Source organism: Somniosus microcephalus, chromosome 29, assembly GCF_052327205.1.
Source record: "Somniosus microcephalus isolate GS21.2 chromosome 29, FLI_Smic_1.0, whole genome shotgun sequence".
Lineage (NCBI taxonomy): Eukaryota > Metazoa > Chordata > Chondrichthyes > Squaliformes > Somniosidae > Somniosus > Somniosus microcephalus.
Window position 1 is genome coordinate 19,040,563 of NC_141015.1, and position 144,179 is coordinate 19,184,741.

Consider the following 144,179-nt stretch of genomic DNA (forward strand, 5'->3'; position numbering starts at 1 on the left):
CCACTGTAATGACGCTCACTCTCGAGCCCACCCTCCCTCTCTTGGCGGTCCACTTGATTTTGAAGTGCTGGAATATTTCCACATTCTGGGAGAACTGCAGTGTAATTGTGCTGAGAGGATGTCCCGGTGCTCACCTGCTCCCACAGTAGGCTGAGTCGAGCAAAACCTGATTGAATCAATATTTATTTTTCCCGGCTGTTATCTGCATTCCATGCTGCTTACATCCCAAACAGGTAATTGGACACCATCTGTGTGTAAGTGGAGGCGGAACTAGATCCTGGGGCAGAGATTTAGTTTTGCTGCTGTCAGTGCGTAGTTCATAGAATGAAACAGGTACAGTATTTACCTTACAGTTAAGCAGCCACTCCTGAACAGTTCGGTTGTGAAATGATATATTTCATATTGTGCAGTATCACTCAGGCACACCCAGGTCTCTGGGGCGATCGCATATTCTTTATATCCCTCTGGCTAGTTAGGATAATATGTTCGGTAAATATGGAACTGTAAACCAGAATTTCTGAGTACATTTAAGACAGGAGATTTTATTTCCCTTTATTTTTCCAGTCTTGGTGCTCCTCAAACCACTGACCCAGGCCGCAGTGCAGCTGCAAAGGCACGGCTGGCTTCCCAAGCCTAGCCCGATTGATCAGTACGTTCCAACACGCTACTTGGCGTGACAGCCCAGCGCAGTCCTCTCCTTCCCCAACGTCCCATACCCGCATCAACCTCCAGGAAGAGTAGTGGGGCCGGAATCATTCCAAGAAACAACTTGATGCTGAATTGAGGAGAGTTTAAGGCCGTACAGTTCCATATTTACCGAACGTGTTATCCTAACTAGAATGGGCTGCCTTACCTGCTTGTGTTTTATGATCTCATGACACACAAGGATGACTGCGCAAGCTACTTCCAAATAGCCAGCTGGTTACTATTTACACAACTTATCAGCAATCACAGTAGGATTGCTGGCAAATATTTAGCATAATCACCAGTCAAAACCAAGGTGTTCAGCTTTAGTCTGCTTTATTTTGTGATTTAACTGCATTTCAATATCTTGCCATCACACATACTTGGCACCGATGTCAAATAATAACCCACCGATGCTGTAATTTTGCTGCCTATTTATATAATTCCACTCACTGCTACTTGTCCTTCAACATGATAGGTAGCTCTCGACACAGACAGGATCCTAAGGGGTGGTACCTCCCATTGCTTCATCCCATCTCAGCCCAGCCCGTGAAACCGAAGCATGACTCATCCGGAAAAAAGAGCAATTCCCAGGCCACCACTCAATGGCAAAGGCACATGTCTGCCATCGAAGGTTCCCAGAGTGGGTGGTGGGGTGGGGGAGGAGGAGTGCTGACTGGAGGCCAGCTCCTTCTCTGCCGAGAGGGACACTTCACCTCAGAGTTGCTTTCAGCCTGATGTGTTTCTCCCAGTGCCGGCCTGTTGAAGTTCCATTGAGCGCTGTTACATCTGATAAAGCATTTCTTTTCAGTAAAACTACTGCAGATAGTTTCCAGGCAACCGACCTTCATCACTGTGAACAGAAGGGTTTTTGAACATCGCTATGGAAATGCAAGAAGCCGTACAGGATGATTAGAGTAAAGGTTAACACGCCGACCTAGTTTGGAAGTTGAGACTGCACTGCACTCTACCACTGGATAGTTCCCTCACTTGGCTCCACCACACTGTCCAGGAATGTCTAGTTTGGTCAGATGGCAGCTAGTCTGTATTTATATATACTGTAATTTCTACACATCTCACCATTTTCAGACACGAGCCTACAATTACTTGTGAACAGATGTTACTCCAGACAGTGTTAACTATGAGTGAATACTTGCAGGTGAAGGGCAGGGGATGTAAAGGGACCTGCGCTACCCCCTATGCTCGGTTTGTAAATTCTTGAAGTAGTTTGACCCAGTGAGGGGGAGATGGCTGTAAACGGCAGACATGCTCAATGCTGTGCATTCGGAATGTGTAGCTGGCCTCTCTTAGCTTGCCTGACCTTGGTCAGGTCAGTAAACTTCTCGAGGAGCTGAGCTGCCGTGTGTGGGATTGTGGAGGTGCCACTCACTGCTCTGGCCACCTCCTTCCACTAAGTCTGAGCAGATCTCTTTGGGGGTCCTGTCTCAAACATTGATATAGCACCTTTCGGCATCCTCAAGAGGTCCCAAAGCACTTCACAGCCGATTAATTACTTTACATAAGTGTAGTCACTGTTGTAATGTCACATGGCAGCTAATTCACATACAGCAAGATCCAGACGATATCAATGACCAGATAATCTGTTTTTGATGAGGTTGGTTGAGAGATGAATGTTGGCCAGGGCACCAAAAGAACTTCCTACTCTTCTTCAAATCGTGCCTGAGATCTTCTACATCCATCCACCTGAGAGGGCAGACGTGGCTTTAGTTTAATGTCTCAACATGCAGACCAAAGAATATAAAAATTAATTCAAATAAGACATTAGAAAAATCAGATATTGAAAACACCACGGGTAGAATTGAATCGCTGAATTTTATGGAAGGTATCAGAGAATTTCGAAAGGCAAAATATCTTTTCTCTATGCTCTATGTACTCTGGGAACTACCTGCATTGCTTAAAAAAACTACTGAGCTTTCTCACTTCGTTCTCAGCTTTATCGAATCATTTCTCGATAGTGGGAGTCACGGCGGTGGGGACAGGAGAGGGAGGGGCGAGGTGGCGGGCTTGATATTCCTTCCTGAGCCCATGGGGCGTTAGGGCTTCCTCTTGTCCATGCGGGCCGCGTCATACACAGCGTCGCAGAACGCAATGTAGCTGACGTCGTCGCGGTTGCCGACCGTCACGCGGAACCTATGCCACAGGACGCGGATGTCCCGCAAACTCAGCAGGTTTTCCAGGTCCAGCTCTGCCAGCACGCGGTGGAACTGTGACTGCGTGATGCTGCCGATGTTCAGGCGGTCGAAGTCCTCAAACAGGGGGAAGAGCTGGAGTTGTTTCTTCTTCACCTGCCAACAAGAAACATTTCTTTTCAGTTATGTTCGGGCAACGGCCGAAGTTTTCCAGAGTCCGTACCGGCGGCAAAAGTAGAGTCGGCCACTCTGGATGTATTCCCAGAGATGTCATCACATGACCTCCTGCCTCCCACCGCCCCGCCCAGCCAAATAGCCCTTCCCCCCACCCCCCCCCGGCCCCCACATCACCAATAATGTAATAAACAAAAGCATTCAAAGATAATGGAAAAAACACAATTCTTTTTAATGACCCTATGATTTTTCTCCTGAGTCGCTTGCAGCAGTATCCCTCTAGAGCTGAATTCTAGTGCTTGGTTTGCTTTTATGATGGCCACATTAACCTGTGTAAGCAACAGGAGTAGGCCATTCAGCCTCTCGAGTCTGTTCTCCCAGTCAATTAGATCATCCATCTACCTGCCTTGGCTCCGTAACCTTTACCTAACAAAAATCTATCAATCACAGTTTGGAAATTTTCAACTGACCCCCCAGCCTCAACAGCTCTTTGGGGGGAGAGAGTTCCAGATTTCCACTACCCTTTGTGTGAAGAAGTGCTTCCTGACACCACCCCGAACGGCCTAGCTCTAATTTTAAGGTTCTGTCCCCTTGCTCTGGGCTCCCCCGCCAGAGGAAATAGTTTCTCTTTAATTGCCCTATCAACTCCTTTAATCATATGAAACACCTCAATTGGATCACCCCTTAATCTTTTATACTCAAGGGAATACAAGCCTAGTCTATGTAACCTGTCCTCGTAATTTAACCCTTTTAGCCCCGGTACCATTCTGGTGAATCTGCGCTGCACCCCCTCCGAGGCCAATATATCCTTCCTGAAGTGCGGTGCCCAGAACTGAACGCAGTCACTCCAGTTGGGGTCTGGCCAGAGCTTTATATAACTGTAACATGCTGTATCTGACCAGGGATAGCTTGAAGGGGTGGAGCCGAGGGAATTGGAGACATTCCACTATTCTTGGCCAGTTCATAAAACACTGAAAAACCAGTTTAGCTTAATTCCTGAGTGAGTTATCTTATAGGGAGTGCCAGATAAACGAAGCCTTGAGTAGCTAGGGACGCCCAAATATTTAAGAAAGTTTACAGTGCAGCAAGGCTGTAAATGACCAGTAACTGCGCCTTTCTGATGATTATTGCCCTTCTTAATCAAAGCTCTGGAAAATCTGTAAAGAACATCATGATTTTTATAACTGTAAATAGTCTGTGAGTTATACAATGTGCTGAATAACTGTCGGTGGAGGGGAAACAAATCTGTCTACAAATAAGAACAGATTCCGGAAATGGTTCATCTGCATCTGAAAGAGAACGATAGGGCAGATGTTTCACCTTTCATGACCTCAGGACGTCCCAAAGCGCTTTACAGCGCTTTGAAGTGTAGTCACTGTTGTAATGGAGGAAACACAGCAGCCAATTTCTGCACAGCAAGCTCCCACAAACAGCAATGTGATAATGACCAGATAATCTGTTTTAGTGATGTTGATTGAGGGATAAATATTGGCCAGGACACCAGGGATAACTCCCCTGCTCTTCTTCAAAACAGTGCCACAGGATCTTTTACGCCCACCTGAGAGGGCAGACGGGGCCTCGGTTTAACGTCTCATCCGAAAGACAGCACCTCTGACGCTGCAGCACTCCCTCAGTACTACGCTGGAGTGTCAGCCTAGATTTTGTGCTCAAGTCTCTGGAGTGGGACTATGAACCTACAACCTTCTGACTCAGAGGCAAGTCTGCTACCAACTGAGCCACTGCTGACGTATCTTGCCGTGGTGGGATTAGAACTCATGACCTCTGGCCTGCTGGTCCACCACCACCAGAATAATGTACTCTCATTACCGTTGCTAACTTTGAGTGTTCATCATCAAATCCTTCATGGTGTGCTTACTTTTTCTGCCAGTCTAGCCACGGCCTGCTGGTAAACAGCGACATCCTCTGTAGACAATGTGTTCAGAGTCCAATCCGCAGGTGGCTTGTACTGGGTTACCTATAGGGCGGGAACATTAGGAACATCAGCGAACAAACATTCACAATATATTCACTAGAAACTCAAGTTATGCAGGCACCTGTACTTCTGGTCAATGATAATGGAATAGCAAGAAAATATCAACAACTGTTGTCTGATATAGGACTATCATTCATCGAGCAAGTGTATAAACAGCAGCAATCAAACACATATCAAAAGGCAAACAAAAGCAACTGTTCCCCAACCTGCAAACGTAGTTATTCTACACGATTTATTTTTCTACTATGAACAGTATAACTGATTAAAAGACATTTTTATAAACATATCATAGAATTATAGAAATTTACAGCACAGAAGGAGGCCATTCGGCCCGTCGTGCCTGTGCTGGCTCTTTGAAAGAGCCGTCGTGCTCAGTCCCACCCCCCCCGCTTTTTGTCCGTAACCCTGTCAGTTCCTCATCCTCCAGAACCCGTCCGATTCCCTTTTAAAATTATTTAAGGAATCAGCTTCTATCGCCTTATCAGGTAGAGCATTCCAGATCCCTACAACTCTCTGAGTGAAAAAAACTCTCCTCAACTCCCCTCTAGATATTTTGCCAATGACTTTGAACCTATGACCTCTAGTTATTGATCCAGAGGGAATATTTTTTCCCTATTAACTCTATTAAAACCTCTCATCATCTTGAAAACCTCTATTAGGTCATTTCTTAACCTTTTCTGTTCCAAGGAGAACAATCTTAACTTTTCCAACCTTTCGTCATAATGGAAGTCCCTCATCTGCTTCCTTTGTGAAGACAAAGTACTCATTTCATACTTTAGCCATGTCCTCTGCCTCTACATGAAGATTTCCCTTTGGCTCCTTAATAGGCCCAACCTTTTCCCTGCCTGACCTCTTACACTTTATGGGCGCGAAATTCAGTTATGCCCCATTTGGGGGCAGTAACTTAGTTAAGGCCAGACATTTAGTGTCCGGCATGGGAGGACCGCCCCGGCTGCTAAATTTGGCTTACCGCCCCATCCAGGAAGTGTAGCACAATCTCGGGCGCTCCACTTCCTGGTGGGGGTGGTAACCAAGGCGATGTCGGGGTGTGATCGGAAGCGCTCGGCGGAGGCTCTGCCGAGCGCTGCCGCATTTCAACGCCCCTCCCCTTCAGTTAAAGGGGAGGGCCGCTGCGCACTCTGCAGGGCCTCCGATGGCCCCAACTAGGCCACCAGGGCGGCGTGGTGCCATAGCCGCAGCCGAGCGCCGAGACGCGGTGCCGGGCTGTGCGACGGTGGCCAGGACCATGACACGGCCCACCATGGAGGGCTTTCCTGGAGGTCGGCTAAAAAAAGAAAATGGCGGCGCGGGTGGCGGCTGCACCTCCCCTTTAAATATTGCCCCACGAGCGGAGGTCGGCCCGGTTCGCGACCCACGAGGCTGGCGCTGAAATCGCCCGTGGCAGTCTCGCGGGCACAGCCGAATTTCTGCCGCGGGGCGGTAAGGGGACGTGGTGGGGTGCTAAGGGGTCACAGTGCATGGCAATGACATCAGCACCGGCGGCACAGCCACCTGGGGCGCTGCCGGCGGGGCCGCGGCGCTATTGGGTAGCGCCTCAGCAACGCCCCGCTGAATTTCTCAGGAGGCGCTTTCCCCCCCACCCTTACCGGAGATAGGCCCTTTGTGCCCTGTTAGCGCCCCCCGGAGGCACTAACGACAGGAGCAAAGGAACCGAATTTCTAGCCCTATATGTTTATTTTTTAGGGTTCAATTTAATGTTGCCTGCTAATCGTTTCTCGTAACCTCTCTTTGCCTCCCATATTAACTTTTTCAATTCCCTCCTGTACTTTCCATAATCTTCCTTGTTATTAACTGAACTTTGCTCCTGACATTTGTCATAAGCTTCCTTTTTCGGTTTAATTTGAACTTTTATTTCCTTTGTTATCCAGGGCGCATTAGCTTTGGATGCTCTACCTTTTCCCTTCAAAGGAATCTGCCTAGTTTGTACCTGAGCACTCTCTTCCCTGAATGCCATCCCTTGCTCCGTTACTGTTTTACCCTGCAATCGCCTTTTCCAATCTACCTGTGCGAGGTCCCTTCTTAAATTCCTGACATTAGCTCTTCCCCAGTTGAGCATTTTTACCTTCGATATTTTCTGTTCTCTTTCCATAATTACTCTAAACCGAATGATGTTGTGGTCACTGTTAGCTAGATGATCTCCTACTGCAACACACTCCACTTGCCCTACTTAATTTCCCAGATCCCACACTGCTTCCTTCCTTGTTGGACTGGAGACATACTGATCAAGAAAGTTCTCCTCTACACATCAGAAAATCCTCTCCTTCCCTACCCTTAACACTATGTTTTTCCCAGTCTATATTAGGGTAATTAAAGTCTCCTAATATTACTACTCTATTTTTGTTACACGCCTTTGAAATTTGCCAACAAATTTGCTCATCTCTCTCCTTAATGTAACAGCTCCCCATCTGTTCCTCAACTCAAGCTAAATCGATTCAGTCCGAGAACCATCTAGTAAACCCTTTCCATTTAGAACTGTAACATCAGCCTTAATCAATACTGCCACGCCCCCCTCCTCTTTTCCCTTCTCTAACATTCCTGAATAGTTAGTAACAAGGAATATTAAGAAACCATCCCGGGCCTTGTTTGAGCCATGTCTCTGTTAATCCAACCACGTCACAATCCCGTGTAGCACTTTGTGCCGGCAGCTCACCAGCCTTATTAGTTACACTATGGACATTGACGTGCATACGATTCAATACCTCCTTCGTCACCATTGCTATTTTCCTCAATCTAGTCCCTGCCATTTTGGGGATATTTCTAGTTATACTGCTGTTTATATCTCTGATCTCATTTCTGCTCCTCTCTGCAATTTCCTGGTTCCACGCCCCCTGTCAAATTAGCTTAAACCTTCCCCGACAGTACTAGTTAACCTCTCAGCGAGAACATTGGTCCCGTCTCTGCTGAACGTCTAATATTAAGGGTTCACCTAAAAACAAACATTTAAAAATCTAGTCTTACTTTCAATTTTTTTTTTAAAACATCAAAAAACAAACAAAAGCAACTGTTCCCCCAACCTGCAAACACCACCTATTTTTGGTGACCTTTTGTCCCTCTTATTATTTCACACAGATGTTGGTCTGAACTGCTACTTTTGCATTGATTTAGTGCATATAATACAAGAATAGCATAACTTCCATCATTCAAAACAGTTCATAAAGGAAAGGGTACGTTCACACTTCAACTGTAGCGTCTGATTTTGATTTTGCACTGAGCTTGCAGTTATGGTGTAAATGAAAGAAGAAGAAAGAACTTACATTTATATAGCGCCTTTCACAACTTCAGGACGTCCCAAAGAGCTTTACAGCCAAAGAAGTGCTTTTTGAAATGTAGTCACCGTTCTAACGTAGGAAATGTGACAGCCAATTTGCACACAGCAAGCTCCCACAAACAGCAATGAGGTACTGACCGGATAATCTGTTTTAGCTTATTGGTTTATTGGCCAGGACACCGGGGAAAACTCCCCTGCTCGTCTTCGAATAGTGCCGTGGGATCCTTTACGTGCACCTGAGAGGGCAGGCAGGGCCTTGATTTAACGTCTCATTTGAAAGGCACAGTGTAGCATTCCCTCAGTGCTGCACTCAAGTGTCAGCCTAGATTCCGTGCTCGAGTCCCAGGAGTGGAACGCAAACCCTCAAACTTCCGACTCCGAGGCAAGAGTGCTGCCAAGTGAGCCACGGCCGCCACCCGAAGCCAGAATCGGGAGTCAGGTCCCAACCTGGTACTGGAGTGAAGTGGAGTGGTAGTCCCTGGAGGAGATGGTCACAGTCCTCTTTGATCTGGAGTCAGTTCAGGCTTTGACGCCTGAAGCCAAGGCTCAATTTGTGGAGTAAACACACTCTTTAGTGGCTCACTGCTCCTTCTACAGGAGAGAATCAGATTGCGGGGCTCAATTTTAACCATAGCGGAAATTGGTAGGCCATTCAAATTGATCGGGTGACTTACCCGCCGATGTCCCACCTGGATCCCACCGAGTGCAACTTGCTCTTCTGAGCAGGCGGCAAAGGTGCCCACCTAAAGCCGGCGGGATCCTTCTTTAAATATGCAAATCAGGGTCTGATGAGGTAACCGGGGAACCGAGCCTGATTTGAACTCTGACCTAAGTAGGGACGTCGCTGTGACAGCCCCGCCTGGTAAAGATGATCAGGATCAGAAGATGGCGTTCAAGGTACGGTTAGGTTTCCATTGCCCTGAACCGCGCCCTCCACACCCCCTCAGCACCATGAGACCCTCCCTGAACCCCCGTACCCACCACTTACCCAAGTGCCGCGGGCAGCTGGGAATCTAAACAACTCTGGCGGTTTCAGTTAAAATCCCCCCCGCCCCCCCCGATTTTCTGGGTTTGCTGTAATGTGGGAAGCCTTGCCTGCCGGCAGCATGCAATATGAAGTCACGGGCAGGCTGCCCATGGCTCTTCGGCCATAGTGGGCAGCGTGCTAGCGATTCTCTGATGTGGGCGGCTGGTGGGCGGGGCTTGCAGCAGGCATTGCGAACTGGGCAAATCAGTCCTTGTGCCTCAGCGGGCTATTCAACTGTGAAGGAATGATTGCCACGCCAAAGCCTGTCCTCCGCCATCGCAGCGTGTGAATACAGACCCACGTGTGATCTCACTCACACACACACACACACATAGAGATAGACACACACCAATACTCCCTGTAAGATGCACTTTGTTCTGCGCTTTAGTGCGCGGCCCCTTTAAATTTCCGCATATGCGCGGTATTTACAACGGGGAAGCAGGTGAGGGGACTGCGCGGAACTTCAGCCGCGCAGCTTAGAGGGAACATTGACACACACACACACACACACATGTATATACAAAAGGAGTGAGAACCCTGGCTGATTATTTCCCCTCCTCACCACAGGGACACTGAAGCTAAATGCTGCATCCAGTTCCTGCCCCAGTTGAAAGCAGCAAACAGAGCCCGAGCCCTGAGGCTTCTTCTATACACTTAAACACAGAGCAACCAACTTCAAAGAAAAGATTCTGGAGCAAGATCTCCTTTGCACACACGAGTGTGTTTACGATTCTGTTGTCAATCTCTAATGGGGTAAATCCCTCCGCCTGAGCATCAGCTGATTTTACTTGAGGTTTACTATTTCCGGTAAGAGATTTGAACCCAGATTTGTTAAGGCCACCGACCGTACCTCTGCTCGAGGAAACTTCTCAAGATGCTCGAGTGTAAAAACAGATTCAATTTCATTGATAAATAACTTATAATCAACGTAGCCTGGATAATCACAGGATTCAAACCTAGAAAACAAGAAAATGTGCAAATTTAAAGGTCTGACATTACTCATTCATACACAGATCTCAAATCAATGCTAAAAAACACCTCAAATGGTTTCTTTCATTTTAATTATTCATAATCTAGGATAGTGTTTGCAATAGCTTGCAACGTTAATAATAGTCTGTAGTATCAGGTAATATTTGCAACAGATTGTAATGTGGGCTAATGTTTCTGAGCTTCCTCAAAGTAAGAATGAAATTGCATTTATATAGCACCAGTCACAGCCTCAGGATGTTCCAAAGTGCTTTACAATCAATTTAATACTTTTTGAAGTGTAGTCACTGTTGTAATGTAACACAGCAGGCAATTTGCACACAAGGTCCCACCAACAGCAGCGTGATAATGACCAGATAATCTGTTTTTAGTCATGTTGGTTGACGGATAAATATTGGCCAGTCTCCGCTGCTCTTCTTCGAATAGTACCATGATCTCTTTCACATCCGGCTGAAAGGGGCCTCGGTTTAACGTCTCATCTGAAAGACGGCACCTCCGACAGTGCGGCACTCTCTCAGCACTGCACTGGAACGTCAGGCCTAGATTCTGTGCTTGAGTGGGACTTGAACCCACAACCTACTGATGCAGAGGTGAGGGTGCTGCCCACTGAGCCACGGCTGATACGCAAAGTAATAGAAAGAGAAAATACTTGCCCAGCGTCATTACTTACAGCAGAATTGATGGCTGCTAATCAATGCCGGATTTGAACTACACCGGTCATTGAGATAAGTGCAGTTCATTCAAATATTTGCTCCTATTTTTACTTTCTGTGCATAAAAAAAGTCCAACAGTAAAAAAGGCCACAGCGAGTACTGATAATCATCAATAATAAACACCAAAACCTGGACGGTCTATTTATAGATTACCCTTATCAGAGATAAGTCTCTTTATACTGCTGGGCAGAGAGGGTCGAGTGAGACTGAAGGCACTGGGGTGAGTACAACACGGGAGGAGTATGTGATGCTGGGATATAGCGCTGAGCATAGTACTAGAACACAGAGGTGAACATGGTACTGGGACATGGGGTGAGAACAGCATCAGAACAGAGGGGTCAGCGTGGGATTGATTACAGGGGTGAACATGGTACCAATAGGTATGAGTGAGCATGACAGTGGGGTGCAGGATTGTGCACAGTATTGCGGTGCACAAGCAAGCATGGGAGAGACGTAGGGATGAGGAATTTGGCATTGTCCCTACATCTCAGTCTTGGGTTTAAGCTCAATGGTCTGGTGTGGGAGGTGTGGACATTGAACCAGCATTTCAATGGATTACATAGGATTACATAGGATATACGGCACAGAAACAAGCAATTTGGCCCAACCAGTCCAAGCCAACGTTTATGCTCCACTTGAGCCTACTCCCATCTTTCCTCATCTATATCTATCAGCATAACCCTCTATTCCCTTCTCCCTCATATGCTTGTTTGCCCCCCCCCCCCAAATGCATCTATACTATTACTTCAACCACTCCCTGTGGTAGCGAGTTCCACTTTCTCACCATTCTTTGGGTAAAGAAGTTTCTTCTGAATTCCCAATTGGATGTCTTGGTGACTATCTTATATTGATGGCCTCTAGTTATGCTCTTCCCCACAAGTGGAAACATTCTCTCTGTATCCACTCTATCAAAACCTTTCATAATTTTAAAGACCTCTATTAGGTCACCCCTCAGCCTTCTTTTTTCAAGAGAAAAGAGACCCAGCCTGTTCATCCTTTCCTGATATGTATACCCTCGGTATTTTGGTATCATCCTTGTAAATCTTCTCTGCACCCTCTCCAGTGCCTCTATATCCTTTTTATAATACGACGACCAGAACTGTACACAGTACTCTAAGTGTGGTCTAATCAAGGCTCAATATAGGTTTAACATAACTTCCCTACTTTTCAATTCTATCCCTCTAGAATTTAATATTTCTGCCATCTCTCTATCGTTACCTGTGGTATTATCCTGTCTATCCCTTAATGGCCTTATTCCCATCCCAACCTTCCTTTTTTATTGATGTGCCTGTAAAATATTTTACATTTTGTTTTATGTTCCTTGATAATTTAATTTCATAGTTCCTCTTTGCCTTTCTAATTGTTTTTTTGACTTCTCTCCTAATCCCTTCATATTCTCCCTTATCATGCCCTCCCCTGCTGTCCATGTATTTAATGTATGCCTCTTTCCTTACCCTCAATTGTTACCTTATAGCTTTATTCATCCATGGAATCTCATTAGTGTTTAGTTTGTTCTTTCCTTTTAGCAGAATATATTGGTCCTGCACCCTGTTGTACACCGTTTTAAATGTTTCCCATTGCTGTTCTACATCGTTGTTTGCCAATTCTGTTGCCCATTTTATTTTCCCAAGTTTTATTCTCAGCACCTCAAAATCAGCTTTTCTCCAATCTACTAACCTGGTTTTCATCATACTTATGTCTTTCTCAATTATCATCTTAAAGCATATTATATTATGGTCACTATTGCCTAGATGTTCCCCTACTTTTACTTCTCTCATCTGCTGTGGTTCATTCCCCGTTACTAGGTCCAATAGCGAATCCTCCCTTGTTGGGCTTTTTCCATATTGGGTTAGAAAGGAGTCCTGTACACATTGTAGGAACTCCATTCCCTTATCCCCTTTATCTTCTGTCCAATTAATATCAGGGTAGTTAAAATCCCCCATGACTATTATTCTATGCTTTTTTACTAATTTCCCTAATTAGTCTGCATATTTCTTCCTCCACCTCCCTTCCACTATTAGGTGGTCTGTAGACTATGCCTATTAGTGTGATTGGTCCTTTATTATCTTTTTTTGCCTTGCTGATAGCTGCGTTACTTTTTTCTACTGCCATTATGTTATCCCTAATAAGTACAGCTACTCCACCTCCCCTTTTCCCCTCTCTATCTTTGCTAAATGTATTATACCCTGCAATGTTTAATTCCCAGTCCTGATTTTTCTGTAGCCATGTCTCAGTAATTTCTACTATGTCTGGTTCCTCGCAACGCATGATTGCCTCCAGCTCCCCTGTTTTATTACAGACACTGTATGCATTGCTGTACAGACAGTTTAACTCATTTTTAATAGGATTTCCTCTCACTTAATGTTTAACCATCTTTTTAGACATAGAAACATAGAAGATAGGAGCAGGATTAGGCCATTCAGCCCCTCGAGCCTGCTCCGCCATTCAATGCGATCATGGCTGATCATCCAAATTCAGTACCCTGTCCCTGCTTTCTCCCCATATCCCTTGATCCCTTTAGCCTTAAGAAACATATCCAACTCCTTCTTGAATATATTTAATGAATTGGCCTCTACTGCCTTCTGTGGCAGAGAATTCCACAGGTTCACCACTCTCTGGGTGAAGAAATTCCTCCTCATTTCTGTCCTAAATGGCTTACCCCTTATCCTTAGACTGTGACCCCTGGTTCTGGACTCCCCGACCATCGGGAACATCCTTCCTGCATCTAGTCTGTCCAGTCCTGTCAGAATTTTATAAATTTCAATAAGATCCCCTCTCATTCTTCTAAACTCCAGCGAGTATAAGCCCAATCGACCCAATCTCTCCTCATACGTCATTCCTGCCATCCCACGTATCAGCCTGGTGTATCTTCACTGAACTCCTTCCATGGCAAGAACATCCTTCCTCAGATAAGGCGACCAAAACTGCACACAATACTCAAGATGTGGTCTCACCAAGGCCCTGTACAACTGCAGCAAGACATCCTTGTTCCTGTACTCAAACCCTCTTGCTACGAAGGCCAACATACCATTTGCCTTCTTAACCGCCTGCTGCACCTGCATGCTTACTTTCAGCGACTGGTGCACAAGGACACCCAGGTCTCGTTGCACTTCCCCTTCTCCCAATCTGTAAGAATTCGCAATAATTTACAGTTCTGAAGATTCATGTTTTTTGATTAAAGTATCCCTGGGCAATGTGCTTTTTAAATTTCCAGGGATAAAATGGCTGTCACACCACATGGCCGAATGACAAAAGATGCAGCTTTCTGTGTCTGGAAGTAAGGTTCGATGAAGACAAAGGACAATGCTTTGTTTACAAAGCAACTGAATGCTATTAGCATTTGTTTAGATACACCTGAAACTGCAGAAGAGACTTTTTGTATCTTAAATGGGAAGCGTTAACATCTTGAATGGGTTTCCAATCACCCAGTACTGGACTATAGAGCAGATGTATCCCCCTTTTGTTTCAGCAAAGGGAGCTCTGAAAATCACATTAACTCAATCTAACCACTTTGAGTTAGCCTATCACAGCTTTGGGGTTAATTTTGCACACAGCCCTTGCAAGGCAGAACGGCAGGGGGGCTCACCAGGTATAAAGATAGATGCTGAAGCCAGCTCTCTCTCTTGACTTCCTGGGACGATAAGGTGAGCTCTCTCTCTCTCTCTCTCTCTCTCTCTCTTCGCTGGACCATGTGAGCAGAGATTTTCTGACTCTCAACAAGGCAACCTAGCAGGAGTTAAGGGGGGATGGTGATTTAAGGGAATTGCTAAGATTGTTTAAATACATTGTAGCCATTGTACCCCTCGCTTTTGCCGTGTGTACCCCCTTGATATATAGTTTTACAATTTTACTGTGTTCGTGTGGGATAGTTTGATATTGTGATTGTAGTTTCTTTTAGTTAATAAAGCTTGATAATTTTCTCTCATCCAAACCACGTGTTCCATTTTAATATCATTAATTATAAGTTCCTCCACTCAGAACTAAAGGAGGGGTAGCGATTCGAAACCGCTGTTTGTAAATTGGTTTAGAGTGCAGCAGCAAAAAGACTGCTGGCCAGGTAGATTACCTTAAACCAGTTTAAACGAAGCCCCCGAAATCCTTACAAATCTATTGCCATTCAGATAATAATCTGCCTTCTTGTTTTTGACACCAAAGTGGATAACCTCGCATTTATCCACGTTATATTGCATCTGCCGTGCTTCTGCCCAATCACCCAACCTGTTCAAATCATCCTGGAGTTTCTCGGCATCCTCCTCACAGCACACACGCCCACCCAGCTTTGTGTCGTCTGAAAACTTGTTCTATAGTTCTATAACAGACACCTGTTCTATAATTCTATTTATTCCCTTGCCATCAATGTCCTCCCTTACTTTAGTCTTTCCTATGCTGTCTTTTCCTGTTTTGTTTATATTTAGGCTGGTTATGTTTCTTGTAGATCCCTCCCCCCCCCCCATCTTGCTAGTTTAAAGCCTTTGCCACCTCCCTATTTACCTATGGTGTTTGATGGCCTGCAATCACTTCGAGTTTGATGTCTCCCTTAGAAAATGTTTCAGAAGCTGAACTATTGAAAGTATTGGCCCGGAATTTGCAGTCAGCAGCGAAGCGAAGTATGCTCCGCAGAAGGATCTTGCAATCCCTGTGTCAAGATCTTCGGGTTTGCCGACCTTGAATTTAATTCAACGGAACTTAATGGGGATCCCCTTGTACAAACTGCTGTGAGATCAACAGGCTGTCTAAGCAGCCAATCAAAAGTCAGAATTCTCACAGCCAGTGAACAAAGGAAGTGAGTAAGCTCTTAAAATCTTAACTTTTTTAAATAGTTAGAGAGAGCAAAACAAAGATTGGGACTCTCGCATGGGGAAAAAGGCAAACCTAAAATAAAGATGGACAAACTTTAAAAAAAAGTTAACTTTCTTAGAAAAGTTTCTTAAAAATATAAGTTTTTATTAAAATGGACAAATTTCACACTGCACAAAATTAAAATTAGTTTTTCAGGCCCTTGACCTTTGTTTAGCAGTAATAATGCTGTCAAAACCCCAGTTATTAAGGTGGAGATAGACAGTTTTTTGCAAGATAAGGGAGTGAAGGGTTATGGGGAGCGGGCAGGGAAGTGGCTTTGAGCCCAAGATCAGCCATGATCTTATTGAATGGTGGAGCAGGCTCGAGGGGCCAAGTGGCCTATTCCTGCTCCTATTTTTTTATGTTCTTATGTTACACCAAATCCCTTTGGGTCTAACTTTTAGTGGGGAATTTAACAGCGTAAGTTTTCATCAGTTTCCCTGATTTGGGAGATTACACAGATTGCCGGCTCTGTGGGGGGTGGGGGGCGCACAGCGCAGCTAGTTTCAGAGCTGTCAATGACTGACTGCAATGTCGGGATTTCTGCATGCGCCAAATCCCGAAGTTGCGGTCAGTTTCAAAGGCGGAATGACGGGCCATTAAATTTATTCAGGCGCTGCATTTTATTTTCTTCCCTGTTCAGGGCCCCTATTGTTCCACAAACCCATATCCCTCCAGGAGGAAGTACAGGCAACCTGCATTCAGGTTTGTAGCTCTGCAATTTTCTGCTCTCCGTCCCTCGGAAGGAGGCCATGTAACCCATACCTTGTTGCATAAACAGGAAACTGCGGTTACATGAATCGTTACTGTAGCTATCACGTTTGGAATCAAAACAACAACAACTTGCATTTATAGAGCAACTTTAACGCAGTAAAATGTCCCGAGGCGCTTCCCAGGAGCGATTATCAAACAAAATTTGACACGGGGAAAGGCTGTTCCCACTAGTTGGTGGTACAAGGGCTAGGGGACACAGGTTTAAGGTTTTGGGCAAGAGATACAGGGAGGATGTGAGGAAAAACTTTTTTACGCAGCGAGTGGTGAGGACCTGGCACTCGCTGCTGATGAAAGTGGTAGAAGCGGAGACACTCAATGTTTTCAAGGGGAGACTGGATAGGCACTTGAGGGAAATAAACTTGCAGGGCTACGGGGATAGAGCGGGGGAATGGGACTGGCTGGATTGCTCTACAGAGAACCGGCATGGATTCGATGGGCCGAATGGCCTCCTTCAGTGCCGTTATGACTCTATGACCAAGCCACATAATGAGATAGTAGGACAGGTGACCAAAAGCTTGTTCAAAGAGATAGGTTTTGAGGAGCGTCTTAAAGGAGGTTAAAGAGGTAGAGAGGCGGAGAGGTTTGGGGAGAAAATTCAAAAGGGGATGAGTTTAACAATATCGGGTTGAAGCCCTGTAATCTTAAATGGAAAATCAACCAAAACAAGCAGCGTCCACTTACGCTTTCTCGAGTATCGCCACCTCTGAAGGTTGTAACTCAAACCCGTCTAAGTCAAGCGCCCTCCTGAAGTTAATCTTTAGAATACGTCTGCTATTCAGTTTGTCAAAGTCCTTCATATAGTCACCAATCTTAAGCGGCTTTCTGTATACCTGAACATAGGTAAGGAGCATGCGTTAAATGGAAGCAGCTGTTTTCCTGTTTCATGACTCACGTTAACATTTAAATACGCGATTGTTTCACTACAAAGATTCTTCCTATTGGATTTTCCTTCCGATATGGTTTTAGATATGGGGGAGGGGGGTGAATTTCGACTTGGGCGTAGGCGCAAAGCGGGCGGTGTTCTATCTGCCACCCGTTATACGCCCCGTCCGATATTCAGTTCCATTGAAGTCAATAGTCACCCCCGAGATCTGATAATCTTGCGATGTTATTTGGCATCTGGAATTGTAGCACTGAGTATTTCACTCTGTAGGTTTGGTGATGGAAATTGGTAGTTGGTCTGTAGGCCGCAATGGGAAAAATCAGATGGACGTGACTTCAAGCCTATTTCTTATTTTCAGGTCACTATTTATCTCGTCAATATTCGCCCTCCCCTTTCCTGAAGTCACTGACTCTTTGCTGGGGTAGAGTTCCATGGGGGCCCAAGGTTTCCATACCCCATGTGTCAGTCGTGACAAGTGTCAGCAGGGTATTTGGTCATTGGAGCAGCATCACAACTGAACTCAATATCCAAACAGCTACATGAGCGGGAACTCTGGGCAGTTTTCCCGTTCCTGGGGGATGAGCTGGGAGCTGGAAAATGTCCCAAGGTGCTTCACAGGAGCATTATCAAACAAAATTTGACACCACGCCACATAAGGAGATATTAGGGCAGGTGACCAAAAGCTTGGTCAAAGAGGTAGGTTATAAGGAGCGTCTTAAAGGAGGAGAGAGAGGTAGAGATGCGGGGAGGTTTATGGGGGGAATTCCATTGCTTAGGGCCACAGCAGCTGATAACACGGCCGCCAGTGGTGGAGCGATTAAAATCGGAGATGCTCAAGAAGCCCGAATTGGAGGAGCGCAGAGATCTCAGAGGGTTGTGGGGCTGGAGGAGATTACAGAGATAGGGAGGGGCGAGACCATGAAGGGATTTGAAAACAAGGATGAGAATTTTAAAAGCGAGGTGTTGCTGGACCAGGAGCCAATATAGGTCAGCAAGCACAGGGGTGATGGGTGAACGGGACTTGGTGCTAGTTACGATATGGGCAGTATAGTTTTGGATGAACTCAAGTTTACAGAGGATTCAAGGTGGGAGTTCGGCCAGGAGCGCCATACATGCACTCTGTACAATAAGAGAGATGTGATACTGATGTTGGAACTCTGTATTGTTGAAGTGCATGGGAATGGTATACAGGGATAAACTGTGCTAAATAATTTCACCTTGGTTTTAATCTTTTCTAAGATGCAGAAAATGTCAGATGAGGCCCCCTGTTCACGGTTTCTCTTTGAAACATTCAGCTGGTGAGCATCACTTATTAGTTTGTCGTACCTGTATAAGAGCAAAAGAAAAAGTGTCACAGATGGAAAAAATCCAATCAGCTCATAGAGCAGCACAACCTGACATCCAACTCACCACTGCCCGGATCCAACTCACCACTGCCCGGGTCCAACTCACCACTGCCCGGGTCCAACTCACCGCTGCCCGGGTCCAACTCACCGCTGCCCGGGTCCAACTCACCGCTGCCCAGATCCAACTCACCACTGCCCAGATCCAACTCACCACTGCCCGGGTCCAACTCACCACTGCCCGGGTCCAACTCACCACTGCCAAGGTCCAACTCACCGCTGCCCGGGTCCAACTCACCACTGCCCAGATCCAACTCACCACTGCCCAGGTCCAACTCACCGCTGCTAGTTTGCAACTCACCACTGCCCGGGTCCAACTCACCACTGCCCAGATCCAACTCACCACTGCCCAGATCCAACTTACGGCTGCTAGTTTCCAACTCACCACTGCCCGGGTCCAACTCACCGCTGCCCGGGTCCAACTCACCACTGCCCGGGTCCAAGTCACCACTGCCCGGAACCAACTCACCACTGCCCAGATCCAACTCACCACTGCTAGTTTCCAACTCACCGCTGCCCGGGTCCAACTCACCGCTGCCCGGGTCCAACTCACCGCTGCCCGGGTCCAACTCACCGCTGCCCGGGTCCAACTCACCGCTGCCCGGGTCCAACTCACCACTGCCCAGATCCAACTCACCACTGCCCAGATCCAACTCACCGCTGCTAGTTTCCAACTCACCACTGCCCGGGTCCAACTTACCACTGCCTGGGTCCAACTCACCACTGCCCGGGTCCAACTCACCACTCCCTGGGTCCAACTCACCACTGCCTGGGTCCAACTCACCACTGCCGGGGTCCAACTCACCACTGCCCGGGTCCAACTCACCGCTGCCCGGGTCCAACTCACCACTGCCCGGGTCCAACTCACCACTGCCCGGGTCCAACTCACCACTGCCCGGGTCCAACTCACCACTGCCCAGATCCAACTCACCGCTGCCCAGGTCCAACTCACTACTGCCCGGGTCCAACTCACCACTGACCAGATCCAACTCACCACTGCCCAGGTCCAACTCACCACTGCCCGGGTCCAACTCACCACTGCCCGGGTCCAACACACCACTGCCCAGGTCCAACTCACCGCTGCTAGTTTCCAACTCACCACTGCCCGGGTCCAACTCACCACTGCCCAGGTCCAACTCACCACTGCCCAGATCCAACTCACCGCTGCTAGTTTCCAACTCACCACTGCCCGGGTCCAACTCACCACTGCCCAGATCAAACTCACCGCTGCCTGGGTCCAACTCACCACTGCCCGGGTCCAAATCACCGCTGCCCGGGTCCAACTCACCACTGCCCGGGTCCAACTCACCACTGCCCAGATCCAACTCACCGCTGCCCGGGTCCAACTCACCGCTGCCTGGGTCCAACTCACCACTGCCCGGGTCCAACTCACCACTGCCCGGGTCCAACTCACCACTGCCCGGGTCCAACTCACCACTGCCTGGGTCCAACTCACCACTGCCTGGGTCCAACTCACCACTGCCCAGATCCAACTCACCGCTGCTAGTTTCCAACTCACCACTGCCCGGGTCCAACTCACCACTGCCCGGGTCCAACTCACCACTGCCCGGGTCCAACTCACCACTGCCTGGGTCCAACTCACCACTGCCCGGGTCCAACTCACCACTGCCCAGATCCAACTCACCACTGCCCGGGTCCAACTCACCACTGCCTGGGTCCAACTCACCACTGCCCAGATCCAACTCACCGCTGCTAGTTTCCAACTCACCACTGCCCGGGTCCAACTCACCACTGCCCGGGTCCAACTCACCACTGCCCGGGTCCAACTCACCACTGCCCGGGTCCAACTCACCACTGCCCGGGTCCAACTCACCACTGCCCGGGTCCAACTCACCACTGCCCAGATCCAACTCACCACTGCCCAGATCCAACTCACCACTGCCCAGATCCAACTCACCACTGCCCAGATCGAACTCACCGCTGCTAATTTCCAACTCACCACTGCCTGGGTCCAACTCACCACTGCTCAGATCCAACTCACCGCTGCTAGTTTCCAACTCACCACTGCCCGGGTCCAACTCACCACTGCCCGGGTCCAACTCACCACTGCCCGGGTCCAACTCACCACTGCCCGGGTCCAACTCACCACTGCCTGGGTCCAACTCACCACTGCCCAGATCCAACTCACCACTGCCCGGGTCCAACTCACCACTGCCTGGGTCCAACTCACCACTGCCCAGATCCAACTCACCGCTGCTAGTTTCCAACTCACCACTGCCCGGGTCCAACTCACCACTGCCCGGGTCCAACTCACCACTGCCCGGGTCCAACTCACCACTGCCCAGATCCAACTCACCACTGCCCGGGTCCAACTCACCACTGCCCGGGTCCAACTCACCACTGCCCAGATCCAACTCACCACTGCCCAGATCCAACTCACCACTGCCCGGGTCCAACTCACCACTGCCCGGATCCAACTCACCACTGCCCGGGTCCAACTCACCACTGCCCGGGTCCAACTCACCACTGCCCAGATCCAACTCACCACTGCCCGAGTCCAACTCACCACTGCCCAGATCCAACTCACCACTGCCCGGGTCCAACTCACCACTGCCCAGATCCAACTCACCACTGCCCGGGTCCAACTCACACGGCTCGAGGCACAACACAGGGAACGGTAGCATTCATAATCCCACCATGGCAGCTGGGGAATTTAAATTCAGTTAATAAATTAATCTGGAATAAAAAGCTAGTATCAGTAATAGTGACCATGTAACTACTGGGTTGTCATAAAATCCCATCTGGTTCACTAATATCCTTTAGGGAAGGAAATCTGCTGTCTTTATGTGACTCCAGACCCACAGCAATATGCTTGACTCTTAACTGCCCTCTGAAATGACAAGCCACTCAGCTAAGGCCCAATTAGTATGGGCAATAAATGCTGGCCTTGCCAGCAACACCCACATCCTGTGACTGAATAAAAAAAACAACAGTGTAGGGGTGATGGACAAGCGGGACTCGCTGCAGGGTAGGATATGGGAAGCAGAGTTTTGCATGAGCTGAAGATTACTAAGGGTGTGACGTCGGCCAGGGGCGCACTGGGGTAATCAATGATTTCAGCTGAGCTTTCAGTCCTGTGACATTCGCTGTGATTGTGACCATACTGTGCGATCTCTCCTCGTCCTCCTTGACCACACTGTGACCTTTGGCACAGTCAACCACTCCATCCTCCTCCATTGTCCAGCTCAGTGGATGCCCTTGCTGAATATCACTCTTACCTATTCGATCGTAGCCACAACATCTCCATCAATGGCTTCTTGTCCCACCCCTTCCCTGATCTGCGCTGAACTAGCTCATTCACTGTCATGTTGGCTTTAGCATCCCTAGGATACGGAATGGGGGGAAAAAAATCAGCCTGGATTCCAGTTTTTGATCACTACCCTGTTGGAAAGTGCAATTGTTAAGCGAGGGCAGGTTTGGGCTTGGTTGTGATGCTGCCCATAGCCAAATAACTTGCTGATCTGCACTGTCGAGGCTAACACATGAGGACAGCCACTCGGTTGAGATGTCAGAGTGTTGTTGACTCCCATGACAGCATAACCCAATAGGAGTCATCACCTTCAGGACATGGTGGAGATGGGAGGGGGGAATGAAAACTGGAACAACAAGCCATAAAACCCTCTGGGCAAGAGACCATGCACGTGCACCATCCACACACTCATACTCACATCTTCTCAGGCTTCTCCTGGGGATCCACCTGGTCCAGAAACCTGACATAGTCGAAGCCCAGTTCGTCTGAGAACACTTTCTCCAGCAGATCCATCTCTTTGTCGGTCGATTGCAGATTGAGTTGAGAAAGGCATCGGCGAAACTGGGTCCGAAACACGTGGCCATTGTTATATCTAGAAAAGTGACAGTGGCGAGACTTACACCGTGGAACTCCACCATCTACACTGCACACCCAAAATGGGATCACTCTGACTCTGAATATTTCTGCGATCATTAAATACGATTTCTTAACCAAAACAATAATTAGATCAGCTATGACAGAACTGGCTCAAGGGGCTGAATGGCCGACTCCTGTTTCTACGTTAATAAAACATCTCTATTTGGTAACTATCTTGTCCCTTTTGTTATTGTGCCTTCTACCCCAAGCTGAACATCTAACCCTAACTGGGAGGATGGGCAGCTTCCAGTTGACTTGCTTCCATAGAAACATAGAAAAATAGGAGCAGGAGTAGGCCATTCGGCCCTTCAAGCCTGCTCCGCCATTCAATATGATCATGGCTGGGCGGGCTCAACAAGGTCAATCAAGTGAAAATCGCGTGGGTTGGCCATAACTCAATGGAGGCAGGACTACAACCTCGAAAGTTGTAGTCCCGCCTCCTACACGCCTCCAGTATCAAAATCCAGCTACTGTGTCTGGATGTCTAGTTGGGAGGAGGGGTTGGGGCACCAAACTCTTAAAGGGAGAGTGTCCCAGAGGTTGTGTCCTGTTAGATACTTGTACATGTGGGGTGAATGAATTAGGAAGCATCAAAATTACCTGGAATCAGGATTGGAATGGTTTGCTCCATATCTTTGTAGGAAAGGTCCCTCTCGCAATAATCTTGGCATTGTGTAGTGTACCGAATGCGCACTGCGCCATTTCCCAGCGGTTACAGCTGTTTCACTCAATCTCCACAAGCTTCATTACTCATGCATAATTCACTTAAATGAGGGCAACAATAATCATTGAGCTTCAAGCAGAAGTCCTTTCCAGTGTTAAGGTTGCCCATTCAATGTGGACATTAAAGGCTCTGGCTGTGTGGGAGGCTCCATTGGCAGCACAGGGCCTTGCAAAACTCACCCGTATATTGTTAATAATGGGCATCACAAATCAGGAGCTGGCCTTTTTTGGAACATCCTTAAAATTTTCAGTTGATCAGAGGGAGCCAGCATGGATTTGTAACGAGTAGGTCAAGCCTGATGAACCTGATTAAACTTTTTGAAGAGGTGACTAAAGTAGTGGACAGGTGAGTGTTTATAGATTTTATTTATGTGGACTTCCAAAAAGCATTCGATAAAGACCCCCTTAAGAGACTGTTAGCTAAAGTTGAAGCTCATAGAATTGCTGGCAAATTATTGACCTGGTTAGGAAATTGACTGAGCGGCAGGAGACAGAGAGTAGAGATAATGGGCAGGTACTCTAATTGGCAGGGTGTGACTAGTGGTGTCGCACAGGGACCTGTGTTGGGGCCTCAACTATTCACTGTATTTATTAACGACTTAGGTGATGGGATAGAGAGCCACATATCCAAGTTTGTCGATGACACAGAGATGGGCTGCATTGTAAACAGTGTAGATGGAAGCATAAAATTATAAAGAGATATTAATAGGTTAAGTGAATGGGCAAAACTGTGGCAAATGGATTTCAATATAGGCAAGTGTGAGGTCATCCACTTTGGACCTAAAAAGGATCGAACAGCGTACTTTCTAAATGGTGAAAAGCCAGAAGCAGATGGAGATCCAAAGAGACTTAGGGGTCCATGTGCATAGATCATTAAAATGTCATGAGCAGGTACAAAAAATAATCAAAAAGGCAAATGGAATGCCGGCCTTTATATCAAGAGGACTAGAATACAACGGGGTAGTGATGTGCCTTCAATAACCACAAAACTAGAAGTTATAGACCTTAACTAGTTGGCTTTTAATCACTAAGATCAGAGCTAACATCTCAACACACTGACTGGCTCACAGGAATGAGTCATGTAGATCCTGGGATCTTTATGTAAGAGAAGTCAGGGGCGGAGCCAAGAGCCAAGATCTGGAACATTCCAGGTTAGTCAGGAAAGAGGAAGTGAAACTATACACCGTGTGGGGGAGGGTAATATACATGAGTGCAAAACGAATACAGGCAAGCCAAACACATTTCATTACAGGTAGAAGTTATACTGCAGCTGTACAAAGCCCTGGTTAGACTACACCTGGAGTACTGTGAGCAGTTCTGGGCACCGCACCGTAGGAAGGATATACTGGTCTTTGAGGGAGTGCAGCGTAGATTAACCAGAATGATACCCGGACTCCAAGGGTTAAATTACAAGGAAAGATTACACAAACTAGGTTTGTAGTCCCTAGAATTTAGAAGGTTAAAGGGTGATTTGATCGAAGTTTTCAAGATATTATGGGGAACTGATAGGGTAGATAGAGAGAAACTATTTCTGCTGGTTGGGGATTCTAGGATTAGGGGGCATAGTCTGAAAATTAGAGTCGGGCTTTTCAGGAGTGAAATTAGGAAACACTTCACACACAGGGTGGTAGAAGTTTGGACTCTATTCCACAAACAGCAGTTGATGCTAGATCAATTGTTAATTTTAAACCTGAGTTTGATAGATTTCAATTAGCCAAAGGTATTAAGGGATATGTGGCAAAGGTGGGTATATGGAGTTAGGTCGCAGATCAACCATGATCTCATTGAATGGCGGAACAGACCTGAGGGGCTAAATGGCCTCCTCCTGTTCCTATGTTCCTGTATTCCTAGGCGCTGGCCTTTTAATTTAAGGATTACACTTAGAAGCACTTATCAAATAAGGAAAATGATAACCAACATACTTGTCAAAATCTTTAAACACTGGGTATGTCTTGAGATGTCTGTGTTTGATTCGCTCCTGCAAGCGACATATCAATGCCTCGAATTGAGCCCTCTCTGTGGTGTCTAAGATGTCTGCATTCACGGTGCCAACCTTCGACAACTGGTAGGTCTCCAATGGTGGGACCTTTACATTGGGCTTCTTCTCCAATTCAGGGAGGGTGAAAACTGGAAAGAGAGTTGGCATTTAGTTAAATAGGAGAGAGGCAACTCTTCAGTAAGAGATAGTTCTACAAGATGTCTTGGCCACAATAAGCCTCTGATAAGTCTAAGATACAGAACCGGTACAGTACAGGAGACATTGCAAAGACAATACAATAAAGATTACATGGAGAAAGTAACTATAATGATATTTCCAGTTATCTCTCCCACTCCTGCTCCCCAGGTTCGTGGCTGAGCAAGTGGTTCTGTACCTGAGTCAATGTCATGGGTGAAGTTAGTCCACATGATATGGCCAGGCATCCTGGGATCTTTGTAACATTCCACCAGAGCTTTGAATTGGGCATCAGTTAGTTCAGGGTCGAATCCGATCATACTGAGAGTCCTCCTGAAGACCGAGATGGGGATTCGTCCACTGCGTAAAGCGTCAAAGTCTTCGATGAAGTCAACAGTCTGAAATGGAATTACATTTTAGTTAGACCAGCTGGGGGGTGACCCGTGGGTCCGCCCTCCAACACTCGCTGCCTGAGTACCAGAGACCAGCTGGGGGGTGACCCGTGGGTCCGCACTCCAACACTCGCTGCCTGAGTACCAGACCAGCTGGGGGGGTGACCCGTAGGTCCGCCCTCCAACACTCGCTGCCTACCAGAGACCAGCTGGGGGGGTGATCCGTGGGTCCACCCTCCAACACTCGCTGCCTACCAGAGACCAGCTGGGGGGTGACCTGTGGGTCCGCCCTCCAACACTCGCTGCCTGGGTACCAGAGACCAGCTGGGGGGGTGACCCGTGGGTCCGCCCTCCAACACTCGCTGCCTGAGTACCAGAGACCAGCTGGGGGTTGACCCGTGGGTCCGCCCTCCAACACTCGCTGCCTGGGTGCCAGAGACCAGCTGGGGGGTGATCCGTGGGTCCGCCCTCCAACACTCGCTGCCTGGGTGCCAGAGACCAGCTGGGGGGTGATCCGTGGGTCCGCCCTCCAACACTCGCTGCCTGGGTACCAGAGACCAGCTGGGGGGGGTGACCCGTGGGTCCGCCCTCCAACACTCGCTGCCTGAGTACCAGAGACCAGCTGCAGGGTGACCCATGGGTCTGCCCTCCAACACTCGCTGCCTACCAGAGACCAGCCGCATGGTGACCCGTGGGTCCGCCCTCCAACACTCGCTTCCTGAGTACCAGAGAGCAGCTGGGGGGTGACCCGTGGGTCCGCCCTCCAACTCGAGGCAGGAGAGGAGGAGAGAGTATCAGAGGGGAGAAATGACAAAAACAAAAGGGGATTAAAAATGAGAAGTGAAAGAAGAAGCTCCAGTTCTCACCCTGACTCTGTTGACCAGAACATGGTGGCGCATTCGGGCAAGCAGCTCGCCTACGTCCACGCTGCCGTTATCGACCTTTGGCTGTGGTATGAATCCAAGATGTTGTTGCTCCGGCGGAATGGGTGGTGATTTGTCTTCCGGTGGTACAGGCTCAAAGGAATCCACTTTAAAACCGGTATATTCTGGGAGAGAGACCACATAAAAAAAATGACCTTGTATATCGAACGGATAAGTTTCCTGCTTCCTGCTCTCTCACGCACAGCTTCACCCACTGGAAGTGCAGTGCATGGGAATGTCGCCTGAGCAGATCCCAGGATGTCCCATCCAATGGACGGGAGAAGAAAATCTCATGGCCTCCTTGGGGTTTCGCGACATGCGCCCCCGATGGGGAGACGGGAAGTGGAAAACTGGTGCCGCTGAATTTACTCCCAACATTTGTACTGACAGGCTGTTAGAAACGCTGTACAACTTTTATGGATTAAAAGATAATGGGGTTTAAATTGAATATCGCCCAAAAACGGGCGTGGGGATCGCGGTGCACGATTAGCCTGCGCCCGTTCATTGCGTTGCAGGCAGCACGTTAGATTCGTGCTGCCAGCTGTTTTACATGATTGCTGCGTGCAGCCAGCGCTCCCCGCGCTGTTCATTGGCTGCACGCATCAGCAGGGAGCCCGACATTGCGGGTGTCTAGCACTACTTAAAGGCAGCCTGCACCTCTTAAACGGCAGGTGCATTGTGGCCGGAAGAAATGGTGGGAGTCCTTTGTGAACTGAAACTGTGCTGTAAAAGATTGAAGAATGGCTGAACGTGCGAGAGAGCGTGCACCAAGGTTTTCAGACATTGCACTGGAGGTCTTTGTGCAAGAGGTGGAAAGAAGGGGAGACATGCTGTATCTGCAGCGGGGGGGGGCGGGGCGGGAAGGCAGGAGACACTCCAGTCATATGCTCAGGAGGCAGTGGGAAGAAGTAGTGGCAGAGGTCAATGCCAGGAGTGTTGCTCCAAGAACGTGGATGCAGTGCAGGAAGATGTTTAACGATCTCCTGCAGAGGAGTCAGATGAGGACTTCAATGGGCCAGGCTATAGAAGAAGGCTGATGGGTGTACAATGCTTGGAGCACTGGAAAGCCTGCCAGAAATCCTGTGCAAAATGCAAAGGAGCATGGAAAAGTCCAGCTCCTACTTGGCACAGGGCTTTGTACAGAGCTTGGAGCCCATCCTTTCCATCGGCACACCAGTTGGGGCCCACCATGCAACGTCTGATGGCCGATGTCACAGCTTCCCTTGCGGCACAAACAGCTTCCATCAACGGTCTGAGTGCTGCTATGCAAGCTCAGACTGCTGCCATCGTGGCTCTGGATACCACTGTTCAAAGGGGCTGCCAGGGTGTCACAGCAGTCCATCAATCTGTTCTCCAACAGATCAGCAGGATTGCTGAGGTACCGCCCCGGGAGAGTGGCAGTGGCTCCGTGGAGCACGAACCTGTTGTCCTCTCTCGGGATGATAGCATTCCTGCTCCCACCCCTGCCATTCCACCAGTGCCCTTGCTGTTGCCTGTTGCCCAGCCAGCCAGCCCAGACTGCTGCCGCCCAGGCCGAGATGGTGCAGTCTGAAGCTGGGCCTTCTCGAGGTCGCCCTCCAAGGTCATCTCCTCAATTGAAGCTCAGCAGCCTTCCACCATCCATGCTGTAGCCATTAGGGAAGCACCTTGTAGCAGCACTAGGATAGGCAAAGCCACACGGAAGACAGGCACTAAGGGAATGCACAAGGGTGATTAGTTTAATTTTGAATGCATTATTTAACGAGTGAATTTATAAAATTGAACTGGAATGTGCATTTTCTGGTGGTTTTCACTTTTGTGTCGTCGGGAAGAGGACGATGTCAGTGATAGAGGAAAGGTAAGGAGTGCGGGACTGTTGGTGAATGGGGAGGTGCCGTTGACGTTACTGGTATCACTCATGAATAATCTGACCAGGGCAGAAAGGGTCCGTCTATGTTGTAGCCTCCCTTCAGTTCCTCTTCCTCGTGCTCCTGCTTCTCAGCTTCTCGCCTGATAGGTGGTGGCAACAGTTCATAATGGCCAGGTGTACAGCATGCAGCATACTACCACAAACCTTGATACCCGCTCAGCTGAGTACAGTAGGGCTCCTCCACAGCGGTCCAAGCAGCGCGGGTGTTGCTCGAGGATGCCAATGTTGGGCTTTATAATGTTCCTTGTGGCAGCATGGCTCGCATTATAGGCCTGCTGTGCACGTGCACGTGGGATCCAGACCAGAGTCATGGGTCATGAGTGGATAACCCTCGTCACCCAGTAGCCAACCTTTGACTTGCCGTAGTGGTTCAAATACAGGTGGCACAGAGGACTGCCGCAGAATGAAGGAATCGTGACTGCTGCCGGGGTAACGGGCGATCACCTGCATGATGCGCTGCCTGTGGTCGCCCACCAGCTGCACATTGAGGGATTGGAATCCCTTTCGGTTCATGAAAATGGCCGAGTTCACATGAGCAATGCACCTGCATCAATGGGGAAGCCTGCAATCCGAGCAAACCATTGTGCTCACTCCACCTGCTTGTCTCTGACAAAGAGGAATGAGATAAATGTGTTCCTCTTTGTACAGAGAGACTCAGTGACCTCCCTTATGCAGCAGTGCACTCCAAACTGCGAAAAGTTGCTTATATCTCCAGCAGCAGCCTGAAAGGAGCCGGACACATAAGAATTAAGAATCCACAGTCACCTCGACAGCCACAGGTAATGCGGTCCTTGCCCTGCTTTGAGGTTGCAGTTGCGACTGCAGCAATTGGCAGATTTCAATCACGGCCTCTTTAGTGAAGCGAAGACATCTCAAGCATTGGTCTTCGCTGAAATTAAGGTATGAGAATTGCTCCCTGAAGACCCTCTGGAGATATGGCCTCCTGCTGAGAGCCCTTCTCCCCCTCCTCATCCTCCCTCTTCTAGCAGCTTGTCCTGCTCTGCGTGGCCTCTCTTCATTGACCAGTCATGTTCAATTCCCAGAGGAAGCCCTACCGGACCACCCATATCTAGAAGCAACTTCTTTCATCACAATATTTTACATGACAAAAAACGTACTGCAAAACCAGCCGACCACTCCCTGTAGAGTATTCAAACTTCAGCCAAGTATAGGAAAGCTTCAAAAATGTGTACAATTGCACCAGCAACCAGAAGAAATAATCCAGCAACTAACCTGTAAGTACTTCATGATCCCTTTAAATAGAGCTGGTGGTGGGGGGGGGTCCTTTATTCCATTTAACGCCGTGTTCAGCTGTGCGAGGTTGGTTAGAGTGTGGAGTTGGAAAATGGCAGCAGTGGCTTCAAATCAGCGTTGCACACTGATTCGCTTCATCATCTCGCTGCTCTGCATGCTCCCAGCGGTCATTAGGCACGCGCACACAAACCCGTTTACCAAGATGGCGTCCTGCGCACTTCCCACCGGAAGTATGCGCGCGCATCTTGGACCCCATTTTCAAGTCTTATTTAGCCGTGGAGCGACGAAACAAAGGGCGCTACACGGCCCAATTTAGCCCCCAGTGGGTCCTATTGTCAAGTAATCCCACACACACTGGTGTAACTCTCAGTGTGTGTATCCACTGGTACCATCTAATTTGCAGTACAGCATGTACTCAGTGTTGTAGCACAGAAATGTGGGGAAGTACAGGACTAAGCAAGACCCCCAATCCATCAGGCTGGTCCCATAACTAACACCCCATCACTCGTCCACTCCCTGTATCCAATTCTCTCTTCAATTCTCCACACTATCCTCCTCAATCCATATGTTTATCATGCTTGGTGTAAAGCAGTTAAATCTAAAATGTTCATGTAGCTTCCCTCTTCTAATCTCGAGCCCTTGTCCCCTGGTCCTGGGATTTGTGGTAATCTTGAACAAATGGTGGGTTAAAGGAATACTACTTGGGCGGGGACTCAAAACAAGCGGAATCACTTTTGCTGCCTGTTTTGCGGCAGGTCCGATATCCAGCGCTATTGAATTCAACGGAACTGAACACCGGGCGAGGTGTATAACAGGCGACCATGCGATACTGCCCATCTTGCGTTCCCATCCATGTACAATTTCACCCCCACTAACTCCTCTTTAAGAATCTTGAATACTTAGAATCCTTGCTTTTGTACTCTATTTATAAAGCCAAGGCTCCCATATGCCTTTTTAACAGCCTTATCAACTTGTTCTGCCACCTTCAAAGATTTGTGTATGTGAACTCTCAGGTCTCTCTGTTCCTGCAACCCCTTTAAAATTGTACCATTTGGTTCATATTGCCTTATCTCATTCTTCCTTCCAAAATGAATCACTTCACACTCCTCTACATTAAATTTCATCTGCCATATGTCTGCCCATTTCACCAGTCTGTCTATGTCCTCCTGAAGTCTGTTACTATCCTCCTCACTGTTTACCACATTTCCGAGTTTCGTGTCCTCTGCAAACTCTGAAATTATGCCCTGTATACCCAAGTCCAGGTCATTAATATACATCAAAAAGAGCAGTGGTCCTAATACCGACCCCTGGCACACTCCTCTCCAGTCTGAAAAACAACCACTCGCAACTACTTTGTGCTTTCTGTCCCTTAGCCAATTTTATATCCGCTCAGCCACTGTCCCATTAAAACCATGGGCTTCAATTTTGCTAACAAGTCTATTATGTGGTACTTTATCAAACACCTTTTGAATGTCCATATACACAAAATCAACCACAGTACCCTCATCAACCCTCTCCATTACTTCACCAAAGAACTCAATCAAGTTCGTCAAACACAATTTGCCTTTAACAAATCTGTGCTGGCTTTCATTTATGAACGCATATATTATTCCAAGTGCCAATAATCTTGATCAGTCTTTCCCCCTGAGCCTTCTCTCCTCCAGAGTAGACATTCCCAGAATCTTCACCACCTCCTCATAGTTCGGATGACTAAAGCTCGGTATCAGTTTGCTTGTCCTTCTCGTCGCTGCCTCCAGTGCCTGGATATGCTTGCTGTACAGCACAGCAATGGTGCACCAGGTGTGACTGTCCCGGCCCCTTGTACGGACTCATCACCTGGGATTTATGTTCTAGCCCTCTGGCCGTGCATCTCAAGATCCAGTTACAGGAAACTTTTTTTATCCGGCACCGACGGGATCGACGTGGTGCCGGTTCATCAAAAATTCCGGATAACCGAAAGCTGTAGTAAAAGATAGGGAGAGCTGAGAGCTCCGTATGAAGCAACAAACCCTGTTGCTTAGCAACAAGTGCAGAACAATGGCCACAAGTTCCAAGCATCTCTGTAGCTTAGCAACAGCTGCAGCCACACCCTTGCACAGCAACAGATTGAGGAAGGCAAGTACAATATGAAGTAAAACTTACCTGAACCTACTCCTGAATTTTGCTGGTTAACCGAGATTTCCGGTTATTTAGGTGCCGGTAAATCGAAAGTTTCCTGTAGTTTTCCTCACCGCTGCTGCACACTGTGAATATAAAACAATAACCCCCACCCCCCGCAGATCCCTCTCCCTGTGTTGACTCCACAGAAACCTTTTGTCTATATTAATAAAAGTTTTATGTCTGTAAGTGAGGTGTATGGCACTAGCATATTGTTAACTGAACATTAGCAATTACACTGCACTTGTATTCCTATTATTTGACGGGAATGTTCTGGAGGGTCCAGAAATATAGGCAAATAGTTATTACCATAGCAATAAAATGTTTCTTTGGAAATAACAGTGGCAACGATGATAAAGGCCAACACATCGTTAGAAAGGTTGAATATTGGACATCTTTGTTACTTAGGTTGTGGGCTACCTAGTCACAAGTGTATGAGAGAAAAAGAAACAGAAAGATAGGCTGAAAGGCTGAGATGAGGTAGATGGAGTGGGAGGGGACTCGTGTGGCGTATTAACATCAGCACAGACTGGTTGGGCCGAATGGCCTGTTTCTGTGCTGTATATTCTATGTTGGCAAAAATTGGAGAGTATCGAATGGTGCCGAGTAATGAGGAAGATTTAATTTTTATTTTGAGGCAAATGAACTTGCAACAGAAGCCAAAAAGAGTGCAGATTTGCTTACTATCCGCGGATCTGCAAGATGTTCATTGATTAAGAATCTGATCTCTCCTGATCAGCCTAAGGACAAGACGAAGGAAGAGCTAGTCCAAGTGGTCAAAGAAACATCTGAGTCCGAAGCCACTCGTTAATGCGGAACCGTTCAAGTTTAACTAGAGGAAACAAAGAGATGATGAAAATATTTCTCAATTTATGGCTGCACTGAGGAAACTATCTGCAACATGCGACATTGGCGGTTTCTCGATGATGCAACAAGGGACTGCTTTGTCTACAGTCTGAAGAGAGCATTGATACAGAGTAAAGTGTTGGTAAAAGACAGACTCACGCCTGTTGGAGCTCTCGAAATAGCACTTGGGATGGAGACTGCTGCCAGCCGAGTTACAGGCCACAGAGGGGACAGAGCTACTTAACCATGTTAGAGGTAAAAAAATAATCTTCCTCCAGACCGATGCTTTTGTAAGAAGGTTAAATGCCATAACTGCAGGGAATCGGGCCATTTAGCTCAGTGTTGCTGGAAGCCAGAAGTTGCTGCTGGAGTGGAGGTTGGGAGAGGAAAAGAAGGCCCAAATCATATCACAGCGCTGTGAGGAATCAGCAGGAGAAAAGAGAAAAATCCAGCGTCCATTATGTCGATTCGGACGAGGAACCTGAGGAAAGAACCGTACCAGCAAGATGAGACGGATGAAGAGCAGACACGGTTTCCTGTATATTCCATAACAGGAAAAGTGGCAACGGGAGATTGTGGCCCCGTCTGGATAGAAAGTATTAAAAGTGAATTTGAATCGGATGCTGAGGCTGTGGTAACTATGATGTCATCAAAGTATATGAGGAAACGTTTCAGAAAATTGCCGTACAAAAAAATACATTTTACTGAAGAGTTAATCTGGACGCCCATTGCCAGTCCTGAGGAAAATAAACTTGCAAGTAAAATATGAAAATCAGACAATACAATTGTCTGTAATTGTAGTTAAGGGAAAAGGTCATTCGTTGATGGGCCGAGATTGGTTTCATAACCTGAAGTTAAACTGAGCCAATATTAAGATGACCACTCCAAGACCCGTGGACGTACTCATGGAAGAGTACAAGTCCTTATTCAGTCCGGAGCTTGATACAGCAAAGGGCTATCCAGGTACACTTTAATGTGAAGGAGGGGGTGAAGCCAAAAACATTTAAGCCCAGAGCAGTACCCTATGCTCTAAAGGAAAGGATAGCAGCAGAATTAGATTGCATGGCGCGTGAGGGCATAATCAACCACAGAGACTGGGCAAGCCCGATCATGCCTGTGGTAAAACCTGACATAGCAACAGGAGTAGGCCCACTTAGCCCCTCGAGCCTGTTCCGTCATCCAACGAGATCATGGCTGATCTCTGACCTCACTCCATATAGACAGTGGTAGAAGAATTTGTGGTGACTATCGAATAGGTGCAAACCCTAGTTTGAATCTTTATGAATATTCCCTGCCCAGGACTGAAGAGTTCTAAATTAAATCTTTCCCTGGTTTACTTGCAATTGGAGATTGCTGAAGAAAGTCGGAATTTGGCAACGATAAGTACACACCGAGGACTTTAGCGTTACAAAGAGGCTGAATTTTGGTATTGCATCTGCTCCAACCATATTTCAGAAAACCATGGAGACAATTTTAGTTGGCCCTAAGGACCCCGATGCATCTCGGCTGATCTCCTGGTGACTGAAGGATCAGAGGAAGAACCTCTGTGACATCTCAAGGCAGTTCACAAGCTAAGAAAGTCCAACTCCTCGCCTTCACAAGACTCCGTAGAGTATTTTCCTTTCATTGTTAACTAGTTTGGGGTTCCGCCAAAGAAGAAGGTTGAAGAAATGGCCTCTGCACCTGCTCCAATGACTGTGGAGGAGTTGCAGTCATTTCTGGATCTAGTCAATTATTACTGTAACTTGGTTCTAAAGATGTCGACGGTCACCTACCCGTTGAATAGACTCCTGCATAAGAACGTAAAGTGGGAGTGGTCAAAAGACTGTCAGAGTAGTTTTGAACGGCTAAAGGCTTTAAAACACAGCGCACCATTATTGGGATATTATGACTTTAATTTGCCAGCCTCCTTGCTAATTTCCTCTGGGAATCCGACTTATTCACTTCCAGTCTTCCCAGCTCTAAGGGCTAGGATCAACGTTCCCCCTAAGCTGAGCGGCCACAAATTTAAAGGGACCGCGCACCTAAAATATAAATTAGAGGGAACATTGGCTATGATGTATGTGGAAATGCATCTAAAAGGCCTATCTCAAGGCATTGCTGTATTTTAAGGCTGTTTTTCCAGTTGGATTGTGAATTTTCTTCCTTTTTCTTTCCCTGGTCAACACTTAGTTGCTCAGGGGCATTTGTGCCAAATTATGTGACATCCCCATTTGCTGGAATGCCCACATTATTGGCACAATGGCCGGTCCTATGGGGGTGGCCTCTATGGAGGAGGTGCAATGGAGCCGGGTCAGGCTGCACGGAGGCACACTGCACCCACCAAGTGGTGCCCTCACACTCCCACTTATGGGCACAGGAACCGACCGGAATCTCCGGAAGCTCTACCCGCAGAGATTCTGAGTCACCGGGAGGGGCAGGGAGGGAGCTGTGTGCCACCTGCTGTGCGGGCAACTGAAGCTAGCAATGTGCCACAGGCTGGCACTGCCAGCAGTAGCAATGGCAGTAGCTGTGCCCTCAACTTCCCCCCTCCGGCCAAGCAGGTTGGAATGCTGTCTGGGGGGGGAGAGTAAATAGGAAGCACTCTCCTGGTTAACGGCCCATGATGAACCACTTCCACTTCGCCAGCTGCCAAATTGAGGTTCAAGAGCTCTGCCACCCCATCACCCCCACACTTACTGGGCCAGCTGGTGAGATTTGGCAGCCAATTTTTCAAAAAAGAAAGACTTGCATTTATATAGCGCCTTTCACGACAACCGGACGTCTCAAAGCACTTTACAGCCAATGAAGTGGAGTCACTGTTGTAGTGTAGGAAATGTGGCAGCCAATTTGTGCACAGCAAGCTCCCACAAACAGCAATGTGATACTGACCAGAGAATCTGTTTTAGTGAAGTTGGTTGAGGGATAAATATTGGCCAGGACACCGGGGATAACTCCCCTGCTCTTCTTCAAAATAGTGTCATGGGATCTTTTACATCCACCTGAGAGAGCAGATGGGGCCTCGGTTTAACGTCTCATCCGAAAGACGGCACCTCCGACAGTGCAGCACTCCCTCAGCACTGCACTGAAGTGTCAGCCTAGCTTTATGTGCTCAAGTCTCTGGAGTGGGACTTGAACCCACAACCTTCTGACTCCGAGGCGAGAGTGCTACCCACTTTTTTTTTAATATAGTTTATTGAACATTAAGAACATTTACAACATCGTGATCATTTCATTGTATCATACAATTCCATTCTGCCGCTCTGCGCAACCATTCCGCCACCACATTTTAACATCAAAACCTGAAGTTTAATTTGTCTCCTGTAACATATATTAATCGATTGTACTTTAAAAATTGATTGTAAAATACTATCTTTAAATTCCTTTCTGAGTAAAACATCCACAGAGAGAGTGCTGTCCACTGAGCCACAGCTGACACTTAAAAAGGTAAAGACTGAGAGATGCATTAAAAGTGTTTGGAAAGGATACCGACATTTTTGCCCCCGTATGTAGTCAAGCACCTTTAAGTGGCTGTATCCCTTTAATTTTACCCCCAAGAACTGCTCACAGGTGGTTTTCTTCCCCCACCCCCAATCTGGCAAACTCCCAGTATGGTCGGCCCCACCCAACCACTTAGGGTCTGCACACTAACGGTTGGGGGGCACTGCCCGACTAACACCTGATCGCAAGCTCTGTCCCAAAGTGCCAGTGTAAGGGCTGTGGGGCCCAGTTTACATGGTTGTAAACTGAAATTCTACCAGAGTGGATTCCTGTTTTGGAAAGACTGCTGATTTGCTGCTCACTGTGACACTCTAGTGGCATAAAGCGGTACTGCGCTGGGATTAACTGGGCGGCCTCCCTTCAATTATAGACAAATCCTGGTGCAAGCTGTTTTATATCCGAATTATGGTCGTGCTTCACTTAAGAGTTCTTTAAATCGGTGTAAAGCTCCTGAGCTAACTGCACAATCTGCAACTTATCAATGCTCCCGCACTTGGCTGGAGTCTCACAATCCCCCGCGTGTGTGGATTGTGCCGGGAATTCGTGGCATTTCCACAGGCCTGACAGTTGAAGGAAAGCGAGAGAAACCAGCAACACCTGCACATCCAAGTTGTGAAGAAGAGAGGAAGAAAGAATAAAATAAGAAGGCAAGAAAGAGAGGATAAGAAAGAGGAGAGATGAATACATGGCAATAGATTGACGGAAGGGGAAGTGCAACGAGACCTGGGTGTCCTTGTGCACCAGTCGCTGAAGGTAAGCATGCAGGTGCAGCAGGCGGTTAAGAAGGCAAATGGTATGTTGGCCTTCATAGTGAGAGGATTTGAGTGCAGGAGCAAGGATGTCTTGCTGCAGTTGTACAGGGCCTTGGTGAGACCACATCTTGAGTACTGTGTGCAGTTTTGGTCGCCTTATCTGAGGAAGGATGTTCTTGCCATGGAGGGAGTGCAGCGAAGATTCACCAGGCTGATACCTGGGATGGCAGGAATGACGTATGAGGAGAGATTGGGTCGATTGGGCTTATACTCGCTGGAGTTTAGAAGAATGAGGGGATCTCATTGAAACTTATAAAATTCTGACAGGACTGGACAGACTAGATGCTGGAAGGATGTTCCCGATGGTCGGGGAGTCCAGAACCAGGGGTCACAGTCTAAGGATAAGGGGTAAGCCATTTAGGACTGAAATGAGGAGGAATTTCTTCACCCAGAGAGTGGTGAACCTGTGGAATTCTCTACCACAGAAGGCAGTTGAGGCCAATTCATTAAATATACTCAAGAAGGAGTTGGATATGTTTCTTAAGGCTAAAGGGATCAAGGGATATGGGGAGAAGGCAGGAACAGGGTACTGAATTTGGATGATCAGCCATGATCTCATTGAATGGCGGAGCAGGCTCGAGGGGCCGAATGGCCTACTCCTGCTCCTATCTTCTATGGTCCATGCTGGTGTTTATGATCCACACGAGCCTCCTCCCACTTGGCTTTATCTCACCCTATTAGCATATCCTTCTATTCCTTTCTTCCTCATGTGTTTATCTAGCTTCCCCTTAAATGCATCTATACTATTCACCTCAACCACTCCCTGTGGTAGCGAGTTCCACATTCTCACCACTCTCTGGGTGAAGATGTTTCTCCTGAATTCCCGATTGGATTTATTACATTCATGTCATTTGGCCATCCCCTTGATGGCTTGGTGCAGTGGTGACAACTCTATGCACATTAGCGAATCTGACCAGCTACATACCACACTCAAAGAATGGAGTCAAGTGTTTGACCATCTGCAACTGTACACTTATCCTTATAATACTCAGCCCCTCCATAACCAGACACCTTGGCTTCTCAGACACTGCCTGAGTCCTCCTCCACTCTTCCCATAGTCCCGATGAGGAACAGGATTAGCTCCCTGGTCCCATTGCCAATCCTTCCTGCTCAATCCTGCTTGCAGTAGACCACAATATGGATGGCATCCCATCCCACGTTGAGGGAACGCTGTCATTAAAGTGAGACCCCTGTTTCCTAAGGTCTAGAAGTCAGCCTAAAGCCAAACGTGAAAGAACTTCATGTACATTCAACAGGAGGCCACACCATGCACATGCAGCTCCCAGCTAAATTGTAGAGACAGGGCCATGGGAGATCCTGCACAGCAGCAAACTCTAGATTCAGCAATTGTACCTTTGGATTGGAGAATTGCAAATGTCACACCATTATTTAAGAAGGGAGGGCGGGAGGGAGAAACCAGGTAACTATAGATCTGTCAGTTTAACATCAGTATTGGCCACCTGAACAGTGATGAATGTCAGTTATATGCTGTCTAATGGTTTTGTGGAATCCCCAAGATGTTTGGCAGATTCAGACTCTCTTTTGTGACACGGAGGTTACAGTAGGGTTTTTTTTTAAATCAGAGGAAGTCACCGTGCGGTTTGCTCCAAGAAGCAAAACTGGCGCTTTCAGAGGCCCAGGAGTGAATCACCCGCCTGTCATTCTGATAGAGAAAAAAAAAGAAAGACTCACATTTATATAGCGCCTTTCACAACCACCGGACGTCCCAAAGCGCTTTACAACCAATGAAGTACTTTTTGAAGTGTAGTCACTGTTGTAATGTAGGAAATGCAGCAGCCAATGTGCGCACAGCAAGCTCCCACACACAGCAGTGTGATAATGACCAGATAATCTGTGTTAGTGATGTTAGTTGAGGGATAAATATTGGCCAGGACACCGGGGATAACTCCCCTGCTCTTCTTCGAAATAGCACCATGGGATCTTTTATGTCCACCTGAGAGAGCAGACAGGGCCTCGGTTTAATGTTTCATCTGAAAGACGGCACCTCCGACAGTGCAGCACTCCCTCAGCACTGCACTGGGGTGTCAGCCTAGCTTATGTACTCAAGTGTCTGGAGTGGGACTTGAACCCACAACCTTCTGACTCAGAAGCAAGTGTGCTGCCCACTGACCCACGGCTGACAGAATAAGCCAGGTAGAAGGAGATGTATCTACATTAAAGTTCTGTAAGCAGCTAATCTACCTGAAACTAATGCGAGCAAGCATACTTTAGCAACCTGCTTTCTTAAAGTCCCCTTAAAAACACAGGAATCAAATCTGGAATTTCCTACCTTTGTCAACGGCCTGGCTAAATGCTACATAATTTACACCTCCAGTGGTTGGGTCCTCAAATCTCTTGCACAGCAGTCGGAAATCCATTGGCAGCACTGCCAGTCCCAGGTTATCTAGTGTCCTCTCAAACTGTGACTTTGTCAGGAGTCTTGTGTATGCAACTTTCTGTTGAATTGAACACACCAGCAAATAAGCAGGACAAATCCGACCCGGCCAATTACCATCCCATCAGTCTACTCTCAATCATCAGCAAAGTGATGGAAGGTGTCGTCGACAGTGCTATCAAGCGGCACTTACTCAGCAATAACCTGCTAACTGACGCCCAGTTTGGGTTCCGCCAGGGCCACTCAGCTCCTGACCTCATTACAGCCTTGGTCCAAACATGGACAAAAGAGCTGAACTCAAGAGGTGAGGTGAGAGTGACTGCCCTTGACATCAAGGCAGCATTTGATCGAGTGTGGCATCAAGGAGTCCTAGCAAAACTGAAGTCAATGGGAATCAAGGGGAAAACTCTCCATTGGTTGGAATCATACTTAGCACAAAGGAAGTTGGCTGTGGTTGTTGGAGGTCATTCATCTCAATCACATGACATCACTGCAGGAGTTCCTCAAGGCAGTGTCCTAGGCCCAACCATCTTCAGCTGTTTCATCAATGACCTTCCCTCCATCATAAGGTCAGAAGTGGGGATGTTCGCTGATGATTGCACACTGTTCAGCACCATTCGAGACTCGTCAGATACTGACGCAGTCCGTGTCCATATGCAGCAAGACCTGGACAACATTCAGACTTAGGCTGACAAGTGGCAAGTAACATTCACACCACACAAGTGCCAGGCAATGACCATCTCCAACAAGCGAGACTCTAACCATCTCCCCTTGACATTCAATGGCATTACCATCGCTGAATCCCCCACTATCAACATCCTGGGGGTTACCATTGATCAGAAACTGAACTGGACCAGCCATATAAATACTGTGGCTACAAGAGCAGGCCAGAGGCTGGGAATTCTGCGGCGAGTGTCTCACCTCCTGACTCCCCAAAGCCTTTCCACCATCTACAAGGCACAAGTCAGGAGTGTGATGGAATACTCTCCACTTGCCTGGATGAGTGCAGCTCCAACAACACTCAAGCTCGACACCATTCAGGATAAAGCAGCCCGCTTGATTGGCACTCCATCCACCACCTTCAACATTCACTCCCTCCACCACTGGCACACTGTGGCTGCAGTGTGTACCATCTACAAGATGCACTGCAGCAACTCGCCAAAGCTCCTTCAACAGCACCTTCCAAACCCGCGACCTCTACCACTTAGAAGGACAAGGGCAGCAGACGCATGGGAACATCACCACCTACAAGTTCCCCTCCAAGCCACACACCATCCTGACTTGGACCTGTATCGCCGATCCTTCACTGTCGCTGGGCCAAAATCCTGGAACTCCCTTCCTAACAGCATTGTGGGTGTACCTACACCATATGGACTGCAGCGGTTCAAGAAGGCGGCTCACCACCATCTTCTCAAGGGCAATTAGGGATGGGCACTAAATGCAGGCCTAGCCAGCGATGCCCACATCCCATCAATGAATTTTTTTAAAAATTAATTGGCGAGGCCCTGTGTTTCAGGGCTCCGTTGGAGGAGCTGGAGGACAGTAGCCTGGCCAATGCCGTGCCCATTGTTAAAAAAGGGAGACTGAGTTAATCCGGGTAATTACGGACCAGTTAGCTTAACATCTGTAGTAGGGAAAGTCTCAGACTCTCTGATTAAGGTTGAAATTACCATGTAGCTGCATAAAGAGGAAATGGTTAGAAGTAGCCGGTGTGGATTTCAAAAGGGACAGGTGGGAATGCAGTCTAAATGTGAAGCTGTGGGGGAGTAGACAAACAAAGGGGTGTAGGTGCACAAGTCATTAGAAGCTAGTTCATAGGCGTTAAAGTGACCACATATGCTAATGGATGCTCGGTTTTATCGCAAGACGTCCAGGGTGTAAAAGCAAGTTATACAGAGTGCTGGCCAAATCTCATTCGGAATATTCTAGACTTTCCGTCCATTGCATATGAATCGTTGGACATCTAACCCAAAGTTAGGAAGGATATACTGGCCTTGGAGAAAGTTCAGTGATGATTCACTGGGATGATGCCTGGGATGAAGGGATTTAGCAATGATGAGGAGCTGGATAAACTTTTGTTATATTACCTGGAGATGAGGAGGTTAACAGGTGATTGGGGTATTTGATATAATGAGGGGATTGATACTGTATTTATGGAATGTCAGCCAGTCTCTATGGAAATTCGTGGCTTTGACAGATCTGAAAGCCTTTCCAAGCCAAGCAGTATGCCCTCACCTCATCATAGTCTTTGAAAAATGGGTTCACCAATAGCTGTCCCTTCTGCACTCGCTTAGAAAGATCTCCAAGCACAATTTCCAGCCGTTTCTCTTGTGCTTCCGTTAGCTTTGTCCCGAGCTGTGGGAGAAAAGAAACAATGTTGTGTGAGTGAACCTCTGAGATATCTCCTCGATGTTAAACCTTTAGAAATCACTGGTTAGACCTCAGCTGGAGCACTGTGTCCAATTCTGGGCACCGCGCGTTAGAAAGGAGGTCAAGACCTTGGAGAGGGTGCAGAGGAGATGTACTAGAACGGTACCAGGGATGAGGGGTTTCAGTTTTCTGGGGAGTCTAGAGAAACTGAGATTGTTCTCCTTAGAGCAGAGAAGGTTAAGGGGAGATTTAGCAGAGGTGTTCAAAATTATCAGGGTTTTTGATAGAGTAGACAGGGAGAAACTGTTTCCACTGGCAGGAGGGTCGGTAACCAGGGGACACAGATTTAAAAAAAGACCAGGGGATGAGAAGGCATTTTTTTTACTCAGCGAGTTGTTGTGATCTGGAATGCGCTGCCTGAAAGGGCGGTGGAAGCAGATTCAATAGTAACTTTCAAAAGGGAATTGGATAAATACTTGAAAAGGAATCATTTGCTGGGCTGTGGGAAAAGAACAGGGGAGTGGGACTAATTGGATCGCTCTTTCAGAGAGCCGGCACAGGCACGATGGGCTGAATGGCCTCCTTGTGTGCTATATCATTCTATGATTCTATTCTGTTTATCTCGTAGGATCTTCTTCCATTCGTGTGGAAAGCATGATGAACAGATTCCACTCCCACCCAACCAGCCCCTGCCTCGTTCTCATTGTTGCTGAAAAGTTTTGTTATAACTTGAGTTTTATTAATGTATTATTTTGAAAAGCTATTTTAACCATGTTGATAGTTGTAGTAAGAACAGGCTTTGATTCCCCTTTGGTTCTCTGGGTGTTTGAAAGCCACGATTGAGTCTGCCTCCACCACCCTTTCAGGCAGTGCATTCCAGATCATAACCACTCGCTGCGTAATTCGTTTTTTCCTCATCTCCCCCGGATTCTTTTGCCAATTATCTTAAATCTGTGTCCTCTGGTTACCAACCCTCCCACCAGTGGAAACAGTTTCTCATTATTTACTCTATCAAAAGCCCTCATAGCTTTGAACAACTCAATTAAATCTCCCCGTAACCTTCTCTGCTCTAAGGAGAACAATCCCAGCTTCTCTAATCTCTCCACAAAACTGAAGTCCCTCATCTCTGGTGTCATTCTAGTAAATCTCCTCTGCACCGTCTCCAAGGTCTTGGCATCCTTTCAGAATAGGACACGATACTCTAGCTGGGGTTGAACCAGTGTTTTATAAAGGTTTGGCTTGACTTCCTGGCTTTTGAACTCTATGGGCTGGATTTTGATTGAGGAGGCGTGTAGGAGGCGGGACTACAACTTTCGGGGTTGTAGTCCCGCCTCCATCGAGTTGTGACCAACCCACGCGATTTTCACTTGATTGACCTTGTTGAGCCCACCCAGCAGGCTCAGCAGGCCAATTAAGGGCCACCCGGCAACAGGTGACATCACAGATTGACATTTCATCTGTCAAAAGCTTTTGACAGATGAAATATCAGCGTTTGACAGCAACACTGACAATCTGTACTCCAAGTTAATTCCTTCCTCTCAGGCTGATTTAGAGATCTCTCCGGAATAGAAAGCTGAATGCTGCAACTTTTGACAGATCGCGGCCATTCTGCTTTCTGTGCCGATGAGATGAGGGACTCCCGAGACCTGAAGGAAGGAAGGCTGTAAAGGTAAGTAAAACTTCTTTAATCACTTTACACACACCAAACACACTTACCTCTGCACTCATGCATGTTGTGTATGTACCTTTAAGGGAATAACTGGTCTCAGACTGCAGTACCGGCAGTGACCGCCCCTGTATAAAAGGCCCTAGCAGGCTTCTGTAGTTTCAGTTTCCAGGTTGTCTCCATTCAGTAAAGACTTGTTATAATCAACTCCTGCAGTCCGTGTCTCCATTATACACGGACATAATACTGGCGACGAGTAAGAAACGAACTTACCTGCAACTCGGCAGCACCTCAGACGACGTTATTGAAGGTCGAAGCCAGAAGAAAGAAAAAAAAAATAATCCAAAGGAACTCGAGAAACGGGCGTCGGCCGTGGGCAACCGCCCTCCAAATCATCGAAGTGAAAAGTGCAGGAGAGACTGTCGATAGCCAGGCTTGGTTTTCCAGTCTGTGGTTTCCCAGCTAATCGGGCTGGTGGCAGGTAGTGCACTGATTCTTCCTGGGCTGCGGCGGGCTAGAGCTCGATCGGGTGGCTCTGCAACGGGGCCGGGCAGCGAGTCGGGAAGCAAAGAGAGAGAGAGAAGGTGGAGCACACAGGGCACGGCCGGTGCTTCGAAGCCGGGCAGCGTTCGGACCTAAGAAGAGGGAGGGAAGTGTCCCAGAGGGTCCGCTCCACGACGGGAACGGTTCTTCAATTAACGGAGCAAATATTGAAGCGCGATAGAAAAATAAAAATACCGCGGAGAGCAGCGGCAGCGGAGGGAAAGCGCGGGAGGCGCCATCTTAACTTGGCGGGGAAGAAGGAAAAGCGGGGGAGGCGCCATTTTGATCCATCGGGGACGAAGGCAAAGCGCGGGAGGCGCCATCTTAGATTTTCAAGATGCCAAAGACTGGCGATATCACTGCCTTCGATAATGCAATAGAAGACTGGACCACGTATGTGGAAAGAGTCGAGGTATATTGCGAGGCAAACGAAATAGCCGATGAGAAAAAGGCATCGGTATTGCTAAATTTAATGGGCGCAAGAACGTACGGCCTATTGCGGGACCTGATTACTCCAGCCAAACCAAAGGCGAAGAGTTTTAATGAAATTGTTGCTATCCTACAGGAACACCTAAATCCTACACCACTGCTGATAGCAGAAAGATTTAAATTCCACAGGAGGAATCAGCATAAAAATGAGAGCAATGCTGATTACCTTACGGAACTACGCAAGCTATCAAAGCACTGCCAGTTCGGAGCAGGACTGGCAGATACCTTACGAGACAAATTTGTCTGTGGACTCCTGAGTGAAGGAACCCAGAAGAGGTTACTCTCAGAGAAAGAGCTGACGCTAGATAAGGCTTTCAGCATGGCAGTATCGTACGAAGCAGCAGCAAGGGGAGCTGCAGAAATACAACAAAAGCCACAGGAATACGGCACCCACGAAATGACACGGGGATTTGCAAAATGTTATCGCTGCGGCAGAACAAACCATGACCAGAAGGACTGCTGGTCCAAGGACAAAATATGCAGGCAATGCAGAAAGATGGGACACATTGCACGAGTTTGCAGGTCTGGGAAGAAGACCAACGACAACAAAAAGGCTACTAAGGAACCGTACAGGAAAGTACAAAAGATGACGGACAGTAGTTCCGAAGACCAGATGAGCGATAGTGAATCCGGGAACAAGAGACTAAGCTGTCTCAAACTTCACAACGTAATCACAAAAGAGGATCACCGAACCATTTGGGTCACCCTCGCGATAGCAGGGTCCCAAGTCAAAATGGAATTGGATACAGGATCAGCTCTAACCGTCATGAATCGACGAGACTACGAGCGGCTATTCTCACACATACCCTTGAGAGAGACATCCATTGTCTTGAGGATGTATACGGGGCAAAAAGTATACCCCAGAGGAAAAATAAGGGTGCCTGTTGAATACAACGGCAAGAAAATACGGAAATTGTATCTCTACATTCTGCAAGATGGTGGACCACCGTTATTGGGACGTGAATGGATCAGAAAGATAAGTTCAGACTGGCACTCCATTCAGGCACTGACGGTGGCTGGTAAAAAGGATGACGACGTCACTCCTGGACGATTGTCAACAATCTTAGCTGACGCCAAAGAGGTATTTCAACAAGAACTGGGCACTCTTAAAGGCGTAACCGCCTCGATAAAAATAGAGGAGAATGCAATTCCCAAGTTTTTCAAAGCAAGACCGGTACCATATGCAATTCGCCCAGCCGTCGCGGCAGAGCTGGAGAATCTGGAGAATGCAGGCGTGTTATCTAAGGTAGACTGGAGCGAGTGGGCAACACCCATCGTTCCTGTCATGAAAAAAACATTAAACAATAAGTCTGAGGAGCCAAGGAAGGTTCGCATCTGTGGGGACTTCAAGGTGATGGTGAACCCAGTCCTTCACACAGTACAATATCCTCTTCCAAGGATAGAAGATATCTTCGCCTCACTATCTGGAGGGAAGCGTTTTACAAAAATTGACCTAGCACAAGCATATTTGCAGATGGAGGTTGAAGAATCCTCTAGGAAGTATCTCACGATAAACACTCACAAAGGTCTTTACCAGTATAATCGACTGGTATTCAGTGTAGCATCAGCTCCGGCGATATGGCAAAGAGCGATGGAACAAGTCCTGCAAGGGATTCCGGGGACTCAGTGTTACTTGGACAACATCCTAGTGACAGGTGAAGATGACAGTGAACACCTTGCCAACCTAGAGCAGGTGCTCACTAGACTATGTGAACATGGGCTACGAGCCAATCGCCCCAAGTGCGAGTTTTTTAAGAAACAGATATCGTATTGTGGCCACATGATTGATGAAGAGGGGTTGCATAAGTCCCCTGACAAAATTGAAGCGGTAGTTAAGGCTCCAGCTCCTGAAAATGTGTCACAACTGAGGTCATTCCTCGGATTGGTGAATTACTACCATAAGTTTTTGCCGAATTTGTCCACAATTCTGCATCCACTAAACTCCCTACTACGAACGGGAGTAGCATGGAAATGAAGCGATGAATGCAAGCGGGCCTTTCAGAAGAGTAAGGACCTAATCACTTCAAGAGAAGTATTGGCTCACTACAACCCATCACTACCAATAAGACTGGCGTGTGATGCGTCTCCCTACGGCATTGGGGCGGTACTGTCACATAAATTCCTTGATGGTTCAGAGAGGCCGATAGCTTTTGCGTCACGCTCGTTAACTTCAGCCGAGCGTAACTACGTCCAGATTGACAGAGAGGCCCTCAGCTTGGTGTGGGGGGTGAAGAAGTTCAATCACTACCTGCACGGTCAGAAATTTACTCTACTAACTGATCATCAACCTCTCGTCTCCATTTTCAACCCTCAGAAGGGCATACCGATAATGACGGCACAACGGCTACAGAGGTGGTCCATTTTCCTAGGGGCTCACCAATATGACATCGAGTACAAAGGAACTAAACAGCATGGGAATGCTGATGGATTGTCGCGCCTACCGTTGCCGACGGTGGAAGAAGAACTGGCAGTGGATCCAGTGGAGTTATTCCACTCGACTATAGTCGAATGTCTCCCTGTGATGAATGCAAACATAGAAAAGGAAACACAAAATGACCCGACACTCTCCTGGGTCTATGATTTAACGGTGAAGGGATGGCCAGCACATGGCGAACCACTGCTGCCAGCATTCTCGCCGAGAAGAGAACAGCTGTCAGTGTGCAGAGGAACCTTGATGTCTGGATCCAGAGTAGTAATTCCACCCAAATTGAAGGATAGAGTGCTCAATGAGCTTCATGAGGGTCATCTGGGAGGGGTAAAAATGAAGAACTTAGCCAGAGCGTTTGTGTGGTGGCCGGGAATCGATAGAGAAATCGAAGAGATGACCAAGAGCTGTACAGGATGCCAGAAGGTCCAAAACGCACCACCACAAGCCCCTCTACATCCATGGGAGTGGCCCTCATCTCCATGGCAAAGGGTGCACATTGATTTTGCTGGTCCCTTTATGGACTCGATGTTTTTAATTGCGGTGGATGCACATTCAAAGTGGCCAGAGGTAATAAAAATGTCCTCAACCACCACAGAAAAAACTATCACAGTCTTACGAACCATATTCGCCAGGAATGGGCTGCCTGAACAGATTTGCTCTGACAATGGACCACAGTTTGTGTCTGAAGAGTTCCGGAGGTTCTTAAAGAACAATGGTGTTAAGCATTACACATCCGCCCAATATCATCCAGCCACTAATGGATTGGCCGAGAGGTTTGTTCAAACATTCAAGAAGGCTATCAAGGCAATGTGTAATGAAGATATACCCCTACAACACAAGGTGGATAACTTCTTGTTTGCCTACCGGAATGCGACACATGCGGTTACCAACCAAACTCCAGCCATGATGTTCTTCAATCGAAGACTACGATGCCGCTTGGATTTGGTTAAGCCAAACGTCAGAAGAGATGTGGAGAACAGGCAGTTTCAGAATATGAATGAAAGGCCGACCAGGAGTTTTAAGATAGGTCAACCAGTTTTGGCCCGGGACTACCGCACAGAGAAATGGCAGCCAGGAACGATCTGTACACGGCAAGGACCTCTAATGTATACCGTGGACGTTGGGGAGAGCATTGTAAGACGCCATGCTGACCAGATTCTAGAGTCACTGGAAAACGTCAACTCCACACCACGATCTGATACACCTGACGATGAAACCGAAGTACCAATTGCATCTACCGCAGAATCGGTGATATTGGAAGCAGACGAACCAAACAACGACATTGATCCCGACTCAACCTTGCCAGAAGAACCTGATATCCCAAAGAGGCGTTATCCAGACAGAATCAGGAAGCCTCCTCAAAGACTAAACTTATAATTGCTTAACTTCAACCAATGTATCTAGCAACCGTAATTGTAATTGTAATTAGTTATTATTTAGTTGTTAAATGAATGTTATGTACTGTTTATCTAAAAGGGGAGGAATTGTGTATGTACCTTTAAGGGAATAACTGGTCTCAGACTGCAGTACCGGCAGTGACCACCCCTGTATAAAAGGCCCTAGCAGGCTTCTGTAGTTTCAGTTTCCAGGTTGTCTCCATTCAGTAAAGACTTGTTATAATCAACTCCTGCAGTCCGTGTCTCCATTATACACGGACATAATAATGCACCCATCACTCACCTGAACACTGGACATCTCGAACCCGCCAAGCCCTTCAGCCCGACGGTCCGCCTCCTCTAATTTGGCGTGGTTTGGAGACGTCGGGAATCCCACACTTCAGCAATAAAAATAGGGATTAGGCTAAAAACTGCCTGTTAACTACCTGTTAACAGGCAGTTAATTGGCACTAATCCCCTTCCCGCCTCGGGGAGGCGGGTCCCAGCACAGGTCGGGTATCCGCCTCCTTTGAAACTGGCATGGAGGCGGGTTGGGGGCGGGATGGGTTCGTGCCCCCCGATTTCGAGATTTTAACCCCCCCACACGCCTCCAATCCCGCCTCCACGGCCCAATGAAAATCCTGCCCTATGCCTCTATGAGGCCAATGATTCTGTATGCTTTGTTTAACAGCCTTATCAAAATTGTCCTGACACCTTCACAGATTTGTGTACGTGAACCCCCAGGTCTCCATTTCCTGCACCCTCTTTATAATTGGACCATTTAGTTTATGTTGCCCCTCCTCATTTTCTTTCCTTTCATGATCCCCGTGTGCAGCTGGGATCAGTGCCTAAGTATCCCTCATGGAGAAGGGTCAAGCTTTGGGCTGATTTTTCATACTTTCAGTTAAAGACCGAGTCGCCAAACAGCAAGTCAGTTTAAACAATAATGCTTCGTAAACGTACAGGCCTTGCTTCATGAGGCAGCCTCGCCGAAGCGAGTCGGTGGGGGTTGAATTTTCCATATTAGCAGTTATGTGACGGGGGTGCGTAATTGAACTTTGTGTTCGGACGTCAGCATGCCCTGCACGATTTCCCGTCACGCAAGAGCGCGAGTGCATAAGTTCTACCTCCAAGTAACAAGGGCAGAGAGGCCTGCTCGGCTGGTGAATTCAGACAGCATCTTGTTTCTTCAGAATAAGAACAATGCTGAACGGAAGACAACCTTCACGTTTTGTTTTTGGGGCCCTTGTGTTCGCTTTTAGGGGAATAAAATTCGACCCGGTGAAACTATTTCAGTGGCAAAACACTCGGGGTTGCAAAGGGCACTCCGTGTGTTGCAATCCCAGCTGAGACATTCCAAATTTTCTCCACCCTTCTCCTGAAGCCCCTTACTCTGGCTGGTGGATGATGCCTGCAACCCTCTGGTGCCCTGCTTACGTTGCACATGTCCTCAGGCTCTCTGATGGTGGGAGGTATCATGGTCGAGCACAATTCTATCCCCCTTTCCAACTTACACACACACTTACACACACACACACACACACACACACACACACACACACACACACACACACACACAATACCCACTAGGAGTCAGTGGGAAGCAATCTGGACCAGGGATTGTGGTTGGATTTTTCCCTCCCTAGTCTAGGGCTGCTGAAGCCAATTGTAGTCACATTGACTAAGCAATTGAGGGAGTTTGATTAACATTGCTTTTTTTTTCCCATTTAGTGGGGGCATGGGATCGATGACACAATAATGTCATCAATGGTCGGACAGCTCCGCGATCCCAGTTAACAAACTCGGTGAAATATCTTGCATAACATATTGGCAAGATGATAATCCTCCTTTAACAATGACTATTAAAGACGGGCTAATATCCGCTTCTAAAGGACGGGCTCATGGGGAGACAATGGGTTCCAGCAATGCAATGTTACATTAGATCCTAGATACAACATGCCACTTAGCTTCACAGTGTGCCAGTGCGATGTACCACCTGGCTCTGACAGGAGCTGTGCCACCTCTACATTGAACCCATTAGACTTCACTCGTGAGGCATGAGAATGTGTTCTTGACGATTGAAAGCTCACCTTGAATAGAGTTCCTCGTGGTGGCCTGCACACCTCCGCTGTGGGATATTTTTCCAGGTGAGGGATGTTAAACGCTGAGGAAAGAAATGTTTTGTGATAGAACCTGGACAGTGCCTGCAGTTCCACACGCACACAACAAAAACATTCAGGTACATTTAACTCCAAACAGAGATTACAAATGCCTTGTGTTCAAAATAAATAACGTCTCCAACAGGAACTAGCCCTCTAATTAGCTGTTAAGCAACCGCTTACATTTATAAAGCGCTCCTCCCACACAAGAACAGCTGAGGGAACTCGACAAAGTGCGGAGGTGAGCACCATGCAGCTAAGGTGGGGGGGTGGTGGCGGAGGGATTAGTGGCAGGAGGCCAAACACACAATAGGAGAAATGGATTTTTGAGGAATTTTAAAGATAAGGAGGGAGGTTAACAAGACAAAGAGGTTTAGCGAGAGAATTCTGGAGGGCGGGGATTGTGATCGGTGATTGGTTTGTGATTGTGAAGCACATGGAACAAGAAACAAATATGCACAGATACCGAACAAACTTTCTCTGCTAAGCAACAGAATCTACGCCCTCAATGTTTCGGCTTGTGCCTTAGTCTTAAACACGGTTTCCCAACTGGAAGCGAACATTATGTCCGATTTAGATCAAGGGCACGTTGTGCTGTGTGGATAGAGGTTTCTTATTTTTGTTCCCTGATAGCCCAGCATGGGAATGTAATAATCCTGTCAAAATTTCACCCGTCTATCTATCTTATAAAAAATTGGTGTACGCCCCAATCTCAGTTGGGCGATCTGATCATGTGATGTTTACAATTCAGTGATGCTTTCTAGCAGTCTGATTGGCTAGAAGGGACAATGTGGCCATTCTGGTTGTCTCTCACCATCAGATTGGCGGCAGGTAATCATGTGACTGCGCGGAGTGTCTTATGATCGATTGGCGGGACCTTGACCAGGGTTTTCCGAAAATCATCCGATGAGCCTACGGTGGCCCGATTGAGAGAACCCCTGGCGCAAAACAATAGGCGCGTTATCATTTCATTTCCCTCTTCTGTAACCAAGAATGTAAACTCGATGATACTGGAGGAGACCTGCTCACCGTGTTCCATCACATCACAGAAATCCCGATAGCGAACTTTGCCATCTGCTGTGTCAAAGCATTTGAGAAGTGTCTGGATGTCTTGCTCTGTTAAGATGCCTTCCTTTCCACAAGCCAAGTGCAAGCCTCGCATAAACTGTGGAAAACGATGAGTAATAAATCACACAATTATCACACTGTAATAATGGCAGCGCGCTCTGCTCCATCAACTGATTTGCTTTCAATTACATGCAGAGTTACCATAGCTACTAAATGTTACCAGTATTAATTTTCATCCTATTTACCCATCAGATTCGGCACTTTTTTAAAAAAGCACTTGATAGTTTTTGCATTATAAATATTCTATTACTTATGTCTGTTTCAATAATTTATGATGCTGTAAGTAAGCGTATGGACCATTGTTCTTTACATTATCCTCTCATTTAGCTAAGGCACCTACAGATATGTCACTGAGTATTACATTCTGGGGGTTCAAAAATCCAGAAGCAATTGCGACTCATAGCAAATACTTTTATTTTAATATTTATAATATACGAATAGGCATTATTTTTATTCCAGAATAAATTATTTTGGATTTCAAATGCTGAATCACAGTACACTTCAAAATGCTGAAAAATGCACCAAAAAGGTGTTACAAAATCAAGGTTTACAGGAGGGCGTCGCCCCCAGACTCTGCTAGGAAATAAACATGCACCAAAGTTCAATTCCCCTTCAAAAATGTCTAAATTCACCACCGCAAAAGTTTCACTTTAATGCAGTTCATTTTTCCTGTATCATACAACTGATGGACTATTGGCTATAGCTACAGCCCCTGTTCTGCTACTGGTGGAGAGACAACTTCAACAAAAAACTTTTGGTGTAAATAAATATAAATAGAAGGATGGGTAGAATTACACAGAATTTACAGCACTGAAGCAGGAAGGAAGGGGGGGGGGTAAACAGGTTGAGGGTGAGCTTAAGCGGGATTCTGTCTTTTGGGGGGAACAAGTAGGAGTGAGTGGACAGCGGATGGATGGCTAAAGAAAGAAAGGAAGACTTGCATTTTTATACCGCCTTTCACGACCTCAGGATGCCCCAAAGCGCTTTACAGCCAATGAAGTACTTTTGAAGTGTAGTCACTGTTGTAATGTGGGAAACGCAGCAGACAATTTGCACACAGCAAGCTGATAATGACCACATCAATTTTTTTTAGTAATGTTGATTGAGGAATAAATACTGGCCCAGGACACCGGGGATAACTCCCCTGCTATTCTTCGAAATAGTGCCATGGGATCTTTTATGTCCACCTGAGAGAACAGACAGGGCTTTGGTTTAACGTCTCATCTGAAAGACGGCACTTCCGACAGTGCAGCACTCCCTCGGTACTGCACTGGAGTGTCAGCCTAGCTTTATGTGCTCAAGTCTCTGGAGTGGGACTTGAACCCACGACCTTCTGACTCAGAGGTGAGAGTGCTGCCCACTGAGCCACAGTTGACACTGTGGGTGAGGATAATGACAGTGGAGTAAGGGCGAGGGTCGTTCTAAGGCGAAGAGGTGGGGTAGCAAGTAACTAGTGGTAGTAATTGGATTGAGGGGTGGTAGGAAGAGGAGAGGGTCATGGGAAGGCAAAGGGGTAAGAGACACAATGGGAGTATGGGGTAGAGGAAGCATGAGTATTGGGGAGAGGGGGATGGGAAGGCCACATTTTCCCCATATCCCCACTGTCTCCATGGAAACTGCAGCCTGCACCCCTGGCTGCTCTTTTCCCTGCCACATCACCGAACCACCATCTTACAGCTGAAAGGAAAGGAAAGGAAAGAAAGCGAGAGGCAGAGAAGCTGAAGAGGAGAGAAAGTGTAAAAAACAGTAAGGCAAAGATGAGAGAGACGGTAAGAGAGAGACCACCTTCTCCAACTGATGGTGGTCAATGCCACTTGCAGCTGTTCATTTCCTATGACCATCACAGTAGTCTCACTGATACTGTAGCCCTCTGCATCGGAAAGCTCTACATGATACACACTTGCTGCTGGATTGCTCCAGTTTTCAATATGGGATTCGGGGATAGCGCGGGAAAGTGGAGTTGAGGTATGAAGATCAGCCATGATCTTATTGAATGGTGGAGCAGGCTCGAGTGGCCGTGAGGCTCCTATTTCTTATGTTCTTAATAGCTTGACTTCGTTGCACAAAGTGCTTTGCTCACCTGACTTTCTGTGATAAGCCCACTCCGCAGTTTGTCGAAATCCTTGAAGAACTCTGGAGTTCGAATCCCCTTCATGAAAACGATTCTTCGGATTTTGTCGAACACCTCGAGAATCTCAGGTGATTTGGGTACCTGTAAATATTTTCCAAACCAAATCAGTTTGTGTCTTCAGTCGCTGCCATTGTTAATATATTTTATAGATTTGCTTTTACGGGGACTATTTCAGGGACACAAGTGAGGAATGTCTGTGGTCTAAAGGGGATATTTTCTATTTTAATACCCACTGCCAGCATTAAGTAATCACAGCTATTGCATAGACTAGCTACAGAATAAAACCTCCTTCTACACTGTCCCACCAAGAAGTACCTGATAAGATCTAGAGGGTGGGGCTCTCTTTACACATCCTATCAAACGACATTCAACGGCATTACCATCACCGAATCCCTCACCATCAACATCCTGGCGGTCACCATTGACCAGAAACTTAACTGGATCAGCCACATAAATACTGTGGCTACAAGAGCAGGTCAGAGGCTGGGTATTCTGTGGCGAGTGTCTCACCTCCTGACTCCCCAAAGTCTTTCCACCATCTCCAAGGCACAAGTCAGGAGTGTGATGGAATACTCTCCACTTTCCTGGATGAGTGCAGCTCCAACAACACTCAAGAAGCTCGACACCATCCAGGACAAAGCAGCCCGCTTGATCGGCACCCCATCCACCACCTTAAACATTCACTCCCTCCACCACCGGCGCACCGTGACTGCAGTGTGTATCATCTACAAGATGCACTACAACAACTCATCAAGGCTTCTTCGGCAGCACCTCCCAAACCCGCAACTTCTACCATCTAGAAGGACAAGGGCAGCAGGCGCATGGGAGCATCACAATCTGTAAGATCCCCTCCAAGTTACACGCCATTCTGACTTGGAAATATATCGCCGTTCCTTCATCGTCGCTGGGTCAAAATCCTGGAACTCCCTCCCTAACAGCACTGTGGAAGTACCTTCACCACACGGACTGCAGCGGTTCAAGAAAGTGGCTCACCACCACCTTCTCAAGGGCAATTAGGAATGGGCAATAAATGCTGGCCTTGCCGGCGACGCCCACATCCCAGGAACAAATATAAAAAAAGTGCTCCCAGATCAGGCAGAGAACATGCTAGATGCAGGGTAAAGCCCACGCTGCATGTCCCGTAATGCACTCCAGACTCAGGTTCCCCGCCCCATCCCTGGTTATATGCACGCTCCATCAAGATGTCCCGGATCGGGTCTAATCCTGGTTAGATGTGGTGTAAAACTCCCTTCAAGCAGTTCCAAATTGGGTATAATAACAACAACAACTTATATATTTATATAGCACCTTTAACCAAATAAAACATCCCAAGGTGCTTCACAGGATTGTTATCAAAACAAAACAAAATTTGACACCGAGCCCTATAAGGAGAAATTAGGGCAGATGACCAAAAGCTTGGTCAGAGAGGTAGATTTTAATGAGCGTCTTAAAGGAGGAAAGAGAAAGAAAAAGAAAAAATACTGATAAAAGACAGAGTGAAGCTCCCTCTGCTCAATGCCATGATCCAGAGCCAGGAGAACTATAACACTTGCTGAATACAGAATAAATATGGGGATATTTAAAGCACCTTGGATTTGGGGGAATACTACACCTGCAACCTGCCTTCCCTTATCATCCTTGCCACCATGTTTAATTGTGTGCTCCCTGTTGGAAAATATGAAAAAGAACCTACACATTTCTAATCCAGAAAGCATGCAGTCATGTCTCATGAGAGTTTTAAAGCATTCTACCTGACGTTGTGGAGCGTGTTAATGTGCACTCCACCCAGTTGGTAAACCTGATTTGCACTAAATAACTGAGATTGCACAGGAGGGCTCAAGCTTCGCCCACCTATTTTGCTCACATTAATTATAGCGATCGCAACAACTGTTTAAATCGTTACGAGAGATCCCTTTCACGGCAGCCATCTTTGATCCCAACTGAGAAGCACCATCATGCAGCTGGGGGCGTCACATTCATCAATGGTTGCGACTGGTCTAGCAAACAGCTCAAGTCAAAGATTTGGTAACAGAGTTGGCTGCCTGGAGGAATCTGGGAGGTGGACACCCTTAGGATATGTGATGTAGTTTTGTGCCCCTGTTTTAATTGCATTCCCTCCCCATGTGTTAGGTTTTGTCGTGGCAGGGAGGGGGGAACTTAAAATAATCACCATCACTAGAGAAAAAGTACTAGGCAAACCTATGGGACTAAAGGTGGACAAGCCCCCTGGACCTGATGGCCTGCATCCTAGGGTCTTAAAAGAAGTGGCTGCAGAGATAGTGGATGCATTGGTTGTAATCTACCAAAATTCCCTGGATTCTGGAGAGGGTCCAGCAGATCGGAAAACCGCAAATGTAACACCCCTATTCAAGGAAGGAGGGAGACAGAAAGCAGGAAACTATAGACCAGTTAGCCTAACATCTGTCATTGGGAAAATGCTGCAGTCAATTATTAAGGAAGTAGAAGCAGGACATTTAGAAAATCATAATACAGTCAAGCTGAGTCAGCATGGTTTTATGAAAGGGAAGTCATGTTTGATAAATTTGCTGGAGTTCTTTGAGGATGTAACGAGCAGGGTGGATAAAGGGGAACCAATGGATGTGGTGTATTTGGATTTCCAGAAGGCATTCGATAAGGTGCCACATAAAAGGTTACTGCACAAGTTAAGAGCTCACGGGGTTGGGGGTAATATATTAGCATGGGTAGAGGATTGGCTAACTAACAGGAAACAGAGAGTCGGGATAAATGGGTCATTTTCAGGTTGTCAAACTGTAACTAGTGGGGTGCCACAGGGATCAGTGCTGGGGCCTCAGCTGTTTACAATCTATATTAATGACTTGGACAGCACGGTGGCATAGTGGTTAGCACTGTTGCCTCACAGCGCCAGGGACCCGGGTTCGAATCCAGCCTCAGGTGACTGTCTGTGTGGAGTTTGCACATTCTCCCCATGTTTGCGTGGGTTTCCTCCGGGTGCTCCGGTTTCCTCCCACAGTCCAAAGATGTGCGGGTTAGGTTGATTGGCTATGATAAATTGACCCTTAGTTGTTAGGGGGATTAAATACGTGGGGTTACGTGTTGGTGTAGGGGTTACGGGGATCGGGTGGGATATGTGTCGGTGCAAGCTCGATGGGCCGAAATGGCCTCTATCTGCACTGTGGGGTTTCTGTGATTTCTGTGGATGAAGGGACCGTGTGTACTGTAGCCAAATTTGCTGATGATACAAAGATAGGTGGGGAAGCAAGTTGTGAAGAGGACACAAAGAATCTGCAAAGGCATATAGGTAGGTTAAGTGAGTGGGCAAAAATTTGGCAGATGGAGTATAATGTGGGAAAATGTGAGGTTATCCACTTTGGTAGAAAAAATAAAAAAGCAAATTATTATTTAAATGGAGGGAGACTACAAAATGCTGCGGTACAGAGGGATCTGGGGGTCCTTGTACATGAAACACAAAAAGTTAGCATGCAAGTACAGCAAGTAATTAGGAAGGCAAATGGAATGTTGGCCTTTATTGCAAGGGGGATGGAGTATAAAAGTAGGGAAGTCTTACTAAAGCTGTACAGGGCATTGGTGAGACCACACCTGGAGTACTGCATACAGTTTTGGTCTCCTTACTTAAGATGGGATATACTTGCATTGGAGGCAGTTCAGAGAAGGTTCACGAGGTTGATTCCGGAGATGAAGGGGTTGTCTTATGAGGAAAGGTTGAGCAGGTTGGGCCTATACTCATTGGAGTTCAGAAGAATAAAAGGTGATCTTATTGAAAGGTATAAGATTCTGAGGGGGCTTGACAGGGTATATGCAACGAGGATGTTTCCCATCGTGGGGGAATCTAGAACTAGAGAGCATAGTTTCAGAATAAGGGGTCGCCCATTTAAAACGAAGATGAGGAGGAATTTCTTCTCTCAGAGGGTCTTTGGAATTCTCTACCCCAGAGAGCTGTGGAGGCGGGGTCATTGAATATATTTAAGGTGGAGATAGACAGATTTTTGAACAATAAGGGAGTCAAAGGTTATGGGGAGCGGGCGGGAAAGTGGAGTTGAGGCCAAGATCTGATCAGCCATGATCTTATCGAATGGCGGAGCAGGCTCGAGGGGCCAAATGGCCGTTAACAATGCTTCGACTTTTACGAGGTCTTTCTCAGGGATGACAGCAGGGTCAATTGTATCACATGGAAAATTTCAGACCCCAATCCTAGGTCCTCTTTCCCGGCTCTCTGGCACTGGCCTCGCTGCTGAGGTGAATACCTGACACAACGAAGCATCACCCTGTCCCTGTGTCAATCGGCAAACACCTTGAGGCCAAACATTTTCACTTTTGCTTTAAAACTAAACAGAAATGGGAAACACCAAAAAAATCTGGATTTTTATACAAACAAAGAATGGCTGAATTAAGGACAGAACCTAAACACCAAAAACCAAACACCAAAACCCAAAAAAACACCGAAACCCAAACACCGAAACCCGAACACCGAAACCCGAACACCGAAACCCGAACACCGAAACCCGAACACCGAAACCCGAACACCGAAACCCGACCACCGAAACCCGACCACCGAAACCCGAACACCGAAACCCAAACACCGAAACCCGAACACCAAAACCCAAACACCAAAACCCAAACACCAAAACCAAAAAACCAAAACACCAAAACCCAAACACCACAACCCAAACACCGAACACCGAAAGCCAAACACCAAAACCCAAACACCAAAACCCAAACACCGAAACCCAAACACCGAAACCCAAACACCAAAACCCAACACCAAAACCCGAACACCAAAACCCGAACACCAAAACCCGAACACCAAAACCCGAGCACCAAAACCCAAACACCAAAACTTGAACACCAAAACCTGAACACCAAAACCTGAACACCAAAACCCAAACACCAAAACCCAAACACCAAAACCCAAACACCAAAACCTGAACACCAAAACCCGAACACCAAAACCCAAACACCAAAACCCAAACACCGAAACCCAAACACCAAAACTTGAACACCAAAACCCAAACACCGAACCCAACCGAACACTGAAACCAAACACCGAAACCCTGTGCCGTGTTACACCACATACCTCAGGTGGCCAGTAGCCGTAGGGAACTTCTGTTCTAATGGGGTGCACTGTTTCCATGGTCTTGATCCTGGAGAGAATGTCATTGTGAAAGTAAATGTAGTTGGAGAAGCCAGGCTTCCCTGGGACTGCATAGTGATCGACAATTATTTTCACCATCTCATCTGACAGGCCAACGGGACGTATTATAGCATGGTGGAACTGCAGGAGAAATGGAAGCGAAATCTCAGGTTATATATCAACAGCTAGATGACCTTAGAATATCACAGCTATTACAGGAAATCAATTCTACCACTGTATGCTTACATAACAGTGACTGTGCTTTAAAAGTAATTCATGGGATGTTCTAAGCATATGACAATCAAGTACATAAATGCAAGTTCTTTCTTTTATAATGTAATAGGATGAAAATAGAGCAAGTCATTTTTTGCGCGTGCCTGAGTGACAGCTCTTATAGATGCTCGCTACACCAAACAGATCAAAGAGAAAAACTCACTCCTATCTGGTACAATATGGCCCATGTGACTCAGGGTTAGCTGTTGTAGTGTAGACTACACATAGGAACAAATCACTCCTGCATGGTGTCATCAGCCTTGCGTGGGTTTCACCATCAGCGTTGCTACACACAGGGTGAAAGGGACCTCGCTCTCAGCTGGAATTCCATGGGTCAGGGGCAACTGGGCGAAGACCATCCCTGCCCTAATTCTAATGCCAGGCGCGCAATCAAATCTGACACTTTGAGCAAGATACAGAGAGGAGGGAGGAGCATCTGGATAACAAATAGGATCTCTAATTAATCAAATTAAAAATAAGAACCTCAGACCTAATAGGTGCTGTGTAATACATGTTCTTTCAACAGCATATATAAACATTAAATATTGGGCACTAAACCTTTGAAAAGTCGATCCCTTTTTTTATGAATATAAATTGTCCTGGCAAACAGGAATACTTTTACTAACATCAGCATTCTTGCTCAACACACTCTCCGATGGATTAAAGGGTAGAAGATCTCCAGCAATGCATGGCTGTTACCACTGGCATTCTCCTCCACATAACATCAACAATTACTTCAGACATACAGAAAGTCTCTGCCTGCCCTAGCCCTTACTCTTCTTTGGCAGCCCCTCCCAAACCCGCGACCTCTACCACCTAGAAGGACAAGGGCAGCAGGCGCATGGGAACACCACCACCTCCAAGTTCCCCTTCAAGTCACACACCATCCTGACTTGGAAATATATCGCTGTTCCTTCATCGTCGCTGGGTCAAAATCCTGGAACTCCCTCCCTAACAGCACTGTGGGAGTACCATCGCCACAAGGACTGCAGCGGTTCAAGAAGGCAGCTCACCACCACCTTCTCCAGGGCAATTAGGGATGGGCAATAAATGCCCGCCTTGCCAGCGACCACATCCTGAAAAAAAAAATTCTCCTCAACAATTACTTCAGACATACAAGAAGTCTCTACCTGCCCTAACATTAACCCTTCTCCTCAACAATTACTTCAAACATACAAGAAGTTTCCACCTGCCTCCACTTGGTCACAAACCCTCCATCCCGCACAGCCAAGTTGTACTTGCTGTGTGAATACTGCAGCTCCTTCTGATGGTGGGCCATGGGAACTACAACTGTATCCTATTGATTTCATTCTGCTGTGATCCACGCACTTTCAGCAAAACAAGAGAATTTTAACTTATTTTACAGAAGAAGCAATATTTTGATTGCAATTTAAATAATTTTGGATTGGGTTCTAGGTGGTTTAGTCAGTCACAACACTGTCTTCTTAGTAGGATAGCAAAATACTGCAGATGCTGGAAATCCGAAATAACAACTGAAAATGCTGGAAAAACTCAGCAGGCCAGGCAACATCCGCGGAGAGAAAATAGAGTCAACGTTTCGGGTCAAATCCTTTGTCAAGACTGAAAAAGCACAGGAAATGAAATAGATTAAAAGGTCAGGCTGGGAGAGAACAAAAGAGAAGTGAAGAGACATTAAGAGGTATTCAAAACGAGACGAGATGGTGATAGGACTAGTGGAGACAAAAGCCGTCTCTAACGTTGACTCTATTTTCTCTCCACTGATGTTGCCTGGCCTGCTGAGTTTTTCCAGCATTTTCTGTGACTGTCTTCTTAGTGTCAGCTGTGGCTCAGTGGGTAGCACACTCGCCTCTGAGTCAGAAGGTTGTGGGTTCAAGTCCCACTCCAGAGACTTGAGCACATTAAAGTTAGGCTGACACTCCAGTGCCGTGCTGAGGGAGTGCTGCACTGTCGGAGGTGCTGTCTTTCGGATGAGACATTAAACCGAGGCCCTGCCTGCTCTCTCAGGTGGATGTAAAAGATCCCATGGCACTATTTTGAAGAAGAGCAGGGGAGTTCTGCCCAGTGTCCTGGCCAATATTTATCCCTCAATCAACATATAACAAAAACAGATTATCTGGTCATTATCACATTGCTGTTTGTGGGAGCTTGCTATGCGCAAATTGGCTGCCGCGTTTCCTACATTACAACAGTGACTACACTTCAAAGGTACTTCATTGGCTGTAAAGCACTTTGAGACGTCCGGTGGTCGTGAAAGGCGCTATATAAATACATAAGTTTTTCTTTCTTTCTCACCTCTGAGGCTTTGGAGTGAACTACGAGGAGTTAATGACTGAAGCAGAGGCCGTGTCAACATTTAAGAACAGATCAGATAGGTGGTTGAAAGAAAAGGGAATACATTTAATAGGAATGGTGGAACAGAGGGGATTAGGACTACTGTTCATGTAGGAGAATGAATGGCAACGCAGACTGGTTGGCCTAACGAGCTGTTTCCGTTCTGTAATTTCCATGTAATTCTGTTAATGTAAATCTCATTCAGTGTTGCTTTTCTCCAGTGAGTAAAATAAAGCAGTCTGCTAGCATGCCAGTTATAAATCGGCATTCTGAATACACCACACATACACTAGAATATGGTGCAAACTGGATTTAATACCAAGAGCACTCATGCACAACGTCCACCGTTTAAAACTGAGCAGCCACTTCATGCTCGGAGTAATTTTGTAATGTACAATCGAGCTGAACAAAGTGCAACACTCATGAAATTACTCACCCATAAAAGCACAGTTGGTGCATCAAATAAATGTGACTCCCAAAGTAACTTCCATCGAACAGCTGCAATGTAAATGTGATGAAATATATGCCTTCATCAGCCCCTGTGTTTTACCTGCATTGTATTGTGTGTACCGCCCCCCCTTTTCCCCTATTGTGTGTATTGGCTCCGCCCCTGTCTTTTGTCATATAAAGGTCTCAAGAGCTGTATGAGTCATTCCGCCAGACGAATCCGATGTGGAATGACGTGCAATGTTCTTAGCGATTAAAAGCCTTCAGTTGAATCCTTTAACTTCTTGTCCTTGAGTTATTGATGGCACATCAGTAACGAAACCAAAGCTCTGAAGGAAAACCAGGCCTAGACTGATGGGATTAATTCATTCTCTCTCTCTCACTCTCTTTGTGAGGATCTCATAGCAATTAATCCGGGCAGTCTCAACCCTGATTCCAATGGGTGTGGATTCCAGAACTCAATTTAATTTCCCAACTTGACCGACTTTATCAATAAAAATTCAAAAGCGGAAATAGGTTACACTAAAAATCTAAACTCTATAATAATGACTCATGGACAATGTGACAAAATGGCATGGAATCACTGTGTATTTTAATTGTGCTGGCATACTGCCACAATGGCACTGAATTGCTGTGCATAACTGAATCACTGCACAGTTTATCGGTTGGCATGGCACCCAAGTGGTACTGATTTGCTATATATAATTATCTTGCTCAGTGTAACCATATATGTTCACACAGAACTAATGTAAATAAATATATATGTTGGCATGACAACCACGTGGCACAGAGCCACTGTGGTTAACGGAAGGTTGCGGGTTGGAATGGTGGACATGCTAAAAACAAATAACCATCTGAGGGGGTTTTTAAAACAAGCACGGGATCTTGCTGGTGTGTGAACACTTATAACCACCTATTTATTATGTGCAAGGTTGTTTAAACCAAGTTCACATCCTTCATCTTCACAAGGATCCAATTCCCTTTTGCCCTTTGCAGAGCAGAACACCCACAGCAGATATCTGCTGTTTTCCTGCCAAAGAACCAAAGTGATGGACAAAAAGGCCAATCGTCGATGATGCTGGAATGTCAGGCCCACCTGCATTAAACCTTCTCATTAAACCTTGTGGGCCCCTCCATCCTGATCTCATGGACCTCTTCACTTTTACCAATATCAGTAATGGGCCATTTTGTGATATTGGAACTCCTGACAGATCATCAATTGAACCTGGCCAAGCCAAGGGGTCAACACCTACTTCTGCAGCTGGTTCCCCTTGTCGTAGGGAAATCTTTCTACAATGAGTTTCTGCCATTTCGTTCATTCTAACCTCCTTCCCCATTCCTCTAACCACACCTTTAGATATCACCTTTTCGTATGCCCTGAAATCTTGTACATCGTTTATGGTTATCTCACTGCTGGAGATGCATCTAAGATACAGTGGCTCAATAGTAAGATATGTAACATTACAGAATGCTATAACTACAATGCACTGAAGGGACTGCTTATGGCTCTTAATGATCCAATTAGCAGTTATTAGTTAACTGAATTATAGAAAGTTGAGATAGAGTGAGTAATAAAGGAAGCTATGGCATCCTACTGCTCAGAGCCATCTTAAGTTAATTAGCTCTTTTACTTCTGAGCACAGTGACTTCCTCCGTTGTCACTAAGATAGGCCTTAAAACAAAGGCTAGTCAAGGGGGGTATTGAACTGGTGTATAGGTTTTAAAGGAGCATCTTAAAGGTGATTGGCAGAAGAACCAAAGGCGACATGAGGAAAAACTTTTTTACACAGCGAGAGGTTAGGATCTGGAATGCACTGCCTGAAAGGGCGATGGAGGAAGATTCAATCGTGGCTTTCAAAAGGGAATTGGATAAGTACCTGGAGGAAAAAAATAGCAGGGCTACGGGCAAAGGGCGGGTGGAGTGGGACTAGCTGAAGTGCTCCTGCAGAGAGTCGGCACGGGCTCGACGGGCTGAATGGTCTCCTTCCGTGCTGTAACCACTCTATGATTCTAAGAGAGAGGTGGAGAGGCAGAGAGGTTTGGGGAGAGAATTTCAGAACTTAGGGCCTAAACGGCTGAAAGCACGGCCGCCAATGGTGGAGCGCTGGAAATCGGGGATGCGCAAGAGGCCAGAATTGGAGGAGCGCAGAGATCTCGGAGAGGTTACAGAGATGGGGAGGGTCCATGCCATAGAGGTATTTGAACATACGGATGAGAATTTTTAAATCGAGGCGCTGGTGGATTGTGAGCCAATGTAGGTCTGTGAGCACAAGGTGAACAAAACTTGGTGCAAATTAGGATACGGGCAGCAGAGTTTTGGATGAGCTTAAGTTTATGGAGGGTGGAAGCTGGGAGGCCAGCCAGGAGACACAGCATGCCTGCATATTCTACCAGTATAATTGCTCTCCAGTACATCTGTGTAATCTCCATGTTTAGCATATAGCATTATGGAGACAATAGTGTGTAGTGCCATCGGTGCCAGCACAGTGTGTGCCTGCACACAATTGAGCTGAATGCATGGTCAGACCATTTGCACAATTATGTGGTGCTCTGGACATCTCTCAATGTGTACTTGGAATGCCAGGGACACAATGCCTGGCACCAGCAGCCAATAAAGGGCTGCTGGCTGCCTATTATATGCCGGGCAATATTCCGCTCTGAGGGGGAAGGATCGTCATACACCTGGCCAGGGATGTAGGTGGCAGTGGTGTTATTTTTTTTTTTATTATTCGCTTACGGGATGTGGGCGTCGCTGGCAAGGTCAGTATTTATTGCCCATCCCTAATTGCCCTTGAGAAGGTGGTGGTGAGCCGCCTTCCTGAACCGCTGCAGTCCGTGTGGTGAAGGTACTCCCACAGTGCTGTTAGGGAGGGAGTTCCAGGATTTTGACCCAGCGACGATGAAGGAACGGCGATATACTTCTAAATCAGGGGGTGGAGGGCACTGGACAACGTACCCACCCCTTCAGCATCCCTCATTTGATAGAATCGTAGAATAGTTACAGCACGAAAGAAGGCCATTCGGCCCGTCGAGCCCGTGCCGGCTCTCTGCAAGAGCACTTCAGCTAGTCCCACCCCCTCGCTCTTTCCTCATAGCCCTGCACATTTCTTTCCTTCAGATACTTATCCAACTCCCTTTTGAAAGCCGTGATTGAGTCTGTCTCCACCGCCCTTTCAGGCAGTGCATTCCAGATCCTTCTGCCAAAGGGAACAGTTTCTCTCTATCTACTCTATCTAGACCCCTCATGATTTTGAACACCTCTATCAAATCTCCTCTCAACCTTCTCTGCTCTAAGGAGAACAACCCCAGCTTCTCCAGTCTAGCCATGTAACTGAAGTCCCTCATCCCTGGAATCATTCTTGTAAATCTTTTCTGCACCCTCTCTAAGGCCTTCACATCCTTCCTAAAGTGCGGTGCCCAGAATTGGACACAATACTCCAGTTGAGGCCAAACCAGTGTTTTATACAGGTTCATCATAACTTCCTTGCTTTTGTTCTCTATACCTCTATTTATGAAGCCCAGGATCCCATAAGCTTTTTTAACTGCTTTCTCAACCTGCCCTCCCACCTTCAATGATTTGTGCACATATACCCCCAGGTCTCTCTGTTCATGCACCCCCTTTAGGATTGTACTCTTTAGTTTATATTTCCTCTCCTCATTCTTTCTACCAAAATGTATCATTTCGCACTTTTCTGTGTTAAATTTAATCTGCCACGTGTCCGCCCATTCCACCAGCCTGTCTATGTCCTCTTGAAGTCTATCACTATCCTCCTCACTGTTCACTATACTTCCAAGTTTTATATCATCTGCAGATTTTGAAATTGTACCCTGTACTCCCAAGTCCAAGTCATTAATATATCTCAAGAAAAGCAGTGGTCCTAGTACCGACCCCTGGGGAACACCACTGTATACCTTCCTCCAGTCCAAAAACAACCGTTCACCACTACTCTGTTTCCTGTCACTTAGCCAATTTCATATCCATGCTGCCACTGTCCCTTTTATCCCATGGGCTTCAACTTTGCTGGCAAGCCTATTATGTGGCACTTTGTCAAATGCCTTTTGGAAATCCATGTACACCACATCAATCGCATTGCCCTCATCAACCCCCTCTGTTACCTCATCAAAAAACTCGATCAAGTTGGTTAAACATGATTTGCCTTTAACAAATTTGTGTTGACTTTCCTTAATTAATCCACACTTGTCCAAGTGACTGTTAATTTTGTCCCTGATTATTGTTTCTAAAAGCTTCCCCACTACCGAGGTTAAACTGACTGGCCTGTAGTTGCTGGGTTTATCTTTACGCCTTTTTTTGAACAAGGGTGTAACATTTGCAATTCTCCAGTCCTCTGGCACCACCCCCGTATCCAAGGAGGATTGGAAGATTATGGCCAGTATTCCGCGATTTCTTCCTTCACTTCCCTGAGCATCCTAGGATGCATCCCATCCGGTCCTGGTGATTGATCTACTTTAAGTACAGCCAGCCTTTCTAGTACTTCATCTTTATCAATTTTTATCCCATCCAGTATCTCCTCTACCTCCTCTTTCACTATGACTTTGGCAGCATCTTCTTCCTTGGTGAAGACAGATGCAAAATACTCATTTAGTACCTCAGCCATACCCTCTGCCTCCATGTGTAAGTCTCCTTTCTGGTCCTGAATTGGCCCCACCCCTCCTCTTACTACCCTGTTACTATTTATATGCCTATAGAAGACTGTTGGATTACCTTTTATGTTAGCTGCCATACTATTCTCATACCCTATCTTTGCCCCTCTCATTTTCTTTTTCACTTCTCCTCTGAACTTTCTATATTTAGCCTGATTCTCAGATGTATTCTCAACCTGACATCTGTCATATGCGCTCTTTTTCTACTTCATCTTACATTCTATCTCTTTCGCCATCCAGGGAGCTCTGACTTTAGTTGCCCTATCTTTCCCCCTAGTGGGAATGTACCTCAACTGTACCCGAACTATTTCCTCTTTAAAGGCAGCCCATTGTTCCATTACAGTTTTCCCTGCCAGTCTTTGATTCCAATTTACCCGGGCCAGATCTGTTCTCATCCCACTGAAAGTGGCCTTCCTCCAATTAAGTAGTTTTACTCTAGATTGTTCCCTGCCCTTTTCCACAGCTAATCTAAACCTTATGATACTATGATCACTGTTCCCTAAATGTTCACTTACTGACACTTGCTCCACTTGACCTACCTCATTCCCTAGAACCAGATCCAACAATGCCTCCTTCCTCTTTGGGCCGGAAACATACTGATCAAGAAAGTTCTCCTGAACACACTTCAGAAATTCTTCCCCCTCTCTACCCTTTACACGATTACTATCCCAGTCTATATTAGGATAGTTGAAGTCCCCCATTATCACTACCCTATAGTTCTTGCAGCTCTCTGTAATTTCTTTGCAAATTTGCTCCTCCATATTTTTCCCACTAGTTGGTGGCCTATAGAATACACCTAGTAGTGTAATGGCACCTCTATTATTTCTAAACTCTAGCCATATAGATTCTGTCCTTGACCCCTCTAGGATATCTGAAGCCCTCCCTCCTGCACCATTTCTCCAGCCATGCATTCATCTGCTCTATCCTCCTATTTCTATACTCGCTTGCGCTTGGCACCAGGAGTAATCCAGAGATTACTACCTTTGAGGTCCTGCTATTTAATCTCTTTCCTAGCTCCCTAAAATCTGCCTGCAGGACCTCATCTCTTTTTCTACCTATGTCGTTGGTACCGATATGGACCACGTCCTCTGGCTGTTCACCCTCCCCCTCAGAATTTAAAATGGATCTTGGGGGTGGAGCTTGACTTGTGCACAGGCTCCCAGCCCCTTTGCACTCTCTGCCAGCCCTGGAACAGACTGGCCACCTGAGGTACAGGACAGGCCTCGGCAATTTGTGCCTAATCATTCATGGAACGCACATCAGAAATGCTTCAGGGAATTGGACACTTGCTACCATATTATAAGAACTTAAGAACATAAGAAATAAGAGCAGGAGTAGGCCATACAGCCCCTCAAGCCAGCTCCGCCATTCAATAAGATCATGGCTGATCATCGACCTCAACTCCATATCCCTTGATTCCCCTAGAGTCCAAAAATCTGTCTATCTCAGCCTTGAATATACTCAAAGACTCAGCATTCACAGCCCTCTGGGACAGAGAATTCCAAAGATTCACAACCCTCTGAGTGAAGAAATTCCTCCTCATCTCAGTCGACCACTTATCCTGAATCTATGCCACCTAGTTCTAGACACTCCAGCCAGGGGAAACAACCTCTCAGCATCTACCATTATCGGCCACTGCATTTAAACTTTTGATGATATATAGAACTGTGCAATCTGTCTCTGCAACACTGTGTGGCCTATGGAATTATTCTGTAAAACTGTATGTAATAATCTGCCAAAATATAGCATTTCCAGAAATCTCTCCAGAATGTAATGCAGTGCCTGTGGTGATCTCTGATGTAATGTGCACCTTTAGTAATCTTTCTCTTCTAATGTGTTTTCCGTGGTAATCTCTCTATTCTAATGCCTTGCCTGTGGTAATCTCACAATTCTAATGCGTTGTCTGTGCTAGTCTCTGATGCAATGTGCAGCCAGTAATAATCTCTCTATCATGTACTGTGATGCCTGTGATTATAACATGCTGTGATGCCAGTGTGATTCTGCTGCGGGAGCATTGGCTGTTCGTGTTCTAGGGAAGAATTGTCATCTAACTGCAGTTTTACTTATTCATTCGACAGTGTGAGACTCCCACCTTCTTCAGCACCCAGTCATGATGAACATCTGTAGAAGACACCAGCCTCCACAGATGTGGAGCGCACTAAGCCCCCTTCTGCACAACAATAGTAGATGTATTATAGGAAACAAAAACCGAGATGGAATTAATTGAACCCAGCACGTTATCTCAGGGTGCTGATGACGTACATTGACTTTCCCCCGGCATCACTCTTCTGGTTTATTTTGTCACTAGGGCCCCTTGGTTATTTAACAACTTTGCAACTGACTCGTGTTCAACTACTGACCTATGAATCTTTAAACCAATATTTGACTGAAAGTTCTGACTTACATAAATCACTATCCATTTATCTTACCTGATTATCTGTCACCATCCCAGTGTTTAGCTGGTCTAAGTCATGAAATGGTGGCAACAAGTCAGTCCCATGGTATTTATAATAGGTAGTGAGCTGCTTCATGAGGGTCTCAAAGCACTTTGTGACGTCTGGGTCAGTTTCAGGGTTGATATCTTTAAAGCTGTGAAGACACAACCCAGTCGCACATTAGTCTCCACAAATATATTTTATATGAATATTGTTTTGGGCTCAACACGTTGAATGGTATCACTGTAAAATGCAACATGTTAAGATTTTTTTGCGCCCAATGGTCAACATTGAACTCTTCGAGTTACGGGCTGTGATATTGGCAATTGGGCTGAATTTCCTCAAAACTCCCTTCCATTTGGGAGAAGACTTTCGGCTCATTCATTTGAGCTGCAGTAAGTCACAAAACCAAGCCGCGGAAGGACGGTGTTTCAAATGATTACAGAATCTAACCCCTATCGGCTCTATAATTAGCGATGGAGACATTTAGAGATTGCATATCACAAACACTGGATGAGTGATTACTGTAATAGTGACTGATTCTACTCACTATTCTGGAGCTTCTACTATCTGAAGACTTGGGTCATTCCCTATAACATTGGGATTGAAATCTATTGATAAAGTAGATATGGAATTAATGCAGAAACAATCTCATTTACTTCATACACCATAACTTAACACCTTAAATGCAGGAGTTCTTTCTGATCAAAAATAACTGGAGCAATATATCTAGCTACAATATAGTAAAAACGTCTATCTGCATGCACTTTCTGTCAACTTTTCCCATTGTAAATTCACATGTCCACCTTTATAATGGAAACTTGTCATGCTGCAATCACACCCTCCTGCCAGTGGTGGCACTGTGCCACCGTTTTGTTCCTATGCTGTAACCAACTAGGAACATAGGAACAGGAGAAGGCCATTCAGCCCCTTGAGCATGTTCCGCCATTCAATGAGATCATGGCTGATCTGCGACCTAACTCAATATACTTACTTTTGGCCCATATCCCTTAATACCTTTGGTTAACAGAAAGCTATCAATCTCCGATTTAAAATTAACAATTGATCCAGCATCAATTGCCGTTTGCGGAAGAGAGTTCCAAACTTAACCACCCTTTGTGTGTAGAAGTGTTTCCTAACTTCACTCCTGAAAGGCCTGTCTCTAATTTTTAGACTATACTCCCTAGTCCTAGAATCCCCAACCAGCGGAAATAGTTTCTCTCTCTACCCTATCTGTTCCCCTTAATATCTTGAAAACTTTGATCAGGTCACCCCTTAACCTTCTAAATTCTAGGGAATACAACCCTAATTTGTGTAATCTCTCCTCGTAACTTAACCCTTGAAGTCCAGGTATCATTCTGGTAAACCTACGTTGCACTCCCTCCAAGGCCAATATATCCTTCCAGAACCAGGGGTCACAGTCTAAGGATAAGGGGTAAGCCATTTAGGACAGAAATGAGGAGGAATTTCTTCACCCAGAGAGTGGTGAACCTGTGGAATTCTCTTCCACAGAAGGCAGTAGAGGCCAATTCATTAAATATATTCAAGAAGGAGTTGGATATATTTCTTAAGGCTAAAGGGATCAAGGGGTATGGGGAGAAAGGAGGGACAGGGTACTGAATTTGGATGATCAGCCATGATCGCATTGAATAGCGGAGCAGGCTCGAGGGGCCGAATGGCCTACTCCTGCTCCTATCTTCTATGTTTCTATGTTTCCTAAGATGTGGTGCCCAGAACTGCTCACAGTACTCCAGGTGTGGTCTAACCAGGGCTTTGTATAGCTGCAACTATACAACTCTACTTCTCTGCTTCCAAAATTGCTGTAAATTTTTGTTTCTTAACTATAAATAATAATAATAACAACAAATCGAAGTATGATATAAAAATAAGGGCATAATGTATGAGTTTAAATTGAGGATTGAATTACATCTGTGCCCTCTGCCCTCTAACCTCACTTCACCTGAAGACTGTACTTGGTCTTGACTCTCTGTGTGCAACACCTCGGGAGATTGACCAGCATAGTCTATCTTGTTGAAATTGAGGATGATACATACTATTTTTCACAATTGTTCACCTACCCTGCCCTCTCCCTAAGGCATTGGCCTGTGCTGTGATACAGTTCTACAACAGATGTTACCTCATCCAAAAGGTCAGACTTTATGCAGAAGCCCAAACAGTAAGTCATGGCAGACTATTCGACCATAGGGGGGGTCATCAAAGCCAAGCCTGCTCCTTTCCAGCCAGGTTGCCTGGATAGTATTTGTGAATGGGATTCTTCTTCATCTTCCTATGGCATTGAAACCACTGCCCCAGCCGTTGCACCTCAGCACAGACGAGGGGTCGACCTTCTGGTCTTCATAGATTAGTGCTACACCTGGTACTACCTTTATCCATGAGGCCATTGGAAAGTCTTTTCCTTCATTCAATGTTCGTTTTGCATGTTACAGTATTTGGGTTTTCCCAGGAGATTCGGGAGAATTTGAACATTATTAAAGAACCTTGAGCAAACCCAGCTACTGATGGAAATGGATATTGGATGGGACATGGGCACATTCCCAACAGGGCAAACAGAGTACAGCAACTGAGAGTCCTCAAAATAGAAGAAAATCACCTGAGAAAACAAGTATGAGAGACTTTGTGGAGCTAATTCCTCTCCCCACCCCCCCCCCCCAACCCAACCTCGAAGCTAGCTGCACCTTACCTGACCTGAACATGCCTGAGTTTGTGAGTTCAGGTTATTTTCATGTATCCAACATTCCCCATGGCTTCTTTCTTAAACTATAGTCATTGGACCATCCGAGTAGATATCTAATCATCCCCAAACTACAGCTGTCAGGTCATCTGAGGAAGGATCCAGTCCTCTGTTGACTACCAGTATGATTGATGCAACCGGTTGTTGCCTATTTTATGAATAATTTGCAATGAGGAGGGTTAGGGTTACACGATGGCCTTTCACCTCTGGGACCTAGATTCAAATGCAGTGCAAAGTAATGAGATATCTAATGGTCCTAAGGGCCTATGTGAAACAAGCTTGAGCAGTCTCCAACCCAGTTTATCTTAGGTATGGAATGTAGTACAAAAATGCCTCTAATTTGGAACTGATTGGCAACCTGAAAGAGACCACAGAATGGCTGATGTGGGAAATAGAAAAATGTCACACTGGTGCATTGGGGGCGGTGGTGGTGCTATTCTGGGGCTTGGACTGAGGGACATTACTGGGGCAGAGTAGAGGAACTGCTAAACTATACCTGGCCTAGACGAACTTGATATGGAGACGGGATTTGGAATTTTCCGTTTCAGCGCTCCTAGCTCGGGGCGGTAGTGCACACTGGGGCATTCTGCGTGATTTTTTGACCATTAAAAGTGTCAGCTGTGGCTCAATTGGTAGCACTCTCGCCTCTGAGTCAGAAGATTGTGGGTTCAAATCCCACTCCAGGGACTTGAGCACAAACTCTAGGCTGACGCTTCAGTGCAGTGCTGAGGGAGTGCTGCACTGTCAGAGGTGCTGTATTTCAGATGAGACCTTAAACCAAGGCTCTGTCTGCTGTCTCAGGTGGACGTAAAAGATCCCACAACACTACTTGAAGAAGAGCAGATGAATTGTCCTGGCCAAAATTTATCCCTTAACCAACATCACTAAAAACAGATGATCAGGTCACTATTTTATTGCTGTTAGTGGGATCCTGCTATGCACTTTTCCTACATTGCAACAGTGACTACCCTTCAAAAGTACTTAATTGGCTGTGAAGCGCTTTGGGATGTCCTGAGGTTGTGAAAGACGCTGTATAAATGCAAGTTCTTTCCTCCCTTTTTCTTTAAGATTAATGGTCAGAAAATCATTAGTAGCGGGTGTGAAATTTCCCAACATGCAGTTGGCATAGGTCAGGGGCACTCGAAGTGGAAAACCCCGCACTGGGTGTTTTCCCAACACTAACATCCCTCACACTGATAGGTACAAAATTCAGAGAAAAGTCCTTAAAAGAATCATGTGCAACTGGTATTGGCCACTGTGCCGAAGGTGGCCATACCTTGTTTATAATACAATATTCTTCGGGAAGTTCAGACTATGTCTATCCCACTTTATGGAATTCTTCCCCCCCCCCCACCCCCACCGAGTCTTCACCTACATTTCTCAATGATGTCAATGAAGTGCCTGTAGTTGATGGTGCCGTTGCACTTTAAGTCATATTTATTAAGTAGGGCGTTGCTCTCCTCAGTACTGAGACGAATCCCCACAGTTTGGTCCAAGCATCGTAGGAACTGAGATCCTGTAAGGCAAATAAGGGGTAAAATAAATGTCATGGTGGTCATCACAGGTCAAAATGAATTGACCATGGACAGTCATATGAAGGAGTCTTCTGCATGATGTCACGTGACTTAGTGGGTAGCGCACTGTCATAGTCATAGAGTCATAGAGTTATACAGCACAGGAAGAGGCCCTTCAGCCCATCGTGTCTGCGCCGGCCATCAAGCCCTGTCTATTCTAATCCCATTTTCCAGCACTTGGTCCGTAGCCTTGTAAGCGATGGCGTTTCAAGTGCTCACCTAAATGCTTCTTGAATGTTGTGAGGGTTCCTGCCTCTACCACCCTTTCAGGCAGTGAGTTCCAGATTCCAAACCACCCTCTGAGTGAAAAGGTTCTTCCTCAAATCCCCTCTAAACCTCCTGCCCCTTATCTTGAAACTATGCCCCCTGGTTATTGACCCCTCTACTAAGGGGAAAAGTTCCTTTCTATCTACCCTATCTATGCCCCTCATAATTTTGTACACCTCAATCAGGTCCCCCCTCAACCTTCTCTGCTCTAAGGAAAACAACCCCAGCCTGTCCAGTCTCTCTTCATAGCTGAAGCGCTCCAGCCCAGGTAACATCCTGGTGAATCTCCACTGCACCCTCTCCAATGCAATCACATCCTTCCTATAGTGTGGCGACCAGAACAGCACACAGTATTCCAGCTGTGGCCTAACTAGCATTTTGTACAGCTCCATCATAACCTCCCTGCTCTGTGTAGTGTGACATTAAGCCACGCAGACCAGAAGATCCCAAGTTCTATCCTAGCCCATCCTGGGCAAGCTGCTCTCAACTGAGACACCAATTGGTGTTGCAACTTGCCCCAGCAACAGTCATTGGCTTCAAGGGAGAAAAAATGGGGAATCTCACTACCATTATGAGTAGTTGAGGCGAATTGCATAAGGGGAAGCTTGATAAGTACATAAGGGAGAAAGGAATAGAAGGATAGGGTTAGATGAAGAGGGGTAGGAGGAGGCTCATGTGGAGCATAAACACCAGCATAGACCAGTTGGGCCAAATGGCCTGTTTCTGTGCTGTAGACTCGATGTAATTCTACATAACTTCATGTGGTTATGCTGAGAGAGTGAGCCTGATTTGTGCCTATATGTGAAAAGTCACAGGGTTTTGAATTGGTTATCTGATCCAACCAACAGGTACAATACACATGACAATTAATGAGATGCACATATAACAAACCATTCCGCTCCCACCCTCGACACCAGTTAAGAGCAGGGCGAACCCGAGTCCTCCGTCTCATCACATCTACCCTTTACATAAAACGAAACACCCGTACATTGGCATGTGAAAACCAGGTGGGGAAAAGTGGGCACAGCATGTCCATATTCGCATACAAATAGATTGAAATGTTTTATATGTATGAATAAATCTGAACACTAGAACAAAATTCCAGCTGATGTATTTAGGAGCAAAAGGAATGCAATCATTTTATGTTGTCTTGGAAGCTTTCACTGAAAGTTGGAAGGTTACTGTTGGGTCAAAGGCTATGTTTTGTTGTGTACAATCTTCCCAGTCAAGTGCAAGGGCGGAAATGAGGAAGAGAGACTGAGTGAGAGTGAGAGATGGGGGAGCAAGGTGAAGGAAGAAGTGTCTTTATGTGTGAATGAATGAGTGTATGCATGAGCAGAATCAACCTTCAATGATGGGTTTTTGGATCGTATTTGCAATTTTGCTTTACTCTATTTTCTCTCCCCTGTAATTGTCTCTCTTGGTGAGTTAAGATATTGGTGTCCCCCAAGGATCTATCCTTGGCCTCCTCCTATTCTCATCTGCATGCTGCCCATCACCGACATCATCCGAAAACTCAGCATCAGTTTCCACATGTACGCTGACGACACCCAGCTCTGCCTCACCACCTCTTCTCTCGACCCCTCCGCGATCTCTAAATTGTCAGACTGCTTGTCCGACATCCAGTACTGGATGAGCAGAAATTTTCCCCAATTAAATATTGGGAAGACCGAAGCCATTGTTTCCGGTCCCCGCCACAAACTCCGTTCCCTAGCCACTGACTCCATCCCTCTCCCTAACATCTGTCTGAGGCTGAACCAGACTGTTCGCAACATTGGTGTCATATTTGACCCTGAAATGAGCTTCCGACCACATATCTGCGGCATAACTAAGACCGCCTATTTCCACCTCCGTAACATCGCCCGTCGCCGCCCCTGCCTCAGCTCATCCGCTGCTGAAACCCTCATCCATGCCTTTGTTACCTCTAGACTTGACTATTCCAAACCACTCCTGGCTGGCCTCCCAAATTCTACCCTACGTAAACTTGAGGCCATCCAAAACTCTGCTGCCTGTGTCCTAACTCACACCAAGTCCCGTTCACCCATCACCCCTGTGCTCGCTGACCTATATTGGATCCCGGTAAAGCAATGCCTCGATTTTAAAATTCTCATCCTTGTTTTCACATCTCTCCATGGCCTCGCCCCTCTCTATCTCTGTAATCTCCTCCAGCCCCACATCCCCCGAGATATCTGTGCTCCTGTAGGAACGGAGGTTCCTATCTGAATAATGGAGTTCGACTCAGTGAATTAAAATAACAAAGTTTAATAAACAAACAAGTTAACAGGTAAACTACAGGAGAAGGTTTACACAGGTCTGTTCTCCTTGCCAGGCCCTTGAAGACTGCTATAAGGCCCTGGAAGCTGACATCATGACGTCATCACGTTCTCCGCGCCACTCGCGGTCACGTGATCGACGTCATGACGTCATCACGCAGAGTGCAAGAAAGTACATACAGTATAGTTAACAGACAGTTTAAAGGTGCAGTCCACAGCTGCACTACACTGTAGTTAAAGGGATTATTACTAATTACCCTGAGTCTCTTGGTGGCTCCACCACAGGCGCCCCCCCCCCAGAATTCTCTTTAACAGACAGTGTCAAACGAACAGGAGGTTTGATGATCCTGCCCGAACAACTACGAAACTCAGGCAGCAGCATGGTTTTTCCAGGCAGAAGCCCAGTTCGCACTCCGGGAGGTTACAGCGGATTCGACCCATTATTATTACGTGGTCTCCGCTCTCGACAGCGCCACGGCCTCGCAGGTCATCAGCCTCCTTGGCAATCCACCGGCAGAGAGCAAGTATGAAGCTCAAAAAACTCGTTTGCTACAGGTGTTTGGTCTAAATAAGTCGGAGCGCGCACGCAGGCTTATTTCTATGCCCGGCTTCGGGGACTCAAAACCATCCAAACTGATGAGCCAGATGCTCAGGCTTTTGGGTTCGGAGCCCCAATGTTTTTTGTTCCGAGAACTCTTCCTCTGCCAGCTACCTGAACCAGTTCAGGCAGCCTTGGCCAGTTCTGCAATTACGGACTGTGCCGAGCTCGCTGCAGAGGCAGACAAGATTTTTACGGTCACACAGCAGTGTTGTGCAGCCACGAAGCGCCTTTCCCCCACGCGAGCGAAGCCCAGCCCTCCTCCAGCAGGCTGGTGTGCGTACCACGCCCGTTTTGGCGCCAAGGCTCAGTGCTGCCGTCCTCCCTGCAGTTTCGCCCAAAAAAAATCTCCAGCAAGCCCGCGAGCTTCGATAAGGACAACAGGGTCTGAAAAACACTTCCAGTTCACCATGGCAGTCGGTTCAGTGGGAAAACTCCTCTACATTACGGATTCCATGACAGGGCGACGATTCCTGTGCGACACTGGTTCCCAGTGCAGTATTCTGCCAGCTTCAAAGCTGGATCTGCAATCTGGCGGTCACGGTCCTTCCCTCGAGGCAGCCAATGGCGCGGCTATTCGCACGTTCGGTAAACGGACAGTCAATTTAACCCTCGGTGGTCAGCGTTTTGTGTGGGAGTTTATAACGGCTAAAGTATCACAGGCCATCTTGGGGGCTGATTTTTTCTGTGCCAACGGCTTTCTGGTTGATGTCCAACACTGCCGACTCATTAATGCGTCCACTTTCCACGCGGTGCCTTGCCACTGCAGCACCGCCGTCTCCTGGTCGGTCGCCTGTGCCGTTCCATCGCAGGACGGGTTTACGCGCCTACTCGGCGAGTTCCCGGAGCTCACCAGGCCTACATTTTTGGCAGCAGTCGCGAGGCACGGTGTGGCGCATCACATCACCACGACGGGATCGCCTGTTTACGCTCGGGCACGAAGATTGGAACCCGGAAAGCTTGCGGCTGCAAAGGCGGAGTTTCAGACCATGGAGCGCCTCGGGATTGTCCGACGCTCCGATAGTCCTTGGTCCTCCCCACTGCACATTGTTCCTAAACCAGGCGGCGGATGGAGGCCTTGCGGGGATTACAGACGCCTTAACGAAGCCACTATGCCGGATAGGTATCCAATACCGCATATACAAGATTTTTCAGCCCATCTGGCTGGCAACTCAGTATTTTCCAAAGTGGATCTCGTCCGCGGATATCACCAAGTTCCTGTGCACCCTCAGGACGTCCCCAAAACGGCGGTCATCACACCGTTCGGCCTTTTTGAGTTCCTCCGAATGCCGTTCGGATTGAAAAACGTGGCTCAGACCTTCCAACGACTCATGGACTCTGTGTTACGGGACCTTCCCTTCATTTTCGTTTACTTGGATGACATTCTCATCGCTAGTAAGGATATAAAGGAGCACATGGTCCATTTACGCACACTCTTTGCCCGTCTCAGCCAACATGGCCTCATCATAAACCTAGCCAAATGCCAGTTTGGGTTAACCAGCATTGACTTTCTGGGGCACAGGATTACCTCAGAAGGCGCCGTCCCACTGGCCACCAAGGTAGAGGCAGTTACGGCATTCCCGCGGCCTCACACACTCAAATCTCTTCAGGAGTTCCTGGGGATGGTAAATTTTTATCATCGTTTCGTCCCCAAGGCAGCCCAGTTGATGCAGCCGCTGTACGAAGCACTCAAAGGGAAGTCGGGCAGGGACGTTATCACTTGGACACAGCAGATGCGCGCTCCGACTTATTTAGACCAAACACCTGTAGCAAACGAGTTTTTAGAGCTTCATACTTGCCCTCTGCCGGTGGATTGCCAAGGAGGCTGACGACCCACGAGGCCGTGGCGCTGTCGAGAGCGGAGACCACGTAATAATAATGGGTCGAATCCGCTGTAACCTCCCGGAGTGCGAACTGGGCTTCTGCCTGGAAAAACCATGCTGCTGGTTGCTGTTCCCAGAACTGCGGCAATTTGAGGGCGACGGCGTTCGTGTTCATTATGAATATCTCAATGAAAGTTGTCCGTTGAGATCGGGGTCACCAATTGTAGGAACGAAGGTTCCTATCTGAATAATGGAGTTCGACTCAGTGAATCAAAATAACAAAGTTTAATAAACAAACAAGTTAACAGGTAAACTACAGGAGAAGGTTTACACAGGTCTGTTCTCCTTGCCAGGCCCTCGAAGACTGCTATAAGGCCCTGGAAGCTGACGTCATGACATCATCATGTTCTCCGCGCCACTCGCGGTCACGTGATCGGCGTCATGACGTCATCACGCAGAGTGCAAGAAAGTACATACAATATAGTTAACAGATAGTTTAAAGGTGCAGTCCATAGCTGCACTACACTGTAGTTAAAGGGATTATTACTAATTATCCTGAGTCTCTTGGTGGCTCCGCCACACTCCTCTAATTCTGCTCTCTTGAACATCGCTGATTGTAATTGCTCAATCATTGATGGCCGTGCCTTCAGCTGCCTAGGTCCTAAACTCTAGAATTCCCTCCATAAACCTCTCCGCCTCTCTACCGCTCTTTCCTCCTTTAAGATGCTCCTTAAAACCTACCTCTTTGACCAAGCTTTTGGTCACCTGCCCTAATTTATCCTTATGTGGCTCGATGTCAAATTTTTTGTCTTAAAATAGTCCTGTGCAGCGCCTTGAGAGGTTTTATTACATTAAAGGTGCTATATAAATACAAGTTGTTGTTGTTGTTGTTGTTGTAGTAGAGTGTGCGTGAAAGAGGGAGTGAGTAAGAATTTCCCTAGCCCTGGGGAATCTGTCATAGAGAAAGGAAGAGGTAGACCAGGGGAAAGAGAGGTGAGTGAGAAATGAAAAAGGGCTGTGTTGTGGGGCATGTGGCTTTTTACTGAAGATGCATTTGTACGATTCTCAGACCCACCAAAGGCAAACTTTGACCCTGCTGTTGAATTTATCACTCAACTCAGTAAACGCTGCAGCTCAATGGCAATCGAATAGATGGACATTGGCAGTATTGTACTGGTACTGTAATCCTACAGGTGGTGATGGTATTTTACTGACAATTGTCCAGCTCAGTTTTTCAGCAAATGTTTTTCTGACTTACTTGTGATGTAACCAATACGGAATTTGTCGTAATCTCCAAAATACTCAGAAATTCGAATCCTTTTAGCTAAAACCATGTTCCTAATTTTGTTCTCAATATCCTCGATATATGATGCAGCCATTTCACTGAAGAAACAAAACACATTGTTTAGAACAATAGAAGAAAGAACTGGGATTTATTTACCATGGTATCACATCCTCAGGATGTCCCAAAGTGCTCCATAGCCAATGGAGTAACTTTCGAACTACAGTCACTGTTATAATAATAAACTCTTGATCATTGGGGTTGAAGGTTGGGAAGTACTAAATGAGATCTCCCTGGGAGCCCCCAACACTGACTCTGGACCCCATTAAGTCTCATGGCTTCAGGTTAAACGTGAGCAAGGAGACTTCCTGCTGAATACCACCTACCGCCCTTCCTCAGCCGTTCACTTATGTCTTTTAGGGAAGGAAACCTGCCGTCCTTACCTGGCCTGGCCTATCCGTTACTCCAGTCCCACACTAATGTAGAATTACATAGGATTTACAGCATAGCAACAGGCCGTTTGGCTCAACTGGTCATTGCTGATCTTTATGCTCCTCCCACCCTACTTCATCTCACCCTATCTGCATATCTTTCTATTCCTTTCTCCCCCCATGTACTTATCTAGCTTCCCCTTAAAGGTATCAATGCTGTTCACTTCAACTACCCCTTGAAGTAGCGAGTTCTACATGCTAACCACTCTCTGAGTAAAGAAGTGTCTCCTGAATTTCTTATTGGATCTATTAATGACTATCTGTTGCCACATTGGGGAAACACTGTGTGTATGTAGATAAACCTGTATAATCCCCTTTTAACTGCTGTATTCCCCCCCCCCCCCCCCCCGCAAGACAGTTGCAAGCTGAGAGGAATAAGGCACGTTCAGACTTGCCTGCTGCTGAGAGAAGGAAAACCAATCAGGTTCCAGCAGGTGGCCAATCCGTGAGTCATCACAGGTTCGCGGGCTGTACGAATTCAGTACTGTATTGTGAGAGTTGGAGTAAAGACCTATTTCTTGTAGCTCGCTGTGTTGCCTATTTCTTTACGCGGGAGACTGTAGTCTCCCACAATCTTATATTTCTGGCCCCTAGTTTTCTACTCCCCCACAAGTGGAAAGATCTTCTCTATGTCTGTCCTATCAAACCTCTTCATAATTTTAAAAACCTCTATGACGTCACCCCTCAGCCTTCTCTTTTCTAGAGAAAAGAGCCCCAGCCTGTTCAGTCTTGTGTGATAGATATAACCTCAGAGTTCTGGTATCACCCTTGTAAATCTTACTTGCACCTTCTCCACTGCCTCTATATCCATTTTGTAATACGGTGAACAGAACTATTCACAGTACTCCAAGTGTGGTCTAACCAAGGTCTATACAAGGTTAACATAACTTCCCTGCTTTTCAACTCTATTCCTCTAGAAATAAACCCCAGTGCTTTGTTTGCATTTTTATGGTCTTGTTAACTTGTGTTGCTACTTTTAATGATTTGTGAATGTGTATCCCCACTTCTCTTTGCTACTTTACCCCATTTAGACTCTTATTTTCCAAGGAGTAGGTGGCCTCCTTATTTGTCAAATCAAAATGCACCACCTCACACTTATCTATATTGTAATTAATTTACTATTTACATGTCCATTTTGCAAGTTTGTTAATGTCTTCTTGTATTTTGTCGCAGTCTTCCTCAGTATTAACTATACCAATTTCATGTCATCTGCAAATGATTGACTCTTAACTGCCCTCTGAAATGGCCTAGCAAGTCACTCAGTTGTTTCAAACCGCTACAAAAAACAATAATAAAACCAGACAGACCACTCGGCTATGACCTAGGCATCGAATCAGGACACGACAAATGTAGACCCAACTCAGTTGACCCTGCAAAGTCCTCCTCACTAACATCTGGGGACTGGTGTCAAAGTTGGGAGAACTGTCCCACAGACTACTAAAGCAAGAGCCTGACATAGTCATACCTACCAGCCAATGTCCCAGACTCCTCCATCACCATCCCTGGGCATGTCCTGTCCTGCCAGTAGGACAGACCCGCCAGAGGTGGGGGCACACCAGTATACAGTCAGGTGGGAGTGGCCCTGGGAGTCCACAATGTTGACTCGGGGCCCACAATGTTGACTCGGGGCCCCATGAAGTCTCATGGCTTCAGGTCAAACATGGGCAAGGAAACTTCCTGCTGATCAGTCAATGAATCAGTACTTCTGAAAGTTGAACACCACTTACAGGAAACACAGGGTAGCAAGGGCATAGAATATATCCTGGGCAGGGGACTTCAATGTCCATCACCAAAAGTGGCTCGGTAGTACCACCATTAACCGAGCTGGCTGGGTTCTGAAGGACATAGCTGCCAGACCGGACTTGCGACAAGTGCTGAGAAAATCAATATGAGGGAATAACCTACTTGATCTCATCCTCACCAATCTACCTGTTGCAGATGTATCTGTCCATGGCAGTATTGGTAGGATTGACCACTGCACAGTCCTTGTGGAGACCAGGTCCCAGCTTCACAGAGAGTAGGAATAAACGAGTCATTTTCAGGTTGGCAGGCTGTAACTAGTGGAGTACCACAAGGATCAGTGCTTGGGCCTCAGCTATTCACAATCTATATCAATGATTTGGATGAGGAGACCAAATGTAATATATCCATGTTTGCTGATGATACAAAGCTGGGTGGGAATGTAAGTTGTGAGGAGGATGCAAGGAGGCTTCAAGGGGATTTAGACAGGCTAAGTAAGTGGGCAAGAACATGGCAAATGGAATATAATGGCCCAGAAATTCAGGTCTCCATGGGTGAGTACGCACGGGGTACTCACCCGTAGGCCCAATGGAAGTGTCGGTTTCCTGCATGCACTGCGCATGCGCGGGAAACCGGAACTTCCGTTCCCCTGAAAGCACGGGTTAAGAGTTCGAACGCATGCGCAGGAGAGGCTGTGCGTGCGCATCGAACTTACATTTTTTTACAGCTTTCTCCGGGAGGGTAAGTCTCCAGAATTTACACATTTAAAAAGCAGGCATAAGGCCTGCTTTTTACAAGGTAAGTGGTGAATTAATTAAAATTTAAACATTTTTTCCACAGGTTTATACTTTTTAAATACTTTAAAGCAAGGTAAATTTATTTTTAGCCCCGTTAGAAAATAAAATTATGTTTTTCAAAAATTTAAATTATTGTTTAAAATAGTTATTTCATGCAAATTATAGTTTATTTAAAAAATGTGATTTAAAAAAAAATTTATTTGAAGATTTAGTGATGTTTTGGGGCCCGTAGTATTTATAAGTTTTGACAGCTCTTCCTGTCAAACTTATGAATGGAGCATTCCCTGCTCCGATTGGCTCCCCATGGCCCACGTGATCCCAGGGGACACATCGAGCTAACTGCGCCCCTGGGATACGCAAGCACTGCGCGCCGGCAGTTGGAGCAGGCCCAGGATCGGAATTCCACGGGGGCCCACAGCTCAATGGCCGGCGCGCAAGGTAAGTGTAGGTCGGGGGCTTGCACGCGCGGGAAGCCCCCGACACGAATTTCTGGGCCATTGTAGATAAATGTGAAGTTATCCACTTTGGAAGGAAAAATAGAAAAGCAAAGTATTTTTTAAATGGTGAGAGATTGGGAAATGTTGGTGTTCAGAGGGACCTGGGTGTCCTTGTACACAAATCACTGAAAGTTAACATGCAGGTACAGCAAGCAATTAGGAAAGCAAATGGTATGTTGGTCTTTATTACAAGAGGATTTGAGTATAAGAGTAAAGACGTCTTACTGCAATTATATAGGGCCCTGGTGTGACCACACCTGGAGTATTGTGTACAGTTTTGGTCTCCTTACCTAAGGAAGGATATACTTGCCATAGAGGGAGTGCAACGAAGATTCACCAGACTGGTTCCTGGGATGGGGGGATTGTCCTAAGAGGAGAGATTGAGTAGACTAGGCCTATATTCTCAAGAGTTTAGAAGAATGAGAGGTGACCTCATTGAAACATACAAAATTCTTACAGGGCTTGACAGGGTAGATGCAGGGAGGATGTTTCCCCTGACTGGGGAGTCTAGAACCAGGGTTCACATCTCAGAATAAGGGGTCGGCCATTTAGGATTGGGATGAGGAGAAACGTCTTCACTCAGAGGACGGTGAATCTTTGGAATTCTCTACCCCAGAGGGCTGTGGAGGCTCAGTCGTTGAGTATATTCAAGACAGAGACCGATAGATTTTTGAATATTAAGGGAATCAAGGGATATGGGGATAGTTCAGGAAAGTGGAGATGAGGTAGAAGATCAGCCATGATCTTATTGAATGGCGGAGCAGGCTCGAAGGGCCAAATGGCCGACTCCTGCTCCTATTTCTTATGTTCTTATTTTCACACCGAGAAAATGCTCCATCATGTCATGTTGTATTATTACCATGCTAAGTGAGATAGATTAAGAACAGATCTAGCAGATCAAAACTGGACATGTTTGAGGCACTGTGGCCATCAGCAGCAGCAGAACTGTATTACTCCACAATCTATAACCTCATGGCCCAGATTAGCCCTCACCCCTCCATCGCTGCCAAGCCAGATGACCAACCCTAGTTCAATGAGGACTATAGAAGAGCATACCAGGAGCAGCACCAGGCATACTTTAAAAGAAGGTGCCAACCTGGTGAAGCTACAACATAGGACTATATGCATGCTAACCAGCGAAAGCAGCATGCAGTAGACAGAGCTAAGCAATCCCACAACCAACGAATCAGGTCACAGCAGTCCTGCCACATCCAGTCATGAATGGTGGTGGACAATTGAAACAGCTAATGGGAGGAGGAGACTCCATGAACATCCCCATTCTCAATGATGGTGGAGCCCAGCACATGAGTGCAAAAGACAAGGCTGAAGCATCCACAACGGTCTCTTCAGCCAGCAGTGCCGAATGGATGATCCATCTCAGCCTCTTCATGAGGTCCCCACTATCACAGATTCACGCCACGTGATATCAAGAAATGGCTGAGCGCACTGGATACAGCAAAGGCTATGGGCCCCGACAACATCCTGGCTGTAGTGCTGAAGATCTGTGCTCCAGAACTAGCTGCACATCTAGCCAACCAATTCCAGCACAGCTACAACACTGACATCTACCCGACAATGTGGAAAATTGCCCAGGTGTGTCCTGTCCACAAAAGCATGACAAATCCAACCCAGCCAATTACTGTCCTATCAGCCTACTCTCAAGCATCAGCAAAGTGATGGAAGGAGTTGTTAACGGTGCTATCAAGCTGCACTTACTCACCAATAACCTGCTCACCGATGCTCAGTTTTTGTTCCGCCAGGAACACTCGGCTATAGACCTCGTTAGAGCCTTGGTCAAAATATGGACAAAAGAGCTGAATTCCAGAGGTGAGGTGAGAGTGACTGCCATTGACATCAAGGCAGCCTTCGACCAAGTGTGGCACCAAGGAGCCCTAGTAAAACTGAAGTCAGTGGGGATCAAGGGGAAAACTCTCCACTGGTTGGAGTCATACCTAGCACAAAGGTTATAGTTGTGGTTGTTGGAGGCCAATCATCTCAACCCCAGGACATTGCTGCAGGAGTTCATCAGGGTAGCATCCTAACCATCTTCAGCTGCTTCATCAATGACCTTCCCTCCATCATAAGGTCAGAAATGGGGCTGTTTGCTGATGATTGCACAGTGTTCAGCTCCATTCACAATTCCTTAAAAAATGAAGCAGTCCATACAACAACTTGTGTTTATATAACGCCTTTAATGTAGTAAAATGTCCCAAGGCGCTTCACAGGAGCGTTATCAAACAAAATTTGACACCGAGCCACATAGGAGATATTAGGGCAGATGATGAAAAGCTTGGTCAAAGAGGTAGGTTTTAAGGAGTGTCTTAAAGGAGGAGAGAGAGGTAGCGAGGCGGAGAGGTTTAGGGAAGGAATTCCAGAGCTTAGAGCCTCGGCAGCTGAAAACATGGCCGCCAATGGTGGAGCAATAAAAATCGGGATGCGCAAGAGGCCAGAATTGGAGGAGTGCAGATATCTCGGAGGGTTGTAGGGCTGGAGGAGGTTACAGAGAGTTTTGGATGACCCCAAGATTATGGAGGGTGGAAAATGAGAGGCCAGCCATGAGTGTGTTTGAATAGTCAAGTCTAGAGATAACAAAGGCATGGATGAAGGTTTCAGCAGCAGATGAGCTGAGGCAGGGGAGGAGTCAGGCGATGTTATGGAAGTGGAAATAGGCAGTCTAGTGATGGCGCAGATATGTGGTCAGATACTCATCTCATGGCCAAATCTGACACCAAGGCTGTGAACAGTCTGGTTCAGCCTCAGACAGTTGGCAAGGAGAGGGATAGAGTCGGTGGCGAGGGAACAGAGTTTGTGGCAGGGACCGAAGACAATGCCTTCAGGCTTCCCAATATTTAGTTGGAGAAAATTTCTGCTCATCCCGTACTGTGTACCCACATGCAGCAAGACTAGACAACATCCAGACTTGAACTAATAAGTGGCAAGTAACAAGTGCCAGGTATTGACCATCTCCAACACGAGATAGTCTAACCACCTCCCCTTGACATTCAATGGCACTACCATAGCTGAATCCCCACCCTCAACATCCTGGGGGTCGCCACTGAAAAGAACTTCAACTGAACTAGCCCCATAAATGCTGTGCCTACTAGAGCAGGTCAGAGACTGGGTATTCTGCAGCGAGTAGATCACTTCCTGACCAATGTTCCCTTAAATTCTTTTTGGGGCCATGTGGCCCCTTTAACAGGATGCGTGGCCCATTCATGCATAGTTTTTTCAATTTAAAAGCCAGCTCACTGGCTGCACGGGACCTGCAGAGCGAGAGAATGTTGCTCCTGACTCCCTAAAGCTTCTCCATCACCTACAAAGCACAAGTCAGGAGTATGTTGGAATACTCTCCACTTGTCTAGATGGGTGCAACTGCAACAACATTCAAGAAACTCGACACCATCCAGGATAAAGCAGTCCATTCACCACCTTAAACATCCACTCCCTCCACCACCGACGCACTGTGCCTGCAGTGTGCACCATCTACAAGATGCACTACAGCAACTCATCAAGGCTTCTTCGACAGCACCTCCCAAACCCGTGACCTCCACCACCTAGGAAGCCAAGGGCAGCAGGTGCATGGGAACAGCTCCAAGTTCCCCTCCAAGTCACAAACCATCCTGACTTGGACATATATTGCCGTTCCTTCATCATCGCTGGGTCAAAATCCTGGAACTCCCACCCATAAATCCCAGATCCTTACACCCACCAATGTCACTTCTTCACACCCATCAATGTCAGATCCTCACACCCACCAATCCCAGGTCCTCACACCCACCAATATCAGATTCTCATACCAACCAATGTCAGATCACAAGGTTAAAAGCATATGCGAGTAAGACCAAACAGCCAGACAGCTTATCTTCCAAATGCTTAAGGACACAATTGAAATCCCCACTCAGAATTCTAGTAGGACACATGTTGAGGGGGCAGGACAAGAAAAGAGTTAAAGATAAAAGTGGGAGAGTGAGCTGTTACTAAAGGAATTAGTGCATCAATATTACCAGAAAGTGAATACACTTGTCCAAAAATAGGAGACCCTCCCATAGAAATATAGTAGCAGGAGTAGGACATCGAGCCTGTTCCACCATTCAACTAGATCGCCCGCCTTGATTCCATATCCCTTAATACCCTTACCTAACAAAAATTTATCAATCTCAGTTTTGAAATTTTTCAATTGACCTAGCCTCAACAGCTTTTTGGAAAAGGGGGTTCCACAACCCTTTTTGTGAAGAAATGCTTCCTGACATCAGCCCTGAATGGCCTGGCTCTAACTTTAAGGTTATGTCCCCCTTGTATAATTGAACACACGTCATTAAAAGTGAACCAGATAATCTGATGTTACCGGAAATCACTGGGCTCCTCCAAAAAAAATTCAAAAAGACTTTACGCCAAACATGAAAATAACAATATTATTTGGATGCGATATCGTTATGATAGTCAGCTGGGGCTGTCATTCTTCTTTGCCAAGTCCAAACTCTGACAGGAGGTATGATAGGGGCAGGCTCTGGAGGGGGTGTCGTGGTTTGAGTGCTGATGCTGAAAACCCCAGTAAGATTAATTAATTAATGCCTCTATATCATAAGACACGGGCGTAGGTGGAAAGAATGAAGGCCCACTTTAAAAATCAAGACATTTTGGCATCTGCTTTTCATTTTAGAAATTGACAATCACTCAAAAACCAGCCACTCCTGTCCAAACCAGATTCTTGGCAAATCCACATATGACCTTTCTGGGCTCTTTTCTCCCTCCCAGTGGTGACATTACTTATTTTGTCCTTTAAAAAACTGTAATGCTAATAACAAATTGGAAGATTTAACTTCCTTGTTTATCCTTAGCTGTAACTGTTTAATCGCTCTTATCAATCACTGATGCAGCAAATCCCCAATATGGGCACGCCTGTTAGTTTGCTATTTAGCGCCTATTAGTAAAGCGCGATTCATAGATTAAAATGTTTGTTATGATTAAAATACAGAGATCTTGCATTTTGTATGCTCTATCTTTACACAGATACTATTGTGTCTTTGTAGTTAAGCGCAGTTACAAAAGCTCTCTGCTGAAGGTGAAAAGTCAACCAGGACTATTCCAGGAATGCTGCTCTCAGACTGAGGCAGATTAACCCGTTTCTTCGTGTGGGCAATCTGGCTAGACTCCGCCTTCGGTCTAGCTTTGATCCTCTCTCTTCGTGTGTCTCCTGACCTCACTGTATCTCTCTCAGTCTCCAGGTTCAGGACTGGCTGAGTCTGAAGGACTCAATCTCTCTCCCGCTCTCTGAGTATCTTTCTCAGTCCATCATTCACTCTCTGTATCCAGGCCCTGATCTGGCTGTTTCTATCAGTCAGTTTCAGTCTGTTTCGCTCTCGCTTTCTCTTCTCTCCCCCTCTTTCTCTCTCCCTCTCCCTCTCACACTTTGTTTCTTTGCCACTCAATGTTTGCTACCTGTATGTTTTCTTTTGTTCTCTCACTCTATCGCTGCCTCACAGTCCCTCTCAGTCTGTGTGTGCCTGTCTGTATCAGTGTTAGGGTGTCACAGAATCACAGAATCACAGAAACCCCACAGTGCAGATAGAGGCCATTTCGGCCCATCGAGCCTGCACCACATATCCCACCCGATCCCCGTAACCCCTGCACCAACACATATCCCACCCTATCCCCGTAACCCCACGTATTTAATCCCCCTAACACTAAGGGTCAATTTATCATAGCCAATCAACCTAACCGCACATCTGTCAATCTCTGTGCCTCATACTTTACTTTTTTCTTTGTCAAACTATTTGCTGGTTTCTCTCTCACCTCTGCACTCCTTGTTTCAGTCTCTGCAGCCCTGAATGTCTCAATATGTGTTTTATGTTTCTGAAGATTTCTTGATCTTTCACTTTGCTTTTCCTGCTCTGTACCGACCACTCTTTCACGCTTTCTGTACCGGCCCGTCACTGTTCTCTGCCACTTGCTATATGTGGGTGTATCTGTGCTTGTGTCCTAATCCCAGGGAGGAGTGTGAAATATTAGATGAAATAAACATAGTGAGAGAGGAAGTATTAAGGGGTTTAGCAGCTTTAAAAGTGGATAAATCCCCAGGCCCAGATGAAATGTATCTCAGGCTGTTAAGCGAAGCAAAAGAGGAAATAGCAGAGGCCCTGTCCATCATTTTTCAATCCTCTCTGGCTTCAAGTGCGGTGCCGGAGGACTGGAGGACTGCCAATGTGGTACCCTTGTTTAAAAAGGGAGAAAAGGATAGACCGAGTAATTACAGGCCAGTCAGCCTAACCTCGGTGGTGGGAAAATTATTGGAAAGAATTCTGAAGGACAGGATAAATCTTCATTTAGAAATACACGGATTAATCAAGGATAGTCAGCACAGATTTGTTAAGGGAAGGTCGTGTCTGACAAACTTGATTGAATTTTTTGAGGAGGTAACAAGGAGGGTAGATGAGGGTAGTGCGTTTGATGTATTGTTTATGGAATTTAGCAAGGCTTTTGATAAGGTTCCACATGGCAAACTGGTCACGAAGTTAAAAGCCCATGGGATCCAGGGCAAAGTGTCAAGTTGGATTCAAAACCGGCTCGGAGACAGGAAGCAGAGGGTAATGGTTGATGGGTGTTTTTGTGACTGGAAGGCTGTTTCCAGTGGGGTTCCGCAGGGCTCAGTACTCGGTCCCTTGCTTTTTGTGGTATATATCAATTATCTAGATTTGAATATAGGGGGTATGATTAATAATTTTGCAGATGATACTAAAATTGGCTGTGTGGTTGATACTGAAGAAGGAAGCTGTAGACTGCAGGAAGATATCAATAAATTGGTCAGGTGAGCAGAACAGTGGCAAATGGAATTCAATCCGGAGAAGAGTGAGGTAATGCATTTGGGGAGGGCTAACAAGGAAAGGGAATACACATTAAATGGTAGGACACTGAGTACTGCAGAGGAACAAAGAGACCTTTGAGCGCATGTCCACAGATCCCTGAAGGTAGCAGGCCAGGTAGATAAGGCAGTTAAGAAGACATACGGAATGCATGCCTTTATTAGCCATGGCAGAGAATACAAGAGCAGGGGGGTTATGCTTCAACTGTATAACACACTAGTTAGGCCTCAGCTAGAGTACTGCGTGCAGTTCTGGTCACCACATTACAGGAAAGATGTGATTGCACTAGAGAGGGTACAGAGGAGATTTACAAGGATGTTGCCGGGAGTAGAGAATCTTAGCTATGAGGAAAGACTGGATAGGCTGGGTCTGTTTTCCTTGGAACAGAGGAGGCTGAGGGGAGACCTTATTGAGGTGTATAAAATTATGAGGGGCATAGATAAAGTGGATAGAAAGGACTTATTTCCCTTAGCAGAGGGGTCAAAAACCAGGGGGCACAGGTTTCAAGTAATTGATGGAAGGTTTAGAGGGGATTTGAGGGGAAATTTCTTCACCCAGAAGGTTGTGGGGGTCTGGAACTCACTGCCTGAAAGGGTGGTAGAGGCAGGAACCCTAACCACATTTAAAAAGTACTTGGATGTGCACTTGGGATGCTGTAACCTGCAGGGCTACGGACCAAGAGCTGGGAAGTGGGATTAGGCTGGAGAGCTCTTTGTTGGCCGGCGTGGACACGATGGGCCGAAATGGCCTCCTTCCGTGCTGTGACTTTCTATGATTCTATGATAGGAAGATCGGGGAGAGAGGGAGGAAGCCTGGTACACACAAACAGTAAATACTGAAACCTAAAGATCGGTACACTCAAACACATTCATAAATAGAGACCTAAATGCTGGTGGATTCACACACACTCGGTGGGGGTAAATGTAAATGTGTACACCCTCCTTTGAGACGCTGCCTCTTCCCCACCCACATGTTGCACACTGATGCACAGATTACTCTGGTGTCTGTCCAGCTCCTCCGCCCACAGAGGAACATTTCAGATTTTATGTTAAGAATGCTACGTTTCAGTTAAATTTATAACATTGTACACTATTGATGGATTTTTAATCGAACATTAATTTGAAGCAATTGATGTGATGCTGATCACTTTGAATCAGACAAATCAGGTTGACAAAGTAGATGACACTTTTGTCAATAGGCGGAAAACAGGCTTGAAAACTGCGGACAGAATTAACACCACAGACTGATTTTATTATGAGTTATCTGGAGCACTAAGTGAGTGCTGTAGTGCTGGTACATTTACCAGGACAAATTTAGTACTAAAAATGTAAAAGCATTCTCCTTGACCATTGCTCTGTCATAGGCAGGATTTTTTTGAGACAGAGGGAGTGTGGATATGAACTTCTCAGACCAAACAAAACTACTTCAGAAGGTCTATTTTTAAAACAGGAATTTCACAATAAGGTTTGAAGAGAAACATTACTTTCATTAATCTAAACATTCAAATGAAAAGAAAATCAGTCCTGTTGGACAAAAACCCAGGCCCAGAAATTCGTCTCGGGCGGTGACGCAGACCGGGCGGTGTTGGATCGGCCGCCCGTTATACCCAGCGCCTGATATTCAGTTGCATTGACTGCGGGCGCTGCGTATAACGGGCAGCCGATCTGATACTGCCCGTTCTGCGCCACCGGCCGAGACAAATTTCCACTCCCCCCCCAGTGCCGGTTACATGTCGCTGGTCTATGAATAACTACACTACAATTCACTACAATAGTCTGGTGAACATTGAGAAGCACAAGACCAACTCATTGGTTTTTACAGATCGAATTGCTGAACTGACTAGTTCTGGAAGAACATTGGTCGTTTCCATACTTCAATCAAGTGATCTCAGGCACATCCTTTTGAAAGGAAGGACTACATAGGACATACGACATCTAACTCTTATCAGTTTAACCCTCTATTCCCTTCTCCCTCATATGCTTATCTAGCCTCCCCTTAAATGCATCTATACTATTTGCCTCAACTTCCTATGGTAGCGAGTTCCACATTCTCACCACTCTCTGGGTAAAGAAGTTTCTTCTGAATTCCCTATTGGATTTCTTGGTGACTATCTTATATTGATGGCCTCTAGTTATGCTCTTCTGCACACTTTCTCTGCATCCACTCTATCAAAACTTTTCATAATTTTAAAGACCTCTATTAGGTCACCCCTCAGTCTTCTTTTTTCAAGCGAAAAGAGACTCAGCCTGTTCATCCTTTCCTGATAGGTATACCCTCGCATTTCTGGTATCATTCTTGTAAATCTTCTCTGCACCCTCTCCAGAACTGTACGCAGTGCTCCAAGTGTGGTCTAACCAAGGTTCGATACAGGTTTAGCATAACTTTCCCTACTTTTCAATTCTATCCCTCTAGAAATAAACCCTAGTGCTTGGTTTGCTTTTTTTATGGCCTTGCTAACCTGTGTCGCTACATTTAGTGAATTGTGCATTTGTACGCCAAGATCCCTTTGCTCCTCCACCCCACCCAGACTCGCACCCTCCAAGTAATAAGTGACCTCCCTATTCTTCCTACCAAAACGTAATACCTCACATTTATCTGCGTTGAATTTCATTTGCCAATTATATGCCCATTCTGAAAGTTTATTAATGTCTTCCTGTAATTTGCTGCAGTCCTCCTCAGTATTAACTATCCCCAACCCCCGCAAATTTGGTGTCATCTGCAAATTTAGAAATTGTGTTTTTGATTCCAAAGTCTAAAATGTTAATATAAATTGTGAACAACAGTGGTCCCAGCACTGATCCTTGTGGAACACCACGACACACCTTCTGCCACTGGTCTCATAAAACAAATCATATAAATTTCAGGGGGTGGGGGTGTTTTAGCACCTTGAACCAAATTCTCAAGATATTTTTCAATTAGCACAATCGATAGCCTATCATTCAATATCTTTGTAACTGACAGACACACAAACACAAATACACACGCACACACACACACTTCCGCATTAAATGTCAGTGTTTTTTAAATGGTTCAAATGATCTTCAGTTTATTGTTTCATCCTGTGCAATAAATGCCAAGTGAGCAAACCCATATGTTAAAATACTGTGTAATTCAACAAGATTCAATTTGGTCATCAGACCAACAACACTGACCCAATTTCAACTCAGCCTTCACACTACAAAGAGATTTTGTTATCCTTCATGGGATATTATCACCACAGGAAAATCTTGATTTAATGTTTCAGTCTTTCAGATCTGAATAAAGATACCAGATCCTGATAAATACATGCCAGCATGGACTGGTTGTGCCAAATGGCCTGTTTCTGTGCTGTATATCCTGTGTAAATAAGCTTGTGTACTAACAGGGAGTCTGGCCCAGTACAGAATTAGAATGTGTGCCTAGGTTTTTTTTTATTGCTTTAAAGCTATGCATGCGATGTGAGACAATTTAATACCAACACAGCCTTTTAAGCATTATTACAATCTAAGGAGATCTATTTAGTTTACCTCCAATTAAATATTAAGGGCTAAAAATTGAGTGGCGCCCCAATTGGGGCGCTAACTTCGCCGGGGCGCTAAAAGTAGCGCCCTGGAAAAATTAGCGTCCCCGCGCCGGAAATTGAGTGGTTGCGCCCCAAGAGGGAAGCGGGGTGTTACTGGAAGCGCCCCGCATCCCTCTTGGGGCACTGTGAGTCAATATTGCGGCGTTATGTGCCGCAGCGCCACACGCTGCAGCACGTCGTGCAGCGGTATTGCAGGCCTTCCTCCCCTTCTTAAAGGGGAGGGGCCTTGTGCAGCGCGACCTGGGGCCCAGCTGGGCCCCCGGGGATCGGGAGTGCAGGCAAAAGAGCCCAGCACTCAAGAGAAGTGCCAGGCTCTTGGAGCGCAGCCAGCACTCCGCGGGGGGGTGGGCGCATTTCAGGAGGTCTGGGACGGGAGCGCAGGCAGGTGCTGGCAGGCAGCCAGCAACAAAAATGACCGCCCCGCACCTCCCCTTTAAATTGCACCTCCCCGGCCGCAGGTACGCCCCCCTGATCACGTCGGACATAGCGTCCGGCGGTAAGTCAGGGGGCACTCCCGAAGATCGTGAGCAGGGCGCTGCGCACGCCAATGACATCATCGCCAGCGGCGCAGTGCTGCAGGGCGCTACCGGTTAGCGCCACCACTAACCTACCGCTGAATTTTGCGGGAGGCGTGGGCAGTGCCGCGCCCGGGCGCTAGTTTTTTTTTGTTTCAAAAATATATACTTTATTCATAAAAATCTTTGTTCACATACATGGCAATACAATCCACATCTGATACAGTACAAATTAACTGTGGTACATGGCACTCAATTTACAAATTACAATACATTTATCATTACATATATCAATGCTTGTTGGAATACATTACAATACACTCCACAAATCATTACAGATGAAATCAGTACATGGTACTCCGTTTACACAAACAGGTACATTTTCATTAAGCCAGTTCTGCGTCATACGGCCCGAGGGGGGGGGTTTCTACTGGTTTCAGCCCCTCGGTGTACACTGGCGGGAGGGCCTTAAACTGTGGCCCTTCCCCATCGTGCCTTTGCGGCGGCGGCACCAACCTTTAGTGCGTCCCTCAGCACGTACTCCTGGACCTTGGAATGTGCCAGTCTGCAACACTCGGTCGTGGACAACTCCTTGCTCTGGAAGACCAGCAAGTTTCGGGCAGACCAAAGGGCGTCTTTCACCGAGTGGATGATCCTCCAGCAGCAGTTGATGTTTGTCTCGGTGTGCGTCCCTGGGAACAGTCTGCCGAGCACAGAGTCCTGTGTTACGGAGCTGCTCAAGATGAACCTCGACAAAGACCACTGCATCTCTTTCCAGACCTTCTTTGCAAAGGCACATTCCAGAAGGTGATGGATGATGGTCTCGTCCCAAGCGCAGCCTCCTCGCGGACAGCGTGCGGTGGAGCAGAGACGCCGGGAGTGCATGAAGGATCTGACGGGGAGGGCCCTGCGTCCCGTTAGCGCCCTCTTAAGGCGCTAATGGGAGGCGCAACCAACTGAATGTTTCCCCTGAAGAGTCAACCACATTGCTGTGGTTCTGGAGTCACAAATAGGCCAGACCGGGTAAAGGTGGCAGATTTCCTTCCCTAAAGCACATTAGTGAACCAGATGGGTTTTTACGACAATCCGGTAGTTTCATGGTCACCATTACTGATACTAGCTTTTTATTTCAGATTTATTTAATTAACTGAATTTAAATTCCACAGCTGCCGTGGTGGGATTATGAACTCACGTCTCTGGATTACTGGTCCAGTAACATAACCACTACGCTACCATTCCCACATCCTTTGACTCAGAGGTGGGAGTGCGGCCACTGAGCCATGCCTGACACATCAGTATCCTACACCACCAGATCACCTAGCTCAATGCAACAATAATCAAGGTCAAGCAGAAACTGGGAATATGGGAGCAGCACTCCCTATCGATTGCGGGCAAGAACCTGGTCATCAGGCGAGGTGCTGTCGGTGTTGCTGTACGTGGCGCAAGTGTGGCCCATACCCCGCTCCAGTGCCGCCGCAGTCACCCGAGCCGTCTTCCACTTTATCTGGAGATTGAAAATGGACCGTGTCCGGAGGGACACGATGTACAAATCTCCAGAGAAAGGGGGAAAGAACGTACCCAACGTCGTCCTCATCCTGATGGTCACCTTTGTGTGCGGCTGCATCAAGCTGTGCACAGACCCTCGGTACACAAACACCAAGGGCTGGATTTTGATTGAGGAGGCGTGTAGGAGGCAGGACTACAACTTTTGGGGTTGTAGTCCCACCTCCATCGAGCTGTGGCCAACCCACGCGATTTTCACTTGATTGACCTTGTTGAGTCCGCCCACCGAGACAAACATCAACTGCTGCTGGAAGATCATCAACTCGGTGAAAGACGCCCTTTGGTCTGCCCGAAACTTGCTGGTCTTCCAGAGCAAGGAGTTGTCCATGACCGAGTGTTGCAGACTGGCACATTCCAAGGTCCAGGAGTACGTGGTGAGGGACGCACTAAAGGTTGGTGCCGCCGCCGCAAAGGCACGATGGGGAAGGGCCACAGTTTAAGGCCCTCCCGCCAGTGTACACCGCGGGGCTGGAACCAGTGTAAAAACCCCCCTCGGGCCGTATGTACCAAAGTGTCTCAATGTAAATGTACATAACATTTGAAATGTAACTGGCATGAAACAAACGAAACTGCCCTGTAATGTATTGAACCTGGACTGTACGATATAAAATATGACCTGTGGATTGTACTGTAATGTATTTGCACAAAATGTTTATGAATAAAGTATATTTTTGAAAGAAAAAAAAGCAACAATAATCTCTGAAACATATTGCTAAACGATAACGTGATTTCTTCCATTAACACTTGAAGTCTGTTATTGAGGAAAATATTCTTATGAAAATGTTGCTTATTTGTTTTCCAACTTTCTCTCCTCCCCGCCCACCCACCACCAGCCCCCCCGAGGCGACAATTAGGTGCTTCTATCCCAACCCAAGATTGGCTAACTCAGTCCTGGCCAAGAATTGAGCCTGCGACTTTCTGGTCCATATGGCTTGTGTGGCTATCCGCCCCTTTACTCCTAAGGCTATGGGGGAAGAAGCTGTTATGGTCATTTTGTTTTATTATATAGTTTCACCACTCTTCTTTCTGTGTCATAGAGTCATAGAGTAATACAGCACGGATAGAGGCCCTTCGGCCCATCGTGTCCGCGCCGGCCATCAAGCCCTGTCTAATCTAATCCCATATTCCAGCATTTGGCCCGTAGCCTTGTATGCTATGGCATTTCAAGTGCACATCCGTATGCTATGGCATTTCAAGTGCACATCCAAATGCTTCTTAAATGTTGTGAGGGTTTCTGCCTCCACAACCCTTTCAGGCAGTGAGTTCCAGACTCCAACCACCCTCTGGGTGAAAAAGTTCTTTCTCAAATCCCCTCTAAACCTCCCGCCCTTTACCTTGAATCTATGCCCCCTAGTTATTGACCCCTCTACTAAGGGAAAAAGCTCCTCAGCATCCATCCTATCTATGCCCCTCATAATTTTGTACACCTCAATCATGTCCCCCCTCAGCCTCCTCAGCTCCAAGGAAAACAAACCCAACCTGCCCAGTCTCTCTTCATAGCTGAAGCGCTCCAGCCCTGGTAACATCCTGGTGAACCTCCTCTGCACCCTCTCTAACGCGATCACATCCTTCCTGTAGTGTGGCGACCAGAACTGCACACAATATTCCAGCTGTGGCCTAACTAGTGTTTTATACAGCTCCATCATAACCTCCTTGCTCTTATATTCAATGCCTCGGCTAATGAAGGCAAGTATCCCATATGCCTTTTTTACCACCTTATCCACCTGTTCCGCCGCCTTCAGGGATCTGTGTACTTGCACACCCAGATCCCTCTGACCCTCCGTCTTGCCTAGGGTCTTTCCATTCATTGTGTATTCCTTTGCCTTGTTAGTCCCCCCAAAGTGCATCACCTCGCACTTTTCCGGGTTAAATTCCATTTGCCACTGTTCCGCCCGTCTGACCAACCCATCTATATCGTCCTGCAGACTGAGGCTACCCTCCTCGCTATTTACCACCCTACCAATTTTTGTATCATCCGCGAACTTACTGATCATACCCTTTACATTCATATCCAAGTCATTAATGTAGACCACAAACAGCAAGGGACCCAGCACCGATCCTTGTGGTACCCCACTGGCCACAGGCTTCCAGTCACAAAAACAACCTTCGACCATCACCCTCTGCCTTCTGCCACTAAGCCAGTTTTGTATCCAATGTGCCAAGGCACCCTGGATTCCATGGGCTCTTACCTTCTTGACCAGTCTCCTGTGCGGGACTTTATCGAAGGCCTTACTGAAATCCATGTATACCACATCCACTGCGTTACCCTCATCCACACACCTAGTCACCCCCTCAAAAAATTCAATCAAATTAGTCAGACATGATCTTCCCTTGACAAAGCCATGTTGACTATCCCTGATTAATCCTTGCCTCTCCAAGTGGAGACAAATTTTGTCCCTCAGGATTTTTTCCAATAATTTTCCTACCACTGATGTTAGGCTCACTGGCCTGTAGTTCCCCGGTTTTTCCCTACTACCCTTCTTGAATAATGGTACTACATTAGCGGTTCTCCAGTCCTCTGGCACATCCCCTGTGGCCAGAGAGGTCCTGAATATATGTGTCCTGGCTAACAGTCGCCCCCTTAATCAACACCACCCAAAATAGACAGTCTGGTCATGTCCTCGTTTGCAGTCATCACCTGCAATGGTTTCCCTTCCCGCATCGTTACCTCTGGTGTCCCCCAAGGATATATCCTTGGCCCCCCCTCCTATTTCTCATCTATATGCTGCCCCTCAGTGACATTATCCCAAAACACAGCATCAGTTTCCACATGTACGCTGACGACCCCCAGCTCTACCTCACCAGCACCTCTCTCGACCCCTCCACTGTCTCTAAGTTGACAGACTGCTTGTCCGACATCCAGTACTGGATGAGCAGAAATTTCCTCCAACTAAATATTGGGAAGACTGAAGCTGTTGTGTTCGCTCTCCGGCACAAACTCCGTTGCCTAGCCACCGACTCTATCCCTCTCCCTGGCAACTGTCTGAGGCTGAACCAGACGGTTCGTAACCTTGGTGTCATATTTGACCCCGAAATTAGCTTCCGATCACATATCTGCACCATCACTAGGACCGCTTATTTCCACCTCCATAACATCGCCCGTCTCCGCCCTTGCCTCAGCTCATCTGCTGCTGAAACCCTCATCCATGTCTTTGTTATCTCTAGACTTGACTATTACAACACACTCCTATCTGACCTCCCACGTTCTACCCTCCGTAAACTTGAGGTCATCCAAAACTCTGCTGCCCGTGTCCTAACTCGCACCAAGTCCCATTCACCCATCACCCCTGTGCTCGCTGACCTACATTGGCTCCCAGTTAAGCAGCGCCGGGATTTCAAAATTCTCATCCTTGTTTTCAAATCCCTCCATGGCCTTGCCCCTGCCTATCTCTGTAATCTCCTCCAGCCCCACAACCCTCTGAGATATCTGCACTCCTCTAATTCTGCCCTCTTGAGCATCCCTGATTTAAATCGTCCCACCATTGGTGGCCGTGCCTTCAGCTGCCTGGGTCCTAAGCTCTGGAATTCGCTCCCTAAACCTCTCTGCCTCTCAACCCCTCTTTCCTCCTTTAAGATGCTCCTTAAAACCTGCCTCTTTGACCAAGTCTGCCCTAATATCTCCTTGTGTGGCTGGGTGTCAAATTTTGTTCTATGACGCTGCTGTGAAGCACCTTGGGACGGTTTACTACATTAAAGGCGCTATATAAATGCAAATTGTTGTTGCTTGCTGTGCACAAATTGGCTATCCCTTTTCCTACATTATAACAGTGACTACACTTCAAAAGTACTTCATTGGAATGTAAAGCGCTTTGGGATGTCCTGAGGTCACGAAAGGCGCTATATAAATGCAAGTCTTTCTTTACATGCAATTGCCAAATATTTTTTGTTTTTTTGGGGTGGGGTAGAGTCACAAAATCATCGCATTGTGTATGAATAAACTAACAAAGGGGGAAGGTTGTCAAAGATTCATGAAGACAAGGGTCCCTTTAAAGTTCACACTCTTGCGGTGCTTCACTGCATGACCAGAAATGAAGATTTGTTCGCTGTGTGTGTGTGTGGTTTTTTTTTTGCACACATCAGGGGGAAGAGGCCAGCCAGTAGGCGGTGCTGCCTGGAGTCAGCTTCACTGGTGGGCGAGGACTGCAAGTGTGCGGACGGGTGGAAGACGGAAAGAGACGCTTTTTTTTTTAAAGAGCCGTTAAACATTTAATTTTTTTTTCTTTTGCATTTGCAAGCGAGATTTGCTTTAAAGAGAAAGGAAGATGTCTACAAGCTGCCAGCAAAGTGAATGCCGAGTAATCCCCACCAGAACGGTGCATCTGAACGATGCAACGCAGCTACCTCATGACTATTGCACTACACCGGGGGGCACGCTCTTCTCCACCACACCCGGAGGTAAGGGGGGGGTTAAATACGGATTCCCCATCAATAATGCAACCTTCCCTGCTCCTGCTACCATCTTATTGCAATGAATGTATCTCTGAAATGCAAAGCGGCCTGGTGCTTTACATGGTACGGGTGTTGCTCTTTAACTCGGTTACAAAGGGAGTGAGGGGGACTTTAACCCAGTAGCGACTGCAAAAAAAAAATAATAAACCTCCGTGCAATATTTTTGCAATAAAATTTGGCCGGGTCTAGTTAACCTTCGCTCGGCTACATTTGCACACACGGCTGCAGGCCGTTTCGCAAGAAGCTTAACCTCGTGTTGCTGAGCCCGGGGGGGGGTTAACTTTTTAATTATTATTTACATATTTTTGGCAAAATAAAGCAAAATCGAAGTGCACCAGGGTCGAGTCGGAATTAATGCAATCGTGTGGGAATGTTGCACACGTTTTACTGAATTAAACATTTTTTAAAAATGCACAAATCAGGACTTTAAATGGGTTTGGATTCGCTGATCAGTTTCATTTTCCCGGGTTAATGTCCTCTTTGCAACGAGCTCTGTGTCTCTGCACCGAATGCTTTTTAATTCGGGTTTGCAAGGCAAAATGCAACTAATCATAAAGGCCATGCTGATTTTTTTTTTGGGTGGGAGAGGGGGATGATTTGAGTGTTCAGACATTTTTTTCCCCTCCCCTTCAAAGGGGGTTGGATTTCATGTTTTCGACTCGTGATCGCGTCCCGTCCGTCGCGCATAAACAGTGTCAGAAGCGCCCGCCCCCTCTTCCTTCCAGCAGATGTGTCCATTTGCAAGGGTGGGAGGCTTTCTTGGTTTCTGCCTGGCTGGGGTGTGGCCTGTTTTGATGGACCATTTCAGGGTGACACTGGGTTGCTCCCTAGAATCGGCACAACAAATGCATACCCACCCCCTTTTTTTTTTAGGGCATCACAGATATGAGAAATGTGTAGTCCGATCAAACTAAAATAATGCAAACAAAAAAGTCACAACAAAAAACAAAGGGAACCTTCCCAACTCAATCATGTGTTGGAAGAAAAGACTCGCATTTATTCAGCGCTTTTAACGAGCTCAGGACATCCCAAAATGTTTTGCAGCTAATGAAGTACTTTTTGAAGTGGAGTCACTGTTGTAGGAAATGCGGTAGCCAATTTGCGCACAGCAAGCTCCCACGAACAGCAATGTGATAATGACCAGATAAACTGTTTTAGTGATGTTGGTTAAGAGATAAATATTGGCCCCAGGATACGGGAAGAACTCCCCTGCTCTTTGAAATAGTGCCATGGGATCTTTTACTCCGCCTGAGAGAAAAGACGGGGCCTCGGTTTAACGTCCCTTCTGAAAGACCGCACTTTCGACAGTGCAGCGCTCCTTAGTACTGCACTGGAGTGTCAGCCTAGATATTCGTGCTCAAGTCTCTGGAGTTGGACTTGGACTTGAACCCACGACCTTCTAACTCAAGAAGCGAGAGTGCAACTGACTGACGCCTGCTATGTTATCAGTGTCTGCAAGATGCTCTATACTCTGTGGTGCCCTTGGACGTGCAAGGCCTCGAGTGTACACTGCATCTTCCCCAAGGCGACCTGGGCTGGGGTGGGAAATCGGAGGCAGTTATGATAAGCTGAATTCCAAATGGGGGGAGGGCTGAGCAAGAAGGAGAAATGTATTTTAGAAAAATTTCTGGTCCGTGACCCCTTCAACAGGAGTGATAGACTTAGGAATCACTAAAGGGAGAAGGACGCATCCCGACTGTCCATGTGTTATGTACAGTTCATATTTTTGACTTGCATTCAGCGACAGAAATTAGTGCCTCTACCCTCGTTCCTATCTGAAGCTCCTGGTCCAGGGTGGGCAATGAAGCTCAGGAGATCAGGAAAATGTGTGGTGGAGTTTTGATCTCGGAGCAGCAACGTTAGTTGAGGGGGTGATGAGAGAACTGGGGAAGAATGGTGCCAGTGTGAACTTGGGGAGGAAGAGAATCAGACAAGAGTGCTTCTGTGAATTGCTGGGAGTGGGGTGGGGTGGGGCGAGAAGGTCTTGCCATTCTGACAACTGTAGAAACAATTTAATAGATTTAACAACCGACAATACCATTGAATATCCACAAATTCCCTAGTTTTTCCTCAAGAGACGAGAATAAAATTCCCATAATTTCTGCCCCAACCTTCCAGTATATCAATGGTGGAATCTTGGGTATACCTGCAGTTCAGGCTATGATGGACCTGTGTCCCCACTGCGTTTTCAGTATAACTGCATGTTCTAGGCCTATATTCGGGGATGTTTGAGTTATTTAGTCTTTTTAGGTTGAATGTAGGGGGAGCCGAGTCCTGAAAGCAGGAGAGTTATTCTCCAATGGGGTGTGTAGACATGTTTTCTGCTCTGTTCCCCTCCTACCCCTTGTGGCGCACCTACCCCTTGTGGCGCACTATCACAGCATAGAGGTTATGTTACTGGACTAGTAATCCTGGACTGATGATCCAGAGAAATTAGTTCAAATCCCACCATGGCAGCTGGGGAATTTAAATTTAGTTAATTAAAAAAAAAAGCACAGTAATGGTGACCATGATTGTCTGGTTCACTAATGTCCTTTAGGGAAGGAAATCTGCTGACTTTATCCGGTCTGGCCTATATGTGACTCCAGACCCACAGCAATGTGGTTGACTCTTAACTGCCCTCTGAAATGGCCTAACAAGCCAGTCAGTTGTCCGCTGCAAAAAAAACTGCAGTGGTTCAAGAATGCGGCTCACCACTACTACCTCGAGGGCAATTAGGGATGGGCAATAAATGCTGGCCTTGCCAGCGACGCCCACATCCCGTGATTGAATAATTAAAAAAAAAATCCATAGCTGTCCAGAGAAAGGCAGGGTTTACCTGAATTGAGACTATGCTGATTTAACTCTTTTAAGTAAACTATATTGTATTCTCTTGCAAAATACTGCGGGTGCTGGAAATCTGAAATAAAAACAGAAAATGCTGGAAGTACTCGGAAGGCCAGACACCCTCTTTGGAGAGAGAGAAACCGAGTCAACGTTTCAGACGCTGCCTGACTTGCTGAGTATTTCCAGCCTGTTCTGTTTTTATTTGTATTCTCTTGCATTAGCTTCAGGAGGCATAAGGCTGGCTGCCATCAAAATAAAACCGCAGAAGTGATGAAAGGTGCCACCCAAGCATTAACCTGTCTTTTCTTTTTTAGATGCTGATCAAATTGCTGTACATTGCAAACATTTTCTGTTTCTAAATCCTTCAAATACCTGAAGTTAGATTTGTGTTGGTGATAATAGAGCACGAATGCTTAATGTGTTTGTATGACTCTTTCCCTCAAAGGGCTGCGGGTTAGTTGAAATTTTCAAGACTGAGAACAGTAGATTTTTCTTGGGTAAGGGTATTAAGGGATATAGAGTTGAGGAATAGATCAGCCATGATCGAATTGAATGGTGGAACAGCCTCAAAGGGCTGAATGTCCAACTCCTGTTTCTCTATGACATTCACAGAATCACAGAAACCCCACAGTGCAGATAGAGGCCATTTCGGCCCATCGAGCCTGCACCGACACATATCCCACCCGATCCCCGTAACCCCTACACCAACACATATCCCACCCTATCCCCGTAACCCCACGTATTTAATCCCCCTAACACTAAGGGTCAATTTATCATAGCCAATCATCCTAACCCGCACATCTTTGGACTGTGGGAGGAAACCGGAGCACCCGGAGGAAACCCACGCAAACACGGGGAGAATGTGCAAACTCCACACAGACAGTCACCCGAGGCCGGATTCGAACCCGGGTCCCTGGCGCTGTGAGGCAACAGTGAGGCAACAGAGACATTGTTTTCAATGAATGCTTTTAACAAAAAATAAACTAGGGAATGTCTCCATTTCAGTATATGTTCTTTTGACTCCTAGTCATAAAGTTTATTTTCTTGTAGTGATAACCAAAATAATTGCAAATTGCAATCATTTTATATAAAGTGCTTGAAAACGTGATGTGCAAGAACAGTCATCAGGAGCTGACTTGTTTCTAGTCCAGGGCTTGCAAGCTATTCCACTCTTACTAACGTTACTCCTTTTTCCCAGTGGATGGTAATGGAGCCTCGGGCTCTCCAGGGTCGCTGCAAAGTGGTAAAGTGACCCCCACGTAAATGAAAAACCGCGATCCAAGTTATAGTACGTAACCGAGCATCGTGACTCTCGCACAGAGAATGGTCTGCATCACACATTGCAACAATACATTGTAGTAAAATCCTAAATATCGGGAATCTGTAAGTGCCCCCTGACGGAGGTAATGAAGAGAAGCCAGTTAATGTATTCACACCACAGAATAATCTCCTTGAGCAAAAAAAATCTGCAAGCAATCCCAGAAAATGCCTATAAAGAAAAGCTTTTAAAAACTTTATTTATTTAAATATAACCTGATCCCCTGTGGCATTACTGGCAGTAAGTTGGACGATAAGCAGTTGTGTAAGGATAGGAGTTTGTTTTAACTGTGTAATTCCTGCTATCTATGACCTTATTGTGGATGATTGCATTGATATCATGGTCTTGACGCAAACTTGGCTGAGGGGTGATGATGCCTTGCTCCTTACTGAAGCCGCCCCACCTGGCTATACCGTCCACCACCTGCCCTGACAAAATCAGCGCGGTGGCAATGTAGTCATTATCATCCGGTCTCACCTTGGTCTGCCCCCTACTCTGGCACCACCTTCTTTGAGCGTCTCACCTTGTTTCACCCCTTTTGCCTATCCTTTAAAATCCTCATTCTCGGCCGCTCACCCAAGCCCCACTCCAGGTTTCTCACTCTGATATCTTCACTGATTTCCTCCCTCGGCCTCTGCACTGCGCGACTTCTCTTCCTCGGGGATTTCAACCTCCATATCCATTTACCTTGCCCTCTCGCCTCTGAATTCACTGGCCTCCAATCCTCCTCTAACTCCATATTCATGGCCAACCCTTCAACTTCGCCATCTCGTGTGGCCTCTATCCCCAACGTTTCAATCACGGTCTAGGCCAACTCTGATCACTTCCTTGCATTTCTCACTACTCCCACCTTCCAACCCCACTTCCTGCTGCACCTACCCTGGAAGAAACTCCTCCCCCAAGGTAATTCCAACAACACTTTCAAACTCCATAACTGTCTAACCTTTGGCTCTCCATTCACCACAGTGCTTCTGCAGCTAACGATCTGCTCCATCACACACTTACCTCCTGCTTTGATGCCCATTACTCTCAGTGCGAGAGTCAGTATGCTTAGTTATTGTTCTATAACTTTGATCCCTAGAAAAACCCTTACTTTCCCACCATGGTACAGCCCCCATTTTTACTCCCTTCTCCGTCTCCACCCTGCCTCAGCTCATCTGCTGCTGAAACCCTCATGCATTCCTTTGTTACCTGCAGACTCAACTATTCTGATGCTCTCCCTACCGGTCTTCCCTCTTCCACCCTTCGTAGATACGAGACCGTCCAAAACTCTGCTGCCTGTATCCTAACTTGCACCCCTGTGCTCGCTGACCTACATTGGCTCCCGGAAGACCAACGCCTCCATTTAAAAATTCTCATACTCGTGTTCAACCCCCTTTACGGTCTCACTGCTCCCTATCTCTGTAACCTCCGACAACCCTCCAAGAACTCTGCGTTCCTCCAACTCTGGCTTCTTGTGCATTCCCCACTTCCTTCGCGCCTCATTGGTGGCCGTGCCTTCAGCTGTCTAGGCTCGAAGCTCTGGAATTCCCTCCCCAAACCTCTCCGCCTCTCCTCCTTTTTAAGATGCTCCTTAAAACCTACCTCTTTGACCAAGCTTTTAGTCACTTGTCTTAATATCTTCTTATCTCTAGAGTGTCCTAGGCCCAACCATCTTCATTAATGACCTTCCCTCCAACATAAGGTCAGAAATGGGGCTGTTCGCTGACGACTGCACAGTGTTCAGCGCCATTCACAACTCCAGATAATGAAGCAGTCCATGCCCGCATGCAACATGACCTGGACGACGTTCAGGCTTGGGCTGATAAGTGGCAGGTAACATTCGCACCACAGAAGTGCCAGGCAATGACTATCTCCAACAAGAGAAAGTTTAAACACCGCCCCATGACATTCAATGGTATTGCCATCGCCGAATCCCCCACCTTCAACATCCTGGGGGTTACCATTGACCAGAAACTTAACCGGACCAACCGCATAAATACTGTGGCAACAAGAACAAGTCAGAGTCTAGGTATTCTGCGGCAAGTGTCTCACCTCCTGACTCCACAAAGCCTTTCCACCATCTACAAGACACAAGGAGTGTGACGGAATACTCCCCACTTGCCTGGATGAGTGCAGCTCCAACAACACTAGAAACTTGACATCATCCGGGACAAAGCAGCCCATTTGATTGGTACCCCATCCACCACCTTAAACATTCACTCCCTCCACCACCGACGTACCGTGGCTGCAGTGTGTACCATCTACAAGATGCACTGCAGCAACTCGCCAAGGCTTCTTCGGCAGCACCTCCCAAACCCGCGACCTCTTCCACCTAGAAGGACAAGGGCAGCAGGCGCATGGGAACACCACCAGCTCCAAGTTCCCCTCCAAGTCACACACTATCCTGACTTAGAAGTATATTGCCGTTCCTTCATCGTCGTTGGGTCAAAATCCAGGAACTCACTCCCTAACAGCACTGTGGGAGTACCTTCACCACACGGACTGTTGCGGTTCAAGAAGGTGACTCACCACCACCTTCTCGAGGGCAATTAGGGATGGGCAATAAATGCTGGCCTTGCCGGCGACGCCCACATCCCATAAACAAATTTTTTGAAAATGTGACTCGGTGCTGTGAAGCACCTTGGGACGTTTTACTATGTTGAAGGCGCTGTATAAATACAAGTTATTGTAATTCACCACAATGTATTTTCTATAGTAAAGCTGTGTCCCTTTAAAGCAACATGGTCTAATTATTAAGTAAACCCAAATCGATGTTACTCACAATTTAATTGCTTGGACGGGTAGCATTGCAACTTGTAAAATCCTCATTAAAAAATGTTTTCTACCTCCTAGTTTGGGAGAATGTAACTTCTGATTCTGATAGGTTTAATTCCTGTCCTCCAACTAGTTTGATTGGTCCTGACAGCAGGCTGCAGCTAATCTGGTTCTTGCAGACTCCAATCCCACCTCCAATTCCAGCAAAAACTTGTGGTTTTTTGTAAACCACGACAGTTTAAGCTTGCTGCTGGCATCTATGTTTGCCTGGGCTGTGCACTGGTACCCACTAGCTATAGAACAACAATAGATGGTACACTCTCAAGGTACACAGCAGGTAGAGCCTGTGTAGTGTAGCTAAAGCTATTCATCCAACTCCTGTGTCCGTATTTGGCTATGGGCATGGTTAATGGGCAATCGGATGTTCCCATTATACCAAGAATGTGTTAGTGCTGGAATGTTTGCAGGGGAACCAGAGATATTCAGAAACCCAGTGGTAGGAAGGCCTCGACTATGAGTCAGAACAATCAGTAGGATTATTACTGACCAAATCTACTCCACTGCCTTCTGTAGCTGAGGAATTTGACTAGTTTCATAAGCCGTTCATTGGCGTGGCCCAGTCTTTTAGCACTGCCATTGCAAAGTATTCATTGCGCCCTTTGCCATCAGGTGGAAATGTAATAAACAAGAAATCAATTGGGAATTCAAGAAATCAAATCGGGAATTCAGAAAAAACTTCTTTACCCAGAGAGTGGTGAGAATGTGGAACTTGCTGCCACAGGGAGTGGTTGAAGCGAATTGTCTAGATGCATTTAAGGGGAGGCTAGATAAGCATATGAGGGAGAAGGGAATAGAGGGTTACGCTGATAAGTTAGATGAGGAAAGACAGACTGGAGGAGGCTCGAGTGGAGCATAAACACCGGCATGGACTGGCTGGGCTGAATATCCTATGTAACGAGCTTTGGTTGCCAGGAATTGATATGAAGGGCACCAGCTGAGATGGATAGCAGGTGATAGGACTCCTGTTCCATCCTTGTCCATTACCGGTCACATGGGCCCATTCCAACATGAAGCAGATCTACATGTCAACTAAAAAGCGTTGGGGTACATTATCGCTGTGTGATTGTTTGGGAATTGCAAACACGTGAACCTTGTTCAGGGCCTGCGAGCACTCCGCAAGAAGCAGGTGGCCCATAGATAGAAACATAGAAAAATAGGAGCAGCATTCGGCCCTTTGAGCCTGCTCCGCCATTCAATATGATTATGGCTGATCCTCTCTCTCAATACCATATTCCCGCTCTCTCCCCATACCCCTTGATGCCTTTTGCGTCTAAAAATCTATCTATCTCCTTCTTAAATATATTCAGTGACTTGGACTCCACAGCCTTCTATGGTAGAGAATTCCACAGGTTCACCACCCTCTGAGTGAAGAAATTTCTCCTCATCTCGGTCCTAAATGTCCTACCCCGTATCCTGAGACTGTGACCCCTATTTCTAGACCCCCCAGCCAGGGGAAATATCCTCCCTGCATCCAGTCTGTCTAGCCCTGTCAGAATTTTATACGTTTCAATGAGATCCCCTCTCATTCTTCTAAACTCTAGTGAATACAGGCCTAGTTGACCCAATCTCTCTTCATACGACAGTCCTGCCATCCTAGGAATCAGTCTGGTGAACTTTCGCGGCACTCCCTCTATGGCAAGTATATCCTTTCTTAGGTAAGGAGACCAAAACTGCACACAGTACTCCAGGTGTGGTCTCACCAAGGCCCTGTATAACTGTAGTAAGACATCCTTGCTCCTGTACTCAAATCCTCTTGCAATGAAGGCCAACATACCATTTGCCTTCCTAACTGCTTGCTGCACCTGCATGTTTGCTTTCAGTGATTGGTGTACAAGGACACCCAGGTCCCTTTGTACATCAGCATTTCCCAATCTAGCACCATTTAAATAATACTCTACCTTTCTGTTTTTCTTACCAAAGTGGATAACTTCACATTTAGCCACGTTCTACTGCATCTGCCATGTATTTGCCCACTCACTCAACTGTCTAAATCGCCTTGAAGCCTCTTTGCATCCTCCTCACAACTCACAATCCTACCTAGTTTTGTGTCGTCAGCAAACTTGGAAATATTACATTTGGTTTCCTCATCCAAATCATTGATATATATTGTGAATAGCTGGGGCCCAAGCACTGATCCCTGCAGTACCCCGCCTGCCACCCCGAAAAAGACCCATTTATTCCTACTCTCTGTTTCCTGTCTGTTAACCAATTTTCAATCCATGCCAGTATATTACCCCCAATCCCATGTGCTTTAATTTTGCACACTAACCTCTTATGTGGGACTTTATCAAAGGCCTTCTGAAAATCCAAATACACCACATCCACTGGTTCTCCCTTATCTATTCTACCAGTTACATCCTCAAAAAACTCCAGTAGGTTTGCCAAACAGAATTTCCCTTTCATAAATCCATGTTGACTTTGTCTGATCCAGTTGATATTTTCTAAGTGTCCCGTTATCGCATCCTTTTATAATAGACTCTAGCATTTTCCCTACTACTGATGTTAGGCTAACCGGTCTGTAGTTCTCTGTTTTCTCTCTTCCCCTCCTTTCTTTTTAAATAGTGTTAAGACCCTGGGTTGTGAATGAGGGGACTCCAAAGCAGAAGCTGTGGGAGTTTGTTTTTAGAACACTGACTGTGCCCAGTATTGACAAAGGAAAATACATCGCTTTGAACTTGGATTGCAACGAGAATGTTGGAAGGGTGGGATGAATGGGGACTGCGGATTGAGAGCAATCTGCACAGCCAGAAGCTGGAGTTGGCCCACTTAAAAGCGAAGGAAATAATGGTTTTGTGGGGCAAGAGGGCCTGTGGCCTTTGTTTTGTCCTGTCTCTCTCTTTATTTCTAGATAAATTGCAGTATTGCTTTACAATATTGTCATATTTGGGAGAACTAGCAGCAGGTTAGATGTGTAAGTTTTGCCTGGGAGTCGTTGTGTATGTCAGAGAGCCTGTTGCAGTTTGAGAATGGAGTTTCTGTATTTGGCACGACAGCACAATATATTGTGTGTGCCTTTTGATTTATTTTTGGGTTTGAGTCTGGAGGGATTTCTCCAGTCCTAGTGTTTTTCCAGCTACAAGTGGAGCAACAGGGGTCACTGAGGGGGGTGGCGGAGGTTCATGTGTATGCCATGATGGCTGGTGTGGCTGCCCTTCCAGTTCTGAGGCTCTGGTATCTCCTTTTGGGCTGACGCTTCTACCAGACCTTGACACAACTAGCAGCTCTGAGCCCTTAGCAATTGAGTGCCTTCACTGGCCCAGAACATAACGTGACCAAAGCAGTGATTTACTTCACACTAAAACAGGAATAAATTTGGAAGTTAAAAGTAAAAGCTGTTGTGTCACTCCTACTGAGTCCAGCCCAGCTGGCCATATTATTGTCTTCATTCCTTCTCCCCTCAGATAAGCTATGACAGAGTTAAAAATATAAACACTGGTGCTTATATCATGATTCCCCCCCGCACCCCCACCCCCCATGGATGTGAGTGGCTCTCCCTCTGGATGCGTCTCGCTCTCCCTCCCTCCACTTCGAAGACCTGTTGGCTGCTACCATTCGTCTAACTCCTACTTTAAACATACACCCGTTGTGAGATTGAAAATAATATCAAGGGGATGGGTAGGAGCATGCAAACAATGACTGACAGGTAAAGACCCTCTGGTCCATCGAGCCTGTCCCCCCCCCCCCCCCCCCCCCCCCCACAATTATGGTACCTTGGCCATATGCACAAGAGGTGTCACCTGGGAGATTAAGGTACCTGGCTCGGGAGCAGTACACCAGGGTTTGTGGGCCACATATGGCTGTAGTTTGAATCTGGTGTACTCTGGCATTCCCTTCCTAAACCCCACTGTCTCTCCACCTCCTTCCGCTCCTTAAAACCCATCTCTCTGACCAGGTCAGCACTAGTGACCCCTGGTTTGTGGGTGTGCAGACATGTGCTGGGAGGAGCTCCAGGCAACTAAAAGGGAAACTTGGCTTTTTGTTTCACACAGTTCCTCTTGTGGAATATTGGAGGACTTGGGGCATGTGATGAAGACATCCTGAAGCCCATTTTCTTCAATACTCTCTTTTACTTGGAAGTTATTGGGTGCCTCATGAGCGGGTGCCCTCATGCTGATACTTCCAGTGGCTGAAAAGAATTGAGGATCAGGATTCTGGATTGTCCAGTGGGCAGATACACTGCTCGGTGTGGTACGGAGCCATGCAGACCTGGAAGGTCCCAGGTGTCATCCCTAGTTTGTGCTGCCTTAGCACAGTATTGTCCAATTCGTTAGTCACTAGCTACATGTTTCTAATTGGGATTCCAGATGTGGCTAACATACCATTTGCCTTCTTAACCGCCTGCTGCACCTGCATGCTTACCTTCAGCGACTGCTGCACAAGGACACCCAGGTCTTGTTGCACTTCCCCTTCTCCCAATCTATTGCCGTTCAGATAATAATCTGCCTTCCTGTTTTTGCCACCAAAGTGGATAACCTTGCATTTATCTACATTATACTGCATCTGCCATGCGTCTGCCCAATCACCCAACCTGTCCAAATCATACTGGAGTTTCTCTGCATCCTCCTCACAGCACACACGCCCACCCAGCTTTGTGTCGTCTGCAAACTTGGAGATATTACATCTAATTCCCTCATCCAGATCATTAATTAATATATATATTGTGAATAGATGGGGTCCTAGCACTGATCCCTGCGGTACCCCACTAGTCACTGCCTGCCACTCGGAAAAAGACCCGTTTATTCCAACTCTTTGCTTCCTGTCTGCCAACCAGTTTTCTATCCAAGTCAGTACCTTACCCCCAATCCCATGTGCTTTAACTTTGCACGCTAATCTCTTATGTGGGACCTTATCGAAAGCCTTCTGAAAGTCCAAATACACCACATCCACTGGTTCTCCCTTATCTATTCTACCAGTTACATCCTCAAAAAATTCCAGTAGATTAGTCAAGCACGATTTACCTTTTGTAAATCCATGTTGACTTTGTCTGATCCTGTCACTGTTTTCCAAGTGCTCTGCTATTACATCTTTTATAATAGACTCTAGCATTTTTCCCATTACCGATGTCAAGCTTACCGGTCTATAATTCCCCGTTTTCTCTCTACCACCTTTTTTAAATAGTGGGGTTACATTAGCTACCCTCCAATCCATGGGAACTGTTCCAGAGTCTATATAGAATTTTGGAAGATGACCAGCAATGCATCTACTATTTCTAGGGCCACTTAAGTACCGTAGGATGTAGATCATCAGGCCCTGAGGATTTATCGGCCTTCAATCCCGTCAATTTCCCCAACACCATTTCCCTACAAGTACTGATTTCATTCAGTTCCTCCCTCTCATTAGACCCTATGTTCCCCGACATCTCTGGGAGGTTATTTGTGTCCTCCTTTGTGAAGACAGAACCAAAGTACTGTATGTATTTAATTGGTCAGCCATTTCTTTACTCCCCCATTATAAATTCCCCTGATTCTGACTGCAAAGGACCTACGCTTGACTTCACCAATCTTTTTCTCTTCACATATCTATAGAAGCTTTTACAGTCAGTTTTTATGTTCCCAGCAAGCTTACTCTCATATTCTATTTCCCCCCTCTTAATTAATCCTTTTGTCCTCCTTTGCTGACTCCTAAACTGCTCCCAATCCTCAGGTTTGCTGCTTTTTCTGGCCAATTTATATGTCCTCTCCTTGGATCTTCTGCTATCCCTAATTTCCCTTGTTAGCCACGGTTGCGCCACCTTTTTTGTTTATAGGCCTAGTCTACTCAATCTCTCCTCATAGGACAATCCCTCCATCCCAGGAATCAGTCTGGTGAACCTTTGTTGCACTCCCTCTAAGGCAAGTATATCCTTCCTTGGGTAAGGAGACCTGTTGAAACCTAGGTGTGAATCATGGAATCTTACAGCACAGAAGGAGGCCATTCAGCCCACCGTGTCTGTGCCGGCTCTTTTGAAAGAGCTCTCCAATTAGTCCCACTCCCCTGCCCTTTTCCCATAGTCTGGCAAATTCCCCCCCCCCCCCCCCCAAAAAAAACCCCCCCACATCTCCACTCTTTTTTTTGTCCATTACATTAAATCTGTGTCCTCTGGTTACAACTCTCCTGCCACTGGTTACAGTTTCTCCCTATCTACTGTATCAAAATCCTTCATAATTTTGAACACCTCTACTAAATCTCCCCTTAACCTTCTCTGCTCTATGGAGAACAACCTCAGCTTCTCCAGTCTCTCCGCATAACTGAAGTCCCTCATCACTGGTACCGTTCTAGTAAGTCTGCACTGCACCCTCTCCAAGGCCTTGACGTCCTTCCTAAAGTGTGAATGAATGAGGTCTGATGTCATAGGCTTGTTAAAAGTCTTAACGCAATCTCTTCTTTTTACTGTAATGTTTTGTGCTCTCTTCAAACAGCTGAGGCGCTGGAATGGTAGCTGAGTGGGACCTCTATTTACAAGTTTAGTTTGACATTTCAAGTGACGTTTATTGAATTTGTTTTAGGCACCCGGATTATTTACGATCGGAAATTTCTCATGGAGTGTCGCCATTCCCCAGTTGCGAAGACCCCACCTCGTTACCTCCCGCACATCCCGGGCGTTACTACCCCCGGCATTGCCGAAGATACCAAGGCAGAAGCGAACGATGCCGGCCACTGTGGTGGTAACAACCGTGAGGGGAAATCAGCCTCCGGTGAGATTTGACAATGATGAAACCGCGAAGTGACTGACGTTTACTAAAGTTTTAATCCTAAATTCATAAACGTTAAATTGGAAGTGATGGGTGATAACGGACCAGTATGTATTAGCAGCATATAGGTGCCGTAACCATGGTTACTGGTCCAGTGAGTGTAATCATAACTATAGTATTTGTTATTAGATGTATAGTATTTGTTATTAGATGTATCTGCATCACACTCGCAGTCACTTATACTCTCCCTCCTTCATGCGCTCTCTCTGGTGCACCTGATCTCTCTTGTGTGTTTACTCTCTCTACCTCTGTGCTCTTCAAATCACTCTTTCTCACTCCTGTCCATTTTCCTAAAGTGTTTCTGCTCTCTTTTCCTCTCGCTCCGCTCCCTATTTGTACATCCCCTGGACCATGCCAGTACTGCCAACTCAAGAATTCACTGGACCACTAGAATTTTTACCCCTTCGACCTTGCTTGGTAACGGTTGGAGGCCCATTAACGCCTAGTGCAGTTTGAGCCAGAAAATAACAGGAATGCAGCCAGTGATTTGGCAGATACATTTTTTTTATGTACGTTTTGTCAGCTGCCTGGGCCCTGAGCTCTGGAATTCCCTCCCTAAACCTCTCCGCCTCTCTCTCCTTTAAGTCGCCCCTTATAACCTACCTCTTTGACCAAGCTTTTGGTCACCTGTCCTGATAGCTCTTCCTTTGGCTCAGTATTTTTGTCTAGTTATGCTTCTGTGACGCGCCTTGGGGCGTGTTTTAATAGCGCTATATAAATGCAGGTTGTTGTAAAACTAACTAGCCTGTAATTACTCCAATTTTTTAAATGGGTACGACACATTGGCCACTCTCAAATCCTCCAGCTCGCGCCCACATTCAGTAAAACCCCAAAATATAATTGCTGGGTCATTGGCGATTGCCGCCTTCCTAATCTCCCTTAGCATACCCCATCAGGCCCTTGTACTTTGTCTTCCTTTAGCTTAACTAACTTATCTAAAGTTTTCCTTGCTGTCCATCATAATGTCACTCAACTGAGCTCTCAACCACTTCAGGATTCATCTCCTCTCCATTATCCTTCTCTTTAGTACAGACTTATTAAATTCCTCCACCATTTTTTTTTTTGATTATCTACTAATTGGCAGTCTCTCTCTCCGGGGTCCCACTAGCTTTTAACAATTCTCTTCCCTGACCCTTGTAAAATACCTCACAGTTCTCTTTGATGTTTTTTAAAAACAAATTATTTCCTCATGCTCCCTCTTGGCTTTCCTCATTCTGCTCTTAACCTCCTTGTTTTCTCGTTCTTCTCTCGTTGGCACATGCACCAAAAGTGCAGTGATTTGCTCTGTGGTACTGCGCTGTGCTCGACGTCTGTCTGTTCATCAGCTCCTCTCGGGCTGGGTGTGCCGGGGGGCTAGCTGCTCCATGCAGCAGAACCTCTGCAGCTCCCACCTGAGGGGCTCACAGATCCAAGTGACTGGTCAGCGCTCCAGTCATTTTCTCAAAGCAACCGCCGCCTTGAGATCTGCCTCACCTCTGAATGGCTGAGGGGTCCAGATGGGGTGGAGCTTTCTCAGGAAACTGCCCCACGTTTCTCCCCAATACATAATCTCGGCTGTCACACCCAGTGTAGTACTGAGGGAGCGCTGCACTGTCGGAGGTGCCATCTTTCGGATGAGACATTAAACCGAGGCCCCGTCTGCCCTCTCGGGTGGATGTAAAAAATCCCATTGCACTTTTCGAAGAAGAGCAGGGGAGTTCTCCCTGGTGTCCAGACCAATATTTATCCCCCAACCAACATCACTAAAACAGATTGTCTGGTCATTATCATATTGCTATTTATGGGATCTTGCTGTGTGCAAATTGGCTGTCGCGTTTCCCACAATACAACAGTGACTCCTCTTCAAAAATTGTAATAGGCTGTAAAGTGCTTTGAGATGTCCTGAGGTTGTGAAAGGTGCTATATAAATGTAAGTCTTTTTCTTTTTACTGCCTGCCCCCTTATCGCCAGTGCTACCTGACCCAGCCTCGCGATTACTCCACTAACTTGTTTACGCCAGACGCACTGGCCGGAATTTCCCGCTCCCAGCCTGCGATTTTTCCCCACTCACTAAAACAAATGGGCAGGAAAATCGCAGGCTGGGGAGCAGGGTATCGGAAAACTGCAGCTGGTGTGTGTATCCGTGGGTGGTGCCAAGAAGTGTTCTTCAGCAATACTTGAGGTGCTGGCCTCCCCTGGGACGGTGAAGACAGCGCGTGGAATTTAAATGGGTACCATGAGCAATGCTGTGGACAAGGCTCGGGGGAGGAGACCTTTGGGGCTGTCGGTGGGCAGGCTGAGGAACAAGGAATGTACACAGGCCTGATGCCAAGCAGTGATTTGGCCAAACAACAGTTCCACAATGTGCTTTTCTGTCCCTACTTTAGGGGGTTTCCTGGAATTGACCGGCACCTGCACCCATCAGAGCTCTCCGATCGGGCTCGGTTTTGGCTGGTGATGTGCCGCACAGTTATTGAAAATCTGTGGTCTAGAGAGGACCCTGAAGGCATACATCGAACACTGGATTCTCTGGTTGATGCCTTATTCCCAATGCTGCCACAGCTGTCACCAGTTAACTCGGCACAGACTGGGGATTGCCCTAGGACATTCCTGGGCTGTGTGGCTGAGAGACTAAGTGGGCCTTTGCGTTTAACCCGTTTCCTTCGCTCTCTGGTTAAAACGGCAGGTTTCTGCTTGACTACTTGCTTTTTAAATGACCCTCGGTAAATAAAAATGGAAGCTGTTCTGTCGCTTCACATCTCTCCACAGCCTTGCACCTTTCTGCCACTGCAACCATCTCCAGCTATACACCTCCTCTCGCAGCCGCTCACACTCTCAACTCGCTTTGCCCCTAGCATTAGCGGCCGAGCATTCAGCCCAGCTCTCTGAACTTCCCTCCTTGAATCCCTCTGCCTCGTTTCTTCTCCGTCTTTTTTTTTTAAAAGGCTGCCTCAAAACCGACCTTTTGGATCCAGCCTTCAGTCAGTTGTCCAAACCCCTCTCCCAAGGCTCAGCACCCATTCTCCTTATTATACCTTGTCTGTTATATAAATACTTCTAATCGTTGCTGTAATCCGAGCTGGGGGGCAGTTTAGTGAAGTTTCCCCAGTTACACTGTATCATGTCAGCAGGACGTGACTATTTTGTGTTCGTATGTGAGTGTATAGGCACAAGCAGTGGGTCGCATTCTCGCCCCTTCAGTCAAAGTTGTAGGTTCAAGTCCCACTCCAGAGATTTAAAGCACATAATCTAGGCTGACACTTCAGTGCAGTACTGAGTTGGTGCTGCACTGTCGGAGGTGCTGATTTTCAGATGAAACATTGAACCGAAGCCACATCTGCCATGGTGGATGTAAAAGATCCCATGGCACTTTTCGAAGAAGAGCAGGGGTGTGCTCCCTGGTGTCCTGAACAATCCTCAACCGACATCGCTGAAACAGATTATCTGGACGTTTATCTCATTGATGTTTGTGGGACTTTGCTCTGCTTAAAAAAAAAAAGACATGCATTTATATAGCACCTGTCACAACCTCAGGACGCCCCAAAGCGCTTTACAGCCAATGAAGTAGTCACTGTTGTAACGTAGGCAGCCGATTTCAGCACAGCCAGTCCCTAGCACATCCAGCTCGCGAGGAGCTCATGAGCAGACAGCTACTGGACACAGCACAGTTCCAGAGCAAATCACTGCCTTTGTTGAATCTGCTGCGACATAGATGCAAACAAATGCAATGGGGCCAACTAAAGAAGATTCAGCCTAGATTTTGTGCTCGTGTCACTGAAGTGGGAACCTTCTGATGCAGAGACGAGAGGCTGACACTTTGGTTCCGTGTTAGCAACAGTGACTACACTTCAAAAGTAATTCATTGGCTGTGAAGCGGCGTGGGATGTCCCGAGGAGGTGAAAGTTGCTATATAAATGCAAACTTTTTTTTCATTCCTTCTAACTCAATTAAAGTCACTGGCATGTGTGTAAATTAGGTGAGGCCCCTTAATGTGGGTCTGGGTCCCACTGGCACTGATTGAGGTGAGTGGTTGGACCTGAACTGGAATTTCAGCTGAATTGGCCTCCGTGCTGATACACTATCAATTCCTCATAAAAGACAGAGAGTTAATTAATAGGCTTTTATTAGCAAAGAACAGAGCATGCCTCTCGTGGTAGCCTGGTATCCAAAAGGGCAGGGGACTGCAGAGCAGTCACCTTTATACCCGGGCATGTGGGCGGAGTCAGCTGAGGCATGCAAAGACACAACAGTGTGCAACAAGAGCAACAACAACAATAACAGTAGTGGTTTACCACACGTGCATAACCAGGTTGTGTGATTTATTCGTTGCTCAAGCCTCGGTCTGATCGGTGGCGATTTTCCCCAGCTGCTCTCCCTCCCTTTGACTCGCACTCGCCTCCTCTGATCCCGCTTAAGAGAGTTTTACGCACCAAAATATTGACGGGTGATTCTCTCTTTTTTTCCCAGGGGAGGATGCTCAGTTTGAGATGGACATCTAAGCTTTCCGTGCGCTGACTGCAGACTCCACTTCTCGACGCTTCGACGACCAGGCTTGTGGTTCCAAACGCACGGGCCTTCGCGGTGGCACACAAGCTCTCATGAAATCTGCCCCAAAAAAAAAGTTCACGCCAATAAGTTTTGCCTGTGGCCGGCGGTCAACCCTGCAACATTTACACTTCGTCCACACGACCTTTAAATCATGTTTTTTGCAGCGAAATAAGTTGGTCCTAATTTTCCACCGGATTCTTGGAAATAATGGGGGGAAATCGCCCTTTTTGTTGCGAGAAAGGTGAAAGTTTTGTTAATGGACAGAAGAAAATTATTTTTTAAACTATTTGTATGCAAAGCAATCTTGAAGCAGTTTCCATAATGCAACACTGTATTATAGCAGCTGAGCGTAATGTTTCCTTTTAAATTGTGGTTGGAAAGGGGTTTTGGTACGAAGCCATTATGTTGTCCCCTCTCTTTTTATTTTTGGAATGACGTGGAATGCTGTGTTGAGTTCTGCGAAAACCCACAGTGAGCTCCTTGCTTATCGATTTTAATTATAATCCGTTGAATTCCCAAGCCACCAGTGTTTTTCTTTTAATCTAATGTTCTGCAAGTTTTATTTTAAAGCAGTGTAATTTAAGTGCTGCTTCATTGACCATTTCTGCTGCCTTGATGTTTTCCCACCACTCCATCCTCAAGATGGGGCACATATCCCGATGCGCTTCACTCCTGTGAATAGGAAACCATGCCAGTCCTAGCAAGGCGCAATTAAATAAGCATCTTGGACCTGAATGGGAAGAGCGTGGGTGTATATGCTTGGCGAAGTCCACAGTTAATAGCAGATCGCACTGGGAACTGCGTGGTATTGTGTTTATACAGTGGCCAACTAATTGTTAGATTTGGAAACGTTTTTTGTTAGCAATGTCAATGAATGGGCCTATCTTGTATTTATTTAGTGGGCATAATGAGATACTGTAGTTGCTTGCATTGGGTTGGTTCTATATACAGTTCCTCCAGGCTGGCTCAGGTCCTACAGTGCATGGAGATTGCAGTATTTGTCCTTTTTTTTTCCTGAAGCATTTTATGCAACATTTTTCCACAGTTAAGTGTTTGGGTTGGTGAGTTTCCGTGTTTATTATTCTTAACCCGGTCCCGTGGAGCAGCTTCCGACGGTCAGAAGGCCAACTGTGGAAGATGTAGTACCGCCTTGGCATAGCCTGTTTTGGGGCTGCTAGGATTCAGTCATCGAGTTGAAGCTAATTCTGGATTTTTAGAAACTGGAGATGGTTGTAAATACACAGCAGGTCTGGCGGTAGCGGGCAGAGAGAGATAGGTCAGCACTTGAGGAAGAAATGCTCTGCTTTGGAACTCTGATCGTAGAATGTCACCGTGCCAAAACAGGCCATTCAGCCCATCAAGTCTCCGCCCATGATTTTCCCCCATATGAGCTGTCTGTCTAAACCCACTCTCCTCACTCCCCACACACTTCAATATTCCTTTTTTTTTTAAAGTAACTAATTCTCTTTGTAAAAGAATTTATGGACTCTGCTTCAGCTTTGTTTGTGGGAGAGAATTCCACTTTCTAATCCTTTTTTTCTTAAATAAAAAAAGAAAATCTCCAGCTGAAGGATGTCACCTGGCCCTTTGACCCGTCTTTCTCTTGCAGGTGCTGATTGACAAACTGTGCGGTTTCTAGCATTCTCTGTTCTTCGTAACTTCGAGCGGGCGGGTACAGTTTTTCTTTTGACGGGGTTTGTAGCCGACGTGTCACTGCGTTGCTGCTGTAAGTAATTAATACTCTGAACAAATTTAATAAAATCAGCTGCTCTGGTAATCTGAGGCTGGTGGGAGATCAACTCAAATGGCAAACAAAAAAATTGGTAAATTATGGATTTTTTTATTTGGTGGAGCAGAGAATTTTGCTCCAATAACCAGAGGGACCCTAGCTCCGTGACTCTCCTGAATGTCAGATAACTGTTTTTCGGCACAAATGGTGTTTGCGTCACTTTTTTTTTTATAAAGAGACCTTTTATTGGTTGAGACCTGTTGCCTTTCACCATCATTTTGTGCCTGTTTGGACAGTGTTTTCACCTCAATCACAAGTAGATGCCAACTGATTGTGAAAATCACTCGCACAGAAACAGATCTCAGAAACATCCAACTTTTGTTTCAGATTTTGAATCCTGATTGACTTTTCATCTGTCTCCTGCCACCCCTTCCCCCCGGCAAGCCAGGGGCACGCACCAGGCCAACTTTAGTGCCCCTTCCGCCTCCTTGGCTCAAATCGGTTAACATGGCACAGATTGGGCATCGTACCTGGGACCTTCCTACAAAGTGTAGCCCAGAGCAGGGCCGTCTCCTGTGCACAGATCATTTTTGCCCTGCACCTCTAACTGAAGGCGGCCATCTTATACCCGAGTATGGAGTCGGGATTGGAAATGCCGCCGCCATTTTGCGGCTTTACCCTCCTGGTAAAATCGCTGTTGGATAAATGTGGGGCGGCATTCTCTGGACTGCCCCCGCTATTTCCTGTACCATTACTGCCATGGGTTTATCTATGCTCACTCGCGTTCCCTTTATAGCTCTTCAAGGTGTGAGGGGGAAGACTTATATTTCCACTCTGTTTCACCCCTGAAAGTGTTGACTCATGCTACAAGTGCTGACCGCCTTAGTCTAGATAGTGAGTATCGACAAGCTATTTGACTACAGGCTGGTGGCAGCCAATCCTGATCCTCCACTACACACTCAGTCTTTTAATGTGGTCATGCGATTTCCAAGTAGATTAATTGGTTAATTTTCTTTCCACCTTTGGGTTCAATGAAGCCAATTGTAGTGCCACGGCTCCTCCCCATCTCCCAGTATTATCGGGTGGAGATTAACCTCGGGGACTTCCAACTCCCTTTGAATTCTGCACCACGGAACCATCCGACGGCCCATCAAGGCTGCTTTTCAAATTGAGATGTGTAATTGTGCCTCCTCCTGGTGTGTAGCAGGCCAGGAAGGCTCCAGATTCAATCGCTTGTCTGTGCTGAGTTAGCTGTCCCCAGCTAGAGTATTAACCGTGGGAGCCCCATAACTAGGGGAGGGGGGGGGGGGGACTAGACTTTACACTCTTCATTGCTATCCAGTGGTTGTGTAAGACAGGAGGATAGAATAAAGGTTGGCTGTGATGCCCTCATGGGTGAACAGCAAGCCAACACTCGCTGTCTCAGGTTTATACGCAGGTCGTCACTTGGGTAAAATACCAAATGAGCACTGCCATACTCGAGGGAACCATACTTCAGTCATCAAGAGGAGTTTGAAAGGGCAAAACTGTACCAACATCACGTGTACAGCCTTATGTACCACTGGCATGCATGGTGAGTGCGCAGTATACATGTGTATAGCAGCATGTGGACTGAGTACATCAGCATGCTGGCTCAGTTTTAAAATAAAAGCTAATACTCCCATTCTGTGACGGGAGGAATGGTGTGGGTCGGTGGTGGCAAAACCACTCCAGTAACAGTAAGTGGTTAGCCCGGTCCCTGCTCTCGTGTCTTGGTTGCTGATCACTTCCTTGCACCCATTGCAGTTTCTAATCGTGTGAAATCGGAGGTCACCTCTAATATCTGCGGCTCTTGCAAACCAGAAAAGTTGGTTTCTTTTACGTTGACTTTTTGACGCGCATCACTTGTGGAGGTTATCGGGAGCTGACCGTGTTTGCCTGGCTCCGGTTTCCTGCTCGGGAATAGAGCCTAGGGTTGCCAACTCTGGCTGGACATATTCCTGGAGGTGTCATCACATGACCCCCTGCCTCCAACCGTGTGGTGCACCGCGTCCCGCACTCATCAGAAAGCGAATAAACGGCATTATCCAATTGGATGATTCTTGACCGTTAGTCAGATACAGGAAACTTTGTGCTATCCGGCACCGACGGGACCGAGCTGTTGCCGTCCCATCAAAACTGCCGGACAAACCAGCGCTAATGTTGAAACATACGGAGATTTTGAGCTCCGTATCTGGCAACAAACCCTGTTGCTTAGCAACAGCTTCTAAACAGTCGGCCGTACCTTGCAAGCGTCTCTGTAGCTTAGCAACAGCTTCAGCGAGACCTTGCAGAGCCTGACTGGTGGGGGAAAAAAAGCAACGAAAAGAAAAAAAAACTAACGAAACGGCTCCTGATTTTTGCCGGTGGCTCGAGCATTCCGGACAGTTAACCCCCGGATAAACCAAAGTTTCCTGTAGCCCCTTTCCCATAATAGACAAAAGTGTTCAAAGAAAATTAAAAAATACAATTTTTTTATTGCCCCTATAATTTTTCTCCTAGGTTGCGCGCAGCAGTGTCTTTAATTTAGCCTTTAATTCCTGGAGACTCCAGGGCAATCCCGAAGGGTTGGCAACCCTAGTAGAGTACGAAAGGATGTTCGATTCCTACCTACCCAGCACTGTCACCGGGTTCAAAGAGCCATTGAAACGGTAGCCACTGTTTCACCGTGAGTCCCAATGTGAAAAGGATGCTCGCTTCCTCTCATTCTGATGGTGACCCCTCCATTATGCTGACCCACTCTCATCTCATCAAATCACATCTGTTGGCAAGCTATCTGCGGTTGGGTGTTGCTCTGGGTATGTTGGTACTACCTGGCTTTATCATCAATGGCAAAATATACTTTGTATGGAATAATGTTTCCAAAAACAATAAACTTTATCCTTTTATATTGTGTTCAAAACCGTAGTGCAGTTTCTCGTGCTTTCTAACTAGTTTTTGGAGCTGTTTAACTTTAGTGTGTTATTTAAAAGCACAGAGTTGGTTGGGCCAGTTGATTGGGGGCCAAAGGATCCTTGGCTTGAATCATGGCTGGCTTCACTCAGCATTCCATCCTCCCAAATGATTTAAAAGACACCACATCTGGATAAGAGGAGAGTGCGGAAGATTGCAGAGATCATAGGCAGGGCCTGATGGTACATAAGAATTAGGAGTAGGCTATATGGCCCCTTGAGCCTGCTCTTGCCATTCAATAAGATCATGGCTGATCGTCGACCTCAACACTTTCCTGCACTATCCCCATATCCCTTGATTTCCCCGAGAGTCCAAAAATCTATCGATCTCAGCTTTGCATATACTCAACGACTCAGCATCTGCAGCCTTTTAGGGTAGAGAATGCTAAAGATTTACAACTCTCTGAAATGAGGAGAAATTTCTTCACTTAATCATAAAAAGCCGACCCCTTATCCTGAGACTATGCCCCCTAGTGCTAGACTCTCCATTGCAGGGGAAACAACTTCTCAGCATCTACCCAGTCAATCCCCTTCAAAATCTTACGGCCCAGAAATTCGGGTCCCCACGGGTGAGTACGCACTGGGTACTCACTCGTAGGCCCAACGGAAGTGCCGGTTTTGTGCACAGACTGCGCGGGAAACCGGAACTGCCGTTCCCTTAAAGGAAGGGGTTCAGAGGTCGAACGCGTGCACCTGGAACTTACGTTTTTTTCCAGGTTTCTCCGGGAGGGTAAGTCTCCAGGAGTTACATGTGTGCGCAAGGCCTGCTTTTAACAAGGTATGTGGTGAATTAATTAAAATTAAAACATTTTTTCCACAGGTTTATTATTTTTAAATACTTTAAAGAAAGGTAAGTTTATTTTTTAGCCCCATTAGAAAATGTATTAAATTTTTTGAAATTACATAAAATAACTATTTTAAACAATTTATAGTTATTTTAAAAATGTTTTTAAAATTTATTTGAAGTTTTAGTGATGTTTTGGGGCTTATAGTATTTATAGTTTTGACAGCTCTTCCTGTCAATTTTATGAATGAAGCATTCCCTGCTACCATTGGCTCTCCATGGCCCACGTGATCCCAGGGGACGCATCGAACTAACTGCGCCCCTGGGATACGCAAGCACTGCGCGCCGGCAGTTGGAGCAGGCCCAGGATCGGAATCCCACAGGGGCCCACAGCACAACTGCAGGCGCGCTAGGTAAGTGCAGGTCGGAGGCTTGCACCTGCGGGAAGCCCCCGACCTGAATTTCTGGGCCAATATGTTTCAATGAGATCACCTCAAATTCTTCTAAACTCCAGAGCGTATAGGAGTATAGTATATTGGTGTCATGGGCATGGTCTTCAAACACTCCTGGCTGTTGGTAATCAAAATAGACACTGGCAGCATCTGGTGACAGCAGGTTACGTTTAATGTTTTGCTGTTTTGTGTCTCCCTATAAATCCGGATGGTTATTTGCACATTCTGGTTAAGAGACTGTACTTGCTGGCAATGGACTTCTTTATATCAGTGGGTAGATGCACCATAATGGGGAATAGTGAGCCACACAGACAGACCAGGACGGTGCCAGGCTTGGCCTCGCCTTGTGCTGTGTAGGTGGAGGTTGCAATGCTGGCTAGAGAGGGGTGGGGGAAGCAGACAGAGTTAGAGCTCCAGATTACCATCTAATGACTCCTGCACTGGTAATGTGCGTGGACATTGGGAGGAGGGGATTAACAAAAATAATGGGGTTTTTTACATTGTGTTGTGATGCCTTCATGGTTAAATAGCATGCCGGTGCTAAGTGTCTAGCATCTTCAGGAATGAGAGGAGGGGGCGGGGTTGATAACTTTTTTAAGGGGGCAGTGCTTGGGGAGTTTCCCCCACAGATTTCTTTGATAACTTAAGGAATTTGACCTCTGGCTTGCTGGTCCAGTACGATGACCACTACACTATAGCCTGATATTGGCCAGTCACTGGGAGAATGCCCTGGCACTTTTTTGAGTAGTGCCATGGGATCTTTTACGTCCACAGGGCAGATGGGGCCTCGGTTTAACGTCTCATCTGAAAGACGGCGCCTCCAACAGTGCAGCACTCCCTCAGCACTGCACTGGAGTGTCAGCCTGGATATTTTTTTTTTCCTTCCGCCTGGATTATGTGCTCAAGTCTCTGGAGTGGGTCTTAAACCCACAACCTTCTGATACAGGCAAGAGTGCGACCAACTGAGCAAAGTGACACCTTATTGGAGAGTTTTCAGGCTAGATCTTTCCCAAAGCCTCTGTAAATCACTGCCACCTACTGCTTATAGATAGTCAGCTCGCTCAGTGGTAACACTCGCCTCTGAGTTAGAAGTTCATGGGTTCAGGCCCCACGACAGGACTTGAGTATATAATGTAGGCTAACATTTTAGTGCAGTACTGAGGGAGTGCTACATTTTCAGAGGTCCTGTCTTTCTGATGAGGTGTTAGGCCAAGGCTCTGCCTATTCAGGTTAATGTAAAAGATCCCATGGCATTATTTAAAGAACAACAGGGGAGTTTACCTGGTATCCTGACCAATATTTATCCTTCAACCAACACCACCAGAACAGATTAACTAGTCAGTCAGAAGGTAATGGATTCAGGTCCCACTCCAGAGACTTGAGCAGATTATCTAGGTTGACACTCCAGTGCCGTGCTGAGGGAGTGCTGCACTGTCGGAGGTGCTGTCTTTCGGATGAGACGTTAAACCGAGGCCCCGTCTGTTCTCTCGGGTGGATATAAAAGATCCCATGACACTATTTCGAAGAAGAGCAGGGGGGTTCTCCCCTGGTGTCCTGACCAACATTTATCTCTCAATCAAAATCACTAAAACAAATTATCTGTAGCAGTTTGTGGGAGCTTGCTGTGTGCAAATTGGCTGCCTTGTTTCATACATTGCAACAGTGCCTGCACTTCAAAAAAGTACTTCATTGGCTGTAAGGCGCTTTGGGACATCCAGAGGTCGTGAAAGGCGCTATTTAAGTGCAAGTCTTTCATTTATTTCATTGCTGTTAGTGAGACCGAGCTGTAATGACCTTATTTGCCTCTAAAACAATAAAGGTGCTATATAAATGCAAGTTGTTAATGTAGTAAAACGTCCCAAGGTGCTTCACAGGAGTAATCAGACACAAATTGACACGGAGCCAAAGAAGACATTCGGGCAGGTGACCAAACACTTGGTCAAAGAGGTAGGTTTTAAAGAGCGTCTTAAAGGAGGAGGGAAGTGGGTGTTTAGGGAGGGAATTCCAGAGCTTGGGGTGCTAAAAACAATACTGCCTACACTTTAAAAATATTTCATTAGCTGTGACATACTTTGGGAGATCTCGAGGACATGAAAGGTGCTAAATAAATACCAGTTTGTTCTTTGTCCTGCTGCAATGAAAACTTGGTAGTTTTCCTAAGAAACAAACTTGTAGCGCCAGATATGATCGATGCCACTAAACTGAGCCATTACACCCCCAGCCCTTTACCATGGCAACCCTGCCCTCCTGTTTTGAATCTTGGCCATAACTCTACCAAATAGTTGCAGCTGCAGATTCTCACTAATGGAAACTGATCGGGATCAAACCTGGGTTTTGATTTTAAAAACCCTATAAACCATTAAAGGCACTGAAAGGTCGGGTACAACGCATTGTGTACCAAGTACAGTCCCCACCGTTTACAGCGGACACATTCGTACAAACGCGATTTGTCCGCAATACCTGATGGCCGCTTTACGCTGGTCTCTAATGCTGTCTCTAATTTCCCCCTTCAAGTTCACACTGGTACTGTTCTCCAATTTAAATGACTGAAGAGGCCATGTGACTAGAATCTTCTCTTAGGAATGTAGAAACAGGAGGAGGCCATTCAGCCCCTCGAGCATGTTCTGCTATTCAATGAGATCATGGCTAATCTGTATCTTAACTACATCTACCCACCGTGGTTCCACATCCCTTGCTATCCTTGCCTAACACAAAAGTATCAATCTCGGGGTAAAAATTCGGTATCGACCATTTTGGGGCGCTAACATCGCCCGGCACTAATTAGCGCCGGCAACCACAAAATTCAGTTTTAGCGCCCCACGAGGGAAGTGGAGCATTAAATCAAGTGCTACACACTCCTTTTAGGGTGCTAACATCAGTGAGCGTGACGCTACCGCAGAGCGCTACTCAAATTCCGTCGCTGTCAATTACAAGTAATCAGACAGACTGGCGCCTTCCATTCTTAAAGGGGAGGTTCAATCATGCTGCACAGCCTCACTCTGATCATTGCTGCTTGTGGCCTGGGCCTGCAAGGAGCTGCAATCATGGCTGACCAGAGGCCCAGGGAGAGAGCTCGCCGGTTTAGCGACCAGGCATTGGAGGCTCTGGTTTCGGCTGTGGAACGCCGACGGGCAGTGCTGTTCCCAGACAGTGGCAGGAGGCCATTGCCACAGGAGTTCAGAAGGATGTGATGGGAGGTGGCCCAGTACGTCTCGGCCGGAAGCGTGGTCCACAGGACTCACACCCAGTGCCGCAAGAACTTCAACGACCTCACTCGGGTGGTCAGGGTGAGTAATGCTTCAAAAACCTCTACATCCCACCATCTCAACCTCACTCTGTGCACAGACGGTATAAACCACCAAATCCCCAACACTCGCCCACCAATTATGCCCATCTACTAAAAGTCACATCCACATCTCACACCTTGCATACATTACCAGCTGTTCAACTATGGTAGGCACATCTGCCAAACACATGGCTGCACACTCACTCACGCGCTGTCCTTTTTCTTGCAGGCCAAGCTTGCTCATAACAGGAGGGAGCAGCAACACATGGGAGGAGGTCAGGCGGAGCCGCACCCCATTACACAACTGGAGGAACGAGTGTGCAGCATCATTGCAGCCCAGGTCATGGGCGTTGTTGCAGTCGGAGAGGTCGACACCCTTGGGGACAACAACGGTATGTTCATCACCTCTCCCTCTCCTCTCACACCACTTCCCCCTCACAACACAAGCCCTTCCCACTTTCCATCTAAGTATAACGTCTCCATTCCTTGCTCCCTTCCTGCCCCCCCTCCCCTGATGTTAAACCCACTCTTGTGCCTTAATGCTTTCAGATAATCTGTCTCTCAGCCTCCCAGTGGCAGCGACGCAGGAGAGGAGGAGGGACACCAAGCCAGAGCCTCACTGCCTGTGTCTCCCGAGGGTGAGAGGTCCGATAATGGGGTCACGTGGTCGCTGGAGGGGAGCAGAGGAAATGGGTCTGATGTGGGAGAAGCTCCGGGACCCAGGGGGGGAAGGGAAGCTCGGGGGCCATCTCCCCGGAGGGTGAGTGCGTTCGCGAGTTCTGCTGCACAGGACTCCGATGAGGACCTCGATGTTGAGGCGATGACCACAGGCGATGAGCATACACACTGAGCTCATGGGTGCAATGGCAAGGATGCCCGAGAGCATGGATGCACTGGCTAGGAGCGTGGAGGAGTCCGTCTCCAGCATTGCTCCCATCTCTGCGCAAACCATCGAGCCCATCCTGTGAGAGAGAGAGAGAGAGAGAGTGTGTGTGAGGGAGAGAGAAAGAGAGAGAGAGAGAGAGCGAGTGTGTGAGAGAGTGAGGGAGAGTATGTGAGAAGAGTGAGAAAGTGAGAGAGTGTGTGTGAGAGAGAGTGTGAGTGAGAGTGTGTGAGAAAGTGAGTGTGAGTGAGAGAGAGTATAAACCACCAAATCCCCAACACTCACCCACCAATTATGTCCATCTACTAAAAGTCACATCCACAGACTAGATGCAGGAAGGATGTTCCCAATGGTCGGGGAGTCCAGAACCAGGGGACACAGTCTAAGGATAAGGGGTAAGCCACTTAGGACAGAAATGAGGAGGAATTTCTTCACCCAGAGAGTGGTGAACCTGTGGAATTCTCTACCACAGAAGGCGGTGGAGTCCAGTCAATTAAGTATATTCAAGAGGAGTTTGATATATTTCTTAAGGCTAAAGGGATCAAGGGTTATGGGGAGAAAGCAGGGACCGGGTACTGAATTTGGATGATCAGCCATGATCGCATTGAATGGCGGAGCAGGCTCGAGGGGCCGAATGGCCTACTCCTGCTCCTATCTTCTATGTTTCTATGTTTGGCACTTTGCAGAGGATGGTTGACTTGCAGAGAGACCGTGGGGACCCAGACCTCATGCCGCGTGTCATGGGTGAGGTGGCAGCAGCTATTGCAGCACAGGCCGAGGCAACGCAACGGCTTAGTGCTGTAATGGAATCCGTGGTTGGTGGCATCCAGTCTCAGATTGATGCCACGCAAGTGCTGACTGCTGCCACCATCGCTGGGTCGCCCACAGTACACCGGGGATCTCACGGTGCCACAGCAGGCCAGCAATCTGTGCTCGAGCAGATTGCTCCGGATGCTGAGGTACTGCCCCGGGGGAGTGGCAGTGTGTCGGTCGAGCAGGAAAGTGCTGTCCTCTCTCAGGATGACAGCATTCCTGCTCCCACCACTGCCACTCACCATTGCACTTGCCACAGCTTGTAACCCAGCCATCCCAGACTGCCGCCGCCCATGCTGAGTTGGTGCAGTCTGCAGCCGGGCCCTCCAGGCCCAGAGCTGGTCGAGGGTGTCCTGCAAGGCCATCTGCAGTCTCTGGCTCCCAGACTCAGCAGCCTTCCACCAGCCTTGCCGCAGCCACTGGGGCCACATTACGGAGGAGCAGCAGGGTAGGGAGGGGGGAATTGCAAAGGGAAGGAAAATCATTGAGGAAGGCCCAGTAAATAAAATGTTATTAGCAAACGGGGGGAGTGTGTGTAGAAAAGTTGATGTGTTTGTAAATATATTGTTGAGTTTGGTAAGAAATAGTTCCGTTTGCTAAGAACCAGTTGTGTTTGTTCATAAATTGTTGTGTTTGGTTATTATTGGTTGTGTTTGATATGAGAGAGTTGTGCAGAATAATAAATGTTTATTTCGATGTAGAAAATTTAATGATGTTTCCCATTTGAGCTTTGCCCGGTGATAGGGGCTGCGAGCTGGCTGTAATGATGTGGTTGTTCGGCAATGTGCTATCTCATTTATTGGAAGCTGTGTAATGAGGCACTCTCGAACAGCCCTTGCTGAAGCAACATGGAGTGCCTCCCTCCTACGTTGCTGCTGCTCCTCCTCTTCATCCTCCTCCTCTGCCTCTGTCTTCTCCTGTCCCTCTTCCTCCTCCTGAGGTGGACCTGCAATCCCTGGTGGCAATGGCTGGGCCCTCAGAATGGCCAGGTTGTGCAGCATGCAGCACACAACAATGAAAAGGGAGACTCAATCAGGGGAGTACTGCAGGGCTCCTCCAGAGCGGTCAAGGCAGCGGAACCATTGCTTTAGCATGCCGATAGTCTGTTCGATCAGGTTCCTGGTGGCGGTATGGCTATCATTGTATGCGTGCTGAGCAGGAGTGTTGTGGTTATGGAGGGGTGTCATCAGCCACGTGGCGAGTGGATAACCCTTGTCTCCGAGCAGCCAGCTGCGAGCTTCATGTGGTGGGTGAAACAGTGCTGGGACACCAGTCTGTCACAGGATGAATGCATCATGGCTGCTGCCAGGATAGCGGGTATTGATGGCGAGGATGCGCTGTCTATGGTCGCACACCAACTGCACGTTCAGAGAGTGGTGGCCTTTGCGGTTGCGGAACACCTCTGCATTGTGATGAGGTGCCCGCAATGCCACGTGGGTAGTCAATGGCCATGAACCATGGGGAAGCCCACTATCCTTGCAAAGCCACATAAGCGTTCATGCTGTTTGTCTCTGATCATGGGGAATGAGATGTACTCCCTTCCCCTTCTGTACAGAGCATCTGTCACCTCCTGGATGCAGCAATGGACAGCGAACTGTGAAATGTTTGCAATATCCCCTGTTGAAGCTTGGAAGGAGCCGCTGGCGTAGAAATTGAGAGCGACTGTGACCTTCACTGCCACTGAAAGGGACGTGCTGGTCCTGAGCTGAGGCTGGAGCTCTGGCTGCAGGAGGTGGCAGAGCTCTGTGACCACCTCCTTGCTGAAGCGGAGCCTTCTAAGGCACTGCTCCTCTGACAGATGAATGTAGGAGAACTGCTCCCGGATTTATGTGGCTGGTCCAGTTAAGTTTCTGGTCAATGGTGACCCCCAGGGTGTTGATGGTGGGGGATTTGGCGATGGTAATCCTGTTGAATGTCAAGGGGAGGTGGTTAGACTCTCTCTTGTTGGAGATAGTCATTGTCTGGCACTTCTGTGGCGTGAATGTTACCTGCCACTTATCAGCCCAAGCCTGAACGTCGTCCAGGTCTTGTTGCATGCGGGCACGGACTGCTTCATTATCTGAGGAGTTGTGAATGGCGCTGAACACTGTGCAGTCATCAGCGAACATCCCCATTTCTGAAGTGCAAGTTAAGTTGGTGTGAGTAAGGATGTGCAGGAGTAGGGTAGGGAAAGCAGAGTGATGGGGATGTGATGAGAGGCACAGCAGGATGAAGGTGAATGTGGCTTTGTACTAATGTTTCGTGATCTAATGAGATCATTCAAAGGTTTGCGCCACTGCACCCAGGCCCTCTTGACAACATCCCTGCTTGTGACCTCCTCTGCAATGTGCAACCAGGCTGTCTTGGTCTCCTGAGGAGGTCTTTTCCGCCCATGGGAAGAGAAGAGTATCTCCCTGCGTGCTCTGACTCCCTCCATAAGCATACGAAGGGAGTCATGGGAGGACTTGGGTGCAGCCCTGCGCCTCTGTGCAGTGCTTGTCAGTGTTTGCAAGCAGTTAAATGCTGTAGAACACTGACAGCACAAATGTCAAAATAAAGTTGGCCATGGTCCCTTTAAGGAAACCGGCTGATGACGCGTCATGAATGACGTCACCAGACCCGCTTCCTCTAATTGGACTGGGAAACGCGCTGGGCGGGCTTAACAAGCCCTATCAACGGAAAATCATTTTCCAGAGCAGGATGGAGCCAGCAGCGAAGTCGGGACCCGACATCGCCCGCCCTGGACCCGCCGAAGTGAGGAAAATCTCGGCTTATGTTCCTACGAATACAAGGCTAGTGTATGCAACCTCTCCTCATAATCTAACCCTTTAAGCCCCGGTATCATTCTGGTTAATCTGTGCTGCACCCCCTCCAAGGGTAACTAGCAAAACAGGCTTGAAAAACAGAACAGAAGAGGGAAAGGAAAATGAGGATATTCAAAGATTGAATCAAAGTAAGTAAAATACAATAACGTTACTGCAGTGAATGAAAAGGAAAGGTTGAGCCAGAGCTGGGTTGGATTTAAATCCCGGTCTCTGAAGATAAAGTTCCCGAATAAGGCCAAATGTTGCAGATGCAAAATTTTCTCCGAGCCAAACTCAACAGCAGCCTCTACTGCTGTCTAAATTGAAAAGGGTTTTGAATTTGTGAATCTATGAAGTCTAGAACATGCTGTTAGCTTAAAGCATTTTGCTGGTGGAAATTATGCAATATTATTTGTGGAACAGCCTTTTGGTTTGAAGACAGTTTGTCTTATTGAGTGAGTAAATACAACTGCTTCTGCCCGAAATAAACGGAGCATCTAAAGCGATATAACCGGCAACTTTACAATTGACATTAATGACAATGGGTAATGGTTATCTCGTTTTGCCTGATATAAACAACTGCCCGCTTTAAATTTCGATGTTCTAAGTGGTGCTGGTTGTATTGAGCATCTAATCGACATGTACATTTTTTTTTAGAAATTGACAATTTTTGGGGCCTAATATGAGGACTTTGGTATTAGGGAAAATTAAACATGTTCCAATGTCAGCTTCGACTGTTCCTCCGTCAGGTGCAGAGTAAAAGCTTCCTAGAGGTAATCGCCTCCAACCAGCTACCTTACAACCAATGGCATGAGCACCTCTTCTGCACCAGTACAACGTTATAATTCCACTCCCCATCCATCCCTGCGGTTTCTGAATGACAACCGGTCACGACACACAGCTGAGACCCTTCAAATACCCGTGAGCTGAGAACTGCCTTTTTCAGCTAGAAATCATATTTGATTGCCTCGTGAAAAGTCAACCTTTTTGACTGTTAAGCATTTGGAACAACAGCCTTACTTTTAGCAGAAAATGAGACAAACCAAGAGTCAGAGTAATAACAGCACAGAAGGAGTTCAAGGACTCTCCTGCAGTTGGACTCATTATTTTCTAAAGTGGTTTTGTTTATTCAGGAACAGTAAAAGGAAGCTCAGAACAATTCCTGAGCGTGCAAAAGTGCCTGGGTTATCTTGCACATAGTAATAGGGTTAGATGATGTAGGGTGGGAGCAGGCTCTGCGGAGCATAAACACTAGCACAGAGCAGTTGGGCCGAATGGCCTGTTCCTGTGTTGTAAATTCTGTGTCATCCATTTGTAACTGTAGTTGCAGGATTTACATTTTTAACACTTGCCATGACTTTCAAAAATAAATAGGAGAAACATTATCAAACACAGATTAACCGATGCTATGACAAAAACAATATCCTGCAGATGCTGGAAATCTGAAATAAACAGAACATTCTAGAAATGCTCAGCAGGTCAGGCAGCCTTCCACCCTATCGCTGACCTTCCTTTTTGTTCTTTCCTCCCTCCCCGTCCCCACTTTCCCTGCCTCTGTACTTGCTTAAAACCCTTTATATCTCTAACTTTTTCCAGTTCTGATGAAAGGTCATCGACCTGAAACGTTAACTCTGTTTCTCTCTCCACAGATGTTGCCTGACCTGCTGAGTGTTTCCAGTATTTTCTGTTTTTATTCATCGATGTTGTGGCCATCATTGTCGGATGTTTACTGTCACAATCCTGTGCTAATCCCTTACTCTTGTATGCTCGTGAAACAGGGAGTGAAATGGCTACAATATTTTCCTCACTCACTTTAAGAAATAACATCAAAGACAGAGGGGATGGTTCAGTGCCCTTAATGCCATGCACATGCAAATATTCAACCTGCGATTGTTTTATTAACACACTGTCTGTCCCAAGTTCTGCTCTCCAAAGCAGAGGCCCTGCTCTACCACAATATTAGAACTCCAACCAGGCAGATAATCTATCAGGTAATGGCTGAATACCCTGAGAAATTCAAATATGAATTTCAACCATCTGTCTTTTTCTCTCACTATATCTCTTCCCCCTCCTTTTATCTCTTTCCCTTTCCCTCTGTCACCCCTTCCCCCCCCATCTCGCTCCCTTTTCCTCCTCCGAAACCTGACGCGATTAAAAACGAAAACCGAACTTGGCAGAAATGCAGATTTGATTGTCTGAGGGAAGTTGCTGGGATTGCAATTCCACCACAATCAAGGAGTTAAGTGCTGTTTTAGCAGGTGTGAGAGATATATCAACATTTACTCCCAATCCTGCAGTGCAAATCAGAATGTCAGACACTTTAAGCTCCTATATCATTTATTGGTGAGAGATTTGGTGAACTTTCCCAACAGTTGGAAGTTGTACCAGTTACCTTGGTAACATTGTGTCTAGGCAATAAAAATAAGGAAGCCACGTGGCTCCATATTCCCCACTGATTGTGATGTGTCATTACTCTCCAGATATTGTGGATATCGCTATCTCCATGTTATGGTGGATATGTGTTGTTCCTTTCCAGTTAGTGTGAATACCTAAGGGTCGCTCCACTTATTGTGGATAATTACAGGAACTCTCAGTTGCTAAATCTAATTGTCAATTTTTTTTTTACTTTAGATGGGCTCAGCCCATCTGCTGCTGAAACCCTCATCCATGCTTGTGACCTTCAGACTCAACTATTCCAATGTTTTCCTGACTGACCTCCCATCTTCCGCTTATCCAAAACTCTGCTGCCCGTATCGTAACTCCCTGACTCGCACCAAGTCCCATTCGCCCATCATCCCTGTGCTCGCTGACCTACATTAACTTCCGGTCCAGCAACGCCTCGAATTTAAAATTCTCATCCTTGTGTTCAAATCCCTCCATGGCCTCGTCCCCCTCCCTATCTCTGTAACCTCCTCCAGCCCCGCAACCCTCCGAGAACTCTGCGTTTCTCCAATTCTGGCCTCATTGCACATCGGATTCCCTTCGCTCCACCATTGGTGGCCGTGCCTTCAGCTGTCTAGGCCCTAAGCTCTGGAATTCCCTCCCTAAACCTCTCCGCCTCTCCTCCTTTTAAGATGCTCCTTAAATACCTCTTCGACCAAGCTTTTGGTCACCTGTCCTAATATCTCCTTATGTGGCTCCGTGTCTACTTCTGTCTGATCACACTCCTGTGAAGCACCTTGGGACCTTTTACTTGTTAACGGCGTAGTAAAACTGTTTAAAAATGATGAATCCCTACTGATTAATCCGTCCTCACTCAGCAGTTCCTAGAGCTCCCTTCCTCTTCCACCCACACCAACCCCCCCCCCCGCCAGTTCACAAAGCCAGTCTTCTACCCCCTGCCAGGTTATAAACCCTGTCTTCCCCAATTCTCTCCCCTCCTCCCAGCTCCTACCTTTTGAGGCTGCTGCTCTCAGGGTGGAACTGTGGAGCTCGTTGTGGGTGGGAACTCTTGATCCGGTTATTTGCGGCAGTGAGAGGCGAGCCAGGGACTGGAGCTGCACGGTTTTCACCGATTGGGCGATGGAAACAGGGTTGTGATTTCACTGGGGACGCTTCTTATTTATTCAATAGGTACTGGACAATTTCTCATCTCTCTTTATAATCTGCTCTTGCTTCTGCCTATACCATGAATTACAGAATGTCAACGATTGTCTAAAATCAACCAATGGCATCACTGGGCCCATTGTGACATGTCAGTTTCAGTCCTCATTTGTTGCTTACTCAGTTGGTTACTGAGTGCTCCACCCACACTGGCCGGATCTGTGCGAAACCTGCCCACTGTGTGGTCTATGGAAGTCCTGCCCACTGTGTGGTCTGTGGAAGTCCTGCCCACTGTGTGGTCTATGGAAGTCCTGCCCACTGTGTGGTCTATGGAAGTCCTGCCCTCTGTGGGAGTCCTTCCCGCTCTGACGGGATCTGTGGGAGTCCTTCCCGCTCTGACGGGATCTGTGGGAGTCCTTCCCGCTCTGACGGGATCTGTGGGAGTCCTTCCCGCTCTGACGGGATCTGTGGGAGTCCTTCCCGCTCTGACGGGATCTGTGGGAGTCCTTCCCGCTCTGACGGGATCTGTGGGAGTCCTTCCCGCTCTGACGGGATCTGTGGGAGTCCTTCCCGCTCTGACGGGATCTGTGGGAGTCCTTCCCGCTCTGACGGGATCTGTGGGAGTCCTTCCCGCTCTGACGGGATCTGTGGGAGTCCTTCCCGCTCTGACGGGATCTGTGGGAGTCCTTCCCGCTCTGACGGGATCTGTGGGAGTCCTTCCCGCTCTGACGGGATCTGTGGGAGTTAGGGTTTGGCAATTCTGGTTCGACGTATTGCTTGGAGGTGTCCTTGCAAAATCTTCTGCAGGTTGAGCGTCCCAAATCCGGAGTCCGGATTATGATTGGTGGCAGGGGTCCGGAATCCGTAAAATGTTCCGTAATCTGGACACTCTGAGGGAGGCTTACCAAAAAATGGAAATAGCACAACCTGGGCCCAGGCATTTCCGGACTCGGCACGTGGTTCTGATGTTCGAAGTCCGGAAGTATCGCAACCTGGGCTCGGGCGTTTCCGGACTTCGGACATCAGAAACACGTTCCGAAATCCGGAAAAACACGAAAACCGGCTCGGCCTCAGTCCCGAGGTTGCCGGATTCAGGATGCTCAACCTGTACCTCCAACCACCACCCTACCTCCTCAAACAGCCATTTTTTCTGCATTTCAATATTTTTATAACAAATGAAAGTGTTCAAATCAGAGAATGGTTACAGCACAGAAGGAGGCCATTCAACCTGTCGAGCCCATGCCGGCTCTCTGCAAGAGCACTTCAGCTAGTCTCAATCCCCCGCCCTTTCTCCGTAGCCCTGCAAAAAAATTTCTTTCAGGAATTTATCTAATTCTCTTTTGAAAGCCACGATTGAATCTGCCTCCGCACCCTTTCAGGCAAGCATTCCAGATCATAACCATTTGCTGCGTAAAAAAGTTTTTCCTCATGTCGCGATTCTACCAATCACCTGAAATCTGTGTCTTCTGGTTCTTGACCCTTCCACCAATGGGAACAGTTTCTCTCTATCTACTCTGTTCAGACCCCTTAAGATTTTGAACACCTCTATCAAATCTCCTCTCAATCTTCTCTGCTCTAAGGAGAACAACACCAGCTTCTCCAGTCTTTCCACATAACTGAAGTCCCTCATCCCTGGAACCATTCTTTTAAATCTTTTCTGCACCCTCTCTAAAGCCTTCACATCCTTCCTAAAGTGCTTTGCCCAGAATTGGACACAATACTCCCGTTGTGGCAGAACCAGTGTTTTATAAAGGTTCATCATGACTTCCTTGCTTTTGTACTCTATACCTCTATTTATGAAGCCCAGGATCCCGTATGCTTTTTTAACCGCTTTCTCAACCTGTCCTGTCACCTACAACGATTTGTGCACATATACCACCAGGTCTCTCTGTTCATGCACCCCCTTTAGAATTGTACCCTTTAGTTTATATTGCCTCTTCTCGTTCTTCCTGCCAAATTGTATCACTTCGCACTTTTCTGTGTTAAATTTCATCTGCCACATGTCCGCCCATTCCACCAGCCTGTCTATGTCCTCTTGAAGTCTATCACTGTCCTCCTCACTGTTCACTGTACTTCCAAGTTTTGTGTCATCTGCAAATTTTGAAATTGTGCCCTATACACCCAAGTCTAAGTCATTAATATATATCAAGAAAAGCAGCGGGCCTAGTACTGACCCCTGAGGAACACCACTGTGAACCTCCCTCCAGTCCCATAAACAATCATTCACCACTACTCTCTGTTTCCTGTCACTTAGCCAATTTCGTATCCATGCTGCCACTGTCCCTTTTATTCTATGGGCTTCAACTTTGCTGGCAAGCAAAGAGAATGAAAATAAAATATTTTAATAGCCCTATATTTTGCTCCCGGGTTGCGCGCAGCAGATTCCTGGAGACTCCAGAGGTGTTGGCAACCCTGGAGAGCCCCGCCCCCTCTGACGCAGACTGAGGGAGCCCCGCCCACTGACGCAGACTGAGGGAGCCCCGCCCCCTCTGACGCAGACTGAGGGAGCCCCGCCCACTGACGCAGACTGAGGGAGCCCCGCCCCCTCTGACGCAGACTGAGGGAGCCCCGCCCACTGACGCAGACTGAGGGAGCCCCGCCCCCTCTGACGCAGACTGAGGGAGCCCCGCCCACTGACGCAGACTGAGGGAGCCCCGCCCACTGACGCAGACTGAGGGAGCCCCGCCCACTCTGACGCAGACTGGGAGCCCCGCCCCCTCTGACGCAGACTGCGGAAGCCCCGCCCACTCTGACGCATACTGGGAGCCCCGCCCACATGCAGACTGAGGGAGCCCCGCCCCCTCTGACGCATGACTGGGAGCGCCGCCCCCTCTGATGCAGACTGAGGGAGCCCCGCCCCCTCTGACGCAGACTGGGAGCCCCGCCCACTGTGCGTTGCTCATTCACGGTAGGGGAGGATTAGTGTTCCTGGTAACCAGGATCCAGCTGCCCTTTGCTGCGAACACTCGGCTCTCCTGGGGCCCTATTTGGGGCCTGGAGACCTTCCTTGGTCCGATTGACCCTCTCGAGACATCCTATCGGCGCTCGGTTCGCCCCCAACCTCCCCCCGCTATTGCGGATAGGCAGTATTCTGCCGCGCGGAGCACTCTGGGTGAGGGCGGCCGCCATCAGCTCCTGAGCGGAGAGTCTGGCACAGCCCGGGGACCCCGGTTTCCAACACCTGGCCTTGCGCCGCACCAAGCTGTAGAATCACTTTGGAACACCTCGTAATCCGTTTCTCCACAGGCCCCCACATTCTGCGAGCATTGGAGGCACGGCACCCAGTTACAGGCACAACAGACGCCGATAGCTCGCTCAGAATGCAACCGGTTTGGCAACTACTTGTTGGAGCTGTTACCAAGAAAGCGGCTTTAACTCCGAGTTAAAGAACTGATTCATAATGAATAAAAAATTTCAAGTTCAACTATGTTCTGTGCTGAGTTTAGGCGAGTTTAACCCGAGTGGCCTCTGTGTCCTGGGGTAGGGCTTTTCATCTCGGAGGCATCACAGATGAAGAAACTCTTATGTATATACATACACACATGCAAACTTTCCAGCAAGACCCACTGGTTATTAGGGTGGTGCCCCTGATTGATTCCTTTCTCCTTTCTACCTCAGGAGCACAGAGACCACTCGGGCTAACTCAGCACAGAACATGAAATCTTGTATTCTTTATGCTGCTTTTACCACCAGAGATATTGGAGAAAATGTACAGTTTATAAAAGAAAATTGAATACACAAAGCTTAAGGGAACAATGCAAGAATCAATACAGTTGATAAGCACTTTATATAAATAGATACTTTGCTGATTGTACAGCCATATTAAGCAAGAGCTATAAAACTATAACCAGATAACATCTTCAATTTTTGTAACTGTTTGTCCCCTCCCTGTCTTCCTCACCTCATTTCCCCTGGAGGCATGGATTCCTTCCTGGGACATAGTACCACTGCCATTGGACACCCTCTGGTGGCTATTTGACTGCTGGAACCATCACAGCTCAGTTCAAACCTGTCCACGTACTTGTACTTCCAGCAGAGTTCACTCTGCTTGACTCCTCCCACCCTCCCCCCAGGCCTGGTTGACAGGACGTTCCACGTGGGAGGCATCACAGCAGAGCCAACTCTTCATCACACCCAGCCACTCGATCGCGCCATCACTGCCCAGGCTGATTTCTTAACACTTGTGAAGTGAAAGCAGGTAAGTTGGTCAGCGACAGCCGCACTCTTGTACCACCATGTTCTCGTGGTGACGCAACACCACCTCACCCTTTTCAATGTACAGCATGCTCATTGGATTCATTTTGACGGGGACACAGCAAGGGGAAGGCACCAGTGTGGGATGATGGAATTTGAGCAAACTCTGAAAAATGAAAAAAAGTACAGTTGGTACAAAATCCTTAAAACTCAGGTTATATTAAGTGTTACTTGAGGTTCATCTTCCATATCAAGCTTTACTTCTCCGGTGTTCATCCTGTATCTCTGCTCTCCTGAAGGCACAGCTCTATGAGTAGCAGCAGCCATTTTGCATGTATGAACCAGAGCAGAGTTTTGACAGGATATTTGACTGTGGGAATCATCACAACTTAGCCTAAACCTGTCCACACACACGTACTTACAGCAGAGATCACCCTGGACAACTTCTTCCCACCCCTTTTCCAGCTCAAGTGCACTCCCATAACTGAGCTGGCTGATTTTTGACTAACTCAACTCAGAGCAGGGATTAGAAGCCAAGATGCCCAGCACTGTTCCTTAACAGTGTTATGTTGCTGTTGAGGTTACCCAGTCATTAATACTGGAGAATGAAGCACTTTTACATTTCAGCATCCTGTATCTGCATCAAAGCACTCCCAGGTTAGGAGTGACATGGATAAATGGAGAGTAATTCCCAATAATGTGTCTCAGCAACAATCCCTGATGAGCACAACAACAACTTGTATTTATATAGCACCTTTAACATAGTAAATCGTCTCAAATCTCTTCACAGGAGTGTTATAAGACAAAAATTTGACACCAAGACACATAAGAAGAAATTAGGGCAGATGATCAAAAGCTTGGTCAAACAGGTAGGTTTTAAGGAGCTTCTTAAAGGAGGAAAGAGAGGTAGCGAGGTGGAGAGGTTTAGGGAGGGAATTCCAGAGCTTAGGGCCTCGGCAGCTGAAGGCACGGCCACCGATGGTTCTGCGATTATAATCAGGGATGATCAAGAGAGCAGAATTTGAGGAGCGCAGATATCTCGGGGGGGGGGGGGGGGGGGTGTTGTGGGGCTGAAGGAGATTACAGAGACGGAAGGGCATGGAGGGATTTGAAAACAAGGATGAGAATTTTGAAATCGAGGTCAGCGAGCTCGGGAGAAGGGCGAACGGGACTTGGTGCGGGTTAGAATACGGGCAGCAGAGCTCAAGTTTATAGAGGGTGGAAGATGAGAGGCCAGCCAGGAGGGCATTGGAATAATTGAATCTGGAGGTAACAAAAGCATGGATGAGGGTGAAGGGTGAAAAATTGGGGCTTTTTTCGACTGGACCAGAGAAGGTTCAGGGGGAATCTAATAGAGGTTTTCACAGTTATGAAGGGTTGAGAGGGGCAGTAGCAAAAGATTGCTCCCACTGTTTGGCAAATCACTAACAAAGAGGCACAAACTCAGCATTATCACTAGAGAGAAGGGGGATGTTAGAAGATATTTTTCTCAGAGGGTTAGAACATGGATTGCATTACCACAAGTGGCTGCTGAGGCAGAGACGATAACATAATTTAAAAAAGAATCGGATAAACATTTGAAAAGAAAGAATGTAAAAGGATGTGGGGAAAGGGGTGGGAAAATAGGATTAGAGCAGAAAGCTGCAGTCGAAGAGCTAGCACGGGCACAGGTGCAATGGGCTGAATGGCCTCCTGTGTGCAATCTCTATGATTCGTTGGAAGGCTCCCCGAAAGATTGAATTAGGATAATGCTGCCAGACCTGCTTAATGATGAAGTAAAGTACAATCAATCCACACAAAAAGGTACACAAGCATGCAGGGTTATAACATGTCCCTGTACTGCGCCAACACCACCTGGGGCAAGTGAGCAGCTGCGATTAACAATTGGAGGAAATCAGAACTCCACATGTGCACAGTCCTGGGGGGTGCATCAATATGCAAAAAGAGCAGGGGGGGGGGGATAGGACTAAGCGGATAGCTCTAGCAAAGAGTCTACACAGGCACGATAGGCCGAATGGCTTCCTTCTGTGCTGCATGATTCTCTAATTCTAATATCGACATAGGATTACATAGAAATTACAGCACAAAAACAGGTCATTTGGCCCACTGGTCTATGCCAGTGTTTATGCTCCACATGAGCCTCGTCTCACCCTACTTCATCTCACCCTATCAACATATCCTTCTATTCCATTCTCCCTCATGTGTTTATCTAGCTTCCTCTTAAATGCATCTCTGCTATTCGCCTCAACTACTCCATGTAGTAGGAAGTTCCACATTCTCACCTTCTCTGGGTAAAGAAGTTTCTCCTGAATTTTTTATTGGATTTATTAGTGACTACCTTACATTTATGACCCCTAGCTTTGGACTCCCCCACAAGCGGAAACATTTTCTCTGCGTCTATCCTAGCAAATCCCTTCATAATTTTAAAGACCTCTATTAGGCCAGCTCTCAACCTTCTCGTTTCTACATAAAAGAGACCCAGCCTGTTCAGTCTTTCCTGATAGGTATCACATACCAGGTTATTTAACGATCAGGAAGGACAGGCAGGAAGGAAGGGGAGGTGGGGTGGCTATGTTAATAAAGGAAGGAATCACTGTAATACAGAGAAATGATATTGGGTCAAAAGATCAGGATAATGAAACAGTTTGGGTGGAGGTAAGGAATAATAAGGGGAAAAAAACTAGTGGGCGTAGTCTATAGGCCTCCGAACTGTGGCAACTCTGTTGGATGGAGTATCAATCAGGATAAACATAATTTAATAGGGCAAACTCAGCATGGTTTCATGAAGGGGAAGTCATGTTTAACAAATTTGCTTGAGTTTTTTCAGGAAGTAACATACAGGGTGGATAAAGGGGAACCAGTGGACGTAGTGTATTTAGACTTCCAAAAGGCATTTGACAAGGTGCCACACAAAAGATTATTGCTCAAGATAAAAAATCACGGGATTGGGGGTAATATTCTGGCGTGGGTGGAGGATTGGCTCTCTAACAGAAAGCAGAGAGTTGGGATAAATGGTTCGTTCTCAGATTGGCAACCAGTAACTAGTGGTGTTCCGCAGGGGTCAGTGCTGGGTCCCCAACTCTTTACAATCTATATTAACGATTTGGAGGAGGGGACCGAGTGTAACATTTCAAAGTTTGCAGATGATACAAAGATGGGACGGAATGTAGTGAGTGAGGAGGACATAAAAAACCTGCAAAGGGACATAGACAGGCTAAGTAAGTGGGCAGAGATTTGGCAGATGGAATACAATACTGGAAAGTGTGAGGTTATGCACTTTGGCAGGAAAAATCATAGAGCAAGTTATTATCTTAATGGCAAGAAACTGGAAAGTACTGTAGTACAAAGGGATCTGGGGGTCCTGGTGCACGAAACTCAAAAAGTTAGTATGCAGGTGCAGCAAGTGATTAAGAAGGCCAATGGAATGTTGGTTTTTATTGCTAGGGGGTTGGAATATAAAAACAGGGAGGTATTGCTGCAGTTGTACAAGGTATTGGTGAGGCCGCACCTGGAATACTGCATACAGTTTTGGTGTCCATACTTAAGAAAAGACATACTTGCTCTCGAGTCAGTACAAAGAAGGTTCACTCGGTTAATCCTGGGGATGAGGGGGTGGTCATATGAGGAGAGGTTGAGTAGATTGGGACTCTACTCATTGGAGTTCAGAAGAATGAGAGGCGATCTTATTGAAACATATAAGATTGTGAAGGGGCTTGATCGGGTGGATGCGGTGAGGATGTTCCCAATGATGGGTGAAACTAGAACTAGGGGGCATAATCTTAAAATAAGGGGCTGCTCATTCAAAACTGAGATGAGGAGAAACTTCTTCACTCAGAGGGTGGTAGGTTTGTGGAATTTGCTGCCCCAGAAAGCTGTGGAAGCTACATCATTAAATAAATTTAAAACAGAAATAGATAGTTTCCTAGAAGTAAAGGGAATAAAGGGTTACGGGGAGCGGGCAGGAAATTGGACATGAGTCTGGGTTCGGAATGGTCATGGCCCTGTGGGTAGTGGAGCGGGCCCAGGGGCCGTGTAGCCTTGTT

The 144,179-nt window shown here is 46.9% G+C and overlaps 3 protein-coding genes across 3 annotated transcripts in view; 1 reads left to right on the forward strand and 2 right to left on the reverse strand.

Moving 5' to 3' along the window:
* Positions 1-1,191: 1,191 nt before the first annotated feature.
* On the reverse strand, positions 1,192-59,429 carry LOC147098516 (uncharacterized). Its single transcript, XM_085970311.1, has 15 exons — positions 59,252-59,429; positions 54,127-54,258; positions 51,948-52,083; positions 50,850-50,923; positions 42,123-42,242; positions 39,783-39,948; positions 26,978-27,159; positions 25,919-26,117; positions 25,469-25,673; positions 22,606-22,779; positions 18,731-18,839; positions 17,312-17,460; positions 10,168-10,273; positions 4,885-4,983; positions 1,192-2,990 (listed from the first exon to the last, which is right to left on the reverse strand). The coding sequence occupies exons 1-15, from the start codon at positions 59,405-59,407 to the stop codon at positions 2,739-2,741; spliced, it is 2,259 nt and encodes a 752-aa protein (XP_085826437.1). The 5' UTR covers positions 59,408-59,429; the 3' UTR covers positions 1,192-2,738.
* A 40,649-nt stretch (positions 59,430-100,078) lies between these two features.
* On the forward strand, positions 100,079-123,335 carry LOC147098517 (eukaryotic translation initiation factor 4E-binding protein 2-like). The gene is made up of 3 exons (XM_085970312.1): positions 100,079-100,427; positions 113,928-114,116; positions 118,620-123,335. The coding sequence occupies exons 1-3, from the start codon at positions 100,295-100,297 to the stop codon at positions 118,649-118,651; spliced, it is 354 nt and encodes a 117-aa protein (XP_085826438.1). The 5' UTR covers positions 100,079-100,294; the 3' UTR covers positions 118,652-123,335.
* Positions 123,336-139,716: 16,381 nt separating this feature from the next.
* Positions 139,717-144,179, reverse strand: part of LOC147098518 (nodal-like) — a 14,069-nt gene continuing 9,606 nt past the window's right edge. Inside the window, exon 3 of the mRNA XM_085970313.1 lies at positions 139,717-140,302. Within this exon, the coding sequence (XP_085826439.1) occupies positions 140,150-140,302 (153 nt within the window). The 3' untranslated portion in view covers positions 139,717-140,149. The remainder of the gene's footprint in view (positions 140,303-144,179) is intronic.

Bases quoted from the DNA above. Each gene is read 5' to 3' on its own strand.
- LOC147098516 (XM_085970311.1), bottom strand. From the start codon at position 59,407: ATGGTGAAAATAATTGTCGATCACTATGCAGTCCCAGGGAAGCCTGGC. The intron at 54,259-59,251 runs GTATGTGGTGTA...AAATATTTACAG, and splicing joins ACGGCTACTGGCCACCTGAG to GTACCCAAATCACCTGAGAT. The intron at 25,674-25,918 runs GTACAGAACCAC...CTCTCTTTCCAG, and splicing joins CACCCATGACATTGACTCAG to TTTTCACCCTCCCTGAATTG.
- LOC147098517 (XM_085970312.1), top strand. From the start codon at position 100,295: ATGTCTACAAGCTGCCAGCAAAGTGAATGCCGAGTAATCCCCACCAGA. The intron at 100,428-113,927 runs GTAAGGGGGGGG...AATTTGTTTTAG, and splicing joins CTTCTCCACCACACCCGGAG to GCACCCGGATTATTTACGAT. The intron at 114,117-118,619 runs GTGAGATTTGAC...TTTTTTTCCCAG, and splicing joins TGAGGGGAAATCAGCCTCCG to GGGAGGATGCTCAGTTTGAG.